The sequence below is a fragment of the Balaenoptera ricei genome, chromosome 10 (assembly GCF_028023285.1).
Source record: "Balaenoptera ricei isolate mBalRic1 chromosome 10, mBalRic1.hap2, whole genome shotgun sequence".
NCBI lineage: Eukaryota > Metazoa > Chordata > Mammalia > Artiodactyla > Balaenopteridae > Balaenoptera > Balaenoptera ricei.
Genome location: NC_082648.1, coordinates 25,919,430 through 26,063,608, shown reverse-complemented (window position 1 = coordinate 26,063,608; position 144,179 = coordinate 25,919,430). Strand labels below are relative to the sequence as shown.

Sequence of the window (144,179 nt, the reverse complement as noted above, 5' to 3'; positions counted from 1 at the left end):
AACAATTAAGAAAATGGTAATAAGAACATACATATCGATTATAATCTTGAATGCAGATGGATTAAATGCCCCAACCAAAAGACACAGACTGGCTGAATGGATACAAAAACAAGACCCATGTATATGCTGTGTACAAGAGACCCACTTCAGACCTAGGGACACATACAGACTGAAAATGAAAGGATGGAAAAAGATATTCTATGCAAATGGAAATCAGAAGAAAGCTGGAGTAGCAATACTTCTATCAGATAAAATAGACTTTAAAATAAAGACTGTTACAAGAGATAAGGAGGGACACTACATGATGAACAAAGGATGAATCCAAAAAGAAGATATAACAATTATAAATGTTTATGCACCCAACATAGGAGTACCTCAATACATAAGGTAAATGCTAACAACCATGAAAGGAGAAATTGACAGTGACACAATAATAGTAGGGGACTTTAACACCCCACTTACACCAAAGGACAGGTCATCCAAACAGAAAATAAATAAGGAAACACAAGCTTTAAATGACACAATAGACCAGATAGATCTAATTGATATTTATAGAACATTCCACCCAAAATTGGCAGGATACACTTTCTTCTCAAGTGCACATGGAACATTCTCCAGGATAGATCACATCTTGGGTCACAAATCAAGGCTTGGCAAATTTAAGAAAATTGAAATCATATCAAGCATCTTTTCTGACCACAATGCTATGAGATTGGAAATCACTTACAGGAAAAAAGCTGTAAAAAACAGAAATACATGGAGGCTAAACAGTGTGCTACTAAATAATCAAGAGATCACTGAAGAAATCAAAGAAGAAATAAAAAAATACATAGAAACAAATCACAATGAAAACACAATGACCCAAAACCTATGGGACACAGCAAAAGCAGTTCTAAGAGGGAAGTTTATAGCAATTCAATCTCATCTCAAAAAACAAGAAAAATCTCAAATAAACAATCTAACCCCACACTTAAAACAACTAGAGAAAGAAGAACAAAGAAAACCCAAAATCAGTAGAAGGAAAGAAATCATAAAGATCAGAGCAGAAATAAATGAAATAGAAACAAAGAAAATGATAGCAAAGATCAATAAATCTAAAAGCTGGTTCTTTGAGAAGATAAACAAAATTGATAACCCTTAGCCAGATTCATCAAGAAAAAAGGTGAGGACGCAAATCAATAAAATTAGAAATGAAAAAGGAGAAATCACAACTGACACTGCAGAAATACAAAGGATTATAAGAGACTACTACCAACAACTATATGCCAATAAAATGGACAACCTGGAAGTAATGGACAAATTCTTGGAAAAGTACAACTTTCCAAGACTGAACCAGGAAGAATTAGAAAATATAAACAGACCTATCACAAGTATTGAAATTGAAACCATAATTAAAAATCTTCCAGCAAACAAAAGTCTGGAACCAGATGGCTTCACAGGTGAATTCTATCAAACATTTAGAGAAGAGCTAACACTGATCCTTCTCAAACTCTTCCAAAAAATTGCAGAGGGAGAAACACTCCCAAATTTATTTTATGAAGCCACCATCACCCTGATACCAAAACCAGAAAAAGATATCACAAGAAAAGAAAGTTAAAGACCAATATCACTGATGAACATAGATGCAAAAATCCTCAACAAAATACTAGCAAACAGAATCCAATAGCACATTAAAAGGATCACACACCATGATCAAGTGGGATTATCCCAGGGATGCAAGGATTCTTCAATATATGCAAATCAATCAATGTGATACACCATATTAACAAATTAAGGAATAAAAACCATATGATCATCTCAATAGATGAAGAAAAACCTTTTGACAAAATTCAACACCAATTTATGATAAAAACTCTCCAGAAAATGGGCATAGAGGGAACCTACCTCAACATAATAAAGGCCATATATGACAAATCCACAGCAAGCCTCATAAGCAATGGTGAAAAACTGAAAGCATTTCCACTAGGATCAGGAACAAGACAAGGACGTCCACTCTCGCCACTCTTAATCAACATAGCATTGGAAGTCCAAGCCGCAGCAATCAGAGAAGAAAAAGAAATAAGAGGAATACAAATTGGAAAAGAAGAAGTAAAATTGTCACTGTTTGCTGAAGACATGACACTATACATAGAAAATCCTAAAGATGCCACCAGAAAACTACTAGAAGTAATCAATGAATTTGGTAAGGTTGCAGGATACAAAATTAATGCACAGAAATCTCTTGCATTCCTATACACTAATGATGAAAGATCAGAAAGGGAAATTAAGGAAACACTCCCATTTACCACTGCAACAAAAAGAATAAAATACCTAGGAATAAACCTACCTAAGGAGGCAAAAGACCTGTACTCAGAAAACTATAAAACACTGATGAAAGAAATAAAAGATGACATAAACAGATGGAGAAATATACCATTTTCTTGGATTGGAAGAATCAATATTGTGAAAATGACTAAACTGCCCAAAGCAATCTACAGATTCAGTGCAATCCCTATCAAACTACCAATGGCATTTTTCACAGAATTAGAACAAAAAATCTTGTAATTCATATGGGAACACAAAAGACTCCGAATAGCCAAAGCAATCTTGAGAAGGAAAAACGGAGTTGGAGGAATCAAGCTCCCTGACTTCCAAACTATACCACAAAGCTACAGTCATCAAGACAGTATGGTACTGGCACAAAAACAGAAATATAGATCAATGGTACAAGATAGAATGCCCAGAGATAAACCCACACGCATATGGGCACCTAATTTACGACAAAGGAGGCAAGAACATACAATGGAGAAAAGAGAGCCCCTTCAACAAGTGGTGCTGGGAAAACTGGAGAGCTACATGTAAAATAATGAAATTAGAACACTACCTAACACCATACAGAAAAAACTCCAAATGGATTAAAGACTTTAATGTAAGACTAGACACTATAAAACTCTTAGAGGAAAACATAGGAAAAACACTCTTTGACATAAACCACAGCAAGATCTTTTTTGACCCACCTCCTAGAGTAACAGAAATAAAAACAAAAATAAACAAATGGGACTTAATGAAACTTAAAAGCTTTTACACAGCAAAGGAAGCCATAAACAAGACAAAAAGACAACCCTCAGAATGGGAGAAAATATTTGCAAATGAAACAACAGACAAAGGATTAATCTCCAAAATATACAAATAGCTCATGGAGCGCAATATCAAAAAAGCAAACAATCCAGTTAAAAAATGGACGGAAGGGCTTCCCTGGTGGCGCAGCAGTTGAGAATCTGCCTGCTAATGCAGGGGACACGGGTTCGAGCCCTGGTCTGGGAAGATCCCACATGCCACGGAGCAACGGGGCCCATGAGCCACAACTGCTGAGCCTGCGCGTCTGGAGCCTGTGCCCTGCAACGGGAGGGGCCGCGATAGCGAGAGGCCCGCGCACCGCGATGAAGAGTGGCCCCCGCTTGCCGCAACTAGAGAAAGCCCTCGCATGAAACAAAGACCCAACACAGCTAAATAAATAAATAAATAAAGTAGCTATTAATTAAAAAAAAAAAGTGATAACTCTTGGGAAGAAACAGAGAAAGATCGCTTTAAAAAAAAAAAAAAAATGGATGGAAGACCTAAACAGACATTTCACCAAGGAGCACATACAGATGGCCAAGAGGCACATGAAAAGATGCTCAGCATCACTAATTATTAGAGAAATGCAAATCAAAACTACAATGAGGTATCACCTCTCACCGGTCAGAATGGGCATTATCAAAAAATCTAGAAACAAATGCTGGAAAGGGTGTGGTGAAAAGGGAACCCTCTTGCAGTTTTGGTGGGACTGTAAATTGATACAACCATTATAGAAATCAGTATGAAGTTTCCATAAAAAACTAAAAATAGAACTGCCGTACGACCCAGCAATCCCACTACTGGGCATATACCGTGAGAAAACCATAATTCAAAAAGAGTCATGTACCACAGTGTTCATTGCAGCACTATTTACAATAACCAGGACATGGAAGCAACGTAAATGTCCATTGACAGATGAATGGATAAAGAAGATGTGGCACATATATACAATGGAATATTACTCAGCCATAAAAAGAAACGAAATTGAGTTATTTGCAGTGAGGTGGATGGACCTAGAATCTGTCATACAGAGTGAAGTAAGTCAGAAAGAGAAAAACAAATACTGTATGCTAACGCATATATATGGAATCTAAAAGAAAAAAGTGGTACTGATGAACCTAGCTGCAGGGCAGGAATAAAGAGGTAGACATAGAAAATGGACTTTAGGACATGGGGTGGAAGGGCGAAGCTGGGGCAAAGAGAGAGTAGCATTGACATATATACACTATGGAATGTAAAATAGTTGGCTGGTGGGAAGCAGCAGCATAGCACAGGGAAATTGGCTTTGTGCTTTGTGGCCACCTAGAGTGGTGGGATAGGGAGGATGGGAGGGAGGCTCAAGAGGGAGGGTATATGGGGACCAGTGTATGCATATGGCTGATTCGCTTTGTTGTGCAACAGAAACTAACACAGTATGTGAAGCAAGTATATTCCAATAAAGACCTATTTTTAAAAAAAGAATGCTAATTGAACTTGGGAAAACAATAGAGGAATACAGTGAGAATTTTAACAAGGAACTATAAAATATAAAAAGAAGGAATTAATCATAGACCAGGTGATACAGAAGAACGCATATGTGGTCTGGAAGGTGGAATAATGGAAATCACCCAATCAGAACAGTGAAAATAAAAACAAATAAAAAAATGACAGTTTAAGGGACCTCTGGGACAACATCAAGAGTACTAACATTTGCATTATAGGGGTCTCAGAAGGAAAGGACAGTGAGAATGGGGTCCGAAATGTATTCATGAAATTATGGCTGAAAACTTACTGATCCTGTAGAAGGAAACAGATTTCCAGGTACAAGAAGTACAAAAAAAGTCCCAAAGAAGATGAACACAAAGAGACCCACACCAAGACATATCATAATTAAAATGGCAAAAGTTAAAGATAAAGAGAGAATTCTAAAGGCAGTAAGAAAAAAACAGTCACATACAAGGGAAGCCAAAAAAGGCTATCAGCTGATTTTTCTGCAGAAACTTTGCAGGCCAGAAGGGAGTGTAATCATATATTTAAAGTGCTGAGAAGGAGACCCCCACAACCTAGGATACTCTACTCAGCAAGTTTATCATTCAGAATGGAAGGAGAGATAAAGAACTTCTCAGACAAGCAAAAGCTAAGAGTTCATCAAACTGAACCGACCCTATAAGCAGTGTTTAAAGGGTCTTCTCTAAGTGGAAAAGAAAAGGTTGCAATGAGAAGTAAGAATTTATAGGAAATGAAAAATCCTACTAGTAAAGGCAAATACATAGTAAATGCTGTGGATCAACCACTTAAATAAGCTAGTATGAAGATTAAAAAACAAAAATTGTAAAATCAATTTTAGCTACAATAAACAGTTAAGGGATAAACACGAAGATGTAAAATATGACATCAAAATCACAAAATGTGGAAGAGGGGAGTAGAAAATGTAGATCTTTTGGAATGTACTTGAACTTAGACTTCTATCAGTTTGTGGTTTTTCTCTATCTAATGGTTAGGATTTGTGAATTATATGAGATACTAAACATGCATATATGGAAAATGATGAAGAAGGCAGGTGTGCGTATTTGAACAAACATGTTACCTGCATATGAACAAAATGCCCTTAGCATGTAATTAAGGGTTTGTATGTGCCAGAGACACACCTGGAGCCCGAACACAGCTCTGTCATCTCACCTGAGGCGTCTCTGGGAGCACAGCAGGGCCCATCATGCATCCTGAGGACGCATCACACAACCAGGGAATCATGCAGTTCTCAATTATCAGGCCAGTCTGGCTTTCCTAATTTAGGGTGCGGTGGGCAGAGGGTGAGGTGACACTGGGGCTCCTGCAAAGCTACATGCTGCAGAGGACAATGACAGGCACTCATCCTGCTAGGGGAGCCAACATTAAGTAAACCCTTTCTTCCTTTCATGTCTATCCATCTACAAGGGGCAGGCTTTTTAATCACAGAGATTTGATGAAATCGCCTAAGTTGATCTTTGTGAGCATGATAAAGAACCAAAGAAAGAGAAGATTAGTGATTTTCATAAAAGGAGAATAACCCATAACCACAACCTCCTCCACAAAGCATGAGACATAGTACACTGTGTGGTGCCCCTTTATTCTCTGCCCCTTCCTTTTAGTCTTTCCCACCAGTCTCATTTCCTTCAGTGTGGGAAGCCATGCAGCCGGCTTGTGTCTAAGACTCTCTCCCATCCCCTTCCAGCCTGCAAAATCACCGCTTCCTCCTTCCCCTGCACAGTTCTCTTAGGTGCCTGTTGGAAGAAAGACACACTCCAGACCCAGGGGTGTGCATGGGGACTTGGAAAGCTCCTGAATTACTCCACAATGGTGGGTAGTAAAGTCCACTTGCTTGAGAGAATTATCATATGCCTGGTCTGGCCAACAAGACAATCAGTTCTGAATGAATGGAAGGAGAGGAAAAGGTCGAGGTCTGTGCAGACCAGAGCAGAATCATTAACAGGGGGAAGTCCCAGAAATGAGAAGGTCCTGGACAAATTAATTTTCAGGCATTTGAAAATCTGAGTAGTTCACTATATATGCAGGGCCTGCTATGTGCCAAGAAAGAATCTGGTGACTAATGCTCAAAAGAGCCGAATTCCTTGTTTGGCACCTGCAGTAAACACTGCACTTTCCTTCACCACAACCTAGTGTCAGTAGATTGTCTTTACTGCACGCAGATGAGTGGACCAAAGTTTGGTTCGGTAACAGAATGTTTTAAACAGAAAAGTGAGACCAACAGTTTAATATTTTAGAATGATTTCTCTGGGAGTTGTTTCAGTAGGGAAGGAGAGAGAAGGCTAAGGGCCAGAACTACAGCAGCGGCTATAGAGAGAAGTGGAAGGATTCAGGAAATATTCAGGAATCAGAAGTGACAAGATTTGGTGATAGACGATTCCTTAGAGAAAAACCCTGTATGTTCAGTCAGCTCTCTCCTCCCCCCTCCCCCTTTTCCTTCCTTCTTTCCTTCCTTCCTTCCTTCCTCCCTCCCTTCCCTCCTTCCCTCCTTCCTTCTTTCCTCCCTTCCTTTCTTATTAAACTTAGGTTTGGGCTTTAAAGTTGATATAAAGTGATTTTAAAATAAAAATGGCTAGGACTAGGTTTTTCATTTAAAGAGATTAAATTTTTTGACTTTACAATAAAATAAGAATAGCAGCTAGCACTCATGAATAGCTATTATGTGTCAGAGGCTGTTCTAAGCACTTTACAAATATTAATTCCTTTAATCCTTATAACCTTATTACCCCCAAATTACACATGAGAAACTGATGAACAGAGAGGTTGAGTAACTTACCCAAGGTCACACAGCTGATAAGTGGCAAAGCTGGGATTTCAACCCAAGTACTTTGGTTCAGTCCTTGCATCCCCACTTAACTACAGGAATGACCATGGGGAAAAAATTTAAAAAGATTGCCTGAGATCTGTTTGGGATAAGCTTGCCTGTACCCCCTGTTGATTAGATAGGAGATGAGTGATCAAATAGGAAGCTGGAAAGGGCTAGATGAAGAAATTACTGATGATGGCCTAGTTTCTGGGCAGCTGTAATTTCTCCAGGATAACATGTTTTCACTTAATATTTGTAGTGGATTGAATGGTGGCCTCCCAAAAGATAAGTCTACGCAGAAACTGTGAATATGACCTTATTTGGAAAAAAGAGTCTTTGTAGATGTAATTAAGTCATCTTGAAATGAGATCACCCAGGATTATCCAAGTGAGTCCTAATTCAATGAGAAGTGTCTTTACAAGAAGAAGAGGAGACACAGAGGAGAAGGCCACGTGGAGATGAAGGCCGATTTGCAGTTACACAGCTAAACAAAAAAACCCCAAGGATTGTCAGCAGCCACCAGAAGGTAGTAGAAAGGTATGAAATGAATGGTCCCTCAGAGCCTCCAGAAGGAATCAAACCTGCTCCTGCTTGATTTCAGACTTCTGGCCTCCAGAACTGTGAAAGAAAAAATTTCTGTTGTTTTCTATCCAGAAAAATTCTATCTATCTAAATGTAAAGAGTGCTTGGTAAGATGTAGGTTGAAAAGACAGCATAGGCTAGAAGACCATCTTCTTCTTAATGTGTTAAGCATTTCGATTACTGAACTGATATGGATGCCTTCTTATTGGAATTGATCCTTTACTTCTCATTCAGTTAGCATAGTTACTCTGATTCATGTTTCAAATGAGGAATACACAATGGTTCTGTGGAAGTGTGACCTGATCGGAGCATTGGTCTGTGATGGCAAGAGGCAGTGATATTTATAATAGCCAAGTAAAGGTGGGTGGAGTTAACCCCAAGAACACTGCTTTTCCATCGTATTCTACTGTAAGCTCCTTCTGTAACATTTTCTGCTACTCTTTTCCCATCTTCAGTTTTACAACGAACCAAAAGAATATAAAAATGAGATAGATGCAAAACATTCCATATACCTGCAGCTTCCAAGATTTCTTCTCTCTCCAGAGTCAGACTTCTGTGTTTGCTTTCTTGATGCCCTAAGTTAGTACTTGTAAGTATTTTAATTGAAATATGCAGTTATTGGCATATTTTTTCCACAAGGAAATGTAAAGATCATAAATTATTTTGGTAGATCCAAAATTGTTATTATAATTACAGCAAGTCAAGATTACAGTTAAACCCTTCCTTTTAACTTAGAATCTTCATTCCCATTTCTTACTCACAACACTTTGTTGTAGAACTGTAAAGATGATAGACAAGTTCTGTCAACTGTATCTTCAAGTTTTAAAAATATTAAGCTATTCTTTCAACATTACTGGACAGTGGAGCAGGACATCCCTGAGAAAGTAAACATAAATTAAAAAAATTTAAATTAAAACAAAGTAGTGTTCAGCTAGAGGCTGAAAGGCATTAATTTGTTTCTCTCTAAATTCTGGGCCCTCTTTGACCTGACTTCTAGTTTTGACAATGACTACACTTAAAAGAGCTAGTTCTTAGACAGTACTTAATTATAAATCAAGCTCTGGGCTAAACATAACTTTTCCATGGATTCACTTGTTTAATTTTATCAATGACCCTGTCAAGTGGGCGGTATCATTGTCATCTTCATTTTAAAGATAAAGAATCTGAGGCACAGAGAAGTAAAGTTTTTTTCCCAAGGTCACAAACCTAGGAAGTAGCTAGCTGAGTAGGAATTTGAACAAAGCTTCAAGGTTTTAAGACGTTACATTTAACTATCTCCTATACTTGAACAAAATCAGTCTTGAGTTTCTGAGCCAATGCGTGACGTGAAGGAAGCACCCCGGGGAAACCAGCTGATTAGGACTTCGCTCTTGCAGGGCTTATATTCACTGTGGTAGGTCTGTTGCTCTCCCTGGCTCAGGAATTCAGAGAACATCAAAGAAGAGTGTGCTGCCTGTAGAGGGAGAGGATAATTTAGCAAGGGATTGGAAAACTTTATATAAAGGGCCAGAGAGTAAAAGTTTTTGGCTCTGCAGGTCATATGATCTCTGTCACTCAACTCAGCCATTATAGCATGAAAGCAACCATAGAGAAAATATCAACAAAAGGGCATGGGTGTGTTCCCATAAAACTTCATTTACAAAAGTAGGTGGAGGACTGGATTTGACCCAAAGATGGTAGTTTGCCAACTCCTGGTCTGAAGTGCTATTTGTTGCCCTTAAGCTATAGTGAGATCAACTACCTCAGAAGCCCATCAACTTTCTCCTAACGAAAAATAACCAGGCCTCCAATGTGGCAGGGACATGGCCCCAGTCCTAGTCTCTCCTCCTGATCGAGGCCAAGTGTTCTTAACCTGTGGTCTGTGGACACTCATAAGCAAGTTTCAGAGAGTCCACAAACTGGATATAAGAGAAAAGATACTTTATTTTATGTCTTTCTTGGTATTTTGAAGACTGTGGAGGAAAAATTGATCAGTTTGAGTTATTTCAGTATAGTAAGTCCCCTACATATGAACGAGTTCCATTCTTTTTTTTTTTTTCAACATCTTTATTGGAGTATAATTGCTTTACAATGGTGTGTTAGTTTCTGCTTTATAACAAAGTGAATCAGTTATACATATACATATGTTCCCATATCTCTTCCCTCTTGCATCTCCCTCCCTCCCACCCTCCCTATCCGACCCTTCTAGGTGGTCACAAAGCACAGAGCTGATCTCCCTGTGCTATGCGGCTGCTTCCCACTAGCTATCTATTTTACGTTTGGTATTGTATATGTGTCCAGCCGCTCTCTCACTTTGTCACATCTTACCCTTCCCCCTCCCCATATCCTCAAGTCCATTCTCTGATAGGTCTGTGTCTTTATTTCCGTCTTGCCACTAGGTTCTTCATGACCATTTTTTTTCCCCCTTAGATTCCATATATATGTGTTAGCATACTGTACTTGTTTTTCTCTTTCTGACTTACTTCACTCTGTATGACAGACTCTAACTCCATCCACCTCACTACAAATACCTCCATTTCGTTTCTTTTTATGGAGGAGTAATATTCCATTGTATATATGTGCCACATCTTCTTTATCCATTCATCCGATGTTGGACACATAGGTTGCTTCCATGTCCTGTCTATTGTAAATAGAGCTGCAATGAACATTTTGGTACATGACTCTTTTTGAATTATGGATTTCTCAGGGTATATGCCCAGTAGTGGGATTGCTGGGTCGTACGGCAGTTCTATTTTTAGTTTTGTAAGGAACCGCCATACTGTTCTCCATAGTGGCTGTATCAATTTACATTCCCACCAACAGTGCAAGAGGGTTCCATTTTCTCCACACCCTCTCCAGCATTTATTGTTTCTAGATTTTTTGATGATGGCCATTCTGACCGGTGTGAAATGATATCACATTGTAGTTTTGATTTGCATTGCTGTAATGATTAATGATGTTGAGCATTCTTTCATGTGTTTGTTGGCAATCTGTATATCTTCTTTGCAGAAATATCTATTTAGGTCTTCTGCCCTTTTTGGATTGGGTTGTTCGTTTTTTTGTTATTGAGCTGCATGAGCTGCTTGTAAATCTTGGAGATTAATCCTTTGTCAGTTGCTTCATTTGCAAATATTTTCTCCCATTCTGAGGGTTGTCTTTTGGTCTTGTTTATGGTTTCCTTTGTTGTGCAAAAGCTTTTAAGTTTCATTAGGTCCCATTTGTTTATTTTGTTTTTATTTCCATTTCTCTAGGAATTGGGTCAAAAAGGGTCTTGCTGTGATTTATGTCATAGAGTGCTCTGCCTATGTTTTCCTCTAAGAGTTTGATAGTGTCTGGCCTTACATTTAGGTCTTTAATCCATTTTGAGTTTATTTTTGTGTATGGTGTTAAGGAGTGTTCTAATTTCATACTTTTACATGTACCTGTCCAGTTTTCCCAGCACCACTTATTGAAGAGGCTGTCTTTTCTCCACTGTATATGCTTGCCTCCTTTATCAAAGATAAGGTGACCATATGTGCGTGGGTTTATCTCTGGACTTTCTATCCTGTTCCATTGATCTATGTTTCTGTTTCTGTGCCAGTATCATACTGTCTTGATTACTGTAGCTTTGTAGTATAGCCTGAAGTCAGGGAGCCTGATTCCTCCAGCTCCATTTTTCGTTCTCAAGATTGCTTTGGCTATTCGGGGTCTTTTGTGTTTCCATACAAATTGTGAAATTTTTTGTTCTAGTTCTGTGAAAAATGCCAGTGGTAGTTTGATAGGGATTGCATTGAATCTGTAGATTGCTTTGGGTACTATAGTCATTTTTGCAATGTTGAGTCTTCCAATCTAAGAACATGGTATATCTCTCCCTCTATTTGTATCACCTTTAATTTCTTTCATCAGTGTCTTATAATTTTCTGCATACAGGTCTTTTGTCTCCTTAGGTAGGTTTATTCCTAGGTATTTTATTCTTTTTGTTGCAATGGTAAATGGGAGTGATTTCTTAATTTCACTTTCAGATTTTTCATCATTAGTGTATAGGAATGCAAGAGACTTCTGTGCATTAATTTTGTATCCTGCTACTTTACCAAATTCTTTGATTAGCTCTAGGAGTTTTCTGGTGGCAGTTTTAGGATTCTCTATGTATAGTATCATGTCATCTGCAAACAGTGACAGCTTTACTTCTTCTTTTCCAATTTGGATTCCTTTTATTTCTGTTTCTTCTCTGATTGCTGTGGCTAACACTTCCAAAACTGTGTTGAATAATAGTGGTGAGAGTGGGCAACCTTGTCTTGTTCCTGATCTTAGTGGAACTGGTTTCAGTTTTTCACCATTGAAAACGATGTTAGCTGTGTGTTTGTCATATATGGCCTTTATTATGTTGAGGAAAGTTCCCTCTACGACTACTTTCTGGAGGGTTTTTTTCATAAATGGTGTTGAATTTTGTTGAAAGCTTTCTCTGCATCTATTGAGATGATCATATGGTTTTTCTCCTTCAATTTGTTAATATGGTGTATCACGTTGATTGATTTGCGTATATTGAAGAATCCTTGCATTCCTGGAATAAACCCCACTTGATCATGGTGTATGATCCTTTTAATGTGCTGTTGGAGTCTGTTTGCTAGTATTTTGTTGAGGATTTTTGCATCTATGTTCATCAGTGATATTGGCCTGTAGTTGTCTTTCTTTGTGACATCTTTGTCTGGTTTTGGTATCAGGGTGATGGTGGCCTTGTAGAATGAGTTGGGGAGTGTTCCTCCCTCTGCAATATTTTGGAAGAGTTTGAGAAGGATAGGTGTTAACTCTTCCCTAAATATTTGATAGAGTTCGTCTGTGAAGCCATCTGGTCCTGGGCTTTTGTTTGTTGGAAGATTTTAAATCACAGTTTCAATATCAATGCTTGTGATTGGTCTGTTCATATTTTCTATTTCTTCCTGGTTCAGTCTCGGCAGGTTGTGCATTTCTAAGAATTTGTCCATTTCTTCCAGGTTGTCCATTTTATTGGCATAGAGTTGCTTGTAGTAATCTCTCATGATCGTTTGTATTTCTGCAGTGTCAGTTGTTACTTCTCCTTTTTCATTTCTAATTCTATTGATTTGAGTCTTCTTCCTTTTTCTCTTGATGAGTCTGGCTAATGGTTTATCAATTTTGTTTATCTTCTTGAAGAACCAGCTTTTAGTTTCATTGATTTTTGCTATTGTTTCCTTCATTTCTTTTTCATTTATTTCTGATCTGATCTTTATGATTTCTTTCCTTCTGCTATCTTTGGGGTTTTTTTGTTCTTCTTTCTCTAATTGCTTTAGGTGTAAGGTTAGGTTGTTTATTTGAGATGTTTCCTGTTTCTTGAGGCAGGCTTGTATTGCTATAAACTTCCCTCTTAGAACTGCTTTTGCTGCATTCCAAAGGTTTTGGTTCATCGTGTCTCCATTGCCATTTGTTTCTAGGTATTTTTTGATTTCCCCTGTGATTTCTTCAGAGATCATTTCGTTATTAAGTACTGTATTGTGTAGCCTCCATGTGTTTGTATTTTTTACAGATCTTTTCCTGTAATTGATATCTAGTCTCATAGCGTTGTGGTCGGAAAAGATACTTGATGTGATTTCAATTTTCTTAAATTTACCAAGGCTTTATTTGTGATCCAGGATATGATCTATCTTGGAGAATGTTCCATGAGCACTTGAGAAAAATGTGTATTCTGTTGTTTTTGGGTGGAATGCCCTATAAATATCAATTAAGTACATCTTGTTTAATGTATCATTTAAAGTTTGTGTTTCCTTATTTATTTTCATCTTGGATGATCTGTCCATTGGTGAAAGTGGGGTGTTAAAGTCCCCTACTATAATTGTGTTACTGTCGATTTCCCCTTTTATGGCTGTTAGTATTTGCCTTATGTACTGAGGTGCTCCTGTGTTGGGTGCATAAATATTTACAATTGTTATATCTTCTTCTTGGATTGATCCCTTGATCATTATATAGTGTCCTTCTTTGTCTCTTGTAATAGTCTTTATTTTAAAGTCTATTTTGTCTGATATGAGAATTGCTTCTCCAGCTTTCTTTTGATTTCCATTTGCATGGAATATCTTGTTCCATCCCCTCACTTTTAGTCTGTATGTGTCCCTAGGTCTGAAGTGGGTCTCTTGTAGACAGCATATATATGGGTCTTGTTTTTGTATCCTTTCAGCCAGTCTGTGTCTTCTGGTGGGAGCATTTAATCCATTTACATTTAAGGTAATTATCGATATGTATGTTCCTATTCTTATTTTCTTAAATGTTTTGGGTTTGTTATTGTAGGTGTTTTCCTTATCTTGTGTTTCTTGCCTATAGAAGTTCCTTTAGCATTTGTTGTAGAGCTGGTTTGGAGGCACTGAACTCTCTCAGCTTTTGCTTGTCTGTAAAGCTTTTAATTTCTCCATCAAATCTGAATGAGATCCTTGCTGGGTAGAGTAATCTTCGTTGTTGGTTTTTCTCCTTCATCACTTTAAGTATGTCTTGCCACTCCCTTCTGCCTTGCAGAATTTATGCTGAAAGATCAGCTGTTAACCTTATGGGGATTCCCTTGTGTGGCATTTGTTGTTTTTCCCTTGCCGCTTTTAATACGTTTTCTTTTTATTTAATTTTTGATAGTTTGATTAATATGTGTCTTGGCGAGTTTCTCCTTGGATTTATCCTGTATGGGACTCTCTGTGCTTCCAGGACTTGATTAATATTTTCTTTCCCATATTAGGGAAGTTTTCAACTATAATCTCTTCAAATATTTTCTCAGTCCCTTTCTTTTCCTCTTCTTCTTCTTGGACCCCTATAATTCGAATGTTGGTACATTTAATGTTGTCCCAGTGGTCTCTGAGACTGTCCTCAGTTCTTTTCATTCTTTTTTCTTTATTCTGCTCTGCAGTAGTTATTTCCACTATTTTATCTTCCAGGTCACTTATCCGTTTTTCTGCCTCAGTTATTCTGCTATTAATCCCTTCTAGAGTATTTTTAATTTCATTTATTGTGTTGTTCATCATTGCTTGGTTCCTCTTTAGTTCTTCTACGTCCTTGTTAAATGTTTCTTGTATTTTGTCTATTCTATTTCCAAGATTTTGGATCATCTTTACTATCACTATTTTGAATTCTTTTTCAGGTAGACTGCTTATTTCCTCTTCATTTGTTAGGTCTGGTGTGTTTTTACCTTGCTCCTTCATCTGCTGTGTGTTTTTCTGTCTTCTCATTTTGCTTATCTTACTTTTTTTGGGGTATCCTTTTGACAGGCTGCAGGTTTCACAGCTCCAGACCTGTTGTTTTTGGTATCTGTCCCCAGTGGCTAAGGTTGCTTCAGTGAGTTGTGTAGGCTTCCTGGTGGAGGAGACTAGTGCCTGTGTTCTGGTGGATGAGGCTGGATCTTGTGTTTCTGGTGGGCACGTCCACGTCTGGTAGTGTGTTTTGGGGTGTCTGTGGCCTTATGATTTTAGGCAGCCTCTCTGCTAATGGATGGGGCTGTGTTCCTGTCTTGCTAGTTGTTTGGCATAGGGTGTCCAGCACTGTAGCTTGCTGGTCGTTGAGTGAAGCTGGGTCTTGGTGTTGAGATGGAGATCTCTGAGAGATTTTTGCTGTTTGGTATTACGTGGAGCAGGGAGGCCTCTTGTGGACCAGTGTCCTGAAGTTGGCTCTCCCACCTCAGAGGCACAGCCCTGATGTCTGGCTGGAGCACCAAGAGCCTTTCATCCACATGGCTCAGAATAAAAGGGAGAAAAAATAGAAAGAAAGAAAGAAGGAAAGAAAGAGGATATAATAAAATAAAGATAAAATAAAATAAAGTTATTAAAATGAAAAATAATTATTAAGAAAAAATAATTTTTAAAGTAAAAAGTGAACAAACAAACAAAAAAACTGATGGACAAAACCCTAGGACAAATGGTGAAAGCAAAGCTATACAGAGAAAATCTCATACAGAAACATACACATACACACTCACAAAAAGAGGAAAAGGGGAAAAAATAATATATCTTGCTCCCAAAGTCCACCTCCTCAATTTGGGGTGATTCGTTGTCTATTCAGGTATTCCACAGATGCAGGTACATCAAGTTGTTTGTGGAGCTTTAATCCGCTGCTCCTGAGGCTGCTGAGGTGATTTCCCTTTCTCTTCTTTGTTCGCACTACTCCTGGGGTTCAGCTTTCGATACCCGCCTCTGCGTGTAGGTCGCCTGAGGACGTCTGTTCTTCGCTCACACATGACGGCGTTAAAGGAGCAGCTGCTTCAAGGGCTCTGGCTCACTCAGGCCTGGGGGAGGGAAGGGTACGGATGCGGGGCGAGCCTGCGGCGACTGAGGCTGGTGTGACGTTGCAGCAGCCTGAGGCGCACCGTGCGTTCTCCCGGGGAAGGTGTCCCTGGATCACAGGACCCTGGCAGTGGTGGGCTGCACAGGCTCCTGGGAGGGGCAGCGTGGATAGTGACCTGTGCTTGCACGCAGGCTTCTTGGTGGTGGCAGCAGCAGCCTTAGTGTCTCACGCGCGTCTCTGGGGTTCGTGCTGATAGCCACGGCGCATGCCCATCTCTGGAGCTCCTTTAAGCGGTGCTCTTAATCCCCTCTCTTTGTGCACCAGGAAACAAAGAGGCAAGAAATAGTCTCCTGCCTGTTCGGCAGCTCCAGACCTTTTCCCTTCCTCCCTCCCAGCTAGCTGTGGCGCGCTAGCCCCTTCAGGCTGTGTTCATGCAGCCAACCCCAGTCCTCTCCCTGCGATCCGACCGAAGCCCGAGCCTCAGCTCCCAGCCCCGCCCGCCCCGGTGGGTGAGCAGACAAGCCTCTCGGGCTGGTGAGTGCTGCTTGGCACCGATCCTCTGTGCGGGAACCTCTCCGCTTTGCCCTCTGCACCCCTGTGGCTGCGCTCTCCTCCGTGGCTCCGAAGCTTCCCCCCTCTGCCACCCGCAGTCTCTGCCCATGAAGGGGCTTCCTAGTGTGTGGAAACCTTTCCTCCTTCACAGCTCCCTCCCACTGGTGCAGGTCCCATCCCTATTCTTTTGTCTCTGTCTTTTCTGCTTTCTTTTGCCCTACCCAGGTACGTGGGGAGTTTCTTGCCTTTTGGGAGGTCTGACGTCTTCTGCCAGCGTTCAGTGGGTGTTCAATAGGAGCAGTTCCACATGTGGATGTATTTCTTATGTATCTGTGGGGAGGAAGGTGATCTCCGCGTCTTACTCTTCCGACATCTTCTCCTCTCTCCCGAGTTCCATTGTGAGAGTGCGTTCATAAGTCCAATTTGTTGGTAAGTCCAACAAAGTTAGCCTAGGTACCCAACTAACACAATCGGCTATATAGTACTGTACTGTAATAGGTTTATAAATCTTTTTACACAACTACTACATAAAAAACAAACAAAATATAAAGAAGACATTTTTAATCTTATAGTACAGTACCTTGAAAAGTACAGTAGTACAGTACAACAGCTGGCATACAGGGGCAGGTAGCGAGTGAACAGGCAAGAAGAGTTACTGACTCGAGAGGGGAGAGGATGTGGGAGATGGTAGAGCTGCAGGATAGTCAGCAGTAGGAGACAGAGGGCAAACTGCAAGTTCACTCACGCCTGACATTAATGGCACAGGGCCTGGTTCCTTGCCGGATTCAACTCCATTTACCCTCTTTTTTTTTGGTTTTTTTTTTTAAATTTATTTATTTATACCCTCTTGAAAAAAATGATCCAGTGATGTCTGGGTAGTAGCTCTTTTTTTTCTCATCATAGATGACACGGTAGCACTGGACTGCATTCTGAACGGTGCTGCAGCCTTCGTGTACCGTTCTACGTTCTGGTCCTGTGCCTCAAAAACTAACAGTGCCTCCTCAAATAAAGAAAATTCCCTTGCCATTTTGTGCATCGTGAGTCTCTTCGGTTCTTCAGTTACTTCTTCTTCCTCTTGTCTCTCCTCGTCCTTTCTCTGGGCCTCCAATTCCATCAGGTTTTCATTAGTAAGCTCTTCACGTTGCACAGCAAGGAGTTCAATGAAGTTGTCCTCTTGCAGATCTAGCTCTAGCTTCTCACTGAGGGTCTCTAAGTTGCTGAAGACCTCTTTGGACTCCTCATTCACTTTCTCAAATCCATGAAAATTGTGAACAAACTGTGGGCAAAGATTCTTTCAAACAGGAAGAGAGCCCTTGGCTAGGTTTTTGAGGCGTCTTGGGTTCTCTGAATGATCAACTAAGAAAGGCTTCAGCTTCATATCGCCAGAAGCATTGCCACCAAACAACAGAGTTAGCTTATCTTTTGCTGCTTTATAGCCTGGCATCAACTTTTCCTCCTTACTGATGTAACTTTGGTCTGGCATCCTCTTCCAGTACAGTCCTGTCTCATGCACATTAAAAACCTGCTCAGGTAATACGTGCCTTCATCAATAATTTCTCTAAGTGTTTCAGGAAATTCCCAGGCAGCCACCATATCTGTACTCCCTCCTTCACCACTTACTTTTACGTTGTGAAGGTTGGCTCTAGCCTTGAACCGATGAAACCAGCCATGGCTGGCATTAAAAAATGCACCCTCTGAATCTTCGCCACGTTTCTTCTTCAAGTCTTCATAAAGGCTTTTAGCTTTCTCTTGAATCAGCATTAAGCTGAGTGAGACTCGATGCTGATGCTGATCCTGCATCCGCACACTGAGAAGTTTCTCCATCTCCTCCATCACTTTTCCACGCTTCTTCTATATTATTGTTGACATCGTTGGCATAGCAGACGTCACATGTTCCATGATCTTGTCCTCATTCTTTAGAATTGTGCTGTTGGTTGAACGACTCATGTTATAAGAACGAGTGACGTCTACCATCTTTTCGCCTGACTCCACTCTCTCAATTATTTTCACTTTTGTTTCCATCATTATCTCTTGGTGCTTCTTTAGCAGTACAGCTACATCATCACTGCTTTTATGCTTGCTTCTGGACATCCTGGGCTTGAAATAAAGACACTGTACTGCTTTACTCTATACAGTACTGTACAGTAAAGTACACAAAAGCACAACCACTTTAGAGGATGCACCCATGTGACAATTTATGCCAGACACATGAACTAACACTTGATTGGTCATGCTAAGGCACGTTCACATCTTTGAAAGTTCGCAACTTGAAGGTTCGTATGTAGGGGACGGTACATGTAATTGTTTTAATCCAAACAAGAGTACGGTAGCATGGGCTGTAACTACAACCAGGTGAAGTTGTGTAGTCATTACCCTCCCCAGGTTTAGACATCAGATGATTTCTTGTTAATAGGAATTAAAGAAAATTCCTTGTAGCAGGATTATGAATATTTCTCTTTGCTTACACTGGGTCTAGTTTAGGTGTTGGGAACATAAAAACAAGTGTTTATGTATTCTTTGGCTTTTAAATCAGATGTGTGCTCAAATCCTGGCTCCCTTCTTGCTAGCTGGGTCATTTTGCACAGGTTACTCACTCTCACTGAGCCTCGAATTTCTCAGTGTAAAATGGAATTATAAAGACTGAGTTAAAATTTGTCAGCCGTTGAGCACGGCATCCCAATAAATGGAAGCCCTCATCAGCTGCGTTGTGAAACATGGTGCTGGGTATTTGTACTTCTTGTGTGTAAGGTTCTTGCCAACGGAAACTGTGGGGGAACCTGTCATCCTGAAATGCACTGGACACTGGGATCTCTTTAGGGCAAAGAAGCTCTTTTGAGAAAGGCTGGAACTTGATCAGAATTTGAATTTTCTCCAAGACAAAGACCTATATAAGGTATTCTGTAAGGCTGCTTTTGTACCACCAAGCAAAACCACCCCATATAATTAGGCCTCAGTGAAGCCATATGTCCTAGGAATGGTCGAGTAGGTTTATAGTTTCAAACTGAGGACAGGATCTCTGTGAAAACATTATCATCACCCAAACTGTTGACATTTCTCCTAATTTGCTGAAGCAGATCATGTTGAAACTGGCAGTTAGGCCTTTGACATGCAAGTAAATGAAATCACTGACTTAGCACAGATCTTCCTTGATTTACCATGGGGTTACATCCCAATAGAGCCATTATTAGTTGAAAATATCATAAGTTGAAAATGTATTTAAGACACCTAACCCACCGAACATCGTAGCCTACAGTTACATGTGCTCAGAACACTTACATTAGGTTACAATTGGCAAAATCATCCGACACAAAGCCTATTTTATAAAAAAGTGTTGAATCTCTCATGTAATTTATGGAATACTGTACTGGAAGTGAAAAGCAGAATGGTTGTCTGGGTATAGAACAGTTGTAGGTGTATCAGTTGTGTACCCTTGTGATCACGTGGCTGACTGGGAGCTGTGGCTGACTGTCTGTACAGTCAGCTCTTGGGTTTTGCCCATTATGGCCAATTAGGGACTTACTCATTTTTTGAAGCTTGGTGTGGGTCCGAAAGAAAAGCATCTTTGGAGGCCTACCTTTGTGCTCTGACTGTACAGTCCCTATGCAGACATCACTGGGTTCAGGGGTCTGTACCACCTTCTGCAGCCCCTCTAGGGCAGGGCCAGTCTTGCTGTCTCTGTACCTCAGTCCTTAGGTCATAGTAACGATAATAACATCTTGCATGTTTTGTCTTATTTCATCCTCATACCCAATTTACAGATGAGGAAATGGAAGCCAGAATGGTTAGGTATATAATTCTGACACAACTTCAACATGTGTCTGATACCACCAAGCAATTCTCTGACATCAGCTGAATGTCCTATCAGATCCCACAGGTTAAGGGCTCAGTTCTACAATACTGCCCCCTCACCCATTTCAGATGCCAATTGCAAGCCAAGTTGTTATCTGTGCTTCTGACCTACTATGATTGGAGGTTCCCACTACCCCCTCCTTGGGTTTTATTTATTTGCTAGAATGGCTCACAGAATTTGGGAAACATTTTATTTATGAGATTACCAGTTTAATATAAAAGGGTATAACTTAGGAATAGCAAGATGGAAAGATGCATAGTGCAGGGTATGGGGAAATGGTGTGGAGCTTCCATGCCTTCTGCAGTGGTGCATTCTCCCTGAATCTCCATGTGTTCACCAACCTGGAGGCTCTCTGAACCCCAACCTTTTTTTTTTTTTTTAACGTAGGCTTCATTACATAGGCACGATTGATTAAATCATTGGCCATTGGTGACTGAACTCAATCTCTAGCCCCTTTTCCTACCTGGGAGGTTGTGGGGAGTGGGTCGAAGTGACAGTTGCAACTATTCTATCTCATGGTTGGTTCCCCTGGCAACCAGACCCCATTCTTAGGTTACCTAGGGGCTTTTTGAAAGTCACTTCATTGACATAACAAAAGACAGCTTTATCCCTCTCAACACTTAGGAAATTTCAAGGGTTTTAGGAGCTTTGTGCCTGGACCAGGGATGAAGACAAAATATATATATTTCTTATCATAAATCACAATATCACAGGTAACTTGTCCAAAGTCACATGCTTAGTAAATGGTAAATGCAGGAGAAGGACTGGAGAAGTGTGGTTTTATGCAGATCCTACATAAGGCAAAGCACTGTGCTGACTCATAGCAGTGACTGTTAAACTCATCCAAACATTATTCAGCATCGACAAATTTATAAAGACATCTGGACTTGAGGAAATAAGTATAAACTTAAAGTCTTAGATTCTTAAATGTTATTTCAGTATAAGGAATAAAAAAATATGACCTCATGGTTTCTAAAAATAGTGATATTTTTCTTGGCATAGAACAAAATTCTTTCAGATGCTCTCCCTTGGCCTCTCAGATTACATAGTGTCTTTCATCACACAGATGTAATGGCTGTGTTTTAATAATCAAATCTTGACTTACTACACAGTCTCTCAGAAGAAGAGTATCTTTCTAGATGCAAGGTGAAGGAGCTTTCTTTGAATTACTGCCATCTGCTGTTGTTATCGAATCGAACTTGGGTCTGCTCACCCACCACAAAGCAAAGCCAACTTACTAACACCAGGTTGTGGTGAAGGAAAGTACATCATTTATTGCAGGGCCCAGCAAGGAGTACAGGCAGCTCATGCTCAAAAGACTTGAACTCCTTGATGGTTTTCAGGGGAGCATTTTTTTTTTTTTTTTTTTTTTTAAATTAATTATTTATTTATTTAATTTACTTATGGCTGTGTTGGGTCTTCGTTTCTGTGCGAGGGCTTTCTCTAGTTGTGGCAAGTGGGGGCCACTCTTCATCGCGGTGCGCGGGCCTCTTATTATCGCGATCTCTCTTGTTGCGGAGCACAGACTCCAGACGCGCAGGCTCAGTAGTTGTGGCTCACGGGCTTAGTTGCTCCGCGGCATGTGGGATCTTCCCAGACCAGGGCTTGAACCTGTGTCCCTTCCATTGGCAGGCAGAGTCTCAACCACTGCGCCACCAGGGAAGCCCCAGGGGAGCATTTTTGAAGGCAACATTTGGAGTGAGGGCTGCAGGATTCATGATTTTCTTCTGATTGGTTGGTGGTGAGGTAACAGGGTGGTGCTTTGGGAATCTCAATCATCAACATTCTGGTTCCAACCAGTCTGGGGTCTATGTGTTTGTGGTCACCATGTAGTCACTATCCTCCACCTGGGGGGCAGGGGTGGCAGTGAGAGTCTTAGTTCCTGAAGAATAATTCAAAGATATCGGATTGTTATATATATCCATTGAGGAGGAACTAGGACTCTGTTTTATCACTGAACTTTTGTCATTACTTTTTTTGTTTAATTGTTTTTCCTTTGTTTCTGCATTCCCTCACTTCTCTAATTAGTAACTGCCTGTGCCTGATCTTTGGAACTCAGGGAAGGCTTAGGAGACTAAAGCCTTTTTATACAAACAAGAAACAGGGGACATGGTACCAAAGTCCCCAAAACAGGGCTTTGGTACCTGAGAGTGTTAGGGGAAACACTGACTGAAACTGCCCACCATGGCCAGGCACCAAGGTAACCATTTGCATGAGTTATTTTGTGACAGGAGGTCCTGGTAAGGACAACGAAAAACAAGACACCACCAACCAGAAGAATTCAGGAAAGGTCAAAAGGAGACGCCAGTCCATATGTCCTACCAACCTCCCAGAATCCTCCTCACTGGAATCCATCTTGGCTGAGTGATGTGTGCGCCACCAGGAAGGACCCTGGGTCAGAATGATTGTCCAGAGACAACCTGGAAACTAATCCCATCACTATAAAACCTGAGACTGTGAGCCATGTAGCAGAGCAGTCCTCCTGGGTTCCATTACCTTCCTGCTCTCCACCCAGGTGCCCCTTCCCAATAAAGTCTCTTGCTTTGTCAGCAAGTGTGTCTCCTCGGACAGTTCATTTCTGAGTGTTAGACAGGAGCCCACCCTTGGGACCTGGAAGGGGTCCCCCTTCCTGCAACAGGAGGGTACCACAGGTTCCTGCTTGGTTTTAATCCCCCCTTTTCTTTCATACTCCTCAATCTTCAGGGGAACAGGTGTGGGACAAGAAAGGGAATAAAGTTTTGGATAGAGAGGTTAATCATACACTCGGCAGAGGAACTCAGTTTTAGGGGCACTTGGTTTCCATGTGAGGGTTTGAACCCCAGTTTGTTATCCTTGAAATAAACTGCTGTCTTTCCAAAGATCCACTACCCAAGGTCACTTAGATGAAGACACAGCTGCTGTTCAGGCAGAGGTTTAATAAAGGGCAGAACTCGAAGTTCTTTATAAAAGTTCTGACAACTGAAATGTGAAAAGAATATTTTGAAGAAAAAAAAGACTTAAAAAAGACATTACATTACTGGATGCTGAAGTCTGTTTTTACAGAAAGACTTGGCCCTGGGTGGTTAGAGAGAACAGGTCCAGCATGATCTGTGATAATGAAGCCAACCGTGTCCTCCTTCCCTGAGTTCCGAAGGGCAGGTTCAAACAGTTGTTAATCAGGGAAGGGAGGGGATGCAGAGACAAGGGAGGAGCAGTCAAGAAACAACAGTGCAGCCTTGGGGCAGGGTCCTGGTTCTGCCTCAAGGGATACACATAACAATATCTTTATGTTCTTCTACAGAGCTAAAACCCCCACCAAGTGGAAGATGTTCCAGAGAGAAGGTCACAGTTCAGTAACCTCAAGAACCACAGATCACAAGACCTCCTGACTCCAGAAGATCTCTAGATTGAAGAAATACAGGTCCTGCACACACACTGATCCTTATCAGAAACCATGTGCCTTGACTATAAAACTCCTTACAACCCCCCCACACACCCGCCCAGGTTGGGACACACAGTTTTTGAGGGCACAAGCCCACTCTGTCCCCCTTTGCCTGGCAAATAAAGCAATTCTTTCCTACTTCACCCAAAACTCTGTCTCCGAGACTCGATTCAGCATCAGTACACAGAGGCCGAGTTTTCACCACCAGTCATGATGCTGAAGGCAGACTGGTGTGATGGAGACGGAATGAAACTCAAAAGCAAAGGTTGATTTCATTTCATATTTAAAACTTTCACATTTAAAAAATAGAAAGCATGCATGCAAAACTGAATTTTTATTTTCTATCAAAAAAGTAAAATGGTCATTTCAAAATCAGATGAATTTATTTAAAAATGGTTTATCAGAAGCAGAATATTTGTCACTCTTTGGGCATCCCATTATCTGCCCTTAGCCACACCTGGATTTCCTACTGGAAAGTCCCTCTCTACCTACCATGTGCAGTTTTGTTGAGATTCAAAGTTTTCTGCTCTCTGCATCAGGGGCTACAAAGCGGTCCTCTGATGACTTTGGACAAGCCAGTCATCTCACTAACCTAGTGGGGATGAGGGTACATGACCTGAATCTAAACTCTGCTAATAGGATTCTCTCTACCAGGACTTTGATGTGAAGTGGGACAAAAACAGTGGAAGTTTATCATTTATTCCAGTGATGATTCTCAGATCTTACTGTCAAAACCCCGTATTAGTTTGCTCAGGCTGCTATAACAAATACCACAGACTAGGTGATTTACACAACAGAAATGTATTTTCTCACAGTTCTGGAAGCTAGAAGTCCACGATCAAGGTGTTGGCAGGTCTGGTTTTCTCTGAGGTCTCTCTCCCAGGCTTGCAGACGGCTGCCTTCTCCTTGGGTTCTCACATGCTCTTTCCTCTCTGCATGCATCCCTGGTGTCTCTGTGTCCTAATCTTTTCTTCTTATAAGGACACTGGTCAAATTGGATTAGACAACCCCCCCCGCCACCCCTGGCCGCCCCAGCCAATGGCCTTATTTAACTTAATCACCTCTTTAAAGGCCCAAATACAGTCACATTCTGAGGTACTGGGGATTAGGGCTTCAAAATTTGAATTTCAAATTCAGCCCATAACATCTCCCATTTCTTGTTTACTACAAGCCAGCTTCCTCCACATTCCCTTCAATTCTGTGAGGTCCCCCTACCCTCACTGTATAGTCTTCTTATTTAAGTTACCTAAAGTCACTTTTTGTTTTTCCGCTAATGCACACCCAGTGTCGAGTAGACTGACAGACGTTCCCATGGGATTATGTAAACCCTGACATGGTGGCGCAGTTTGACATAGAAAGGGTCATTCTTTAGGAACTTCTTTTTTTTTTTGTCTAAAGTTTGTTGAATCTTGCAGTCAAAAGGTACAAACTTCGAGTTATAAGATAAATAAGCTCTGGGGATGTAATGTACAACATTAACACTGCTGTATGTTACATGTGACAGTGTGAAGAGAGTAAGTCCTAAGAGTTCTCATCACAAGGAAAAAGGCTTTTTAAAAATATTTCTTTAATTTTTTTACTTACATGAGATGATGGATGTTCACTAAACATTGTGATAATCACTTTATGATGTTTGTAAGTCAAATCATCGTGCTTAATTATCATTAAACTTCTACTGTGTTGTATGTCAATTATTTCTCAGGAATACTGGAAGAAAAAAAAATAATGTAATTCACACACACAAAGCTGTTGAATCAAAGTCTCCTTTCAGAGGCAGCTGGTGAGAGAGACACTGATGAGGCTGGAATGATTAGGATGAGCTGATGAGATGCTGTGACGGGAATTACCGATAAAATTTTATTCTTCAGCATTTGCACTTATGAATTAATTATGTCATTGACCTGTGTAAATGATAAAAGCTACCTTTTCAGAAACATCCACTGACATTTTACACCATTCATAATAGACACAACTCTTCCTCTGAGACAATAAGAAGGAGGAAGATGAAAAGAAAGTTTGTGAACTAGAGAGCGCCTGAGAGCAGTCACTCCACAGGACCCCATCCTCTCAGCAGAGCGAAGATGCACCTGTGAACTCTCCTCACAGATTTCGGACACCTCACGTACTTTGATTTCATTTAAAGCTCACAACCAAACTGTGGGAGGAATGAAGGTCACCCACAGGGTGCGGCGAAGGGAAATGAGGAACAACTTTGCAACAGGAGTTGGGAAATAAGGACATATCTGGAGCCATCAACTAGAGATGAGCAAGTCTCCATTGCAGCACAGCTGAGGACAAAGAGAACACATGTGGGGGAGCAGCCCATTTTAAAGACATTCACCGGCAAAACTTGTGGTTTGTTAACAGGAGAAGGAACATAGATTAGAGGATTTTTTTTTTTTTTTTTGGTAGAATGCCCCATTATTATGTTTTTCTCCTGATAGGTCTCGAGTTAAGCGTTTTGGGAGGAAGACCACAAAGGTAAAGTGTCGTAGAGAGTACACACTATCAGCAGATGGTTTATGAATACCGATGCTCACCTTGCTCACCTGGCTGAGGTAGTGTTTGTCAGGTTTCTCCATTGCAAAGTTACGCTTTTTTTCCCTCTTACAGTTCTTTCTAGAAGGATGTCACTATGCACAGCCTGTACCTAAGGAAGGGGAAGAGGATTCTTTTCAAGGTGGAGGATTAGCAAATTAAGCACAAGGGAAATCGAGGGAAGGAGGTAAGGGGTAACAGATGGAATGATGGGTGCATGTCTAATATGACCAACTGCTGTCTGGAGAAGGGGAGCAAGAAGAAACAGGCTGACAGAATTGAGGACAGACAGCTAATTAGCAGGAATAAATAACTGAAATAGAGGATAGACTGGCAGTCTCTTGGAGTTGGGGCAGTTAAAAATGGTGTTGAGATACAAACAGAAGCCAGGGGAGGGTCTTTATTGCTGGATCAGAAACCCCTGTTCACACAGCATGGTGAGCAATGGCCCCAAAGAGTGTTTATAGTTTACTACAAGTATTGGGCTATGAATTGACAGTGTTATATTCTACCACGTAAAAGCCTATCAGGACATGAAAGAGTTTTTCATTTCCTTATGAAACAATAAGACTGCAGATCACAACTTAATATCCTGGAATATTCTAAAAAAAATGTACTGCATTTCTCTTCTTTCTGTGTGAACACTTTTGCCAATTGTTTGACTGAACGATGACATTAGGCTCACCAGTTTTATTCTGTTTACAGTTGATTTTACAGCCCAGCTCATCGTTTATACAGTTTCCATCTGAATTCATAGACGAGAAACTTTCCTATGAGCCCTCTCTTCATAAATTCACTTAAGAACCAGCTCACGTTAGATTTCATATAATATCATTTGAAAAAACTAAAATAAGACATCAATTAAATTATATCTCCCAGAGACCTTCAAGATGGTGGAAGAGTAAGACATGGAGATCACCTTCCTCCCCACAAATACATCAGAAATACATCTACATGTGGAACAGCTCCTACAGAACACCTACTGAAAGCTGGCAGAAGACCTCAGACCTCCCAAAAGGCAAGAAACTCCCCACGTACCTGGGTAGGGCAAAGGAAAAAAGAAAAAACAGAGACAAAGAATAGGGATGGGACCCGTACCAGTAGGAGGGAGCTATGAAGGAGGAAAGGTTTCCACACACTAGGAAGCCCCTTCGTGGGTGGCAGAAGGGGGGAAGCTTCGGAGCCACGGAGGAGAGCACAGCAACAGGGATGTGGAGGGCAAAGTGGAGAGATTCCCACACAGAGGATTGGTGCTGACCAGCACTCACCAGCCCGAGAGGCTTGTCTGCTCACCCGCTGGGGCGGGCGGGGCTGAGAGCTGAGTCTCGGGCTTTGGAGGTTGGACCCCAGGGAGAGGACTGGGGTTGGTGGCATGAACACAGCCTGAAGGGAGCTAGTGCGCCACAGCTAGCCGGGAGGGAGTCCAGGAAAAGGTCTGGAGCTGCCAAAGAGGCAAGAGACTGTTGTTTCAGGGTCCACAAGGAGAGGGGATTAAGGGTGCCACTTAAAGGAGCTCCAGAGATGGGTGCAAGCTGCGGCTATCAGCGCTGACCCCAGAGACGGGCATGAAACACTAAGGCTGCTGCTGCAGCCACCAAGGAGCCTGTGTGTAAGCACAGGTCACTCTCCACACCTCTCCTTCCAGGAGCCTGTGCAGCCCACCACTGCCAGGGTCCCGTGATCCGGGGACAACTTCCCCAGGAGAACACACGGCGCACCTCAAGCTGTTGCAAAGTCATGCCAGCCTCTGCCGCCACAGGCTCTCCCTGCATCCGTACCCTTCCCTTCCCCCGGTCTGAGTGAGCCAGAGCCCCCGAATCAGCTGCTCCTTTAACCCTGTCCTCTCTGAGCAGGAACAGACGCCCTCAGGCGACCTACACTCAGAGGCGGGTCCAAATCCAAAGCTGAACCCCAGGAGCTGTGCGAACAAAGAAGAGAAAGGGAAATCTCTCCCAGCAGCCTCAGGAGCAGCAGATTAAATCTCCACAATCAACCTGATGTACCTGCATATGTGGAATACCTGAATAGACAACGAATCATCCCAAATTGAGGCAGTGGACTTTGGGAGCAATGATATATATATATATTTTTTTCCTTTTTCTGTTTTTGTGACCATGTATGTATATGCTTCTGTGTGTGATTTTGTCTCTATAGCTTTGCTTTTACCCTCTGTCCTAGGGTTCTGTCTTCTTTTTTTTTTTTTTTTTTTTAGTATAGTTTTTAGTACTTGTTACCTTGGTGGATTTGTTTTTTGGTTTGGTTGCTCTCTTCTTTCTTTCTTTTTTTTAAATTACTTTTTAATTTTTTTTAACTTTTAATAATTATTTTTTACTTTTTATTTTAATAACTTTTCTTTCTTTCTTTCTTTCTTTCTTTCTTTCTTTCTTTCTTTCTTTCTTTCCTTCTTTCTTTGTTTTCTTTCTTTCTCCCTTTTATTCTGAGCCATGTGGATGACAGGGTCTTGGTGCTCTGGCCAGCTGTCAGGCCTGTGCCTCTGAGGAGGGAGAGCCGAGTTCAGGACATTGGTCCACCAGAGACCTCCCAGCTCCACATAATATCAAGTGGTGAAAATCTCCAGGAGATCTCCATCTCAACGCCAAGACCCAGCTCCACTCAATGACCAGCAAGCTACAGTGCTGGACGCCGTATGCCAAACAACTAGCAAGACAGGAACACAGCCCCATCCATTAGCAGAGAGGCTGCCTAAAATCATAATAAGGCCACAGACACCCCAAAACAAACCACTGGACACGGTCCAGCCCACCAGAAAGACAAGATCCAGCCTCATCCACCAGAACACAGGCACTAGTCCCCTCCACCAGGAAGCCTACACAACCCACTGACCAACCATAGTCACTGGGAGCAGACACCAAAAACAATGGGAACCACGAACGTGCAGCCTGTGAAAAGGACACCCCAAACACAGTAAGTTAAGCAAAATGAGAAGACAGAGAAACACACAGCAGATGAAGGAGCAAGGTAAAAAGCCACCAAACCAAACAAATAAAGAGGAAATAGGCAGTCTAAATGAAAAATAATTCAGAATAATGATAGTAAAATGATCCAAAATCTTAGAAATAGAATGGGGAAAATACAAGAAATGTTTAACAAGGATCTAGAAGAACTAAGGAGCAAACAAACAGAGATGAACAACACAATAAATGAAATAAAAAATTCTCTAGAAGGAATCAATAGCAGAATAACTGAGGCAGAAGAATGGATAAGTGACCTGGAAGATAAAATAGTGGAAATAATTATTGCAGAGAATAATAAAGAAAAAAGAATGAGAAGAATTGAGGACAGTCTCAGAGACATCTGGGACAACACTAAATGCACCAACATTCGAATTATAGGGGTCCCAGAAGAAGAAGAGAAAAAGAAACGGACTGAGAAAATATTTGAAGATATTATAGTTGAAAACTTCCCTAATATGGGAAGGGAAATAGTCAGTCAAGTCCAGGAAGCACAAAGAGTCCCATACAGGATAAATCCAAGGAGAAACACACCAAGACACATATTAATCAAACTATCAAAAATTAAATATAAAGAAAACATATTAAAAGCAGCAAGGGAAAAACAACAAATAACATACAAGGGAAACCCCATAAGGTTAACAGCTGATCTTTCAGCAGAAACTCTGCAAGCCAGAAGGGAGTGGCAGGATATACTTAAAGTGATGAAAGGGAAAAACCTACAACAAAGATTACTCTACCCAGCAAGGATCTCATTCAGATTCAACGGAGAAATTAAAACCTTTACAGACAAGCAAAAGCTGAGAGAGTTCAGCACCACCAAACCAGCTCTACAACAAATGCTAAAGGAACTTCTCTAGGCAAGAAACACAAGAGAGGGAAAAGACCTACAATAACAAAGCCAAAACAATCAAGAAAATGGTAATAGGAACATACATATCGATAATTACCTTAAGTGTAAATGGATTAAATGCTCCAACCAAAAGACACAGACTGGCTGAATGGATCCAAAAACAAGACCCGTATATATGCTTTCAACAAGAGACCCACTTCAGACCTAGGGACACATACAGACTAAAAGTGAGGGGATGGAAAAAGATATTCCATGCAAATGGAAATCAAAAGAAAGCTTCAGTAACAATTCTCATATCAGACAAAATAGACTTTAAAACAAAGACTATTACAAGAGACAAAGAAGGACACTATATAATGATCAAGGGATCAATCCAAGAGGAAGATATAACAATTATAAATATTTATGCACCCAACATAGGAGCATGTCAATACATAAGGCAAATGCTAACAGCCATAAATGGGGAAATTGACAGTAACACAATCATAGTAGGGGACTTTAACACCCCACTTTCACCAATGGACAGATCATCCAAAATGAAAATAAATAAGGAAACACAAGCTTTAAATGATACATTAAACAAGACGGACTTAATTGATATTTATAGGACATTCCATCCAAAAAGAACAGAATACACTTTCTTCTCAAATGCTCATGGAACATTCACCAGGATAGATCATATCTTGGGTCACAAATCAAGCCTTGGTAAATTTAAGACAATTGAAATTGTATCAAGTATTTTTCTGACCACAATGCTATGAGACTAGATATCAATTACAGCAAAAAAAATCTGTAAAAAATACGAACACATGGAGGCTAAACAATACACTACTTAATAACCAGGAGATCACTGAAGAAATCAAAGAGGAAATAAAAAAATACCTAGAAACAAATGACAATGGAAACACGATGACCCAAAACCTTTGGGATGCAGCAAAAGCAGTTCTAAGAGGGAAGTTTATAGCAATACAATCCTACCTCAAGAAACAAGAAAAAACTCAAATAAACAAACTAACCTTACACCTAAAACAATTAGAGAAAGAAAAGTGAAAAAACCCCAAAGTTAGAAGAAGGAAAGAAATCATAAAGATCACATCAGAAATAAATGAAGGAAACAATAGCAAAGATCAATAAAACTAAAAGCTGGTTCTTTGAGAAGATGAACAAAATTGATAAGATTTTTTGTTCTAATTCTGTGAAGAATGCCATTGGTAGTTTGATAGGGATTGCATTGAATCTGTAGATTGCTTTGGACAGTTTAGTCATTTTCACAATATTGACTCTTTCAATCCAAGAACATGGTATATTTCTCCATCTGTTATGCCATCTTGGATTTTTTCATCAGTGTTTTGTAGTTTTCTAAGTACAAGTCTTTCACCTCGTTAGGCAGGTTTATTCCTAGGTATTTTATTCTTTTTGTTGCAGTAGTAAATGGGAGTGTTTCCTTAACTTCCCTTTCTGATTTTTCGATGTTGGTGTATAGGAATGCCAGAGATTTCTGTGCATTACTTTTGTATCCTGCAACCTTACCAAATTCATTGATTAGTTCTAGTAGTTTTCTGGTGGCATCTTTAGGATTTTCTATGTATAGTATCATGTCATCAGCAAATAGTGACAGTTTTACTTCTTCTTTTCCAATTTGTATTCCTTTTATTTCTTTATCTTCTCAGATTGCCATGGCTGGGACTTCCAAAACTATGCTGAATAAGAGTGTGAGATTGGACCTCCTTGTCATGTTCCTGATCGTAGTGGAAATCCTTTCAGTTTTTCACCATTGAGTATGATGCTTGCTCTGGGTTTTTTACATATGGCCTTTATTGTTGAGGTACATTCCCTCTATGCCCATTTTCTGAAGAGTTTTTATCATAAATTGGTGTTGAATTTTGTCAAAAGCTTTTTCTGCATATACTGAGATGATTATATGGTTTTTATTCCTTAATTTGTTAATGTGGTGTATCACATTGATTGATTTGCATACTTTGAAGAAGACTTGCATCCCTGGGATAAATCCCTTTTGAACATGGTGTATGATCCTTTTAATATGCTATTGGATTCTGTTTGCTAGTGTTTTGTTCAGGATTTTTGCATCTATGTTCATCAGTGATATTGGTCTCTAATTTTCTTTGTGACGTCTTTTTCTGGTTTTGGTATCAGGGTGATGGTGGCTTCATAGAATGAATTTGGGAGTGTTTCTCCCTCTGCAATTTTTTGGAAGAGTTTGGGAAGGATCAGTGTTAGCTCTTCTCTAAATATTTGTTAGAATTCGCCTGTGAAGCCATGTGGTCCTGGACTTTTGTTTGTTGGAAGATTTTTAATTATGGTTTCAATTTCATTACTTGTGATAGGTCTGTTTATATATTCTAATTCTTCCTGGTTCAGTCTTGAAAAATTGTACCTTTCCAGAATTTGTGCATTTCTTCATGGTTGTCCATTTTATTGGCATATAGTTGTTGGTAGTAGTCTCTTATAATCCTTTGTATTTCTGCAGTGTCAGTTGTGATTCCTCCTTTTTCATTTCCAATTTTATTGATTTGCATCCTCTCCCTTTTTTTCTTGATGAGTTTGGCTAAGGGTTTATCCATTTTGTTTATCTTCTCAAAGAACCAGCTTTTAGTTTTATTGATCTTTGCTATTGTTTTCTTCAGTTCTATTTCATTTATTTCTGCTCTGATCTTTATGATTTCTTTCCTTCTACTGACTTTGGGTTTTCTTTGTTCTTCTTTCTCTAGCTGTTTTAAGTGTAGGGTTAGATTGTTTATTTAAGATTTTTCTTGTTTCTTGAGATGAGATTGAATTGCTATAAACTTCCCTCTTAGAACTGCTTTTGCTGTGTCCCATAGGTTTCAGTTTGTTGTGTTTTCATTGTCATTAGTTTCTATTTTTTTAAATTTCTTCAGTGATCTCTTGGTTATTTAGTAGCGCACTGTTTAGCTTTCATGTATTTGTGTTTTTTAGAGTTTTTTCCTGTAATTGATTTCCAATCTCATAATGTTGTGTCAGAAAATGGTGCTTGATATGATTTCAATTTTCTTAAATTTACCGAGGCTTGATTTGTGACCCAGGATGTGATCTGTCCTGCAGAATGTTCCATATGCTCTGGAGAAGAAAGTGTATTCTGTCACTTTTGGGTGAAATGTTCTATAAATATCAATTAGATCTATCTGGTCTATTGTGTCATATAAATCTTGTGTTTTCTTATTTATTTTCTGTTTGGATGATCTGTCCATTGGTGTAAGTGGAGTGTTAAAATCCCCTACTATTATTGTGTCACTGTTGACTTCTCCTTTCATGGTTGTTAGCATTTGCCTTATGTATTGAGGTGCTCCTATGTTGAGTGGATAAACATTTATAATTTTTATATCTTGTTCTTGGATTGATCCTTTGATCATTATGTAATGTCCCTCCTTATCTCTTGTAACAGTCTTTATTTTAAAGTCTATTTTATCTGATACGAGTATTGCTACTCCAGGTTCATTTTTCCATTCCTTCACTTTCAGTCTGTATGTGTCCCTAAGTCTGACGTTGGTCTCCTGTAGACAACATATATATGGGTCATGTTTTTGTATCCATTCAGTCAGTCTGTGTCTTTTGGTTGGGGCATTTAATCCATTTACGTTCAAAATTATTATCAATATATATATTCCAATTATCATTTTCTTAATTGTTTTGGGTTTGTTTTTGTGGGTCTTTTTCTTCTCTTGTGCTTCCTGCTTAGAGAAGTTTCTTTAGCCTTCTTTAGTAAGGCTGGTTTTATGGTGCTGAATTTTCTTAGATTTTGTTTGTCTGAAAAGCTTTTGACTTCTCCACTGAATCTGAATTAGTTCCTTGCTGGGTAGAGTAATCTTGGTTGTAGGTTTTTCTCTTTCATCACTTTGAGTATATCCTGCCACTCCCTTCTGGCCTGCAGAGTTTCCACTGAAAAATCAGCTGACAACCTCATGGAGATTCCTTTGTATATATTTTTTGTTTTTCCCTTGCTGCTTTTAATATTTTTCCTTTGAATGTAATTTTTGTTAGTTTCATTAATATGTGTCTTGGTGTGTTTTTCCTAAGGTGTATCCTGTATGGGACTCTCTGTGCTTCCTGGATTTGGGTGACTATTTCCTCTCCCATGTTAGGGAATTTTTCAACTATAATCTCTTCAAATATTTTCTCAACCCTTTCTTTTTCTCTTCTCCTTCTGGGACCCCTATAATTCGAATGTTGGTGCATTTAGTGTTGTCCCAGAGGTCTCTGAGATTGTCTTCATTTCTTTTTATTCTTTTTTCTTTATTCCACTCCTTGGCAGTTATTTCCACCATTTTGTCTTCCAGATCACTTATTCGTTCTTCTGCCTCAGTTATTCTGTTCTGATTCCTTCTAGTGTATTTTTCATTTTAGTTATTGTGTTGTTCATCTCTGTTTGTTTACTTCTTCTAGATCTTTGTTAAACATTTCTTATATTTTCTCCATCCATGCTTCCATTTTATTTCTGATATTTTGGATCATCTTTACTATCATTACTCTGAATTCTTTTTCAGGTTAATTGCCTATTTCCTCTTCATTTATTTGGTCTTGGTCTTGTAGGTTTTTACCTTGCTCCTTCATCTGTGACATATTTTTTTGCCGTCCCCCCCCCCCTTTTTTTATGAGTGGGATTGTATTCCTGTTTTACTGGTTGTTTGGCCTGAGGCTCCCAACACTGGAGTTTGTCAGCTATTGGGTAGATCTGGGTCTTGGTGCTGAGATGAGGAACTCTGTGAGACCTCACTCTGATGAATATTCCCTGGGGTCTGAGGTTCTCTGTTTGTCCAGTTGTTCGGACTTGGAGCTTCCACTGCAGGAGCTTCCCCCTGACCCCAGGCTCGTGAATCAAGATCCCACAAGCCACGTGGGGCAGCAAAAAAAAAAAAAAAAAAATTAAAAATAAGAGAAAAATAACAAATTAAAAAATAAAATTATACTAGGAAACTAACAGATATGTTAGAAAGAATGTAAAAGTACAAATATAGGTGAATTAACAACCGGAAGGTACATCAGTACCATAGTATTAAAAAAGAGGACAAGGGAAAAGAAAAAAAAAAGAAAGGGCAGAGGGGGAGTGTGAAAGGCTTTGGCTGTGGAGAGTGGGGCCTAAGCAAGTGCGAGGTTTGGGTGGTGGGCAGGGCCAATGCTCAGGACCCACAGGGCTGGAAAAGGCCCTGGGGGCTGTGGGGTTGGGGCTTAGGCTCAAGGAACAGAAGAGGCCCAGGCGTGCCCCCCACCCCTGGTCTCAGAGTGCAGGGGACCTCACCTGGGAGCCCAGCAGGCTTCCTGAGCACGAGTGGATGGGGTAAACTCCCTCGTCTCCTCTTGCTCCTCTGGTCTGTGGTCTGGGAGGGCCTGTCCTGCCTACCTCTGCTGATCTCCCCAGCCTCAGGGGTACCCAAATTGTCTCACCTCTACTTATCCTCCCTCTTTGGTCCCCCTGCATCCTACTAGTTTACTCTGGGGTTCCTCCCATCTCCTTGGGGGTCAAAATCCCCCACCAGCGGCCAGCAGTTGCCCTAGTTGTGGGGAGATGTTAACTCCGTGTCTTCCCACACTGCTATCTTTACTCCTCCCCTTGATAATTTGTTTTTAATTACCATTTCTCTGATAACTAATAGAGAACTTTTTATTTACTAAGGACATTCATATAACTTCTGATGGAACTTGTGCATTTAAATCATTTACTAGTTTATTAAATTGTTCATTTTTTGTTGTTGATTCATAGTTTATTATACCTAATGGGTATAATCCTTTGTTAGATGTACATGATGACTATGTTTTTGTGTACATGATGTACTATGTACAGGAGGACTATGTTTTCCAACCTATGGCTCACTTATTTACTTTCTTCATGGTGTTTTTTCATGAGAAAAATTTAATTTTGTTGAGATCCAATTTAAAATTTTTTCTTTATATTTAGTAATTTTGTGCCTTGTTTGAGAAACCTTATGGTGGAGAAGATATGTCATGATGTTTTCTTCTAAGAGCTTTATGGTTTTATGTTTTACATTTATTTCTATGATATATCATGAATTAATTTTTGTGGAAGGAGTGAGATAATGGTCAAAATTCATTTTGTTCCATAGGGATATCTAGCTGGTTAGCATCATTTATGGTTCACTGAACTTCTTCAATATTTGGGATAATGTCTTTAATACATTTTGAAAAATTCTCAGCCACTATCTTTACAAATATTTCTCCTGTCCCTTTCTCACTCTCCTGTCCTTCTGGAACTCCAATTACACTTATGTTGGATTGTTTGTTATTGTCTCAAATATCTCAGGTGCTCTGCTTTTTTTCCCCCTTTTGTGTTTCAGTTTAGAAACTTTCTATTGACCTGTCTTAATGTTTGTTCATTCTTTCCTCTACTGTGTCCATGCTATAAAGCGTATGTAGTGAATTCTTCTAATATTGTATTTCTTATTTCTAACATTTAAATTTCTTTTTTATAGTTTCCATGTTTGCTGAAATTATTCATCTCTTCACATTCACTTTATTCTCTTTCCCCTAGAGCCTTTGGTATTTTTATTACAGTCTTTTAAAAATCCTGGTCTGGCAATACTATAGCCTCCTTTTTTGCTTCTATTGACTGCTTCCTCTTTTAACCACAGGCCACATTTCTTGATTCTTTTTGTGTCCCATAATTTTAAATTTTATGTTAGACATTTTGTGTAATAGAATAGTGGAGGCTGAGGTAAATAATATTTACCTCCATAGAAATCATGGTCCTTCTTGTATCAGACTGCTAATTGAAGAACTGAGTCAATATGATCTGTGGTTAATCTGAGTCTAGGTTTTCTTGAAGCTTTAGTTTAATTCAGTTTATCACTAGTTTCAAATGTTTTGAGAATAGGATCAGGACTTTTCTCTTGCAGACTTTGGATGTAAGCTCTCATGAAATTCCAGTATTATCCTTGTGCTTTACATCTAAACAGCCAGCTTTCCAAACTGTAGGAAATGCCTCCCTGCTTTAGAGCCTGGGTGTCAGCTCTCTATATACCTGGGGAGTTTGCTTTGATCTTCAGGCCTGCCCTAGGTTTTCTGTGCCCAGGGAGATCTCATTCTTCTGGAAATGCTTGTGAGGTGTTGTACTTGGCTGTCCTGCCTGACTTTCAGTCCCTGCCATCTGAAAGTCTGGAGTGCCTGGAGGAGGGAAGGAGTTTCTGCCAGCTCTCCTACTCCACATGGAATATCTTCAATTGATGTTTGTCAGCTGTCTGTTCTTTCCCAACAACCAGGCAAAGAACTGGGGAGTGTATATAGATGTTAAATGTTCATTAAAATATTAGCTGTTAAAATATTAGTCCTGTTCTCATGGACTGCAGACTTTCATGGTAAGCTGCCTGTTCCATCACTTCTTAATGAGCAGGGTCTTGTCACCTTCCCTGTGACCAGGGCCCATTTCCTCCTGACCCACATTCCTTGTTGTTGTTTGCCCATGTGAACTCCTAAGCTTCTCCTGTTCCTGTTGCTTATGAGGACACCTCCATACCTCACAGAGGAGGTCACATACCCATGCCTACTGACCACTTTATGTCACCCTCATGAGAGAGCTTGCCCTCATGGCAGATGCACTGCCTCCCTTCCCGGCCCCACCCACCCAACTCCTGGGATGCATCTGCTTTTCCTTACTGGGCCCATCCTGCTGACTGAGCAGACCTAGGCAGTCATTCTCCAAAACATGAAAACTTTTGCATAAATACTTTTTGGAAACCTTGCACATATTTTCTACATTAGTTTGACTCACAAAACAATGGAAATTTAGAGGTAGTTGAAATCTTAGAAATCACGTAACCTGATTTTTTAAATGCTGAGCCATAGTCTTTTAAATTAAATGCAAAAAACAGTTGTATCATGTAGTTGGGCAGCCTATTAATATTGTCAGGAAAAAAAAAACGGGTCAATACCCAGCATCTGTCATGAAAAATATTAATTGAAAAACAAGCAGAATTTAAATTTTGAAGTAACCAAAATAATGGAGAATATCTGTTTCATGGTGTATATATTATGAATAAAGTCACACTTTCTTCACATTTCTCAAAATGTCCTTACCTTTCTGATGGATCTTCATATTAGATTACTAAATTATGCTTGTGTATATTTTAGTTAACTGAATTAAAACTCTCATTTAAAGATCCATTAAAATTTTTCAAATGTAGATTAAAAATAAAAAGGCAGCACTGCCTATTTAGTGGCACCAGAATTTTAGGTTTTTAAGAAACACTGTGGGGGACTGTCAGGGGGTTGTCAAGTAAGGTTATTAATAATTAATAATTATTAATAACCTTTAATTTTGTAAAGTAAAATATTAATAAATAAAATTACCATCTGCCTTTATTATCATTTCATAAAAGAAAGGACATCCTAACAGCAACAAAATAGAACCTACATAATTTAAAACTACTTAGCTTTAGTTTTATTAAAAACATTATACTGTCTTCCTTTATTTTCCATGTGGCCATAGGTCAGTAAAAACTGTCATGGGCCAGCAGTCCACAACGTTCCTCCAACTCTATTTGGAAGTCATTGAGGGAAGCCAACCCTCTCATTTTATAGATCAGAAAGTGGTCATGTGGCAAATTTCAATGCTCTTCCAAGGTTACCAGCTATTCCAATGTTCTTTTTACTACTTTGCTAGATTAGGTTTCTGATAACATAAATGCCTTCCCTGTCAGTGATAACATTGGCTACTATTAGATTCAGGCTCAGTTAGTCGTCTCTCTTCCCCAGTGACTCTGAAGCACGAGAGATTCACACTCACAGAAAACACATCAGAATGGATCCCATATATTATATGTAACATTCCTCAAGAAATAAATATGGAACTTCATTTTTATTGAGATTCTTATTTGATTAAAATTTTAATTTCATATTAATAGATAGGATTTAAAATTTTTACTCATAATAGAAGATAACAGAAGGTCCCTCTTTAAATTCCTCATGTCTCAAGCATCTATAAATTTATAGAGAGCATCTCTTTTTAGGTTTACAGTCACTTTAAGTTTTTCCTTTCTTTCTCTGACTATCCAGTTTCTCTGTATCCTCAGTTATTCTAATAATTTCTATCACACATATTATTTCTACCATTGCTAATTCTGTCTACTTTCCCCCCATTCCAATCGATTCATGTTTTCTATTAGTTTAGGATTTGCTCTTTAGTACTAAAGTGAATAAATTATCTTTTTCTGGCATGTGAATGATCAGAATCTATTACTTATTTTGATATCTCTCATCAACTAGTCCAACTTCTTCAATTGTAAGGAATTCTAGTCATTTGAAATTCGACTGGAACATGGAAAAAGGAGCGATGAAATTATATGTATCATTCTAGATAAAAATAAGAGGACAAAAAATTTGTAATAGATCAATTTAAGCCATAAATATGTTTGCCTAGTCAGAAAGGACACTCATAAAACTGGTATTTGTCATCAAAATAAAAGATTATTCCCATATATTTTACTGATGAAATTCTGACCCTAAAACTATACAGTGCTAAGTAGGTGGTCAATGATAAGTAACTATTCCCATTCTCTTTATCCAGATTTCAGAGTGCAACAGAGGAGAGGGTAGTATTGGGGCACCTGTGAGGTTAGGGGTGGAAGGAAAACAGACGGCACATATAGAATATCTAGAATTATTGACTAATTTTTATTCTTATAAAATAAAGAATACTATCAAATAGTTTTTATTGAGCAATAAAGAACTGTTCCTCAAATTGTGCTGGAGTCTTACAAAGCAAATAATGGGCTGACTGCTCCTTTAGTCAACTGAAAACAATATTTTGAGACATCTCAAGAAATCTACCAAGTACTTGGTTCTTAATGGCTTGACAATTTTGAAATCCATTTCTAATTAAAATGTATGATTTTGATCAGTTTTATTGCTAGCTCAAAATCATAAAAAATAATGATTTCTTGATACTTTGGCTACTGATAACTCACTTTCAGAAAATGATTATTCTTATATATCATTTCTATAATGGCATAATTTCAGAGACTGTTTAATCAAATCCAGAGATCATTTAGTCAAATGAGAAAACCTGGCCCAAAGAAGCTTTGTGTCTTGCTCCAGGACACGTGACTGAAAATAGGTGGAACAAATACTCTATTCCTTGATTCAGGGTCATTTCTAGGTATCCAAAAGGAAACGTGGGCTTGGAAGGCTGACATTTAAGACAAGAGATGAGACAGGCTCTAGTACAGTTTAAATATTCAGAGCCAATCGGCATTATGTAATCTCACATGTTTGAATGCCTTTATATTTTTTAAACCAATTCTTTTCAAGGACAGATTTCTTGAGACTGTTCTCATTTTAATTTTATTTTAATTAATAAAAAATTTTCATTTATTTATATATTTTAAAATAAAAATTGTGTAATTCAACGTGTACAACATGATGCTTCAATACACATATACATAGTGAAATGGATTTTATAGTCAAGCCAATTAACATATCCCCTTACATAGTTATCATTTTTGTGTGTGATGAGTACCCCTGAAATTTACTCTCAGTATATTTCCCATTTTTAAATTAAATAAAAAAGAAAGAGGGAAAGAAAGAAGGAAGAAGATAGGAAGAAGTTAATTACAATCATTCTACTTAACATAGTTAATAATTTTATGCAAATCAACAAATATTCCTAGAAAGTTACTATAATTATGTTTAGTAAACACAGACACTTGGACAAAGAAGTCATGGTAAATGATTGCTGTGAAAATCCTGAATATATTCCACTCAGTATTTCACATGGAGCTAGTGAGCTTTCACCTGGAAGTAAGCGCTGTAAACTGGAGTGAATGTGTGTAAACTTGATCTCATCCAACCTCCTCTGCAGCTGTTTTTAAAGCTAGGGTAATAAACACCTTAGGTCCACAAGGATTTAACTGTCATATAGGCAAAGAACGGTCTCTCTGGAGCCATCTGTGTTGGTGACAGAGGGCATGTCTCGTAAGGAGGAGACAAGGACCAATTTACATTCCCACTAATAGTGTAGGAGGGTTCCTTTTCTCCACACCCTCTCCAGCATTTATTGTTTGTAGACTTTTTAATGATGACCATTTTGACTGGTGTGAGGTGATACCTCATTGTAGTTTATTTATTTATTTATGGCTGTGTTGGGTCTTCATTGCTGCGTGCCGGCTTTCTAGTTGCAGTGAGCGGGGGCTACTCTTTGTTGTGGTGCGCGGGCTTCTCATTGCGGTGGCTTCTCTTGTTGCGGAGCACGGGCTCTAGGCACGTGGGCTTGAGTAGTTATGGCACAAGGGCTCAGTAGTTGTGACTCACGGGCTCTAGAGTGCAGGCTCAGTAGTTGTGGCTCAAGGGCTTAGTTGCTCCGCGGCATGTGGGATCTTCCTGGACCAGAGATCGAACCCGTGTTCCCTGCCTTGTCAGGCAGATTCTTAACCACTGCGCCACCAGGAAAGTCCCTCATTGTAGTTTTGATTTACATTTCTCTAATAATTAGCGATGTTGAGCAAGTTTTCATGTGTTTGTTGGCCATCTGAATGTCTTCTTTGGAGAAATGTCTATTTAAATCTTCTGCCCATATTTTGATTAGGTTGTTTATTTTTTGATATTAAGGTGGATAAGCTGTTTGTATATTTTGAAAATTAATCCCTTGTTGGTTGCATTGTTTGCAAATAATTTCTCCCATTCTGTGGGTTGTCTTTCATTTTGTTTATGGTTTCCTTTGCTGTGCAAAAGCTTGTAAGTTTGATTGGGTCTCATTTGTTTACTCTTGTTTTTATTTCCATTACTCTAGGAGACAGATCCAAAAAAACATTGCTGTGATTTATGTCAAAGAGTGTTCTGCCTATGTTATCCTCTAGGAGTTTTATAGTATACAGTCTTACATTTAGGTATGCATGTTCCTTAAAAACTAAAAATAGAGTTACCATATGATCTAGTGATCCCATTCCTGGGCATATATTTAGAGAAAACTATAATTTGAAAAGATATATGTACCCCAATGTTCACAGCAGCACTATTTACAAAACACAAGACACGGAAGCAACCTAAGTGTTCATTGGCAGATGAATGGATAAAGAAGATGTGGTATATATACACAATGGAATATTACTCAGACATAAAAAAGAATGAAATAATGCCATTTGCAGCAACATGGATGGACCTAGAGATTATCATATTAAGTGAAGTAAGTCAGACAGAGAAAGACAAATATCATATGATATCACTTATATGTGGAATCTAAAAAAATGATCAAATAAACTTATTTACAAAACAGAAATAGACTCACAGACAAAGAAAACAAATGGTTACCAAAGGGGAAGGGGGTGTAAATTAGGAGTTTGGGATTAAAATACATACACTCCTATATATAAAATAGATAACCAACAAGGACCGACTGTATAGCACAGGGAACTATACTCAATATCTTGTAATAACCTATAATGGAAAAGAATTTTAAAAAGAATATATATATGTATATATATATATATATACACACACACACATATATCTGAATCACTTTGCTGTACACCGAACACTAACACAACATTGTAAATCAGCTATTTCAATAAAAATAAAAAACAAAAAAATATAAAAATAAAATTAATTAAAAAAGGAAGAAACCAGAAACAGTAATTACCTAGGCATGTATAGGACTCTCTCGGCCACCAAGAAACCCACCCTGAAGAAGAGGTTGCTGGCTGGGATGAACGGGAAAACCAGGAACAACAAGCCCACCAAAACTTCCCTGTGCTCCAATCTCTGAAACACACAATAGTGGAGGACAAATTAATCTGGGTTTAATTCCACTTCCGTCAGCATTTAACCATCTTTTTCATTTTCAACTTCTCATTGAAGGAATGAATAAATTAGACCAATGTAAACCTTTTGATTAGTGTGCTGAATTCATCAGAGAAAGCCCTCAGGCTAAAACCTCTGGCTTGTGGAAATATTTGCATGTACCCCTGACACACATTTGCCACTCAGAACATCTGCTATTTGCATAACATGATCAGTGACAATTATTCCTTATTCTGGGCTGGCCTTACAGCCATCCTGCTTCTTGGTCTGGCTTCTTTTAGAGTTCCTATGCCCCCAGGCAAATCATTCCAGGGAGCAAAGCAGTTGGATAGGATCAAGCCCACTAAGGCATCATGGAGAATTATTGTCCTCTCAGAAACAGAACACATTAAAAGCAAAACAAACAAACAAACAAAAAAAAAAAGAAAAAAAAACCCACACAAAACCCACCAAGAGAGGCAAAGTTTAGCAGGAAGGAAATTAAATGAAAATGGTGAAATGTGGGGCACAAATGAAGGAGATCATTTGAGCTGAGGTGTTTTTAGCATCTTTCCAAATAAGCCAGTAAGCAAGTATTTATTCCATGAAATTTTTTGGAATCAAAATTCATTACAATAAATCATTATACTGACAGAACACTTTTCTCTTACATTGTATATATTAATTTGTAAAGATTTTTGTCACTTATAGTTAACATAAAATACTTCTATTTATTACTAATAATATGTTGTAATGGGCACTGTAAAAGCTAGTGTGTATTTCCAAATAGATGTATTTGAAAGAAAGCCTATTTAAAACAAACCTAAATGTATTGGATGGTATTACTTTTTTCTTTTTAAAAAAAGTTTAAGGGGAAAACCAAATAGAACTTTCCATGTTACAGTTTTAAATTTTTTCTTATAAACATTTTAAATAGCCTATTACTTTTAATAATTGTGAAAGACTAAACAGAAGAATTTCAAAAACATAAATAAGATTCCCTAATACAAACTACTAATACTTTAAGTAGACAAAGTAAAAGATTTCAAACATATCGAGACATTTGTTACCTGGATTTTATTAAAATCTTTGTTTTGCTGACTACAATATATAGAATAATAAAATTTCTAAGAGCAATTCCATATGAACAAACGTGATTTGGACAATTTCCTTTAAACGTAAGGGAACGTAAGTAATGATCTCATTTTTTTACCTAGAGTAACCATACTCTTTAGAATTAAAAGATGAAAGAAGAAGAAGAAAAAATTTTGCATAACAAGCCTTCAACTCAAATGGATGCAATAATGTTATATTTTTTATGACCCACTTAAATTGAAGGAAAAAAACAGGTGAGAAGTAAAACGTTCATTATATTTAAAAACTGCAAGCTATCTTTGTAATTTAGGTTTTTCTTTCAGTTTACAGAGTATATTTCAGTCCAAGAATTTAAAGATTATAGAATTTTTAAAAGAACAAACACCCTCATAAGAATTCTGTAATATGAAGGCAAATATTTCTTGACAAAGTTGAAAATAAATCCCAGAGAATGAGCATCTTGTCAAGCGTCGCTCATGAACTCTGAGCCTATTATTGATGTTCCCTTTTTATAGGTGCACTTTTATTTTTCAGAGATAGTTGACTTTTTTGGACACTTTTCAAAAACTGAAATACTTTTACAGAAGTATTCATGTGTCTTCCCAGAAAGATTTGTAAAGAGAATGTAATACCCCCTATTAATTAATCCTAAGCATTAAGACAAGGGCAGGGGTTAAGAGAATTCTGACCAGGTCACAATCCAGGTCCCTGGATCGTGTTTTACCCAGTGAGGCGCCTCCCCACCTCATTGCGGTTATTGGAGATCAGCCCTCACTGCGGATCTGAAAGAGGCGTCGCCTTCACACCCCCAGTGTCACCCCTTGCTGCCTGACCGAAGGCCCTTCCTCACTGTGGTGTCATACGTTTCCGGCCTTTACTCAGCAGAAGCCCGAGCTGGCGAGCCAGTAGGTTGGGAGGAGCCGGGTGTCCGGGGAGCATAGAGGCCCCCTCGGCCTCCTCCCTCCCCAGTCCCGGAGCCCCTGCAGCAGGTGGTCCCGAGAGCTGCCGCCACTGCTGGAGATGCAGAGATGGGGCTGCAAGCTCCAGGCACGGCGTTTGTTCCCTTCCTGGCCCTCATCCCAGTTGTGATTACGTGTTTATCTGTGTGCTCACTGTCTTTAATTAATGTCTTCCCCAGACTCTAAGTTCCATGAGGACAGGAGCTGCTCAGTTGTGTTCAGTGGCGTGTGGTTTGTGCTCAGCTCGGTGCCTGGCACTTAGTGAGTGTTTAGAAATATTTGTTGAATAAATCAATAAATGAATGTGTTCCATGTGAGAGAGAAAACTGGGTGTGAGAAGGGCAGAGGATAGAGAGGGCTTCCTGGTGGAGGGGACAATCTGGGTTTGAAAAATGAGTGAATGCTCACAAAGCAGAAAACGTTGAGGAAGGGTCAAGACAAGGGTCCTTCCAAGAAGAAGGTACAGAAGGTAGGAGGCAGGTAGGTGTCAAATGCCACGCAGTGTATTTAAGAGGCATTTTGTACCTCTGAGTGTAAAGTGCAGGGCAAGACTGATGGGAAATAAGACTAAACAAGTGGGCAGGAGAAAGATCGTGAGGGTTTCTATGGCCTTTTGTGAGTTAACCTTTACCTTGAGGCAAAGGAGAGCTGCTGAAGGGTCCTTCCTGCACAGAAAATAAAGCCTCGGATCGGGAGTTGCTGTCTGGACTTCAGTCGTGGCCCTGCCACTAATACACCATTGGTCACCCTGGGCAGGCACGTTAGCCTTTCCATCTTCAAGGGCCTGAACTATATAATGCGACAAGTGAGGCTTAGGGCTCAGAGCTCAGCCCAATGGGGCTGGGTTCCAGAGGTTCCTCCAACTCTGAAAGACGTTGTCATCTGAATTACGTTACCCTGTGACATGAGGTCCCTGGGGGGCCAGAGAGGAGAAGGGGGAGACTTCCGAGTGGGAGCTTTGACACGTGGAGGGAGGCTGTCACTCCCTGTTTCTACTAGGGAGTGCTGATCTGAAAAGGCAGGAAGCAGGCCTGTGTTTCTCTTTATTTTAAAAACATCTCACTTAAGCCCAGGGCAAACTATCTAATTTCCATGAAGGTAATTTTGAAAACAATAATATTCACAAATGATTCTTTAACCTAAATTTTAATTGTCCTTACTATTTGTTCTCCCTCCTTTCCAACCAGCTGAGTTAGATTAAAAATATGTAAAAAGAGGGAGGGGCAAGATGGTGGAAGAGTAAGATGCAGAGATCACCTTCCTTCCCACAGATACAGTAGAAATACATCTACACGTGGAACTGCTCCTACAGAACACCCACTGAACGCTGGCAGGAGACGTCAGACCTCCCAAAAGGCAAGAAAATCCCCACGTACTTGGGTAGGGCAAAAGAAAAAAGAAATAACAGAGACAAAAGAATAGGGACGGGACCTGCACCAGTGGGAGGGAGCTGTGAAGGAGGTAAGGTTTCCACACACTAGGAAGTCCCTTCGTGGGCAGAGACTGCGGGTGGCAGAGGGGGGAAGCTTCGGAGCCACGGAGGAGAGCGCAGCCACAGGGGTGCGGAGGGCAAAGCGCAGAGATTCCCGCACGGAGGATCGGTGCTGAGTAGCACTCACCAGCCCGAGAGGCTTGTCTGCTCAGCTGCCGGGGAAGGCGGGGGCTGGGAGCTGAGGCTCGGGCTTCGGTGCTAGCCGGGAGGGAGTCCGGGAAAAAGTCTGCAGCTGCCGAAGAGGCAAGAGACTTTTTCTTGCCTCTTTGTTTCACGGCGCGCAAGGAGAGGGGATTCAGAGCGCCGCCTAAACGAACACAAGAGACGGGCGCGAGCCGCGGCTAACAGCGTGGACCCCAGAGACGGGCAGGAGACGCTAACGCTGCTGCCGCCACCACCAAGAAGCCTGTGTGCGAGCACAGGTCACTCTCCACACCGCCCCTCCCGGGAGCCTGTGCAGCTCACCACTGCCAGGGTCCCGTGAACCAGGGACAGCTTCGCCGGGAGAACTCACGGCACGCCTCAGGCTGCTGCAACGTCACGCCGTCCTCTGCCGCCGCAGGCTCGCCCCGCCTCCTCTGTACCGCTCCCTCCCCCCGGCCTGGGTGAGCCAGAGCCCCCGAAGCAGCTGCTCCTTTAACCCCGTTCTGTCTGGGCGGGGAACAGATGCCCTCAGGCGACCTACATGCAGAGGCGGGTCCAAATCCAAAGCTGAACCCTGGGAGCTGTACAAACAAAGAAGAGAAAGGGAAATCTCTCCCAGCAGCCTCAGAAGCAGCGGATTAAAGCTCCACAAACAACTTGATGTGCCTGCATCTGTTGAATACCTGAATAGACAACGAATCATCCCAAATTCAAGAGGTGGACTTTGGGAGCAGGATATATTAATTTTTCCCCTTTTCCTTTTTTTGTGAGTGTGTATGTGTATGCTTCTGGATGAGATTTTGTCTGTATAGCTTTGCTTTCACCATTAGTCCTAGGATTAGATCCGTCCGTGTTTTTTTTTTTTTTTTTTCTTACTTAAAAAATTTTTTTTCCTAATAAATGTTTTCTTAATAATTTTTTCCTTATTTTCTATTTTTAGAAATTAAAAAAAAATTTTTAATAAGTTTTTTCATATTTTTTATTTTAAAAAATTGAAAATTTTTTTTCTTAAATTTTTTTCTTAATTTTTTTCTTATTTTTTACTATAAAAATTAATAAATCTATTTTTAAAAATTAAAAAAAATTTTTTTTCTGAATACATTTTTTCTTAATAATTTTTTCTAATTTTTTATTATAATAGCTTTATTTTATTTTATTTTATCCTCTTTCTTTCTATTTTTTTCTCCCCTTTATTCTGAGCCGTGTGGATGAAAGGCTCTTGGTGCTCCAGCCAGGCATCAGGGCTGTGCCTCTGAGGTGGGAGAGCCAACTTCAGGACACTGGTCCACAAGAGACCTCCCAGCTCCACGTAATACCAAACGGCAAAAATCTCTCAGAGATCTCCATCTCAACATCAAGACCCAGCTTCACTCAACGACCAGCAAGCTACAGTGCTGGACACCCTATGCCAAACAACTAGCAAGACAGGAACACAGCCCCATCCATTAGCAGAGAGGCTGCCTAAAATCATAATAAAGCCACAGACACCCCAAAACACACCACCAGATGTGGACGTGCCCACCAGAAAGACAAGATCCAACCTCATCCACCAGAACACAGGCACTAGTCCCGTCCACCGGGAAGCCCACACAACCCACTGAACCAACCTTAGCCACTGGGGACAGATACCAAAAACGACGGGAACTACGAACCTGCAGCCTGTGAAAAGGAGACCCCAAACACAGTAAGATAAGCAAAATGAGATGACAGAAAAACACACAGCAGGTGAAGGAGCAGGGTCAAAACACACCAGACCTAACAAATGAAGAGGAAATAGGCAGTCTACGTGAAAAAGAATTCAGAATAATGATAGTAAAGATGATCCAAAATCTTGGAAATAGAATAGACAAAATGCAAGAAACATTTAACAAGGATGTAGAAGAACTAAAGAGGAACCAAGCAACGATGAAAAACATGATAAATGAAATTAAAAATACTCTAGATGGGATCAATAGCAGAATGACTGAGGCAGAAGAACGGATAAGTGACCTGGAAGATAAAATAGTGGAAATAACTACTGCAAAGCAGAATAGAGAAAAAAGAATGAAAAGAACTGAGGACAGTCTCAGAGACCTCTGGGACAACAGTAAATGCACCAACATTCGAATTATAGGGGTCCCAGAAGAAAAAGAGAAAAAGAAAGGGACTGAGAAAATATTTGAAGAGATTATAGTTGAAAACTTCCCTAATATGGGAAAGGAAATAGTTAATCAAGTCCTGGAAGCACAGAGAGTCCCATACAGGATAAATCCAAGGAGAAACTTGCCAAGACACATATTAATCAAACTATCAAAAATTAAATATAAAGAAAACATATTAAAAGCAGCAAGGGAAAAACAACAAATAACACACAAGGGAATCCCCATAAGGTTAACAGCTGATCTTTCAGCAGAAGCTCTGCAAGCCAGAAGGGAGTGGCGGGATATACTTAAAGTCATGAAGGAGAAAAACCTACAACCAAGGTTACTCTACCCAGCAAGGATCTCATTCAGATTTGATGGAGAAATTAAAACCTTTACAGACAAGCAAAAGCTGAGAGAGTTCAGCACCACCAAACCAGCTTTACAACAAATGCTAAAGGAACTTCTCTAGGCAAGAAACACAAGAGAAGGAAAACACCTACAATAACAAACCCAAAATATTTAAGAAAATGGGAATAGGAACATACATATCGATAATTACCTTAAATGTAAATGGATTAAAAGCTCCCACCAAAAGACACAGACTGGCTGAATGGATACAAAAGCAACACCCATATATATGTTGTCTACAAGAGACCCACTTCAGACTTAGAGACACATACAGACTGAAAGTGAGGGGATGGAAAAAGATATTCCATGCAAATGGAAATCAAAAGAAAGCTGGAGTAGCAATTCTCATATCAGACAAAATAGACTTTAAAATAAAGACTATTACAAGAGACAAAGAAGGACACTATATAATGATCAAGGGATCAATCCAAGAAGAAGGTATAACAATTGTAAATATTTATGCACCCAACAAAGGAGCACCTCAATACATAAGGCAAATACTAACAGCCATAAAAGGGGAAATCGACAGTAACACAATCATAGTAGGGGACTTTAACACCCCACTTTCACCAATGGACAGATCATCCAAAATGAAAATAAATAAGGAAACAGAAGCTTTAAATGATACATTAAACAAGATGGACTTAATTGATATTTATAGGACATTCCACCCCAAAACAACAGAATACACATTTTTCTCAAGTGCTCATGGAACATTCTTCAGGATAGATCGTATCTTGGGTCACAAATCAAGCCTTGGTAAATTTAAGAAAATTGAAATCGTATCAAGTATCTTTTCCGACCACAACGCTATGAAACTAGATATCAATTACAGGAAAAGATCTGTAAAAAATACAAACACATGGAGGCTACACAATACACTACTTAATAACGAAGTGATCACTGAAGAAATCAAAGGGGAAATCAAAAAATACCTAGAAACAAATGACAATGGAGACACGATGAACCGAAACCTATGGGATGCAGCAAAAGCGGTGCTAAGAGGGAAGTTTATAGCAATACAAGCCTACCTCAAGAAACAGGAAACATCTCAAATAAACAACCTAACCTTGCACCTAAAGCAATTAGAGAAAGAAGAGCAAAAAACCCCCAAAGCTAGCAGAAGGAAAGAAATCATAAAGATCAGATCAGAAATAAATGAAAAAGAAATGAAGGAAACAATAGCAAAAATCAATGAAACTAAAAGGTGGTTCTTCAAGAAGATAAACAAAATTGATAAACCATTAGCCAGACTCATCAAGAGAAAAAGGGAGAAGACTCAAATCAATAGAATTAGAAATGAAAAAGGAGAAGTAACCAATGACACTGCAGAAATACAAACGATCATGAGAGATTACTACAAGCAACTGTATGCCAATAAAATGGACAACCTGGAAGAAATGGACAGATTCTTAGAAATGCACAACCTACCGAGACTGAACCAGGAAGAAATAGAAAATATGAACAGACCAATCACAAGCACTGAAATTGAAACTGTGATTAAAAATCTTCGAACAAACAAAAGCCCAGGACCAGATGGCTTCATAGGCGAATTCTATCAAACATTTAGAGAAGAGCTAACACCTATCCTTCTCAAACTCTTCCAAAATATTGCAGAGGGAGGAACACTCCCCAACTCATTCTATGAGGCCACCATCACCCTGATACCAAAACCAGACAAAGATGTCACAAAGAAAGAAAACTACAGGCCAATATCACTGATGAACATAGATGCAAAAATCCTCAACAAAATACTAGCAAACAGAATCCAACAGCACATTAAAAGGATCATACACCATGATCAAGTGGGGTTTATTCCAGGAATGCAAGGATTCTTCAATATACGCAAATCAATCAACGTGATACATCATATTAACAAATTGAAGGAGAAAAACCATATGATCATCTCAATAGATGCAGAGAAAGCTTTCGACAAAATTCAACACCCATTTATGATAAAAGCCCTGCAGAAAGTAGGCATAGAGGGAACTTTCCTCAACATAATAAAGGCCATATATGACAAACCCACAGCCAACATTGTCCTCAATGGTGAAAAACTGAAACCATTTCCACTAAGCTCAGGAACAAGACAAGGTTGCCCACTCTCACCACTATTATTCAACATAGTTTTGGAAGTGTTAGCCACAGCAATCAGAGAAGAAACAGAAATAAAAGGAATCCAAATTGGAAAAGAAGAAGTAAAGCTGTCACTGTTTGCAGATGACATGATACTATACATAGAGAATCCTAAAACTGCCACCAGAAAACTACTAGAGCTAATCAAAGAATTTGGTAAAGTAGCAGGATACAAAATTAATGCACAGAAGTCTCTTGCATTCCTATATACTAATGATGAAAAATCTGAAAGTGAAATTAAGAAAACACTCCCATTTACCACTGCAACAAAAAGAATAAAATATCTAGGAATAAACCTACCTAAGGAGACAAAAGACCTGTATGCAGAAAATTATAGGACACTGATGAAAGAAATTAAAGATGATACAAATAGATGGAGAGATATACCATGTTCTTGGATTGGCAGAATCAACATTGTGAAAATGACTCTACTACCCAAAGCAATCTACAGATTCAATGCAATCCCTATCAAACTACCACTGGCATTTTTCACAGAACTAGAACAAAAAATTTCACAATTTGTATGGAGACACAAAAGACCCCGAATAGCCAAAGCAATCTTGAGAACGAAAAATGGAGCTGGGGGAATCAGGCTCCCTGACTTCAGACTATATTACAAAGCTACAGTAATCAAGACAGTTTGGTAGTGGCACAAAAACAGAAATATAGATCAATGGAACAGGATAGAAAGCCCAGAGATAAACCCACACACATATGGTCACCTTATCTTTGATAAAGGAGGCAAGCATATACAGTGGAGAAAAGACAGCCTCTTCAATAAGTGGTGCTGGGAAAATTGGACAGGTACATGTAAAAGTATGAAATTAGAACACTCCCTGACACCATACACAAAAATAAACTCAAAATGGATTAAAGACCTAAGTGTAAAGCCAGACACTATCAAACTCTTAGAGGAAAACATAGGCAGAGCACTCTATGACATAAATCACAGCAAGATCCTTTTTGACCCAGCTCCCAGAGAAATGGAAATAAGAACACAAATAAACAAATGGGACCTAATGAAACTTAAAAGCTTTTGCACAGCAAAGGAAACCATAAACAAGACCAAAAGACAACCCTCAGAATGGGAGAAAATATTTGCAAATGAAGCAACTGACAAAGGATTAATCTCCAAGATTTACAAGCAGCTCATGCAGCTCAATAACAAAAAAACAAATAACCCAATCCAAAAAGGGCAGAAGACCTAAATAGACATTTCTCCAAAGAAGATATACAGATGGCCAACAGACACATGAAAGAATGCTAAACATCATTAATCATTAGAGCAATGCAAATCAAAACTACAATGAGGTATCATCTCACATCGGTCAGAATGGCCATCAGCAAAAAATCTAGAAACAGCAAATGCTGGAGAGGGTGTGGAGAAAATGGAACCCTCTTGCACTGTTGGTAGGAATGTAAATTGATACAGCCACTATGGAGAACAGTATGGCGGTTCCTTAAAAAACTAAAAATAGAACTACCATACGACCCAGCAATCCCACTACTGGGCATATACCCTGAGAAAACCATAGTTCAAAAAGAGTCATGTACCAAAATGTTCATTGCAGCTCTATTTACAATAGCCAGGACATGGAAGCAACCTAAGTGTCCATCATTGGATGAATAGATAAAGAAGATGTGGCACATATATACAATGGAATATTACTCAGCCATAAAAAGAAATGAAATGGAAGTATTTGTAATGAGGTGGATGGAGTTAGAGTCTGTCATACAGAGTGAAGTAAGTCAGAAAGAGAAAAACAAATACAGTATGCTAACACATATATATGGAATCTAAGGGGAAAAAAATGTCATGAAGAACCTAGTGGCAAGATGGGAATAAAGACACAGACCTACTAAAGAATGGACTTGAGGATATGGGGAGGGGGAGGGGTGAGATGTGACAGGGTGAGAGGGTGTCATGGACATATATACACTACCAAATGTAAAATAGATAGCTAGTGGGAAGCAGCCGCATAGCACAGGGAGATCAGCTAGGTGCTTTGTGACCGCCTGGGGGGGTGGGATGGGGAGGGTGGGAGGGAGGGAGATGCGGGAGGGAGGAGATATGGGAACGTGTGTATATGTGTAGCTGATTCACTTTGTTATAAGGCAGAAAGTAACACACCACTGTGAAGCAATTATACTTCAATAAAGATGTTAAAAAAAAAGAGAAAAACAAACAAACAAACAAACAAAAAATATGTAAAAAGATATTTCTTTAAAATATGAGTGAATATGCCAAGCAGAAAATTGGGAAGTTAGGAAAAAAAACTTTCATTAGGACATTGCTAAATTTCCTAGGACAAGAAAAGCTAGGAGGACAGTCCAATTGTGGATCTGGGGGATCCAGATATGAAAAAATCTGCTAAACAGTGCATAGCTTATTTCAGCCTAATAGGTGCAGATGAAACTCAGAAAGAATAAGGATCAGAAAGAGGGATTTTGGGACATTGCCAAAGGAAGTGCTTAATTTCCTAAGAGACTAATTTAATTTTTAGGAAAAGAGTCCAATGGAAACTGACTTATTCCTAATTACACGAGGAAAAGGAATAGAGATTAGAATGAAAGTACCTAATAATATAGCTACTAATAGCCTATGTTCTTCTATGCATGAGCAACTGTGTGACTTTAAGAAAATTACTTTTTTATGCTTTAACTGGATGATCAGTTAAAAACAAAGGTGTTGATATCTGACCAAGCCCGTCTCATAATGTACTTGTGAAAACAGAGGTGGGATATTAATATATTCCCCGCGGCAGCTATTACTGGCTTGAATCTTCTTTTCTGTCTTGGGAAGATATAGAAAAGCCTCCTCCTGAGCTGCAAAGAGGTAAACAAATACCTTCTCTCAATACCCAAGTAGAAGTCTCCATGGTGACTGAGTGTAAGCCCAGAGTCACTCAGCTTCTGCACAGCCGCACATCTGCCAAGCCACTAATGGAAGAGTAACAGTTTTTTTCAACGCTATAAATTACAGCAGATGAGTTTCAGCTCTGGGGCCAAAGTGTAACCTGGGAACTCCTGGCTGTTCCTTCCACTTTTACTCTGATCTCAGCTTCCAGAGCATGGGGCATAGCTGAGGAAACAAAGATCTGCACACAGATACAGGACACAGACACATACACAGACAGACCCGGGCAGCAACATGGGGCAAGAAAATCTGGGGCAGTCTTAAGGTAAGAAAAGTTAAAAGCTGATTCTGAAAACAGAATCACTTCTGCCTTATCTCTTAATGATTTTGTACTCGGCTGTGTCTCTGATTCAGGATTGAACTGCCATAACACCATGCTACAGAGGGGTTAGGACAGTTCTCCCACGACTTGAGCACAGGCCATATCTGTATCTCAGATGCAGACATGGTCGACCAGATGACCCATTTAGCTTTTTCTTTCCTCTAAAAGCAGCAGGACAAAGCTGAACTGGAGCAGAAAATGATTGTTACAGGACCTCATACAGCATGGCTGCCAGCCCACACTCTACTTGGCTCAAGTTAGCAATTCATTTGATAACTTTTATAAGCTCTAAAATTCACTGATAAAATTTAAATGAGAAAGCGAAATGGGAGACAAAAGCAGATTTATACAATCCAGTCTTCTCTCAGCCAATTCAAAACTTGCTTTTCCAAAGCTGAGCTTTCTTCCCCAAGAGGTATCAATGATAGACAGGTGAAGGCAGATTAAAATCAGCGTATTTATAAAATTATAAGACATAATATCTCATTCTTCTGTCACTTACTTATTGTCACCTAGACGATGGTGCTTTTGCTCTGTAATCTGAAATCAGTAAGGAAAAGAAACTCAATATAATCTACAGAGTTTCACTCACTTGGTGAAGATTCAAATGTTTTAGACCTGCATTTCATAAAGATAGTCAAATGCTCACCATACTTTATCAAAAAAATATGGTGAGAAATTTCTGGCTTACTTCATGACATATGAAAGTAACAATAAATCCAGTAAGCTTCTATTTTAGCAGCTAAAAAGAAGGAAAAGATTTAGTTGCATAACAACTTTTGGAGGAGCTCCTATTAATAGATTTGATTCCTGCAATCATGCTGCATTTATCCAAAGCAAAATATCTTCTATCATCAAAATATGCTGCATGTCCTTGGACAGGACCCAATTTCCTGTTTCTGAGACATATGGTTATAAAGTGTGATGGATTATTTTGCTTTTTAAGAGGTGTTTAAAAAGCTACTTTCACAAATAACTCACCTAAAAGAATAGTTCACTTCCCCCATAATTAATACATAATACATTCAAACAGCCAACCTCCATCATTTAAAAGGGCAGTTGTAATTGACTGTTAAAATATAGCAATGGATAGAAAAAGAAGCTTTTATTTAAAAATGACACCAAGTACCTGTATTTCTATGAGCTCAGTAGATGCATCAACACACACATGCATCAAGACATGGAAGGGACTGCTTTCCATCAAATGGTGTCAACCTAAATCTTTAAAGTATATCCAAGAAAGAAGAAACTATATGATCCACATGAAGCTTGAAAATGTAGTAAAGACACAGTAAAATCTCAGCCCAATGATCACTAACTGGGAGTTGTTTTTTCCTAGAAAATTCCTTGAAGATGACAAAAACAAATGTGTTTGGCTAAAGACAAACAGTAAAATTGGTTTTCCAGTAGTATTTGGCATTAAGTTGTTACCCAAAAAAGGCCTGGTTAAAGGCTCATGTCTGTCTATATATAGTATCTGTATATAGATGATTAAAATCCACTGGCCAAATTACTAATGGCAAAAGGGATTGTGATAGATTTGAATAAGTAGAATTTTCTAGTGATTCCAGGAAGGCTGACATTAAAGATATTCCTTTCATTGGGTTACTTTTTTAATAAAAAATGTCAGAATCTTGGTGTTGGAAATTGACCTAAGCCAATTTGGTTGCTTAAAGATTGCTGGATCCTTTCTGAACATGAGTGGTCCCTGGTGTTTAGAGCCAGAGGGGATGTAACACTGATAGCAAGTTTTGGGTAAAATACAGCTGGAAATACAAACATTTATCAGCAAGCAAGTAAAAACTCTTGTAGGCCCAAGGAAGTGCCCAGTGAGTCTTGTAGCTCTCCTACACTATGTTGCCTGGAACACTCTCTCTGAGGACAATGTAAAAACACTCTGAGGCATAGAAGCCACCTTCCAGTCAAGTCAGGTTCATAGACTTTGTGAAGTGTGGGGACACAGGACCCAAAAGAGCGTGGGTTCTAGCTTAGCAAGGTTGCTGGGCTTCGTTCATTCAAGGGAGATTGTGCCTGTACACTCTTTCTAGCCAGCCACCTACCTTGGCCCCACTTATCCACCAGTATAAAGTTATTTTCTAACAACCCTCACAGTGAAGAACAAACCTCTGGTATGGATTTTTTTTTGGAATTTTTTTATTATTATTTTTTTTAATACAGCAGGTTCTTATTAGTTATGTATTATATATATATTAGTGTATATATGTCAATCCCAATCTCCCAATTCATCCCACCACCACGATCACCCCACACCCTCACTTCCCCCCTTGGTGTCCATACGTTTGTTCTCTACATCTGTGTCTCTATTTCTGCCTTGCAAACCGGTTCATCTGTACCATTTTTCTAGATTCCACATATATATGTGTTAATATATGATATTTGTTTTTCTCTTTCTGACTTACTTCACTCTGTATGACTGTCTCTAGATCCATCCATGTCTCTACAAATGACCCAGTTTCATTCCTTTTTATGGATAATATTCCATTGTATATATGTACCAAGTCTTCTTTATCCATTCGTCTGTCAATGGGCATTTAGGTTGCTTCCATGACCTGGCTATTGTAAATAGTGCTGCAATGAACATTGGGTGCATGTGTCTTTTTGAATTATGGTTTTCTCTGGGTATATGCCCAGTCTGGTATGGATTTTGACAACAGTATTGGAAGAGTATACAGAGGCCCCTCAAGAGCAGGGACTCCTGAGTATATTACTTTACTTTTTTCTTTTTATTGAAGTATAGCTGATTTACAATGTTGTGTTAGTTTCTGGTGTACAGTACAGTGATTCTTTTTCATATTCTTTTCCATTATGGTTTATTACAGAATATTGACTATAGTTCACTATGCTATACAGTAGGACCTTGTTGTTTGTCTATTTTATATGTAGTAGTTTGTGTCTGCTAATCCCAAACTCCTGATTTATCCCTCTGCACCCCCTTTCCCCTTTGGTAACCATAAGTTTGTTTGCTACATCTGTGAGTCTGCTTCTGTTTTGTAAATGTGTTCATTTGTGTCATATTTTAGATTCCACATATAAGTGATTTTTTCATTCTTTTTCTTATTTCACTTAGTATGATAATCTCTAGGTCCATCCACGTTGCTGCCAATGGCATTATTTCATTCCTTTTTATGAGTAATAGTCCATTGTATATATGTACCACATCTTCTTTATCCACTCACCTGTCGATGGACATTTGGTTGCTTCTATGTCTTGGCTATTGTAAACTGAGTATAGTACTTTAAATGCTAACTACTCCTAGTGTACATTAAGTTAACTAACCTCACACAAGGCAACACGATATTGACACAGACACATTTTTAAAGTGAATTGTCACACTTTGCATCTCTTTTTAAATCAACAGTCAACCAGGTGAACATTTGACTTTCTTCCCAAGACATCTTCTATTTACTGTTGACTAGTTAGAAACTCTCTATACCTTTAAAATAAAAAGTTCCAAAGGAATGCTTATTTAGGTGGTGATGTTAAAGGGATAATTCTGTGAAGATTTGTTTAGCTGTTGTTATTCTTGAAGGGATAAGTTGGAAAATTTTTGAATAATGCACCGAAGGGGTCATTACAAGTCTGTAAAAATTATGCCCTTCCCTTCATATGTTTAAATCAACATTTCTCAAATGATGTAAAATGTATTTGATGACAGAATCCCTATTTTGAGTAAACCCTCTTAGTATCCAAAACACACTTTGAGAAATGCTGGTAATAAACTATCCCAGACAGAATGAGGTTAAAAAGTTTCCACATAAGAAGAGGTTTCCACATAAAACCTTTCTCAAGGAACTTTCTCAGTATCTGGCATATTTTAAACCCATTTCCTGCTCTTCTGTTTTCAGTAGGTATGAGAGCAGTGGGTCACCATTTTCATTGTAAGAAATCATTATTCATTTAGAGAACCTTATTACAATGTCCATCTACTTCCTCTGCTGCAACAGCAGTGGGTCCAATTCATTAAATATATCTTAGGTTTTAATCTTCAGCAAGGGATTACCCTCTTTGTGCCTCTGCTAGGTATGCCATGGTGCTTAGAGACCACTGTAGAGTCACATGGGGGTTAGGTTCTAAAACCAGCATACAAAGCAAAAATCATGCATAGTCAAGGTTACTCTTGAAAATCGTTTAAAACGGCTCCATGTTGGAGAGTGACATACCATATCCCAAGAAGCCAGACCCAGAGAAATCATTCTTAAGAACTAGAACGAATGGCTATTTCGTCTACTGAGTACTAGATAAAGTAAGACTCATGTAAGGATGTCATGTTGTATGAAAAATGCAGATCTTTAAATACTAGAATACCACTCATCACTGCAAGGCTCTCACACCACGAGGGCTCACAGGAACTCAGATTGCCTGGGAGAAGGACACACTCACCTGTCTTATCCCCTTCTCTCTCTTGGGACTACACTTGTGGAAGGCAAGAGCCAGAAATTTATCTACACTACTTAAGTTTTTACTCTCTCTTCTCTTTTTTTTTTTTTTTTTAATTTGTACTGATCCAACATGTTTGTGTAAATATACCTAGGCAATATCATTTTTAGTCAATTTAAAAAGATAAATATATAAATATGTATACATATTCATATATAAGAATATATACATATAAATACATATTTGCATAAATATACAGATATATACATATAAAAATATATACTTTACAAAGCACAAAGTACAAAGTACAAAGCAGGATAAATTCATTCAATTTTGTTTTGTTTCATTTCGTAAACCTTATTTTGATTCATTTCAAGAAATGTTTTGATGCCTTTAAATAATATTAGTAACATGGGAGAAATGCTCATGGGGTAATGTTAACAAACACATGTTAGTTTAATAAATATACATGAAGCATTTAACATGTGCAACTCACAGTCTTAACTTGAGGCTCTGATTAGTCAACAGGACAGCATGGTCACTGCCTTCATGGAGCTCTATTCTAGTGTGCACACAGTAACAAGTGGCACATTCATTGAAGAAAGTAATATCCTGAATGAGATATTTACAAATGGCACCCCACACAGTATCATCTCAATTACATGAAAAGTGTATGGATAAGTAAATGATTGGAAGGAAATCCAACAAAATGTAATAATGTATTTTAGGATTGTGAGTGATTTTTATACACTTTATTGTATTTATATGATATTTATCCAAACCTGTACTAATTTTTTAATATAAACCTATTACATAGTTCTAAAAAAAAAAAAAGAAATGTTTTGCAAACACCCACTATATGTAAAGAGTGAAGGGACTTTTGGGCAAAAAGATGAATACAACATTATTCCCACAGACTTCAAAATTGATGTACGTATGAACAACTAAAACTAGAATCTAAGAAAGATTATGTTAAGGATAGTAATTGAACAAAATCCCCTAAATTACCTAGTCTGAGTCCTCTTAAAGTCTCCTTCTCCATCCCCCATGAGGCTTCTCTTAGTCATACAGGGCTACTCATCACTTTCTAACTCAAATAATTTAGATGTGGTGCCTTGTATGTGCAAGACACCGTTCTATGTTCTCTGGGACACATCAATGAGTCAAATAGAGAAACATTCCCTACTTCAGTGGAGCGAACATTCTAAATGGGATGGGGAGTGGGGTCTCAAGAGCCATGACAAACAAATTAGTAAATTATTTAGTATTTTAAAAATGTGACAATTATTACAGGGAAATAAAAAGAGCCTAACAAAGGGTACCTGGAATGCAGGGCTTCAGGATGGCTGAGGGTTGGTTGAACTTTACACGAGGTGCTCAGGGAAGGCCTCTTGGGAAGGGGATAATTCAGCAGAGACTTGAAGGAGGAACTCTGGGGCAGAGGGTTCCTGGTGGAAGGACCTGGTAAAGGCCCTAGGCAAGATGGCCTGCTGTATTCAAGGAGCAGCGAGGAGAATGTAGCTGGTGCTGAGCAAGCAGAGATGAAGTCAGGGAGGTGGTAGGAAAGGTAATAGGGTGGGAAAGTCAGGCTCAGACCAAGTTTGGTCTTGTTTGCTTTTGTGTTTTTATTTGCAGAAAAATGGGAAGCTGCTGGAAGGTTTTGAGCAAAGGAGGGACATGATCTGATGTGTGCTTCTGGCTGCTGTTCTAAGAAGAGACTGGGGAGAGGATGCAAGGTTAGAAGGAAGGAGGTGAGTTAGTAGAAAGTGTGGTGACTTGGACCAGGTTAGTGGTGAAAAGCGACCAGATTTTGGATATATTTTCATGCTAGAACAGGTAACATTTAGTGATGGATTAGAAATAATATTGAGAGAGAAGTGTCAAACATTTTGGCCTGAGCAACTGGTAGTATGACCAGTTGCTCATGACCAAGAAGGAGAAGACTGGATGGAGTACAGGCTTGTGAGGGAATTCCAGAGTGCAGTTTTGATGGCTGAGATGTATCTGATAATTGAGTAGAGATGCATTTCCATTGTGCCTTTATTTCCAAACATCCCAAGTTCCTTACATGTACTAATTCTTTCTTATAACACTTCAGGAAGAAAAGTAACAGGCCATGTTATCACCAAAATTTCCAAGTGTGAAAAAATAATAGGTAAAAAATTTTATAATTTGTCTAAGGATTCAGAGATGAAGAAACAACTCCAATTTTCCCCTGTATTTTGGGCAATCAATTTTTAGCAATGCTTTCTGAGGATTTGTTTTTGGTAGTGTTTTCTCCCCCAGGAGATTGTGTCAATCATGTTTGCCTCACTTTTATAGGCACTTTAGGCAGCATTTTTAGTACTAAATAGATACACTCGAAGGATTTGATGATAAGTTACATCTGTCTCCAATGCATTAAGCAGTTTCCAATACGTTTTTTGCTTTAGCTGCTTTTATCCCTAATTATACATTCTGTGATTTTCTTAGGAGAGAAAAGGGTGATGATAAAATCAATTTACTGAAGAACTAGAAGGGACCTGAGCCAGCAGTTGTCCATTTCCCTCATTTTATAGCTGGGGAAATGGGAACCCTCAGAGGTGAAATGACTTGCCCAAAGTTAGCATTCCATTGGGATGGGAAGAATCAGAGAAACAAGTCGGGGGCCTTGGGGTAGATGGGACCCTGGTGAATGGATGCTGGTTAAATCTTCTTTGCCAAATTGAAGAAAATCTCCTTTAAGTTTATAAATTCTTCAAAATTTCCAGTTCTTAAAAAATTTTATTTTTAAGAATGCCGTCTGAAGTCAAGTCAGACTGTACACCTCTTTGTGATTCATACGAATTCCCCTCCCTTAAGTCATTCCAAGGGTTTGTTCACACCCCTCCCACTTCCTGACATGTCCAATCCTAGAATTCCTTCCCCTTCTTTCTTCACCATCTTCTTCCTGTGGACTCCACTAACCCTACCCCTGGATCCCCGACCTTGCCCTTGCTCCTCTCCTCTGATCCTTCCATCCCAGGGTGACCTCAGGCTCTGAACACCCACCCCCCATTGGGGGAACACAGAGCCTCTTAAGGAAACCCAACTGTAAAGTGATAGCAGCAAGAAATGTTTGAACTGAATGGAGGGGAGTTTTCTAGAATCTTCTTAGGAATATGTACTCCTTCAAAAAAAAAAAGGATGAAAAAGAAGAAATGAATTTAACTAAGCATTCAAATGTAGAATTTAGAAAGAGAATGAGATTGATTTACAAGGAAGTTTACAGGAAGGTTGAAGCAGTCCCAAAGTTGAAGATGACAGCAGAGACTCTGAGATAATATATATTGTGTATGATCAAACAAATCAGTTGAAAAAATACTGAGTGGGGCTTCCCTGGTGGTGCAGTGGTTGAGAATCCGCCTGCCAATGCAGGGGACATGGGTTCGAGCCCTGGTCTGGGAAGATCCCACATGCCGCGGAGCAACTGGGCCAGTGAGCCACAACTACTGAGCCTGCGCGTCTGGAGCCTGTGCTCCACAACAAGAGAGGCCGCAATAGTGAGAGGCCAGCGCACCGCGATGAAGAGTGGCCCCCATTCGCCGCAACTAGAGAAAGCTCTCGCACAGAAATGAAGACCCAACACAGCCAAAAATAAATATAAATAAAAATACTGAGTGGGAGAAAAAATGTGTCTCCTGGGGCTGGGGAGTTATTGACTGGTTTGAGGCCAAGGAGAAGGTTTTTTGTGTAAAGACAATTTCCTAGGATTTTCACCCTGACAATAAATCACTCTGCAGAGAACAGTAGTGAGCCACTGGTGGGAGGGAAGATGATGATGAATGTGTCCAGCTGCCTAGATGACTAAGAAGCACGTGCAGAAAAGTTAGCTGACATTTTCCCAAGCTCTGCATCTGAATTCTGCTTAGCACAGTGTAAGGGGAGGCCTGGCCCCTGGCTTACAGGCACTCAGCTTGTGTTTCTGTCCTACTCACCCTCTAACCTGACTCCTCACAGTCATCCCCAAAATGTCCTTTTGTGGTCCTTGGAAAATGTCCCCTTCCAGTTTTCCTTCTGCCTAAGTTCCATCTGTCTCTCTTCTAAAGGGGCAGATGCAGAAGCCACAGTCACCACCCAGGTGAGTACTAAGTGCTAATTGGGCTCTGAGTCCTTCTTTGGAGACCTCACAGTGAAAACCGGGAGGAAATCCTCACCCAACTGAAAGAACTGGGTCGTTTCAATCATCACAGCCTCCCCTGCACAGGGGGCTCTGCTGAAATGTCAGGAAGGCTGAGATACAGGCAGGCAAACTCATGGACTTATTTCTTCTCTTACTCATTTCATTCACTGACTTTTACTAAGCACCTACTGTGGACAAGGCTGTGTGTCAGGCAATGAAACAGCTGGGCCATTACCAACAAAACCATTGTTTCCAATTAAAAACCTCCAAAGACTGTGGGGGCAATTTTCATTACAGTTCACGCAATCATAAGGGGAACGAGTACTACAAATACTCACGTTGGACTAAGCAGAAGATGAATTCTCACAGATCTCATCTACACCTATCTGCTAAGATAACCTGCGAGTCTTGTTATTGTTAATTTGAAAAGTACCTCAATTCTATTTTTGCTGTGTATGTGTGTTTGTGTTTGTTTACTGTATTTTAAATCAAAAAGATATTCTGCAGGCAAATGATTTTCAGCTGCTTTCAATTTGAAGGAACAAACATTTATTGAGAGTCATTCATTCATCCATTCATTCAACTAATATATATCCTGAGCACAGTTGTCAGTGTGCCAGGCAGGGGCACAAAACCAACCAGCCAACCAACCTGCAGATAAGGCGTGGTTCCCAGGCTAGGGAATTCTGTATTAGGGTGGAGGGGCCAGACATCATGTAAGTTTACACATGTATGTGATCCTCCATTCTTATCATTTCTGATGTGATAGAAGGAAGTGCAGAGATTAAGGTGTGTACAGGATGAAATGGGAGCATGAAGAGGGAATCTCTTTCCCTCTCAATAGTAACATATTAGATGAGAAGTGTAATCTCAACCTCTTAGCCTTTTATTTGTGGTCTCCACCTTTCCGACTCCATCATCTCTTACTTCCATGTGCAAAACCCCAAGTAAACTGGCTGCCTCATTTTTATCCAAACATGTCACACACATTTCCAATTTCATGCCTTTGCTCACTTCCTTTTCCTGTCTGGAATGCTGTTTCTCTAGTCCTGATTCATTTAAGGGCAAGTTCATATGACCCCTTAATCATGAAAGCCTTCCATATCAAGTCCCCTCCAAGCTCAGTGCCTGGCACTGGGATAAGTATAATTTCACTGACTGAGAAGATTAATTTCTAGCCTGAACCAAGCACATTCTGCCTATGTCACTCATTTGGCATTTCCCTCTGCACCTCTGCACTGTGGATTATTACTTTATTTCTATATCTTGTCTTCCAACCAGACCCAGGGCAATTTCACATCAGAGACCACATAATTTACAGCTTTGTTTCCTCATGCCAGCAAAGGACTTGGCACAACTGATATTTAATTTTTGTTATTCATGAAGGGCATATCCTCTCAAATGCCATGTGTTACTAATTTCTTTCATTCTTCAAATATTCGTGGAGTAGCTGCTATGTACTTGGTACTATTGATATTTGTCCTAGCGCTGAACATAAAGGTCTGCGCTTGTGGAGTTGAGGGAAGCAGAAATAAACACATAAACATATAATATGGCAGGTGCCAATTGATATTATGTAGAAAAATAGAATTAAGGAAGGTGGTGGTGGCAGGGTTGGGGAGTGCTGTTTTATATCCATTGGTCTGGGGAGGTGCTTATGATAAGGTGACATTTGAGAGAGGTCTGGAGTAAGTGAGGAAGTCATGTAGCTATCTGGAGGAAGAGTGTTTCAGAAGAGGCTGGAACATGATGATAATGGGGAAGAGTGGGAGGAAATGAGGCCTCTGGAAGGACATGACATTTACTCCGAATGAGGTGAAGCCTTTGGAGAGACTTGAGCAGAAGAGTGACATCACCTGATTTACATTATAAAATGATGGCCCTGATTCTGTGTGGCATGTAGGTTACCAGGAGCAAAGGTGGAAGGAGGGAGAGTAGTTAGAAGGATTTTACGGTGACTTGGACCTGGATAGTAGTGTGGGAAATAGAGAGAAGCAGTCAGGTCTGTATGTATTCTGGACATATTTTAAAGGTAGAGTCAACAGAATTTACTGTTGGATAGGATGTGAGTGTAAGAGAAATAGGGGTGTAGATGATGGCAGGATTTTGGGCCTAAGGAACTAAAATAATGGGCTTGTTATTTATTGAGTTTTCAGAAGCGTGTTTGATGGTAACAGGAATCAGAACATTTGTTCTGGACATGCTGAGTTTGAGATGCTCTTTAGACATCCATTCAGAGATGTCAGGAAGTTATCTGGGCATATAAATGTGTAGTTCAAGGAGAAATTTAAGCCATGGATATAATTTTGTATTTGAAAATATATAGGTGGTATTTAAAGCCAGCAGACTGAATAGGATCAAGAGAGTGAGTGTCCATAAAGAAGGAAGAATTCCAAGGATGAGACCTGGGGTACCCCAACATTTAGAGGAAAGGGTGATGCAGAGGAACCAGCAAAGGAAACTGGAGGTGGACCATGAGATGAGGGGAGAACTAAGATGGAGTGCAGCCCAGGAAAGAAGCAGGAGCAGCACCTCTGTCAAATGTTGCTTAGGTCTAGTAAGATGAAGACTTATAATCGACCAGTAGGTTAGAAAATGGGGAAGTCATTAGACACTTTGACAAAAGCTGTGAAGAGTTGAAGTGATGGGGTTGGAAGCTTGATTAGAGAGGGTTCAAGAGAGAACAGAGGACAGGTGTGTGAGCGAAGAGTAGAGACATGTATTTTGAGGAGTTTTGCCAGTGGTATAGGGAGACGTGGAAGCGAGGGAGAATTTTTAGATGGGAGGAGATATTGCATCTAGAAACTGGTTTTATAATGGTTATGAGTGAGAATAATTGAGTACTGAGTAAGAACGACTGAGAAAAATTCAGTAGAGTGAAAAAAATGGGTGATGCTGGAGGAAGAGTGGCAATTGCGGGAATAATATTTCTGAGTAGATAAGAGGGGAAGGCGTCTAGTGTACAAATGGAAAAACATGGACAGTTTACCCACAACAAGTAGAGGGAAGGCAGAGTCCATACAGGGTAAGTTGGGAGATGTGGTGGCGGTGGTGGTGTGTGTGTGTGTATGTGTATGATTGGTTTTCATGTTTTCTATTTTCTCAGTGAAATAGAAAGCAAAGTCATCGGCTGAGAGTAATGCGGAAGGAAGAGTTGGAGGTTTGAGGAAAGAGAAGGTGTGAAATAATTGTCTATAAAGTGAGACAGTGAATTGGCAAAGAAATGAGCAAGATCACGTGGCAGCTCCAAGGGCCCACTTGAGGTAGGTGGTCATAAATTTAAAGTGAGACCAAATGAAATTATAGTGACAGAACGTGAGTCACAGTTTGCATCCTATATAGCAAGGCAATGACTTATGTATTTGGGATATAAACATAGTTGGGATAAGGCATTAGCAATAGGAATGGATCTTTAAACATGTTTCATTTTAAGGTAAGGTACAAATCTTAATTCTGTATTTTCTAACACTATGGCAAATAAATCAGTAAGCTCATTTTTAAACACTGTTAAAATAATGTAGACATAAATTTCAGCTTTGGAACACGACCTAAGTACCAAAGTTGGTCATAGATACTGATCTGGAAAACGAAACCAAGAAAGTAGCAGAAAGTTAGTGCCATAAGTAAATAGGTGGCAGATGGAGGAGCCAGGTAAGAGTAGTGAGAAGAGGCTGACAAAGTCTGAGACAGTGGTTTCACTGAAGCCTGGGACACAGAGTGACAATGACCATGCCCCAGGCACTGGTGGTCGTGGATGGACAGACCATGGTGATATTTGGTCAGCACCTCTTCTATCAATGATTACTGTGGTCCCAATGCAGAATATGCTGGCACAGGCAGGAAATGGCCAGCATGAAGAGGATTTTCATGTAATGAGGTCAGGAAAAGGATGGAGAACATGGTGTCTGGGGATAGTAGAAAATGAAAAATGAAATGTGGTCTAGAGGAAAAAATGATTGGCATTGACATAGAGCCATTCACCATCCAATACAATCTTCATTCTCCCAGTTCAACTTTATTTTCCATTTGGTATACTAAGACATGATGCTTATTCCCCCAAATTTCATGATTGCTTTTTCTCTGGATTGGCAAAATATTCCAAAGTGTTCTATACGTCACAAAATCACTTGACCTTAAATATGGCTCAGCTAGATGCAAAATGCCTTCTGGTTTACTGTTCATCTATGTCAGTGCAATGGTCTGCTGCATTGTACTGTATATCCACAATTTAGTCCACATCCTTTTTGGAATGAGATGAGATATAATTAGCAAATAATCACTTCACAGTAGTATGGTAGACAGTTTCTAAGGTAGCCCCATGATTACTGCCTCCTGTGGTTGATGTCTTTGTGCAATTTCCTCCCCCTGCATGGGAGCTAAACTTACTTTTAGCCATTAGGTTATGGCAAAGGTGATGCAATCACTCCTGTGATTACAACGTCTCCATCTTGCTAACAGACAGATGTTAGAGACTTCCTCCTTGCAGGCTGTGAAGAAGTAAGCTGCATGGTGTGAGAGGGCCTATGGAGAGGGCCATGTAGCAAGGAGCTGTGGGCTACAATTCCTCTAGGAGCTGAGAGTGACCCCCAGCTGATAGCTAGCAAGAAGTCAGGGACCCCAGTTTTACAGCTACAAGGAGATGAATTCTGCCAAGAACTGAGTGAGTTTGGAAGAGGATCCATCCCCAGTCAAACCTCCAGATGAGAACCCAGCCCTGGATAACACCTTGACTGTAGCCTTGCAGAGGATCCAGCTAAGCCAATTCCTGGACTCCTAACTCTCAGAAACTGTGAGGTAATAAATGTCCATTTTTTTAACCTTAGTGTGTGGCAATTTGTTACACAGTAATAGGTAACTAATAGTGGACCATAGTCTAATTTTACTTTCTTGTTGAGATGTGAGTATTTTGAGAGAAAGAGAGAGGTTTTTTTTTTTGACAATCTCTGTTTTTCTGTAAGTTATCTGTGTGTTATTTTGGTGACTAGGTTGATTGGGGGCTGGGATATAAACAAGTATGGAGGCTAATCAAGAGCAAGGCTGAGAACAGACATCTCATCCCTCCGAGGAACACAGCCACCTCCCAGAGTGAGGAGAAGCATTAGCCCCCCCTTCCCCACCCCTCCATTTTCCCCAAGTTGTAACTGGTGATCACCTCCATTGGTCAGCAGATTTGTCTCCTTGTGATTCCGAGAATTTGGCTTGTTTTCCAGGTCCTAGAGCTATAACCTGTGATTTGTGTGGGTTATGAGGAGATTAATACAGGAAAAGATAGATGGATACACGGATAGATTGGGACAGATAGTCACTTCTATTAGGAAAATAAAAAACCCTCAAATCACCCTGCTTAGGGAGGTTCCACCACTTCATACCCAAGTACAAAGACATCTTATCATTATTAGGCAAGTCAGGCCTCTCCCACCATCAACCCCACTCAAGGTTCTTCATTTTCAAGTACATCACATGATTGTAAAATAACAGTAAAATAACCCCAATTCTCAAGATACCTTGTGAGAATGTAATGAAAAACCAATACCAAAAAAATTACTCATAAATAAAATTCAGCGATGTTTCTTTTTGTGAAGGGAAACCACATTAGAAGACATCAGAAATAGAGACTATAAAAAATAGATAATGGCATTAATTCTCTTAAACAATCAAAATCAAACTGGCTGTTTTCCTGATTTATGTCTCTATTTATGGCAAACCAACATACCTAGTTCAGCTTGAAACTGCAAGAGTCATAAAGGAAATCTCAAGTGCATTTTAGCCTAAGATCCTCCTGGGGTATAAACATTAACTATTCATAAAAGAAAATAGAATAATTAGTCTTCACGGCTTAAATACCCTTTATCTCTACTGTACATACATTCCAACAAAGTGATTATCCTAATCACAATGTTGAGAGAAAATTAATTCATTTAAAAATCATTTTAAAATCATTATTGACAAAGGAATTACTTCAATGCTGAATTTCTAAATTGATCTCTGCATCATGTAAGATTAACTTCAGCCCAAGTGCATGAGGATATGAGAAGTAGGAGGAAATGACAGAGAGGCACAGGTGGACCACATTCTACATTATGTAATAAGGACCACATTTCTCTGAGGTACAAACTGAGATATTTTTTCTGACAAATAATAAACTACTGCTCAAGCTAAAGTTTCTTAGACTATGAAAAAACAGAAAACTAGAATTAAATTCTAACTTCATCTTGTAATTATTTCCTTAGAATAACAAAACCTTGAATTCCTAATTTTGACTCTTTTCCTTCAACTCTGGACAAAACTTTGGCAAATTCAAAAATCTATGCTCTGCATCATCTATTTATACTAATCCTCCTGATGTTGAAGTGTCCTGAAATACTCTGCCACTTGGAACAATATCTAATTCAATTTTCTTCTCAAACATACAGAGTTTGTGTTTGTTTTATTAAGTGTAAAAATGTACAAGAGCAAATATTCTATACTGGTCCCTGGAGGGTGGAGTTTAGGGAAGAGGAAGATAATGTACCTGGATTTTATTTTAAGTGGTGTTTTATTTCTTAAATATCTTACTCTTAGCTTTATAAAATGTAGTTTAAGTGTAAGTGAAGAAATGAAGCATTAAGGATAATTGTAGCAGGATAGAGTATTCAACCACTCCCTTGCTCCCCTGACTCATATCAAGGTAGAATGGCAGAACAAGGTGTTTGTAAGTTGAAGAAGAGATAAAGATTGCAAGCATAAATACTAGGCAAAGCAAACCAAAACTAGGCATTAAGATGAGGCCAACATTAGTAAAAGAAAGATTTGTATGTCTTGTAGGCTCTTTATTGACTCAAAGACTGTTTTTTCCCATCAATCCCTACCCCACCCCTGCAAACACACACAGAGCATCTGGAGAATCTGAATTCTTTTTCCCTAGTCTTGTCTCCATCTCCCATGGCCTCGTTCCCCAGACAGAACCACTTGACTTTCAACAGAGAAGCCAAGTGGAAGGAGAAGCATGGCAGGAGAGGGGAGAATAAGTGAGGCTTAAAAAGACAGAGGCTTGATCCTGTACACACACACACACACACACACACACACACACACGTACACACACATGCACATGAACATGTGCTCCTCATGTCTCTGGTATCATTTTATTTGGCTCTACCTCTGCACCACCCTTTTCCAGCCAAGCCAGCCTCCTTGCTGTTCTGTGTACACTTTCCTGCCTGAGGGCCCTGCCACTCACTTTTCCTCTGTCTGAGATGTTCTTCCCCAAGTAGCCACATGGCTCACTTTTTTACTTCCTTCATGTAATTGCTCAAGTATCATCTTATATTCGAGGCCTTCCCTGACTTCTTCACAGCACTTATCAACACCTGACACACATTATGTAATATACATAAATAAATCAGTTTATATAAATAAATGCATACACATGTATTATATATGTACCTAATACAAATATACATACATACAGACACAAATATTTATATATATTATTTCAATTGTAAGCTCAATAAGGGCAGGCCCTTTTTGTGTTTACTGCTGTAGTCCCATCAACTGGAAAAGTGCATAGCCCATTATAAATACTCAATCTCTGCAGAGCGAATGAGCGGGGGAAGAAGAGTGAGACTCCAGAGAACAGGCTCTCCCTGTTTATCAATCAAGGTGGATTAGGTACAACTGAGTGTCAACTCACAGAGAAAATAAAAGAAATATTTTGTATCATCCTTCAAACTCTACACATATCTCTGTGTATATGTTTGCTCATTCAATAAACTTTTTTCCCCCCAGTAATAAACTGTACTTATATACTCTTTCAAAATCTAAGGACATAGCTGTGGTTATAAAATCACTTCAAAGAAACTCTCACCAGTACAGTCCCTGTGACCTGGAAAACATTCTAGGTCAACAGAGTTGTAATTACTGTATTGACATTTTTGCATGTATCTTACCCATTGTTCATTTTTATTAGGGAAAAATATGTCCATAAAGCAGGACTTCTATTTTCACAAGCTTTTACTTTTATTGTTTGTTGTCCCAGAGTCAGAGCCCTTAGGATCATGTCCTTAGTAATTAATCATCACACAGAAAAAATAGTTGTCCCTCCCTTGAGAAGTTACTAAGTAGTAGGAGACTCTGACTTTGAAAGCCTTCCAATGTATAAATAGATCTGGAAAAGAGAGAAGCCAAGGCACAAAAACATGGGATAGAAGCTAAATCTCTTTCTCCAAACTCTGAAAGAACAAAATGTAGAGAGTAACTGGCCTCCACAGATTGCCAGATGGATTAGTTAATGTTTGCAAAGAATTTAAAAAATGAAAGCCACCACAGAAAAGCTAAATCTTTCTATTAATCCAGATGAAATGCTTTCTTGATTTTTTTCATGCTGCATTAAAGAGTCTTTGAAACAAATTCCACTCACACACAAAGGCGAATGATCTTCCAAGGAGGAAGTTTTCACTCATCCATCACATTATTAAAAACACTCTGGGAAGAAACAAGGCTTGCCTGTGTGGAGTCTATTGCCATCGTGAAGTTCATACTTAACACCCCTGACCAACACCACAATCTGTAGGGGCTCAGCACTCTCCTTAATTAGTTAGGAGGGAGTCAAGGAAAACCCTTACTGACATACCAGTCCAGTGCTCCATTACATTTGCTCCCACATCAATTATAGTATGGCAACATGTCAAACCATGGGTTAAGGCCAGATCCTAATAATTCATATTCATCCCCAGCATTTTATGATGCTATTGAGTTTGATTATTTTATAGATCATACAAGGTTCAGTTAAAAAAAAAAAAGGATTTTGGTGACTAAAATCCAATTGAACAGAACGTACCAGTAGCTATTAGTCTGGAACGCCCTTCCCAGCTCCTTCCACCTGATCTCCACCCTTTCCTCCTATTCCTCCAAGGCTGGAAAAGGAAAATCATCAACAATGATCAAGTTGAGGGTCCAGGAGCGGGATTATTCATTCCCCTTACTCTCAAGCCTCAAGGGATAAACGGGCTGAAAGAAGTGAAAGTGAGCATATTTCAGTGGAGCTTCTCCATTCTTTCCCCTACAAATGTTATTTGTAAAAAGTTAAAAGTAAAGATAGTACAGTGTATGCTGAAGGCTTGACTGCTGCTTTTTCCCTTTTGGGCTTGGGCATCGGTTGTCCTTGCATCCTCTGATAGTAAGGCTTGCTTTTGTACAGTGTCCTGGCCAATGCTATGTGCCTACCGACTTAGTGAAGACTCTTGTGGTGACCAGACTTTACAGGAAGATGGCACAGCTTTGTCACCTATCATACCCTCAACCTGCCTCTTAAAGATGTAATTTAAAAGTTACATTCTCCTCCTCTTGAAATAATGAATCTAGGGCAATGATCAACAATGGCTGCTAAAATACTAGGTTGAAGGCTGATAAAGGTGGATCAAGCTGACAACACCAGAACCAATTTTAGTGTCACACAGCAGAAAACCAGACATTCTCCTGATGGAAGTACAATAAACCAGCTATGAAGTACTCATGGTAAAAAAATAAAATAAAATAAAATAAATAAATCAGAGGCTGATCCGATCAAGCCTCTAGGTCTAGCCCCTTGCAGTTTATAGCAAACACAGGAAACAAAAATACAAGTCAACTGATAACCCAGAGATAACAATCAGCAAAATCCAGAATGTGGGAAACTATAGATTAAATGACCCAGTTACATCAATGAACATATTGCAAAGAAAAATAAGAGGAAGTAAGAGGAACAATGATTTAAAATGAATTAAAAGACTTCTCAAGCATATTAAATGTGTTGATTTTGTTTAGATCCTGATTTGAACAAAACAACTGTTAAAAAAACATTTACAAGATAATTATTAGAGGAATTTAAACATTGATTGGATATATGATGTTAAAAAGTCATTAATTTTTTTTTGGAGTATAATTGCTTTACAATGGTGTCTTAGCTTCTGCTTTATAACAAGTGAATCAGCTATACATATACATATATCCACATATCCCCTCCCTCTTGCGCTTCCCTCCCACCTTCCTTATCCCACCCCTCTAGGTGGTCACAAAGCACCAAGCTGATCGCCCTGTGCTATGCGGCTGCTTCCCACTAGCTATCTATTTCACATTTGGTAGTGTATATATGTCCATGCCACTCTCTCACTTCGGCCCAGCTTACCCCTCCCCCTCCCCGTGTCCTCAAGTCCATTCTCTACATCTGCGTCTTTATTCCTGTCCTGGGCCTAGGTTCTTCAGAACCATTTTTTTTTAAAAAGTCATTAATTTTTTAAAGTAATAATTGTATTTAGGTTATACTTTTTAAGAGTTCTTGTCTTTTAGAAATTCATAATAACATGTATACTTATAAGATGATATGTTGTCTGGGACTTGCTGTAAAATAACCCTGTGGGAGTGAGGTGGGATGGTGGAAATATAGTTGAAACAAGGCTAGACACGTGTTGATGATTGGTGAAGCTGGGTGCTGGGTACACGGGGTTCATTATACTGTTCTCTCTACCTCTGTACAGATTGGACATTTTCTATAAAAAACACTTTAAAAAAAATTAGGGGCATGGGAAACAGAATTGCAATAGAAACATTTTCTTATTTTATATCTAGCTTCAGCTTGAACCATGGAATATTTGCAGCTGTATGCAACATTACTCATTTGATTTTAAGCTCTCTTTTTGGCCTTGCCATATGTGTTGTCTTCAGTCTCTTTTTACATTCTAAATTTTCACTGTCTTATTAAAAAACAGCAAATAGAAAGAATAATATTTTTTAAAAAGTTATAATCTCAATGAAATTTTTTAGATAGGTATTTTAAATATCTTCATTGTGAGTTTTTACAAAGCGGATTCTGAAACGCAAATAGGTTAAAAAAAAGAAAGGAAATAAAAATAGAACTAAAGGGGACTTCTTTAATTCTGTAGAGTCATGGTTATTTACCCCAAATGGTAGTCACTTTTAAAATACATTCATCCTAAATGGAAAGTGGTAGATACCCTCTACCTTGTAGTTCATCTGAATTCAGATCAATATTGCTAATAAATTGTTTAAATACTACTTGAAAAGCTGGCATAGCATTGAAATATTTTTTATGCATAAAGGAAGCCGTTTGGAATCACTCCAAAAGTAATTACATTTGGCAGGGAGGTGCTAGTGGAACCAGCTGTAATCATTAACTAAAATATTTATTTTTAACTAATTGACTTGTGTATTACTTTCCAAACAGTCATTGATTGTTAATAATTAATTCTGATAAAATTTCAGAAGCTCAATAATCTGTTGAAAATTTCTGCCCTGCCAGGTGTCTCTCTCTCTCTCTTTTTAAAAGCAACAGCCGAACAAATTATTCACAAAATTTCTACTATGAATTCTGCTAATGGGAAGAAATGGCTTGCTAACAAAATGGAATATATAGCACTGGACCCCAGAAATTCAACTTAAGCAATTTTGTCATGTATTTTCATTGTTTAGCCTAACAAGATCAAAGAGGCTTCCTAACAGAAAAAGGAGGGGGAAGATAAGCCCATGGAAGAATTCACATTCATCAACTGGCACTTAATGAAATTGCAAGGCTCTATAAATTCAAACCATAATTTTCATCAAGAGAATTAAAAATAATTCAGAATTCTTTATGTGCCAAAAGATACTCATAGCTCTGCTTTTCACCTGAGGAATAACAGAAAGCTAATGTATTTCCTTGTCCTAGAAATAGGCCTGTGATAGTACATATGAAAATGAATACTCTGCAAACAGAAACATTAGCAGCACTTGCTTGTTTTGTATGAGACTGTGACTACTCAGAGCCAAAGGATTTTTATGCTTCTTTCACTTACAAAACTGTTTCCTTCTATAGAGATATTGTAGGTTGGGTCTGTTCTATAACTTGCACCCTTCTTGGGAAAGGTCATGTAACACTGAGTAGGTTTGCACCCCTTCCACCTAATTCCACTGTTGCCTTCCCAGTCACCAGCATATCACAAATCATACCATGTCTACTGACCATCACTTTCTTATTCAATCCTGCTTTTGGAAGAAAGACAAATGTACCAATAGCACATTGTAGATCTGGAAATTGTCTTCTGATAATCTCAACTAACATGCTAGAGTTCAAATGGAATATTAAACTCAAGTCACTTTGGAGACACTGTAAAGATCATCCAACCTCCTTCCTCAGTGGGCAGACAAGCCAAACAAAAGTGGTGAATGACATCATCAGAGCTTATGCATATAGAGAGGAAACATATACCCAGGACAGCTACATAATACGCAGTGCAAAATAAAAATGTGGCCATCTGTGTTCAAAATGCAGGAAAAATGCCGTTAAAAGTATTAAAATGTAAAGGTGTTTTCTTTAAAAAAATTTTATTAGTGATAAAATGTAGTATGGGTAATTGTGGTACAAAAGTAACAAAATAACCAGAATATTATTTTTGGTGTTATTCTATTCAAACAAAAAATAATAATACTTTATTAATGTGAAATCTTGATCGACTATAACAGTTTTCTTATGGCTTGATTTTCTGCAAATTCATTTATTAGGATATTATACTTTTAACAACTTTATTTTCTAAAATTTAGATATAATTGACTAGACTATTTTATTTAATTTATTTTTGGCTACGTTGGGTCTTTGTTGCTGCGCGTGGGCTTCCTCTAGTTGCGGTGAGCAGGGGCTACTCCTAGTTGCAGTGAGCATGCTTCTCATTATGGTGGCTTCTCTTGTTGCAGAGCACGGGCTCTAGGTGTGCAGGCTTCAGTAGTTGTGGCACGCAGGCTCAGTAGTTGTGGCACATGGCATTAGTTGCTCTGTGGCATGTGGGATCTTCCCCGACCAGGGCTTGAACCTGTGTCCCCTGCTTTGGCAGGCAGATTCTTAACCACTGCACCACCGGGGAAGTCCCTGACTAGAATATTATATTAGTTTCAGGTTTACAACATGATGATTCAATATTTGTATATTTTGAAAAATGATCACCACAATAAGTCTAGTTAACATGCATCATCATACATAGTTACAATTATTTTCTTGTGATGAAAACAACTTCATTTTGAATTGATACAATTGAAAGTAGTGTCAGACACTCTTGGAAAATTCAAGATCACAACTAATTTTTAAAATTAAAGTATAATTGACTTACAAAATTATATTAGTTTCAGGTGTACAACATAGTGATTCATTATTTCTGTAAATTTTGCACCATACAAAATTATTACAATATTATTGACTACATCCCTGGTGCTGTACATTATATCCCTGTGACTTATTTATTTATTATTTTTTTCCCATTAAACTTCCCCCCCAGTCTTGTTGAGATATAGTTTACATACAGTACTGTGTACGTTTAAGGTGTACAGCATAATGATTTGACTTAAATGCATCATGAAATGATTACCACAAGTTTAGTGAACATCCATCATCTCATATAGATATAAAATTACATAAATAGAAAAAAATTGTTTCCCTTGTGATAAGAACTCTTAGAATTTACTCTCTTAACACCTGTCACATGTAACACACAGAAGTGTAATTACATTTATCATTTTGTATGTCCCATCCCTAGTACTTATTTGTCTTATAACCAGATGTTTGTACATTTTGATTCTCTTTCTCCAATTCCCCACCCACCCCAACCTCTGATAACCACAGATCAGATCTCTTTTTCTATGAGTTTATTTGTTTGTGTGTTTGTTTTTTCACTCTGACTTTTTTTTTCACATCTTTATTGGAGTATAAATGCTTTACAATGTGATGTTAGTTTCTGCTGTACAACAAAGTGAATCAGCTATATGTATACATATATCCCCATATCCCCTCCCTCTTGAGCCTCCCTCCTACCCTCCCACCCTCCCTATTCCATTCCTCTAGGTTGTCACAGAGCATCGAGTTGATCTCCTTGGGCTATGCAGCAGCTTCCCACTAACCATCCATTTTACATTTGGTAGTGTATATATGTCAGTGCTACTCTCTCACTGTGTCCCAGCTTCCCCTCCCCCCCCCATGCCCTCAAGTCTGTTCTCTACATCTGCATCTTTATTCCTGCCCTGCCACTAGGTTCATCAGTGCCACTTTTTAAAATTCCACATAAATGCGCTAGCATTTGGTATTTGTTTTTCTCTTTCTGGCTTACTTCACTCTGTATGACAGATTCTAGGTTCATCCACCTCACTACAAATAACTCAATTTCGTTCCTTTTTATGGCTGAGTAATATTCCATTGTATATATGTGCCACATCTTCTTTATCCATTCATCTATTGATGGACATTTAGGTTGCTTCCATGTCCTGGCTATTGAAAATAGTGCTGCAATGAACATTGTGGTATATGACTCTTTTTGAATTATGGTTTTCTCAGGGTATATGACCAATAGTGGGATTGCTGAGTCATATGGTAGTTCTATTTTTAGTTATTTAAGGAACCTCCATACTGTTCTCCATAGTGGCTGTATCAATTTACATTCCCACCAACAGTGCAAGAGGGTTCCATTTTCTCCACACCCTCTCCAGCGTTTATTGTTTGTAGATTTTTTGATGATGGCCATTCTGACCGGTGTGAGATGACATCTCATTGTAGTTTTGATTTGCATTTCTCTAATGATTAATGATGTTCAGCATTCTTTCATGTGTTTGTTGGCAATCTGTATATCTTCTTTGGAGAAATGTCTATTTAGGTCTTCTGCCCATTTTTGGATTGGGTTGTTTGTTTCTGTGGTATTGAGCTGCATGAGCTGCTTGTATATTTTGGAGAGTAATCCTTTGTCAGTTGCTTCGTTTGCAAATATTTTCTCCCATTCTGAGGATTGTCTTTTCACCTTGTTTATGGTTTCCTTTGCTGTGCAAAAGCTTTTAAGTTTCATTAGGTCCCATTTGTTTATTTTTGTTTTTATTTCCCTTACTCTAGGAGGTGGGTCAAAAAGGATCTTGCTGTGATTTATGTCATAGAGTGTTCTCCCTATGTTTTTCTCTAAGAGTTTTATAATGTCTGGCCTTACATTTAGGTCTTTAATCCGTTTTGAGTTTATTTTCATGTGTGGTGTTAGGGTGTGTTCTAATTTCATTCTTTTACATGTATCTATCCATTTTTCCCCAACACCACTTATTGAAGAGGCTGTCTTTTCTCCATTGTATATTCTTGCCTCCTTTGTCAAAGATAAGGTGATCATATGTGTATGGGTTTATCTCTGGGCTTTCTATCCTGTTCCATTGATCTATATTTCTGTTTTTGTGTCAGTACTATACTGTCTTGATTACTGTAGCTTTGTAGTATAGTTTGAAGTCAGGGAGCCTGATTCCTCCAGCTCCATTTTTGTTTCCCAAGATTGCTTTGGCTATTCGGGGTCTTTTGTGTTTCCATACAAATTGTAAAATTTCTTGTTCTAGTTCTGTGAAAAATGCCATTGGTAATTTGATAGGGGTTGCATTGAACTTGTAGATTGCTTTGGGTAGTATAGTCATTTTCACAATATTGATTCTTCCAATCCAGGAGCATGGTATATCTCTCCAGCTGTTTATGTTATCTTTAATTTCTTTCATCATTGTTTTATAGTTTTCTGAGTACAGGTCTTTTGCCTCCTTAGGTAGGTTTATTCCTAGGTATTTTACTCTTTTTGTTGTGATGGTAGATGGGATTGTTTCCTTAATTTCTCTTTCTGATCTTTCATTGTTAGTGTATAGGAATGCAAGAGATTTCTGTGTATTAATTTTTCCTGCAAACTTACCAAATTCATTGATTAATTCTGGTGGCATCTTTAGGATTTTCTATGTATAGTATCATGTCATCGGCAGTGACAATTTTACTTTTTCTTTTCCAAATTGTATTCTTTATTTCTTTTTCTTCTCTGATTGCTGTGGCTAGGACTTCAAATATTATGTTGAATAATAGTGGCAAGAGTGGACAGCCTTGTCTTCTTCCTGATCTTAGAGGAAATGCTTTCAGTTTTTCACCATTGAGAATGATGTTTGCTGTGGGTTTGTTGTATAAGGCTTTTATTATGTTGAGGTAGGTTCCCTCTATGCCTACTTTCTGGAGACTTTTTATGATAAAGGGGTGTTGAATTTTGTTAAAAGCTTTTTCTGCATCTATCGAGATGATCATATGGTTTTTATTCATTAATTTGTTAATATGGTGTATCACATTGATTGTTTTGCATGTATTGAAGAATCCTTGCATTCCTAGGATAAATCCCACTTGATCATGGTGTTTGATCCTTTTAATGTGTTGTTGGATTCTGTTTGCTAGTATTTTGTTGAGGCTTTTTGTGTCTATGTTCGTCAGTGATATTGGTCTATAATTTTCTTTTTTCATGATATCTTTGTCTGATTTTGGTATCAGGGTGATGGTGGCCTCATAAAATGATTTTGGAAGTGTTCCTCCCTCTGCAATTTTTTGGAAGAGTTTGAGAAGGATAGGTGTTAACTCTTCTCTAAATGTTTGATAGAATTCACCTGTGAAGCCATCTGGTCCTGGACTTTTGTTTGTTGGAAGATTTTAAATTGCATTTTCAATTTCATTACCTGAGATTGGTCTGTTTATATTTTCTAATTCTTCCTGGTTCAATCTTGGAAGGTTGTACTTTTCCAAGAATTTTTCCATTTCTTCCAGGTGGTCTATTTTATTGGCATATAGTTGCTTGCAGTAGTCTCTTATGATCTTTTGTATTTATGCAGTGTCAGTTGTGATTTCTCCATTTTCATTTCTAATTTTATTGATTTGTGTCCTCTTCCTTTTTTTTCTTGATGAGTCTGGCTAATGGTTTATCATTTTTTTTTCTTTTATCTTCTCAAAGAACCAGCTTTTAGTTTTATTGTTCTTTGCTATCATTTCTTTCATTTCTTTTTCATTTATTTCTGATCTGATCTTTATGATTTCTTTCCTTCTGCTAACTTTGGGTTTTTTTTTGTTCTTCTTCATGTAGTTGTTTTAGGGGTAAAGTTAGATTGTTTATTTGAGATTTACCTTGTTTCTTGAGGTGAGCTTGAATTGCTATGAACTTCCCTTTTAGAACTGCTTTTGCTGCATCCCATAGGTTTTGGATCATCATGTTTTCATTGTCATTTGTTTTTGGGTATTTTTAAATTTCTTCAGTGATCTTTTGGTTATTTAGGAGTGCACTATTTACCCTCCATGTGTTTGTATTCTTCACAGTTTTTTTTTTTTTCTTCCTGTAATCGATATCTAGCCTCATAGCGTTGTGGTCGGAAAAGATGCTTGATATGATTTCAGTTTTCTTAAATTTTCCGAGGCTTGATTTGTAACCCAAGATGTGATCTATTCTGGAGAACATTCTGTGGGCACTTGAGAAAAAGTTTATTCTTCTGCTTTCAGGTGGAATGTCCTAAAAATATCAATTAAGTCCATCTGGTCTATTGTGTCATTTAAAGCTTGTGTTTCCTTATTTATTTTCAGTCTGGATGATCTGTCTATTGGTGTAAGTGGGGTGTTAAAGTGCCCTACTATTATTGTGTTATTGTCGATTTCTCCTTTTATGGCTGTTAGCATTTGCCTTATGTATTGACATGCTTCTATGTTGGGTGAATAAATATTTATAATTGTTATGTTTTCTTCTTGGATTGATCTTTTGATCATTATGTAGTGTCCTTCCTTATGTCTTGTAATGGTCTTTATTTAAAAGTCTATTTTATCTGATATGAGTATTGCTACTCCAGCTTTCTTTTGATTTCTATTTGCATGGAATATCTTTTTCCATCCCCTCACTTTCTGTCTGTATGTGTCCCTAGGTCTGAAGTGGGTTTCTTGAAGACAGCATATATAAGGGTCTTGTTTTTGTGTCCATTCAGCCACTCTGTGTCTTTTGGTTGGAGCATTTAATCCATTTACATTCAAGGTGATTATCAATATGTATGTTCCTGTTATCAGTTTCTTAATTGATTTGGGTTTGTTTTTTCTTCTCTTGTGTTTCCTGCTTAAATAAGTTCCTTTAGCATTTGTTATAAAGCTGGTTTGGTGGTGCTGAATTCTCATAGCTTTTGCTTGTCTGTAAAGCTTTTGATTTCTCCGTCGAATCTGAATGAGATCCTTGCTGGGTAGAGTCATCTTGGTTGTAGGTTTTTCCCTTCATCACTGTGAATATGTCCTGCCACTCCCTTCTGGCTTGCAGAATTTCTGCTGAAAGATCAGCTGTTAACCTTATGGAGATTCCCTTGTATGTTATTTGTTGCTTTTTCCTTGCTGTGTTTAATATTTTTTCTTTGTATTTAATTTTTGATAGTTTGATTACTATGTGTCTTGGCGTGTTTCTTTTAGGTTTATACTGTATGGGACTCTATGTGGTTCCTGGACTTGACTATTTCCTTTCCCATGTTAGGGAAGTTTTTGACTATAATCTCTTCAAATATTTTCTCACACCCTTTCTTTTTCTCTTCTTCCTCTGGGACCCCTATAATAAGAATGTTGGTGTGTTGAATGTTGTCCCAGAGGTATCTGAGATTGTCCTCAATTCTTTTCATTGTTTTTTCTTTATTCTGCTCCCTGGAAGGTATTTCCACCATTTTATCTTCTAGCTCAGTTCTCCATTCTTCTGCTTCAGTTATTCTGCTATTGATTCCTTCTAGAGTATTTCTAATTTCAGTTATTGTGTTGTTCATCACTCTTTGTTTGCTCTTTAATTCTTCTAGATCCTTGTTAAACATTTCTTGTTTTTTCTCCGTTCTGTTTCTGAGATTTTGGGTCATCTTTACTATCAATACTCTGAAATCTTTTTCACGTAGGTTGCCTATTTCATCTTCATTTATTTGGTCTTGTAGGTTTTGACCTTGCTCCTTCATCTGTAACATATTTTTTTGTCGTTTCATTTTTTTTTTAATGGATGGGGCTGTATTCCTGTCTTACTGGTTGTTTGGCCTGAGGCGTCCAGCACTGGAGTTTACAGGCAGTTGGGTAAATCCAGGTCTTGGTGCTGAGATGAGGACCTCCAGGAGGCCTCACTCCGATTCATATTCCCTGTGGTCTGAGGTTCTCTGTTAGTCCATCAGTTTGGACTTGGTGCTCTCTCTACAGGAGCTTGGGCCTGACATCTGGCCTGGGAACCAAGATTCCCACAAGCTACATGGTGCAGAAAAAGAAAAACTAAAAAAAGGAGCAGTACAATAACAAAGAATAAAAAATAAAATAAAATTAGAAAGATAAGAAATATATCAGGAAAAATAAATATATAATTGAGAAAACTGCAACAAGGTAAAACAAAACCACAACAGAAAAAAGAAAAAAAAAGGCAGGGGGGACAAGCCAAAATGAGCAGAAAAATAACACTGTATAAAGAATAAAACAAAATTAGAAAAATAAAAGATTTACTAGAAAAATAAAAATATAAATGAATCAACAACAACAAGGTAAAACAGAACCCCAACTTAAAGGAAGAAGGAAAAAAAACAAGGTCTTGGCTATGGGGGGTGGAGTTTAAGTGGGCAGTGGAACTTAGGCAAGGGTGGCGTTTAGGGTGGAGTGGGGCCTAGGCGGGGGTCAGGGGGGAGGTGACTTTTGAACTTGGGACGGGGCCTAGCCTCAGGACCCATGCAGCTGGACAAGGCCTTGAGGGCAGGGCCTAGGCAGGGTGACGTTCAAGCATTGGGCAGGGCCTCTGCTTAAGATCTGCCAGGAAGGGGAGAGGCAGCATGTGTGGAGTGTGGATTTTGAAGTTTGGAGGTAAGGCCCTGGGTGAGGGTGTGTGGATGTGATTTAGGCCCAGTGTGGTTGGAGGGGGTCTCAGAGGGGGTCTCCGAGTATAGAGATAATGCCTTGGGTGGGGGTGTAGGGGTAGGGCTTGGGCTCTGCATGGTAGGAGGGAGGTTCCCAGTGCAGAGGATTAGGCCCTGGAGCCCAACAGGTTCCTGGTGCCTAAGTGGACAGGGAAAGTGTTGGCTGTGTTCCCTTCTGTTCCTCCAGGCCCCCTCCCAGGTTCTCCCCCAGCATCTTCCCCATCCCTGCTGGACCTCTAACCGTGGGTGGTTCCACTGTGTGTAGGAACTCCTCTCCTCCCCCAGCCGCCCCTCGAGGTGCCAGTCCCTAGGTCCAGCCTTTACTTTTTCTCCCTCTTCCCTCCCTCCCACTCCCTCTGGACCTGTGCAGCTGAAGAGGGCCTTGGTGGGCAGAGGATCAGGCCCGGTATCTCAGCAGGCTCCTGGGGGCCCAAGTGGGCAGGGGAAACCTGGCCAAGTTCCCTTCTGATCCTCTGTCCCCCAATTTCCCCTTTTGGGTGTGGGATCCTTTCCCCTCCCCCAACTGCCCCTCAGGACTGCTGGTCCCATCCCATCTCCACTTCTCCCCTCTCACTCCCCCCAATGTCCCACGTCCTACCTCATTGCTGGGGGTTCCTCCCGTCCCCTTAGGTGTCTGTGGTCTCCCACCGGTGCCTGGTAGGTGCCCTAGTTGTGCAGAGATGTGTCCTCCTATTCTGCCATCTTGACTCCGCCCCCCCCGTTTGTTTGTTTTTGAAGTGAAATTGACCTAGGACACTGTGTTAGTTCCTGTTACATGACATAGTGATTTGCTATTTCTATACATTTCAAAACAATCATTTTAAGTCTAGTTACCATATGTCACCATACAAAATATTACATTATTACTGACTATATTTCCCACTCTGTACATTTCACACCTGTGACTCATTTATTTTGCTACTGGAAGTTTGCACCTCTTAATCTCCCTCACCTGTTTCTTTTGTTCCCCCACAACCCTCCCCTCTGGCAAGCATCTGTTTATTCTCTGCATTTATAACTCTATTTCTGTTATGTTTGGGGTTTTTTTAGATTCCACATATAAGTAAAATAATACAGTATTTGTCTTTCTGTGTCTGACTTATTTCACTTCACACAATACCCTCTATGTTCATCCATGTTGTTACAAATGGCAAAATTCCATTCTTTTTTATGGCTGAGTAATAATCCGTTTTATGTATGTATATAAACATATATATTGGCTGCTTTCATATCTTTGCTATTATAAATAATGTTGCAATGAACATACGGGTGCATATATCTTTTCAAATGAGTGTTTTCATTTTCTTCAGATTAATACCTAGGAGTTGAATTGTAGGTGGTACTGTAGTTCTATTTTTAACTTTTTGAGAACCCTCTATAATGTTTTCTATAGTGATTGCACCAATTTATATTCCCACTAACAGTGAAGTAGTGTTTCCTTTTCTCTACATCCTTGCTGCCAACACTTATTTGTTGTTTTTTTGATAATAGCCATTCTGACAGGTATGAGGTGATATCTCTTCGTGGTTTTGATTTGCATTTCCCTGATGATTAGTGATGTTGAACATCTTTTCATGTGCCTGTTGGCCATCTGTATGTCTTCTTTTGGAAAATGTCTATTCAGGTCCTCTGCCCATTTTTTAATTGGGTTGTTTGTTTTTTTGATGTTGAGCTATGTGAGTTTTGGGCATAGTTTGAATATTAACCCCTTAACAGATATATCATTTGCAAATCTCTTCTCCCATTCAGGAGGGGGCCTTTTCTATTGTTTCCATTGTTGTATAAAAGCTTTTTAGTTTGATGTATTCCCAGTTGTTTACTTTTTTGTTTGTTTATTTCCCTTGTCTAAGGAGACATATAAAAAAATATTGCTAACACCAACGTCAACGCGTGCTGCCTATGTTTTCTCCTAGAAGTTTTATGGTTTCAGGTCTTACATTTAAGTCTTTAATCTATTTTGAGTTTATTTTTGTGTATTGTGTGATAGAGTAGTCTGGTTAGATTCTGTTGCATGTAGCTGTCCAGTTTTCCCAACACCATTTATTAAACAGGCTTTTTTCCCCCCATTGTATATTCTTGCTTCCTGTGTTGTAGACTAATTGCCCTTATAAGAGTGAATTCTTTTCTGGGCTGTCTACTCTGTTCCATTGATCTATATCACTCTTTATGTGCCAGTACCATACTGTTTTGATTACTGTAGCTTGTAGTATAGTTTGAAGTCAGGGAGCGTGATAGCTCCAGCTTTGTTTTCCTTTCTCAAGATTGGCTATTCGGGGTCTTTTGTGTTCCATACAAAGTTTAGGATTATCTGTTCTAATTTGGTAAAAAAAAATGCCATTGGTATTTTGATAGGGATTGCACTGAGTTTGTAGATCGCCTTGGTAGAATGGTCATTTTAGTAAAATTAATTCTTCCAATCCATGAGCACAGAATATCTTTCCATGTCTTTTGTCTTATTCAATTTCTTTCATTAATGTCTTGCAGTTTTTAATATACAGGTGTTTCACCTCCCTGGTTAAATATATTGGTAGAATTTTTATTTTTTTGATGCAATTGTAAATTGGATTGTTTTCTTACTTTCTCTTTCTGATAGTTCATTATTAGTGTACAGAAACACAACAGTTTTTTGGTGTTTTGATTTTGTAACCTGCAACTTTAATGAATTTGTTTATTAGTTCTTACTGTTTTTTTGATGGAGTCTTTAGGATTTTCTATATATAATATCATGTCCTCTGCAAATAGTGACATTTACTTCTTCCTTTTCAATTTGGATGCCTTTTATTTCTTTTTCTTCTCTGCTGTGGCTAGGACTTCCAATACTGTGTTGAAAAAAGTGGCAAGAGTGGGAACCCTTGTCTTGTTCCTGATCTTACAAGAAATGCTTTCAGTGTTTGCTGTTGAGTATGATGTTAGCTGGGGGCTTGTCATATATGGCCTTTACTATATTGAGGTATGTTACCTCTATACTCACTTTGTTGAGAGTTTTTATCACAAATGGATGTTGAATTTTGCCAAAAGCTTTTTTCTGCATCTATTATGATCACATGATTTTTATTCTTCAATTTGTTAATGTGGTGTATCATATTGACTGATTTGTACATGTTGAACCATCCTGTATCCCTGGAATAAATCCCACTTGATTATGAGGTAAGATCATTTTAATGTATTGTTGAATTTGGTTTGCTAATATTTTGTTAAGGATTTTTGTATCTAAGTTCATCAGTGATATTAACCTGTAATAGAATCTTTTTGTGGTGTCTTTGTCTGGTTTTGGTATCAGGGTGATCCTGGACTCACAAAAAGGGTTTGGAAGTATTCCTTTGTCTTTAATTTTTTGGAATAGTTTGACAAGGATAGTTATAAACTCTTTAAATGTTTGGTAGAATTCACCAGTGAAGACTTCTGGTCATGGACTTCTGTTTGCTGGGAGGTTTTTTTTTTTCTTTTAATTTAAAAAATTTATTTACTTACTTATTTATTTTATTACTGATTCAATTTCATTGCTGCTAATTGGTCTGGTCAGATCTTGTATTTCATCCAGATGAAGTCTTGGGAGATTATATGTTTCTAGGAATTTATCCATTTCTTCTAGGTTGTCCATTTTATTGGCATATAATTGTTCATAATAATTTCCTATGATCTTCTGTATTTCCTTGGTGTCAGTTGTAACTTTTCTTTTAATTTCAGATTTTTATTTATTTGGACCATCTCTCTTTTTTTCCTTGATGAGTTTGGCTAAAGGTTTACCAATTGTGTTTATCAAAAGCACAGAACCAGCTCTTAGTTTCGTTCATTTTTCATTTTTTTTTTTTTTTTAGTCTCTATTTCACTTATTTCTGCTCGGATCTTTATGATTTCTTTTCTTCTGCTCACTTTTCGTTTTGTTTGTTCTTCTTTTTCTAGTTCCTTTAGGTGTAAAGTTAGGTTGTTTATTTGAGATTTTTCTTGTTTCCTGGGGTGGGCTTGTATCACTGTAAACTTCCCTCTAAGAAAAGTTTTTGCTGTGTCCCATAGATTTGTGATCATTGTTTTTCTTTTTTCATTTGTGTTGAGGTTTTTAAAATTTTTTTCTTTGATTTCTTCAGTGACCCATTGTTTGTTTAGTAGCATATTGCTTAGCCTTCATGTGTTTGTGTTTTTTTGCATTTTTTTCCTTGTAGTTGATTTCTCGTCTCATACCATTGTTATAAAAAATGCTTGACATGATTTCAATTTTCTTATATTTTATTGAGAGTTGTTTTGTTGTCTAGCATGTGATCGCTCTTGAAGAATGTTCTATGTGCACTTGAAAATAATGTGTATTCTGCTGCTTTTGTGTGGAATGTATCTATTTGGATATTTGAATATCTATATTAAGTCTATTTGATCTAATTTGTCGCTTAAGGCCAGTGTTTTCTTATTGATTTTCTGTCTGGATGATTTGTCCATTGGTGTAAGTGGGTTGTTAAAGTCCCCTACTACCATTGTGTTACTGTCAATTTCTCCCTTTATATCTGTTAATATTTGCTTTATGTATTTAGATGCTCCTATGTTGGGTACATATATATTTACAATTGTTATATCATCTTCCTGGATTGAACCCTTGATCATTATGTAACGTCCTTCTTTGTTTCTCATTACAGTTTTTGTTTTAAAGTCTATTTTGTCTGAAACAAGAGTTACCACCCCAGCTTTCTTTTCATTTCCACTTCCATGGAATATCTTTTTCCATTCCCTCACTTTCAGTTTGCATGTGTCTTTAGGTCTGAAGTGAGTAGGCAGCATATATATGGGTCTTTTTTTAAGTATCCAAACAGACACTTTATGTCTTTTGATTGGAGCATTAAGTCCATTTACATTTAAATTAATTATTGATAAGTATGTATTTATTACCATTTTGTTCATAGTTTTGGATTTTCTTTTTTATAGATCCTTTTTTCCCTTTCTTCTTCTTTTGCTCTCTTCCCCTGTGACTTGATGATGATCTTAAGTGTTACGTTTGGATTCCTTTCTCTTTATTCTGTGTGTGTATCTATTATAGATTTCTGGTTAGTGGTTATCATGATATATATATATATATATATATATATATATATATATATATATATATATATATTTTATTAAGTTGCTCATCGCTCAAGTTCAGATGCATTCTAACAATCCTGCATTTTTACATCATATTTTTTTTGACATCATATTTTACATTTTTTGTGTGTGTATCCTTAACTGCTTACTGTAGATATAAATGATTTTACTACTTTTGTATTTTAATCTTCCTACTAGCTTTATAACTGGTTGATCTACTACCTTACTGTATATTTGCCTTTACCAATGTAATTTTTATATTTCTAGTTGTGGTCTTTTATGCTTAGGAAGTCCCTTCAACATTTCTTGTAAAGCTGCTTTCATGGTGCTGAACTTTTTTAGCTTGTGTGTGTCTGTAAAACTTTTGCTCTTTCCTTCACACCCGAATGATAGCCTTGCTGGGTAGAATATTCTTGTTTGTAGGTTTTCCCCTTTCATCGTTTTAAATATAACATGTCACTCCCTTCTGGCCTGCAGAGTTTCTGCTTAAAAGTCAACTGACAACCTTAAGGGAGTCCCCTTGTACTATAACTTTTTGTTTTTCCCCTGCTGCTTTTAATATTCCCCCTTATTTTAATTTTTGCCATTTTAATTACAATGTGTCTTGTTGTGGACCTCTTTGAGTTCATCTTGTTTGAGCTTTTCTTTCCTTCTTGGATCTGCATGTCTGTTTCCTGTCTCATGTTAGGGGATGTTTTCAATTATTATTGCTTCAAGTAAGTTCTCTGTCCCTTTTTCTCTCTTTTTTTTCTGGACCCCATAATGCAGATGTTAGTATGTTTGATGTCTCTTGATGTGTCCTCATTTTTAAAAATTCTTTTTTCTTTTTCCTGTTCAGCTTGAGTGATTTCTACTACTCTGTCTTCCAGTTCTCTGATCCATTCCTCTGTATCATCTAATCTGCTGTTGATTTCTTCTAGTGTATTTTAAAATTTCAGTTATGGTATTCTTCAGCTGTGTTTGGTTCTTCTTTATATTTTGTATTTCTTTGTTAAACTTCTCATTGTGTTCATCTATTCTTCTCTGAGGTCTTTTAGCATTTTATGGTCATTACCTTGAACTCTTTATTGGACAGATTGCTTATCCCCACTTTGCTTAGTTTTTCTTTTGGAGTTTTATCTTGTTCCTTTGTTTGGAACATATTCCTTTGTTGCCTCATTTTGCTTAATTCTCCATGTTTATTTGTATGTATTAGGTAGATTGGTTACATTTCCTGATCTTGGATAAGTGGACTCATGTAGGAGACAACCTATGTAGCTCGGCACAACTCTCCCCCCTGGCCACCAGAGCTATATGATCTAGGGGTACTCCCTTTGTGGGCTGTGCGGATCTTCCTTTTGTGGCAAACCTGGCTACTGTGGGCATGCTGGTAGGTGAGGCTGGTCTGTGTTCTTGTTGGCTGCCTGGCCGTGCCTCATCTTGAGGCTGACAGCCATTGGTGGGCAAGGCCAGGTACTGGTGTGACTAGCTGAGGTGTGCTGGGGCTAGTGTTGGTCCACTGTTTGGTGGGGCCAGGTCCTGGGGCAGCTGAGTGCTGGGTCAGGGGAGCAACTAAGCCCGTGAGCCTGGAGGTTCCAGGGCTGTGGATCAACTAAGCCCGTGTGCCTGGAGGTTCCAGGGCTAGTTCTGGCCCAGTTATAATTGGGTTGTGTCCTGTAATGGCTGGATGTGGGTCCGACAGTTCCAGACCTGGTGCAGTTTGTCTGGTGGGCGGGACTGTGTCTCAGCACAAATAGTCCAGAGGGAGGACTCCAAAATGGCACTTACCAACACCAGTGTCCTCATGGTAGATAAAGCTCCTCAACATGGCTGCTGCCAGTGTGTATGTCTCCAGGGGGACATGTCTTCCAGTGGTCTCCTGTTGTTCTGGGAGTCTCTATAAGATCAACAGTTGGATCTGATCCAGGCTCCTTTCAAGTTACTGCCTCTGTGCTGGGACTCTGAGTGTGTGAGATGCCATATGCAACATTTAAGGGTGTAGTATCTGTTTCCTATAGCCCTCTGGCTCTCTTGTACACAAGCACTACTGTCCTTCAAAGCCAAATGTCCTGGGGACTCATCTCCTGGTGCAGGACCCCCACACTGGGGAGCCTGGTATGGGGCTTGGACCTCTTGCTCCTTGGGGAGAACTTCTGCAATTTTGATTATCCTCTCATTTGGGGTCACTTACCAGGGTGTGTGGGTCCTGACTATACTGTGTCAAGGGATGTGGGTCTTGACTATACTATGTCTCTGCCTCTCCAACCTGTCTCATTGTGGTTCCTTCTTTTCTGCTAGGCTTCAGGTCATTCTCATCGAAAGTTGCTTTGTAAAAGTTGTAATTTTGGTGTGCCTGTGGGAGGAGGTGAGCTCAGGGGTCTTCCTACTCTACCATCTTCGTCACTCCCCTGAAAAGTTTCAGACTTTAGTACGCCACTTTAACAATATAGATTATATCTAACACCATTATACTTTGGAGTCAGGCTGCTGGGTTTCAAATGATGACTTCACTCTGTGACTTTGCAATTGGCACTTGAGTTCCCAGACCCTCAGTTTTGTCTCCTGTCAAATTAGAATAATAATACTTGAGAGACTTGTATGCAGATTAGATAAAATAATTCATGTAAGGGGCTTAGCACTATATCTGGCACATTAAGAAAGAACTGAGTAGGGACTTCCCTGGTGGCACAGTTGTTAGGAATCCACCTGCCAATGCAGGGGACACAGCTTTGATCCCTGGTCCGGGAAGATTCCACATGCTGTGGAGCAACTAAGCCCATGCACCACAACTACTGAGCCTGCGTTCTAGAGCCCTTGAGCCACAACTACTGAGCCTGCGTGCCACAGCTACTGAAGCCCATGCACCTAGAGCCTGTGCTCCGCAGCAAGAGAAACCACCACAATGAGAAGCCTGTTCACTGCAATGAAGAGTAGCCCCGCTTGCTGCAACTAGAAGAATGAAGTGTGCAGCAAGAAGACCCAACACAGCCAAAAATAAATAAATAAAAAATAAAATAAATTTATAAAAACGAAAAAGAAAGAACTGAGTAAGCGAATGCAAAGAAAACAGAAAAAGTATTTTCTCATTAGAGGCAGGAGAAAGAATAGGAAAATATGTTTCCATGTGCAAGTAAAGTACAGTACATTTGGACAAAAAGTTTTGAGGGAAAATGTCAAAAATTTGCAAAATAAAAATGGAAAAAGAAAACCTAGAAAATAAACAGAGAAATTCCTCACTTGCCTGATCCTGTTTATCTTTCCTCTGTCCTTCTTTCTGTTAGAGAAATTCAAATGCAGTTGGTAATGAAGCCAGTCACAAGTAGACAATAGTTTTTGTACCCATTTGTCTGCTTTCCAAAATGTGTTTAAAATTTTAAAACTTTTTTACATTTAAAAAAAAAATTAAAATGTTATTATTGAAAATTTTTAATACTTGAACTTCAATTCTTGATTGTAAGGTAGGTTTCTTATGGTTCCTATGGTATTCTAATAATACAATATATGGAAGCATAAAATATATTTAAAGCATAAAATGCTTCATCATCTTTATGAATGAGAAGAAATGATGTAAAGAAAGGTAGATAATCCACAGCACAAGGGCAAGTTCCCTTGTACAGATATGAAGATTAATCTGCTAAAAGAAGGGTCAATAGTAGCAAATGATGAGCCAAATGGAAGTAATTTTGATAAGTTTGCAGCAAATGAGAAAGACCCCCTTCCAGTGTAGTGTTCAATGATATTCTTTTCTCCTTTTCAGAGGAGCAAACAGAATTTATAGTTGATTTCCATTTTCTCATTTGTTTTCTTCGTTTCTACTGAAAACGTTCATTCTTTAGTCAAGCAGCTGCCACACTGCTAGCTGGCTTCCAGACCGAGCTACTCCAAACGCAGCCTGCACCCCCTTGCCAGGGTCTGCAGAAAATCTTTATGCCCGTTAGGACACAGCGGATGCCTTGTAAGTCATCTGGCTGCTCGTGCTCCCGCCGCGTGCCGATTAGTCTGCGGGCTGCTCTTTCTCTGCAGCCATCGAACTGCACTCCTATCTCAGGGGTGTCTCAGGAACCACGTGACTGACATCAAATGATGCTGATGCCCAGTGTTTGTCATTAACCTGGACTTCAAATGGCCTTGTCAAAATCTACCTTTAGAAAATTATTTTCAGATAAAGAAATACAAAAGGTAAATATTTTACAAAATGAAGAAGGAAACAGTTTTATGTTGTGACTTAGAAGGGGAGATTATAAAGGATTTTTTAAAGACAAACAAGTTTCTGTGAGTTCTAAATGCTGCATTAGCACTATGATTTTCTTTTCTCTCTAACTTAATGGAACTGTTCTGCATTATCCTTCTTGTTCTAATACCAAAAATTTAAATGCAATGCTCTAGGATCTTAGGGTCATTGGTTTAGCTCAAGATGTAAACTGCAAATGGCACCATATTTCTAACATTGTTATAATGAAGTGAGGATTGAACAGTTGGAGCAGACATGGGGGATAGTCAGGGATTTGGGGCCTGGAGGCAGAACTTTAAAGAGCTGCTGGAGTTCTGAATGTGCTCAAAATGCTCTGAGTCACTTTACGAACAGTCCTGTTTCAGCCGGCTCGTGTCTGGGAAGATTTTCTTGAGAGCTACTCTCTAGCAGAACATGGATTTCCCCTCAAACAAATCCTACCTGGAAGAGAATCCCCCAATGAACCAGCCTGCCATCTCGGAACATTCATCTTGTATCAAGTGGAACAACTGCCAGCCCTACTGTGGGACGCGCAAGCCACATTTAAGTAAAGGCACGTATTAAACACTCAGGTGTTCAGATACATTAACATCTCAAAGTTAATTCCCAACACGTGCCCAGCTTTAATGAGAATTACTCTTATTTCCTCTTATTAACTAAGGAGCCCTTTCCAAGGCCCCAAACCTCAATGGGGACCAGAACTAACACTCGGGCTGCCAGATGCTGAACAGGATGTCTTCCTGATTCACAAAAAGAGAACAGAGAACCCGTGGAAACATTGCTCACCCTTGAGCAGCCTGATGAGTAGTGCCATTCAGGTGTCATACTGTTTCTGTTTCCACACCTCACCCCCATCAGCCACTTTTCCCACTGTGTCAAGAAAGGCACATTTATCTTGAATGTAAAAATGATTCCCTACCTTGATGGCGAAAATCCTCCCAGAGTGACAGACAAACATACCGTTCAAAATATTGGTGCTGTCTGGTCAGAGTGAAGTAATGGGGACCAGATTTATCTTCCACCTGCAATAACTCCCAAAAGGCAAAATACATGAAACAACAGTTTTCAAAACACTGGACATCAGGCAGTGAAGGGCAGTGATCTCCGAAAGATGGGAAACAGAAAAGGTGAGCCCTCCATTGCTCCAGCTTATTGCCTAAAATAGTTTCTAGGCTGTGGTGCAGGGAGGGGTAACTGAGGCAGATTTCTTGAGTTGAGGAGATAGAGCTGAGCATCCAGGGAAACCAAGGCAGCTGGAGTTCATAGGCAGAGCACTAGAGAGGAGAGAGTTGCACAGAGAGAAAAACCTGGGGAGTTACGTCCCCCTCGAGTATTTAGCACATGTGTGAGGAAAAGAAAGAGAAACCTCTTTCTCTCGAGATTTGGGAAAGAACCATCAAGAGAATTAGAGGGAACAATGACTGGTTCTCATGCAGGATTGGGAACAATGTCTGTTCCCACCAGCCAGACTGGAAAAATTCATAATTCATGGGGCCTTGGGTAAAGTACTCAGGAAGATCTTGCCTCAGTGAGAGGAATAATTAGCCTAGACTAGGCAGACCTAGTTCCAGATCTGCCTAACAAATCATAAAAGTAAGTTACTTGGAATAGTTTTCTCCTTTTGGGTCTTCACTGCATAGTAGAACAAAGCTCAAGGCAAGCAATAGGAATACAAAAATTTCCATAACCCAGCAAGGTGACATTCAGGATGTCTGGCATCCAATCAAGGTACCAGGTATGCAAAGAAGCAAGAAAACACACCCATAATGAGAGACGAATCAAAGGAAAGAAACCCAGAACTGACCCTGAGGTTAGAATTAGCAGAGGAGGATATTAAAACAATTATTATCTATCAAAAGCTTGTATAGAATGTTCCTAGCAACTTTATTCATAATAGCTAAGACTAGAAGCAGTCCAACTGTCCATTAACAGGAATATGGATAAACACACTACATAGCAATAAAAAGAATCATTCTCTAAGAGATACGACAGCACTAATGAATCTCAAGAACATTTTTCTGCATGAAAAAAAGCCAAGCGTAAAAAGTACCATCATACCATATGATGATTCCACTTATTTGAAAGTTTCGAATAGGTAAAATTAACCTATGATGATAGAAATCAGATCAGTGTTTGCTTCTGTGATGGAGGGATCAACTGAGAAAGAAGACAGGGACCTTTTTAGGGTAATAAAATGTTCTCTACACTGATAGTGGTGTGAGTTATAGGAGTGTATGTACTGTAAAAATTGATCAAACTTCACAAACTGTGCATTTCATGCAATAAAAATTTGTGTTAAAATTTTTAATAATCCAAAAGAAAAACAGGCACTTCATTTTCAAGAGCAAATCAAACGGCCAATGATAAACAATTGAAAATATGCTTAGTGTTATTGGGATTCAGGAAAAAAATAAGTTAGGTTCACAGTAAGATACCATTTTGTACCTATCAAACTGGTGCTATTCAAAAATTTGACAGTATTTGACACAATTTGATCACATCTCTGTTGATGCCAAATGTATTGGTACAACCACTTTGGGAACTATTTTGGCTTAAGTGGTAATGCTGAAGAAATGAACTCCCCATGCCCTGAAATGCCATTCATGGAAGATTTCTGAAAAAAGTCTTGAGCATCAGAGACTTGCAAATTTATTTTTGACAGTATTTTCTGTGATAGCAAAAAAACTGGAGACCTGAACATTTAGTTAAAGGATTATAGATAAATAGTGGGCTAGCTATACATTTTTTGAGTACTACATTCATATGGAAGTGGAATTCAATGAATTTAAGCTACACAAATAACACTGGTGAATTGCAGGGGTATAACGCTGAGTGAGAAAAGCAGTCCCCAAAGGATACTTGCTGTATGATTCCATCTATAGAGATTTCAAAAACATGCAAAACTAAACCATATGTTGTTTAGAGGTACAAACACATAGTAAAACAATAAGGACAAGAAAGAGAATAATTAACACAATCTTAAACCATGGTATTTGAGAAGGGAGTAAGATTGAGGAAGGGCACGCAATACAGAGGTGTTCATTGTATTGTCATTTTGTTTAAAATTTATTTTATTGAAGTATAGCTGATTTACAATGCTGTGTTAATTTCTGCTGTATAGGAAAGTGATACAGTTATATATATACATTCTTTTTCATATTCTTTTTCATTATGGTTTATCACAGGATATTGAATAGAGTTCCCTGTGCTATACAATAGGACCTTGTTGTTTATCCATTCTCTACATCATAGTTTTCATCTGCTAATCCCAAACTCCCAATCTATCTCTCCCCCACTCCCCTTCCCCTTGGCAACCACAAGTCTGTTCTCTATGCCTGTGAGTCTCTTTCTGTTTCATAGATAAGTTCATTTGTGTCATATTTTAGATTCCACATATAAGTGATATCATATAGTATTTGTCTTTCTCTTTCTGACTTACTTCACATAGTGTGATAAACTCTAGGTCCATCCATGTTGCTGAAAATGGCATTATTTCATTCTTTCTTGTGGCTGAGTAGTATTCCTTTGTGTATACGTACCACATCTTCTTTATCCATTCAACTGTCGATGGACATTTAGGTTGTTTCCATGTCTTGGCTATTGTGAATAAGGCTGCTATGAACATAGGGTTGCATGTAATTTTTGAATTATAGTTTTGTCTGTATATATGCCCAGGAGTGGAATTGCTGGATCATATGGTAATTCCATTTTTGGTTTTTTGAGGAACCTCCATACTGTTTTCCATAGTCGCTACACCAACTTACATTCCCACCAACAGTGTAGGAGGGTTCCCTTTTCTCCACACCCTCTCCAGCATTTGTTATTTGTAGACATTTTAATGATGGCCATCCTGACCAGTGTGAGGTGGTACCTCACTGTAGTTTTGATTTGCATTTCTCTAATAATTAGCGATGTTGAGCATCTTTTCATGTGTTTATTGGCCATCTTATTATTGTTTTTTAAATGTCATGTATACTCTACTAAAATTCTTTCTTGTCTACTTAATAATTAGCACAAAATATAGTTTAAAAATGAACAAAAAAGAATATAGAATGATAAACCAAAGAATGTGAGATAAAATTTTAAATATCATTTTTTATTATCAAACAACAATCTAAAAGTCTTTATAAAACTCAGTTGTAAATCTGCCAAGTTCTTGATGTGAAATTTCTCATTTAGAATTATAAGATCACCATGTAATAAAGGCAGCACTGAAAGACTGACTGAATAATGTTGTTTATAAAACAATGCACTCAGATAAATGTCAAGGTACTGCAAAAAGTATTAGTTATTCCCAGCTCATAATTAATTGAATGTCCTGTGGAGGCAAGTTGCTCTAGTATAAAGGTTTTTGTCATTTCTATAAAGATGTTCATTTGATCTGCTATTTCACAACAGTCGGCTATGTCTACGTAGAATTCATCTTCTTTGCATAACATTTCAAAGTCATCAGAAGTACACAGGAAATGACTTCCAGAATCAAGGGTGGTTGTGGTGGAAACAACATATAAGATCTCACTTATTGTTTTAGAGCATTTTTAAGTGTACAGCCAAATTGAGTGGAAGGTACAGAGATTTCCCATATATTCCCTGCCCCAACACGTGCATGGCCTGCCCCATTATCAACACCCCCCACCAGAGTGTTACATTTGTTACAAGTGATGAACCTACATTGACACATCATTACTGCTCAGAGTCCATACTTTATAAGGTCCCCTTTAAAAAAACCTAGCATTCAAACTCACAATGTTACTCCTTTCTCTGTGAATACTAATGTATCCTCAGTGCATGCATGTGTATAAACATGCCAGTGATGTCTGGAGGAAGAGCATCTGAAGCAGAGTAACAGTTTGCCCATGGAGGGAGACAAGCCCATTCTGACCTCTCAACTTTTTGCAAGACCAAAGAAGTCTTCATAACCAGACCTACCTAGACCAAGGATTCCATGGCTTGACCGAGTTACCAAGTTACCAAGTCTACCAAAAGGAAGAGAAAAACCATACACTGTGTTCTGTTCATCTAACACTACTCAGGAAAACAGTGCAGTCAGGGGGACACCACCCAGTGCTACAAGCCTGGAAGAGCTGCCTGCACTTCAGGGGGACTAGGCTAAGGGTGGGTAGAATATAGGAGGTGGGTCTGGAGGGAAGAAGCAGACTGTCTTGTGAAATCACCCAGATTTCACAAGTGATCAATGTGTCTATTAAGTAAATGAATCCATAAACTGCTTTTTAAGAATCAGCAAGTTCTCTCTTTGTAGATGCTCAGCCTTTGTTATATCAGTGGCAGGTGAAGGCAAATTATGCGGATTGCAAAATTTAATTTACTTTCCTTTATTTCAAAATTTTCAATCAATACATTTGCCTTAAGTCAAAGACATACAGAGACAGTTATTTAGATTATAGTGGAAGAAAAGAAAAGGACAAAAGCTCATTTGCAAAATACTCTCCACAGTTTTCTTAACCACCATGAGAGTCTCTTTCATTATGGAGTCTAATTTAGTTGAACTGAATATCAACATAAAACTATTACTTTCTTTATTCAATCCAAGAGCTCAAGTAATGTGTTGGCTCAGAGAAAGGAGACCTTCCCAATGCCCAACTCTGCACACAACCTCCAATTATGCACATGCCATAGAAATGCAGGTGTGTAAAAAAGAAGAAAATGGCAGTTCACTTCTACAGAATTTGGTGGACAGAATAGACTTTGAAAAGTATCCAAAAAATCTTCACCCACTTAGTAGGTTAGAAAAGTAGAGATCAAGAAATTATAATAACTGGCCCAAAGTCACATCGGAAGCCAGGAGCTGGGTGAAACTGAGTAGAACCCAGGTTTCCTGACCACAAAGCCACGGTTTTTTCCTCCTCTCTGTGTTGCCTCTTCCTTTGCCTTTAGCACTACTTGGAAATATCTATTCTTTCGCTAGCTTTCAAAAGAACAAAACAAATCAGTGGTTTGACAACATTCAGATTTTTTCAGAACAGAAATGAGGAACATTGGCACATGCTTTAATTGCAAGACCTTCTATTCTTTTAGTCATTAACTATGGTCACACCTGCATCTTCTACTGAAATAAGGACTCTGCTCTCTGAAGTGTTTTCCTCTCTTCTAGAGCTGTAAATGCCATGATTTGATAAAGTATCATTGGATAGAAACAATCTTCATTGGGGAAAAATACATAATATCTCATTGACTTCATTGAAAACCAAAATTACTCTTTGTTAAGTCAAATAAAAAAACTTTTTTCAACCAAACATATTTATCCATCATAATTTTAGTTTGATGTTTAGTTTAGTTTATAGTTCCTTTAACAGACATGAGGAAAAATTATCTAGGAAAGTCAACTGCAAAATACAAAAAGTAAAAATCTATGATAAAGACATAACTCTCAAATATATAACACTCTACTGATAAATAACTGAAATATATTGGCTATTCATTCAGTTCAAAGTGTGTGTGCAGCCCTTAATGTAAGACACGAACATTAATTTTTCCCTCCATCTAACTATGACTGTATTTATTTATTATATTAAGTGCCTCCATTTCTTAAAAATACATACTTATGTTCCCTTTAAACACTTTGCCAACATATATGAAGTTTAAATCTTTAAAAAGAAATCTCTAATGTCAGTTCTCTCATGGAAACTGCTGCTTAGGGTGATTTCAAAAACAATATGCATTTTCTGTGATATATAAATAATGATGACCATGGTTTGCATAGATGTGAAAAGAATAAAAATTAGTAAAGTCTACATATAAGAAACATATCTTCCTGTGTGGTTATAAAGTTTACCTATCTAAAGTTTAATAAGTTATATTTATGTTCATTTTTTGGTTTTCAACCTGATTGTTTATTTAACAGATGCTTCTTTATCAATAGGAACTCTATATATATTAAAAGGGCATTTTGAATGAAGGCCAACTCTTAGTCTTACAAATATTTAAGTGCTAGAACGTGGGAATGGGTATGTTTCTGTAGTTATGGTGTTATTCTAAACAAGGATTTGAGGCAGGAGATAGATGGGACCCCGGGGCACACAGTTGGGGTTCATTCCCTGTGGACCAATACCCCAATAATCTGAGACGAGAATAGCAGGACAACTGAGAGAGGAGGCTGGGCCCTGCCCAGATAGAAGATAAGAGACCACATATTTCTCATTATCAAAGTCAGGAGACCTCCCTGCCTACGCATGCGCAGAAAGGTTCCTTGGAGGTCAAAGGGGAGTTATACTAAGTCTACCATAAGCCTCTTCGGTAGAATTCATCTTGGCTAAGAGATGTGCGGGCGCACATGGGAAGATCCTGAGATATACCAAACACAGACTTTGAACCAGGCAAATCAAAATGATTGGCCAAAGGAAACCCGAAAGAAATGCCCCATATAAGTGATTCAAACTGCCAAGAGAACGCGACTCTCTCTCTGAGTCCGTCCGTGTGTCTATCCACACATACTATACTCTTTTTTTTCTCCTAATAAGTACTTTACTTGTTTCACTACTTTCCGTCTTTGTGGGAATTCTTCTTCTGCAAAGCTGTAGCGCCAGGGCCTTGTCACTGACCACTGGTCTAGTGGCTGGGATTCGGTGCTCTCACCGCCTCAACCCGACCTCAATCTCTGGCCGGGAACTGAAACCCTGCTTCAAGGCGCTGCAGGCTGAGGCCACCTGAGATCTGGATAGCAGTCTGGATAGGCAGGAATGAGTTCATAGGTCTGTCTGTGATTGGTTAAAACAAGTCCCAAAGTTCATGAATCATGAGAATTTTGGGTTGGACTCAATAAAGCTATGACATCCTAAGTCACTCAGAGTTCATGATTCCTTATCAGCCTCAGCTTGTTAGACCCAGTTGGGATACAACAGAAAATTGTTTTGTTATCTTCCATGCATGGAGTGCTATGAGTCAAAAATTTCCTTTTCTCTACGATAGCTATGATGATGACCATAACAGTGATCATGGTGCTAATTATGACCATGATATTTTCTACTGGATGGTAAAGTAATTTCTAAATTATTTATATTTGTCGAATCTTGTTTTCCTTTGGTTGGGCAAAATAGACTTCTAAACTCTTAATGATTTATCCTTAATTTTCAAGCATGTATATTTTATGGATCTGGTTACATGCATTTTATAAAGGAATAACGCTGGTCAGTGTTCAAACCAGGTTACCACATAATATTCAGAGCTACAAACTAGCATTTTCACCATGTTATTTGAGATCACAAGGTTCACTGTCTGGTGTAGAATGATGTCTTAGGAAAGAAATATTAGTATATCCACTTAGTGCTCACAATGTAAAGATGATATATTTCTATTATAATCCCTGTTACCTCTCAGAGAGCTATGTTAAAAAAAAAAAATAAGAGAACGATAAAAATAAAGACATGAAGGAAAAATAGAAAAAAGAGGAAGGAAGAGAAAAGAAAAAGAAACCCAAACCTGGAGAGCAGCAACGTTAATTACAAAGTAAAATAACTACAATGTAAATTCCCCAAATTTGGCCCACGAGCCTTGGTTGTATTCTGCAAAACAAATGAGAGAAGTTTGGTGGCCTGGAAATCACAGCTACAGAGGCCAGAGAATTCTAAATGGGGACCCGATGGGAGAGCACAGAAACTCGCGGCCTGGGATGCTGTACCAAAGGCCTTTTTGATGGTAAGGGAACCACATGCCTGTTGGACTATTTACATGCTGATGGTTTTCTCTTTCAACACATGCCCCTGTGCATCTAATTGGAAAGAGGATTAATCTACACCAACACTTCTCAAACTTTTTGCTCTCAGTTCCCTTCACACTCTTAAAAATTATTGAGAACCTAATGAGTTTATTTTTTGTCTCGTATCTATCAGTTTTGCCATATTAAAAATTTAGAGGGAAATTAAAAAATACATATGAATTCATTTAAAAGTAACCATAATACACCCATTACGTGTTAATATAAATATTTTTATTAAAAAATGTATGTTTTTCAAAACAAAACAAAAAATTTAGTGAGCAAGTGTCATTGTTTTGTATCTCTCTTTACAATCTGGCTTAACAGAAGACACCTGGATTCTCCAATCCGTCTCTGCATCCAGTTTGTTGTGATAGGCTGTTTTGGTTGAAGTATACAAAGAAAATCCAGCCTCACACACATAGATATACTATAGAAAAAGAAAGGAGTATCTTACTGGCTATTTTATATAATTGTGGATATTCCTCTTTGATACCACAAAGAGATATATAAGCAGTTGTTTAATCTTTAAGGTTAGTTGCAATTTGGACTCTGAACATTTTAGTGTCCTGATACATTAAAATAATTGGTCTATTTTACACTTTCAGTGGATCTCTAACCAGTGTGTGATTTTGTTACACCATGCATTGGTCATTTGTAAGTTATTTGTTCAGAGCTATGCAGACATTCCTAATGATGACTCATTATATGATATGAAAAGTCATATTGGTTAATATACAATCTATATCATCAGAAAAGAGTGCAAGTATTAGGATGTTCATGGTGCAAGTATAAATTTTCTAAAATTCTGATTTTCCCTTGAAAGCATAATTTTTACCTGTAACAACAAATACACTCATTTATTTTCCTTGAAGTGATAGCTCATTTCATTCATTTTCAAGAAAATGTCTCTCAAATTCTCAAATCTGAAAAAACATAATTTGTAAAAAGAGATATTCCCTGAAAAAAAGCAGCCAGTTCAGCTTGTAACCCAGGTGATTACACAAGTGCTTTTCTTTAGGACAACCGTCTTTCTTTGGAATGCAGCAGAAGTGCTTTATGTGTACCTCTCATTTTATCACACAAAATGTTAATAAGTTTACTCAAGGGGTGAAGATTTGATAAAATCAATAATTTTTCCTGCTTTATCAGGGACTGCAAGTAGTGAAGAAATACAATGACTACTACTAGGTCAATTTGGTGCCACTGCCTCGGTTTGAGCTAAGGTGCCAGCAGTTTTAATCACCATTACCTTTGCACAATTAGTATAAATGCAACATAGTGAAAAAGGCAAATATGTAACATCTGTGCACTGACTGAAAGGATGATGGAGACCTGTAGGGGTCTGACGGACTACACTTTGACAACCACTGCTGTATGCTAAGAGAGACCTCATCATCCACTGACTGAAATTCACAAGGAGGAAATGAAGATTGCCAAGCACCGGTTTCCAATCAACATTAAGCAAAATGATCCAGGGTTATCAGCTAGGAACTCTACCAACTGCTCTCCATAAATGAAAATTAAAAATTTTCTTCCTTAGCATGCGATTTATTCAGAAGAAGATTTTAGTGCTAAGTTCTGAAAGAAGCCAAGAAGCATCTTACTGTAATGATCAACATTTTAGTGTTGAGCTCAGTTCAAGCACCAAAGCAGTTTTCAGTAAATTCATACGAACACATTGAAGTAATTTCTCTTTTACTACATACTCAGGGGTCTGGCTCAGCAAAAATAGCAACATGCTCCACCAATGGTTAGGAAACACTAATAACAATTTAAAAATAAAACCCCCCAACACTTGCTCAAGCTCTTTAGCCTCAAAAAGGGATAAATTTTTTGTAATCTTTGTATTTCTATGAAGCCACTATTCAGGAAATTGAGAATCCAACTTGGATAAATCAATTAACCTAAAGAACATGAAAGTGAGGAGAGCTTTGTAGAACAAAACCCTGAAACCTGATGGCATTCCCCCCAAGAACACAGGCCATAATTAAGGAAGCTAGCAACAGCAGACTAAATACAGTTTTTTAAAGTTTTACAACAAAATTTCTGTCTCTCCTATCACAAAATAAGGCCATCTGGTCTCCTTTCTCAGGAAAATATTTCCTTTACTTACCTCCCTCTGCAGGGCCTTAACCTGTGCTGTGCATGCCTGCACCCCAGTGACACCACGGGGTATTAATGTTAGCAGAAGCAATTTTCATTTCACTATACTTAAAAAATTTATATTTTGTAAATGATGTAAAAGCTTTGGATGCTATGGAACTGAAAATCAAAAAGGGCATGAAGAAATTGGAGGTATATTCAGGTGATATGAACATTGGTGTAAACAGATATAAAATTGTTTTAATAAATAATAAATGGTTTTATAATAATTATAGTAGTTGATTTAGTACCAAACACTGCTTGGAAATTACTGCTCCCTCAGGGCCCAGCACCATGGCTTTCCTGACTCCACTGATTCAGGCTGACGTGGTCTTACTGTAGTCATCAGCAAAGGAAGACCAAAGTATTCCTACCACCCAAGAGAAGGAAGAATTCCATAACACTCCTAGCACATAACTAAACAAAGAAAATTCATGTGAGAAAGAACTGAAGAAATTGTGAAGAAAAGAAGAGGAACTCTCACAAAAATTTAAAAAAAGAAATAACCTTTAAAATAAAATATCAAATTATATCTACTTTCACGAAGTGTGGTCTGAGTTAAGAAAAGTATGTAAATAATTGGCCAACTCCTCCTTTGAAATCTATTCATTCATAAGGCTTAAATTTTCATGAGGATATTTAAAATGATGGGGTGTGGAGGTTTTAAAACATTTCTGTAAATTCTTTGACGCACCTTCCATTGAGAGGTAGGGTCTCTGTCTCCTTCCCTCGAGCCTCAGTTGAGCCTGTGGTGGCTTCAACCACTGCAGCACAGCTGAGGAGATGCTATGTGGCTTCTGTGGCTGCAGCTTCCACTTTGTTGTCTGGGAACGCTTCCTGTTGGAGTCCTGAGCCACTGTGAGAAGAGTGGGCTATCCTATCCCGCAATGCCAGGGAGACCATGGCAGCATTCAGCTTGACAGTACAGTTGAGCCCATACTTTGGCATCTGGGCTGTTCACTGGATGAAGAAGTCATCTCAGAAGTGGGTCCTCCAGCCCCAGACCCTTGGGCTGCCTGTAGCCATAGAAGTCGTACCAGCTGGGGCTCCGACAGACTATGGAGCAGAAAGGAGCCTTCCTCACTGTGCCCTTTCTGAACGCCTAACCCACAGAAGCCACATGGGTTGTTGCTTTATACCACTGAGTTCTGGGGTGGCTCGTAACTTAGCAATAGATGACAGAAATGGGGCTGTGGGTATCTATTAGATGAATGTAAAGCCACACACTTCACTTGTAACAGAGGGCTGCACTTTCCTCACAATCAGTTCATTTGGTCACTTCGTCAAAGGCAGTAGCTGAATGACATGAGAACAGCCTGAGGTCAATTGACAAGAAAGCTATGTAAAAGCTCAGCCAGTTTCTCTCAAAACAGATTTGTCGGTAATGATGACTTGATCTACTCATGTCACTACATGTATGTAACACAAAACTTTGAAGTACATCTTAGGACATCAAGCAAGACTGGGAACATTCTTAGTTTGTGAGATGAGAGTGTAGGGCAATGTCTGTGAAAATGAAACATTAAAATGACACTTAAAAGATTGGTTAAGCATTCCAACAGTGAAGGTCATAATATTTATATGCCTCCTTAAATCTCCTGAATTTTAAATACCCCATGGTTTTAATTTAGTGCCCAACATGAAACTGTCCTCTACTCCCAAACCTGTCTTAATTTCTTGATTTACTTGCCTGTGTAAAGGCAATTACAAGAAACTTTTAAGATCTACAGACTGCAAATCTAAGCCTTGCCTCATCCACAAAAAGTAGAAAACTGAGCAAAAGCATCATGATCACTAGCTAAGTTCCATGAGAACTGGTTTTGTTTTGTGGTCTGCTAGTCTTCCAACCCCTAGAAGAGTGCTTAGCATGTAGTAGGTGCTCAATATTTATTGAATAAATAATTGAACATGACAGATCCTGAAGGATGGGCTACTGCTGAGGTGATGAGAAGAAAAGAGAAGAGAGGAAATGTCTACAAATTCCCTGAGTCAGAAACTGTCCTCAGTGCATATTTTGGCCACTATCGAAGAAAGTGAAATCAATAAAGAGACTATCTATCTATCTATCTATCTATCCACATATATAACATGATATAAAATATAGTATATATAACATATATATTATGCATATTATATAATAAATATATAATATAATGAATATAATATAAATATAATCCATATAGTATAATATGTAATTATATATTATATGAATATATTATATTTATTATAATAAATAAATATCTGTATATATACATATATATATGAAGATAAGATTTCATGTAGAATTCACTGGGCTTTCCAATGTAAAATGGAAAAGCTGTGGGCATGAATTTAGTGTTTGTGTAGGATAGGGAGTGTATAATGTGGAGTAATTTCATGAAAAGGCAAAATCAACTTAAATTTTATCTGATTTCAGGACAGAGCTGTATATCCTCAGTCCAATGTTTCCATGATGTATTAAGAGTTTTCTACTTTAAGACAGTCACTAAGTGGCATATAAATCCAGGCAACCAAAGAAATGGTATTTAGTAGGAAAAGATTTTTTTCCTATGTTTGGTGATTTGTTTCAGATTTGTTGGCAGATTAGTTTCAGTCTTGTACCAATGCTCCCAGTACAAATTCATGTGATGTTATTTGTCACAAGCAGCTTTCAAAGTTAAACAACAAGAACATTCCCACCTAAGCTTATTCCCAGCTTGTAAAGTGTGGATCCATCATTATTTACAAACAGAAGCACACTCAGGAATAGTAATCATGCTGTTGCTGCTGGTGATGAAGATGATAGCCACCCCTGTATTGAGTAGTTATTGCTTTTATTATCAGATTTAGTCCTCACACCTACTCGGTAGGGAAGATATTATCATTACCATCACCCCTGTTTCTGAGAACACAAAACAAGAAAGGTTAAGAAACTTCTCCAATATCAAATACCTGGTGGAGTCAAGATCCAAACCCCAGTCTTTTTGACAGTAGAGTCAAGGTTCTTAAGTCCTAGCCTATATCACCTCTTGGAAGTTTTATTAAGCTTATCTCACCCATGTCTTACTCCAAAAGTACAAGCATCATTCCCCCAAATAATTTTAATGCTAAGTACATTTCTACATTAAAAAAATGATAGCTTTCTTTTCAAAAAGGGAAAGCTGTCCTCCTCACTCAAACATGTCAACGTGGTAAACATCTGGCCCACTCCGGCAGGGCTGTGTCTCTGCCCAGTCAGCCTTGCTCTCCAAATTAATGGGGCAACAGTCACAGGTACAAGTGGGAAAAGGCTGACTCCCTGAGCTAAGCCATTGCCAGGGACTCAACTCCCATCCCCTGTGGCACAGCAAATGGGAAAAGCACAGGCTCTGGAGTCAGACAGACTAGTTTCCGATTCTGACTTAACCACTTACTAATAACTTTGTAAATGTGGACAACGTTATTTGATCTCTCAGATCCTCAGTTTCCTTCAGGTAAAATGGCAATTATGTAATCTACCTCAAAGTAGAGTTGCCAGATTTAACACATAAAAATATAGGAGACCTGGTTAAATCTGGAATTTGGATAAACATTGACTATCTAAAAAAATACAGGTATGTCTCAAATATTGCATGGGTCATACTTAAACTAAAATTATTGCATGAAACATACTTAAACCTTTTTTTGATATCTGAAATTAAAATTTAACTGGGTGTCCTGTATTTTATCTGGCAGTTCTCCTCTAAAGGGCTATTGTGATGGTTGAATGAGATGACAGATATAAAGTGGTAGCCTACTTCCTGGGACATAATAGATGAATAATAGATGTTAACTTCCTTTCCCCTGTGGAAGAACCTTATGCATCAATTACCCCTTTATGGACCAGCTTCTTTAGTATCTTCTCTAGAGTTATCTTTCTTACGACTACAAACATTCAACTGTCCACTGGAAGAAAAACGCACAACCTAAAAGTTGGAAATTAAGTTTTATTCAGGGAACTTACTGAGGACTATAGCTTGGGAGACAGCCTCTCAGAGAGCTCTGAGGAACTGCTCCAAAAAGGTAAGGAAGGAGAAACGATATGCGTTAATTTTTTCCCCTGCTGGTAAAAAAACCTACAGTTGAACATCAAAAGATTACTGTTAATCAGAAAGAACAGATATATTAAGTTAATGATTTTAGTGCTTTTTTTTTTTTGTACCGGGGAAAATGCAAGAATCTGGAATCATCTGACATTTTTCCTTAGATATGCATCTTGACTATCTAGGGGATGGCCTATCCAAAGCATAGAATGCTTCCTGTTTTTCTCCATCCTGAATTCCCCTCTGTGCCCTGTCACTGGGCGACTGTAGTGGCTAATGGCTTGATCCTTGTAGAACAAGAAATGGCAGGCAGAATTCTTTTCTTTACACAAGTCTCCCTTATCCATTAAATGACAAATCTCCCTTATTCATTAAATGTAACTGTAAAGAATTAAAATTTGCTCTCTGCCAGTTAGCATGTTACTTCTCCCTGTTCCTTCATTGACAAATGTGCTGTCTTCAACACTCAGTTCCAATACTTCATTTTCTTCCACTCTATCATTTATTCATTTGAAAAGTAATTGAAGAGCACTTACATTTGCCAGGCACTGTACCAGGCCCTGCTACCACACAACTGTGAGCAAAAACTGACGTGGTCCCTCCCTGCTCTTATGGTGTTCACCATCTCCTGCAGTCTGACTTCTGTCCCTCATTCTGCTGAAATCCCCACACTGACAGTCACCAATGCTCTCCTAATTCCTCATTCCCCTCCTCCATGACCCTTCTAAACAAATGAATGAATCCCTTTTCTCTCTGCCTCAGGGATCTCACACCTTCCTGTGACTACATCCTCTCTCCTACCCTATCCCCCACCTTCACAAAATCCCTCCTCTACTCTTTCTATCTCAATAAAGAGTTTCCCTATGCACCCAGTTGCTTAAGCCAGAAACTCAGGAATCCTTGATTTTCCTTCTCCTTTTTATCCCATCTGTTAGCAGGTTCTGTTGACTCTATAGTCAAAATATACTTCAAACTGCCCATGTCCCTTCTTTGTCATTGTTACTACCTTGGCTTCAATTCCTTCCAACTCTCCTTTGACAGTGTAACAGCCTCCTAGCTTGGGTCCCTACTTCACACAGCAGCCAGACTGAACTTTTCAGAAAAGCAAATCTGATCATGTCATTCCATAACCATAAGAAACAATACAAAACAAAAAAAACCTTGAAGTGTTAGAGTACTAATGGTATAAGTAGAATTTACATATTTATTAAAGGTTTTATTTGTCCAGTGACTTGAGATGTTTTAGAGGCAGCCTCACTTAGGGAGTGCCTGTGCTAATAAGTCTATGTTATCAGCACGGTTGGGTCAGGTTAAGAAAAAAGAAATGACTGTAAAGCCTTCAGAAAATCCCATGTGGCAAAAGCATTTTACCCCCTCTTCAAAACATTTTTGAGAGTCAGAGCCCCTGGGGATCCCTCCCATACTTGTGCTGTAATAAATTCCTATCACACACCAAGACCAAGGAGAGACAGTAAGGGAATGTAGGACTCTACTTCCCTAGAAAAACAAGAACACCTGCTCTCTGATGCTCAGAGCTCTTCCACCAGGGAAGCAGCAAAATGTTTGCTCCTTTTAACTGAAGTTTCACAGACCTCAGTTTCTGCTGCAGCAGAAAGAGGGCTACTGACAAAAGCTCTCCCCAACTGAGAGAGTGGTGGGTTAGCTGCTTGAAGCCAGGGTCTCTGCACTGATACAAACCAGAGGTCTGTGGAGGATGAGGGAGGGAGTGTGGAATGTTGTAAGGGGGAGTCTGGAACACTAAGAAAGCCCCACTCTCCAAAATCAGTTGAACAAGACCTTCTTAACTCTGAAGTTAGATAGTGATAACCAAGCAATAACCAACCTACCTTCACCACATGCCTTCACCATATAACAAGCAATTACAATCTGCTGCTTGGGGAGGAACAAGGCATGGAAAGAAATCATCTTCATGCAGGCGTGCAAGCAGGGTTTGTTGATAACTGGGAGCAGAACAGGAACACTGGGAGAAAAAAACCCTCAGGCAATCCAGGCTTCACCCTAAGCACAAAGTAGGGGCAGCCCTTCATTGGCTGCATCTGAAGCCTGTGGTGAGCTGAATGTAACTATGGTAACAACAACATAGCAACAACATCCAGCTCAAATACTAACAACGACTAAAGCCTGACAGAGAAAGCAGTGTGCCCATTTTCAGTTTACAAGCAATATGTGTTATTCAGTGAAAATTATGACACACCAAAAAGGAAAAAATGACAACTTATCAAGTGATATAGCAGTTAAGAGAACCAGGTTCAGATTCAAATATGATTTAGCTGTTGGAATGATCAAAGAGGGACTTGAAAATAACTATGAATAATTTGTTAAAAGCTTTAGTGGAAAAGGTGGACAACATGCACTCACAAATGGAAAATTTTAGCAGAGTGATGAAAACAATAAAAAGAATCAAATAGAAATTCTAGTAAGTGATAATATATATGAATTCCTTCCACAGGCTTATCAGCAGACTGGACACAGCAAAAGAAAGGATCAGTGAACTTGAAGATAGGTCAATATAAATTATCCAAAATCAATCACAGAGAGAAAAAAGGAATGGGGAAACAAAGAACATATCTAAGAGAAGTAGGACAATAGCAAATGATCTAAACACATGTATCCTTGGATTCTAGAACAAGAGATAAAAAATAGGACTGAAGAATTATTTAAAGAGATAACTTTCAAAATGAATAAAAGACAAATAAACCACAGATCCAAGAAATTCAGAGAGCCCAAGCAGTATAAATACCAAGAAAAATCCACTTAGGCTCATCATAGTCAAATTGCTAAAACCAAAAGATAAGGGAAAATCTTGAAGGTGGCAGAGATAAAGAAACTTTTTCTACAGAAGCACAAGGATAGGAAGAAGAAGAGATTTCTTATCAGAAATTAGGCAAGCAGAAAGCATCTTTAAAGAACTAAAAAAAAAAAAAAAAATCAGTCAAGTCAGAATTCTGTATTCAGCGAAAATACCTTTCAAAAATGAACTTTTGTTCAGTCATCCTCTTGAATTATCAGAAAAAAATTTCCAGTTCAACCAAGATAAAATGAACTTTTCCACACTGAGAAACATCCAGGGTCTATTTGCTCCACTAAAACTACAAATGGAATTCAAGGCAGTGCAGCAGGTTCAGTGTCTTCCATTTCTTCCAAGCTCAAACCTTTCACTGAATATTTTGAGGGGTAATGATGAGCCTATTGGATTTGAAGATATCCTTAATGACCCATCACAAAGTGAACTAATGAGAGGACCACATTTGATGGTTGAATATAAACTCGGTTTACTGTAATGCAACACGCTATTCATGGAAATAGAGGGGCTGCATCTTGTTTATAGTCATCTTTTACTATAATTTGATGTGCACAATATTAAAAGTACTGACACATGAGGAAAAAAAAATGAGGGTGAAAAAAAATGAGCATGAAGTAAGATTTTTTTCCAGAAAAACAAAAGCTGCTCTCAGCTTTTGAGATCTGCACAACAAAAAATGTTAAGGAAATTCTTCAGGCTGAAGGAATCTGATACAAGATAGTTTTTTTCTTTTATCTACACAAAGAAATAAAGAGAAAATATGGGTAAATATTGAAAATATTTTTCTTATTCTACCCTTTAAAAAATTTTTAACAATCTGAGGTAAAAACATGTAAAAAGCTTTACAAAATATGTTGAAGTAAAATGAATGAGAACAGTGGCATGAAGGACAAGAGAGAGGAAATGAATGAACATGATGGTAAGATTCTTACTCAGTATAAATACTATATCATCATTTGAAAGTGAACTGTGGTAAGATAAAGATGTGTAATGTAAACCCTAGAACAACCAGATATTAAAGTGGCCTAGATGGTGGAGTAGGAAGACCTGAGCTCATCTCCTCCCATGAGTACTCCAAAACTAAAACTATTTACAGAGCAACCATTGATGAGAATGACCTGAGGACTAGCAGAAAAGATTTCCACAATAAAGATATAAAGAAGGAACTACAACAAGATGAGGAGGAGGGGTGGAGATGCAGTATGGTCAAGACCCACACACCTGGGTAGGTGGCCCACAAACAGGAGGATAGTCACAATTGAAGAGCTTCTCCCCGAGGAGTGAGGGGTCTGAGCCCAACATTAGGCTCCTCAACAGGGAGTATTGCACTGGGAAAATGAGGCCCCAGAACATCTGGCTTTGAAGGCCGGTGGATCTTGTGTACAGGAGAGTCAGAGGGATGAAGAAAACAGAGACTCTGTTCTAAAAAGGCATGTGCAAATTCTCACACCCTCTGAGACCCAGTGCACAGGCAATAATTTGAAAAGAGCCTGGGTCAGATCCACATACTGATTTTAGAGAGACTCAGAAAGAGGCAGGAGGTCTCTGGGACTCCCCTTGGGTACATGGATGCTGGCAGCAGCCATTTGGGGAGCTCCTCCTATCATGAGGACACCGGGGCTGGCAAGTATCATTTTGGAGTCCTCCCTCTAGAACCCCAGCAGGCCAAGCAGTTCAATCATGTGGGGGCCTAGCCCCACCCACCAGGGGGCAGCCACCAGCCCTGGACTCACCTCAGCCCCACATCAATCCACGTCAGAACCAAGCACTGCCCACCAGCAGCTGGCAGCCTCCACATAAGCCAGGGCCTAGCAGGCAACTGGGCTGTGGACCAGCCCCACCTACCAGTGTGCTCACAGTAGTTGTCCTCACCACAGAAGAAGGGACTACACAGCCCACATAGTGGGCACCCCTAGATCACATAGCTCTGATGAACAGAGGGGAGTACAATGTCTTCTGCATAAGACCACTTCTCCAAGGTCAGAAAATGTAACCGACCTACGAAATACATAAAAATAAAGACAGAGAATTAGGCAAAATGAGGTGACAGAAAGATATGTTCCAAATGAAGGAAGAAGACAACATCCCAGAAGCAGAACTAAATGAAGTAGAGATAAACAATTTACCCAATAAAGAGTTCAAAGTAATAAAGATCATAAAGATGTTCAATAAACTCAGGAGAAGAATGGATGAACACAGTGAGAAATTTAACAAAGAGCTATAAAATATAAAGTAGAAGCAAGCAAAGCTAAAGAATACAATAACTAAAATTAAAAAAAATACTAGAAGCATCAACAGTGCACTAGATGATACAGAGATGAGGATCAATGAACTGGAAGGCAGAGTAGTAGATATCACCCAAGCTGAACAGAAAAAAGAGAAAAGAATTGTAAAAAATTAGGACAGTTTAAGAGACCTCTGGAACAACATCAAGTATACTAACATTTGCATATAGGGGTCCCAGTGGAGACAAAAGAGAGGAAGGGGCAGAGAACTTATTTGAAGTGATAATAGCTGAAAACTTCCCTGTGAAAGGAAACAGACATTCAGGTCCAGGAAGCACAGAGAGTCCCAAACAAGATCAACCAGAGGTCCATAAAAAATAAACTGTAATTAAAATGGCAAAAAGTAAATATAAAGAGAGAATACTAAAAGCATCAAGGGAAAAGCAAGAAGTAATGTACAAGGGAACTTCCATAAGACTGTCAGTTGACTTTTCAGAAGAAATTTTGCAGGTCCAAAGGGAGCAGCATATTTAAAATAATGAAAGGAAAAACCTACTTTCAAAAATACTCTACTCAGCAAGTCTGTTATTCAGATTTGAAGGAGAGATAAAGAGTTTTACAGACAAGTAAAAGCTAAAGGAGTTCAGCACCACTAAACCAGCTTACAAGAAAGGTTAAAGGGACTTATCTAAATGGAAAGAAAGACCACAACTAGAAATCTGAAAATTATGAAAAGAAAAATCTCACTGGTAAAGGAAAATATACAGTAACAGTAGTAGATCAACCACTTATAAAGCTAGCAGGAAAGTTAAAAAAAGACAAAAGTAGTAAAATCACCTATATCCACAATAAACAGAGATACACAAAACAAAAAAATTGTAAAATATGATGTCAAAAATATTAAATGTGTTTCAATATCCACAAATAAGTCAATGATACACCACATTAACAAACTGAAGAATAAAAATCATATAATCATCTTGATAGATGCAGAAAAAGCTTTTGACTAACTTCAACATCCATTATGATAAAAAAACTCTCCACAAAATAGGTATGGAGAGAATATACATAAACATAGTAAAGGACATATATGACAAACCTACAGCCAACATCATAGTCAATGATGAAAAGCTGAAATATTTCTTCTAAGATCAAGAACAAGACCAGGATACCCACTCTTGCCACTTTTATTCAACATAATATTGGATGCCACAGGCACAGCAATCAGACAAGAAACAGAAATAAAAAGCATCAAAATTAGAAAGGAAGAAGTAAAACTGTTACTGTTTGTGGGTGACATGATGCTATATATAAAATATCATAAAGACACTACCAAAAAACTATTAGAACTAGTAATTGAATTCAGTAAACTTGCAGGATGCAAAATTAACATACAGAAATCTGTTGCATTTCTGTACACTAATAATGAACTATCAGGAAGAGAAATAAAGAAAACAATCCCATTTACAAAGGCATCGAAAAGAATAAAATACCTTAGAATAAATATAACCAGGGAGGTCAAAGACTTGTACTTGAAAACTATAAGACGTTGATGAAAGAAATTAAAGATGACACAAACAAATAGAAAGATATACCATGCTCATGCATTGGAAGAATTAATATTGCTAAAATGACCATACTCCCTAAGGCAATCTAGAGATTCAATGCAATCCCTATCAAAATACCAGTGACATTTACCACAGAACTAGAACAAATAATTCTAAAATTTGTATGGAATCATGAAAGACCCCAAATAGCCAATAATCTTGAAAAAGAAGAATAAAGCTGGAGGTATTATGTTTCCTGATTTCAAACTCTACTACAAAGATACAGTAATCAAAAGAGCATGGTACTGGCACAAAAACAGACACCAGATAAGTGGAACAGAATAGAGAGCCCAGAAACGAACCCACGCTTATATGCACAATTAATCTACAACATAGGAGGCAAGAATATACAATGGGGGAAATCACAGTCTCTTCAATAAATGGAGTTGGGAAACAGCTACCTGCAAAAGAATCAAACTGTACTACTTTCTCACACCATATAGAAAAATAAACTCAAAATGTATTAAACACTTAGATGTAAGACCTGAAACCATAAGAATCCTAGAAGCAAACATAGGCAGTATGATCCTTGACATTGGTCTTAGCAATATTTTTTAGAATGTTCCTCTGGCAAGCGAAATAAAACAAAAAATAAACAAATTGGAATACATCAAACCAAAAAATTTTTACACAGGGAAGGAAACTATCAGCAAAACCAAAAGGCTTCCTACTTAATGGGAGGTGAAATTTTCAAATGATATATCTGATAAGGAATTAATATCCAAAATATACAAAAAACTCATACAACTAAACTTCAAAAAACAAACAAACCAATTAAAAAATGGGCAGAGGACCTGAATAGACATTTTTCCAAAGAAGACATACTGATGGCCAACAGGTACATGAAAAGATGTTCAATGTCACGAATTATCAGGGAAATACAAATCAAAACCACAGTGAGATATCACCTCACACCTGTCAGAATGGCTATTATCAAAAAAACAACAAATAACAAGGGTAGGCGAGGATGTGCAGAAAAGTAAACCCTCACACACTGTTGGTGGGAATGTAAATTGGTGCAGCCACTATGGAAAACAATATGGAAGTTCTCAAAAAAATAAAAAATAGAACTACCACAGGATACAGCCATTCTACTTCTGGGTATTTTTCTGAAGAAAACAAGAACACTAATTTGAAAATGTATATGCTTCCCCTATGTTCATTGCAGCATAATTTTCAATAGCCAAGATATGAAAGCAGCCTAAGTGCCCATCAAATAGATGAATGGATAAAGAAGTGGTATATATATGCAATGGAATATTACTCAGCCATAAAAAAGAATGAAATCTTGCCATTTAGGATAGCATGGAGTGACCTAGAGGGTATTTTGCTAAGTGAAATAAGTCTGGCAGAGAAAGACAAGTACTGTGTGATTTCACTTATATGTGGAATCTAAAAAAACAAAACAAATATAACAAAACAGAAACAGAGTCATAGATACAGAGAGTAAACAGGTAGTTGCCAGAGGGGAGGGAGAAGGGGGTATGAGTGAAATAGGTGAGGGAGATTAACAGGTACAAACTTCCAGTTACAAAATAAATGAGTCACAGAGATGAAATGTACAGCATGTGGAATATAGTCATTAATAATGTAATATATTTGTATAGTGACAGATGGTAACAAGGCTTTTATCGTGGTAATCATTTTTTAATGTATAGAAATATCGAATCACCATGTTGTACACCCTGAACTAACATCCTGTTGTAGGTCAGTTATACCTTAAAAAAAACAACCAACCAATCAACCAAACAAACTCATAGAAAAAGAGATTAGATTTGTGGTTACCACAGGCAGAGGGTGGAGGGAGGGGGAATTTGATGAAGGCAGTCAAAAGGTATAGACCACCAGTTATGAGATAAATAAATACTAGGGATGTAATATATAATGATAAATATAATTAATAGTGCTGTATGTTATTTATGAAAGTTGTTAAGGGAGTGACGACTCTCATTACAAGGAAAAAATAATTCTATTCTTTTTCTTTTTTTATCTATATGAGGTGATGCATGCTCACCAAACTTGTTGTGGTAATCATTTCGTGATGTACGTAAATCACATCATTATATCTTGATGAAATTTGAAGGAACCCCCCTCCAGAATAACCAAATAAATAAAAGTGTAACTAATAAGCAAATTGGGAAAATAAAACAGAATCATAAAAAATAATACAATAAATCCAAAGGAGGCCAGAAAAGGAAGGGAAAAAAAAGAAGGACAAATGGGACAAATAGAAAACAACTAGCAAGATGGCAGATTTAAATGCAGACATATTTATAATTACATTAATGCTCTGAACACTTCAATGTCAGATTTGGTGAAAAAAGCAAGACCCAAAATACATGGGTCTTGCACAATAAAGGAAACCGACTTCAAATATAAAGACTTAACATAAATCAAGAGTAAAAGCATGGAAAATTTTCCATGCAAATACTAATGAAAAGATAGTGTTAGTAGTTGTATTAGTATCAGACCAATTGGACTTCTGAACAAGAAATATTACTGTTACAACCCTCAGAATGGGAGAAAATATTTGCAAATGAAGCAACTGACAAAGGATTAATCTCCAAAATTTACAAGCAGCTCATGCAGCTCAATATCAAAAAAACAAACAACCCAATCCACAAATGGGCAGAAGATCTAAATAGACATTTCTCCAAAGAAGATATACAGATTGCCAACAAACACATGAAAGAATGCTCAACATCACTGATCATTAGAGAAATGCAAATCAAAACTACAATTTGGTATCACCTCACACCAGTCAGAATGGCCATCATCAAAAAATCTACAAACAATAAATGCTAGAGAGGGTGTGGAGAAAAGGGAACCCTCTTACACTGTTGGTGGGAATGTAAATTAATACAGCCACTATGGAGAACAGTATGGAGGTTCCTTAAAAAACTAAAAATAGAACCACCATATGACCCAGCAATCCCACTACTGGGCATATACCCTGAGAAAACCATAATTCAAAAAGAGTCATATACCACAATGTTCACTGCAGCTCTGTTTACAATAGCCAGGACATGGAAGCAACCTAAGTGTCCATCGACAGATGAATGGATAAAGAAGATGTGGCACATATATACAATGGAATATTACTCAGCCATAAAAAGGAACGAAATTGAGTTATTTGTAGTGAGGTAGATGGACCTAGAGTCTGCCATACAGAGTGAAGTAAGTCAGAAAGAGAAAAACAAATACCGTATGCTAACACATATATATGGAATCAAAAAAAAAAAAAAAAGGTTGTGAAGACCCTAGGGTCAGGACAGGAATAAAGACACAGATGCAGAGAATGGACTTGAGGACATGGCGAGTGGGAAGGGTAAGCTGGGACGAACTGAGAGAGTGGCATGGACATATATACACTACCAAATGTAAAACAGATAGCTAGTGGGAAGCAGCCGCATAGCACAGGGAGATCAGCTCTGTGCATTGTGACCACCTAGAGGGGTGGGATAGGGAGGGTGGGAGGGAGACACAAGATATGGGGATATATGTATATGTATAGCTGATTCACTTTGTTATAAAGCAGAAACTAACACCATTGTAAAGCAGTTATACTCCAATAAGGATGTTAAAAAAATAAAATAAAAAAAGAAAGAAATATTACTGTTGATAAAAGGGGGCATTCCATAATGATGAATGGTTAATTTGCAAGAGGACATAATAGTTCTAAATATGTATGTACCTAATTACATAGTTCAAATACACAAATAATAAATGATGGTACAATAATTTTGTTGGTTGGTTTGGTTTATGTCAGTTACCAAACGCTGTGACAAAGTTGCTGCTCCGTCAGCACCCACCACCACCGTCCTGCTTCGCCAAGCTCAGGGACAGTGGTCTCTATATAGTCATCATCAGGTCTACAACTAAAGACCAGAATATTTCTACCTCCCATGAGCATATGTCCTAGCACATGTTTAAAGGGAAAATTCATATTAGAATGAATGAAGGAAGTGAAAGAATCCAGAAGTGTCACAAAGAGAAGTTGGAAAAAAAAAAAACCTTTCAAGAAATCTGAAGTTAGATTGTGCATAAGGTGTCTGAAGCACATTGTTTGTGCTCTGAGTTAAAAACATTCACTTATTAATTAGGCTTAAACTTTTATCAGGAGACTTTAATCTGTTAATCAAACATGATTCCACAAACATCACTGTAACTGGTGGCTGCATTTTCTGTGTTGACTGTTTAATTTCACACCTTGTTCGTTCAGTAATTTCAGTTTTGACAGATAGCAACTCAGTGAAGTCAGGAGCTACTCACCTGAATCCAGTCAATAAGGAAAGGTGTTTGAAATGGGAAAGGGGTGAACAATTTTGATCTGAAGAGAACATTGTTATTTATTAATAATACATAATTTAACCACAGATTTTTTGTTCTGTCACCTGAAAACCTCACTTCACTAACTGTAAATGGAAAGTAACCTTTTAAAATTGTATAAAAAATAAAATTAAAAAAATGAGTTTGGTTTTCCATTCCAACAGTGCTGGTCAAAACATTTATATGCCCCCTTAAATCTCCTGAATTTTAAATACATGGAATTTCACTTTAGTTGTAAACATGAAACTGTTCTCTAAACCCAACCCTGTGTAAGTAACTTGATTTACAAGATTTTGTGCAAGGTAATTACAAGAAAAATTTTAAGATTCATTGTGTGAAAATCTAACCACCACCACCACTCATAAACACACACACACACACACACACACACACACACACACTTCTTCTCATACTTTAGATTCTCTTACAATTTTTGGTTAAATCAGTATTTAGTATTAAATTATTATGACCATGTAAGTATTGTTTACAGCAGAGTCACACACTGAAGTTACTATGAATACATTTCCTTCTTGAACCAATCTGAGGATCAACTTCATACCCATCAGATTAACAAAAGTTAAAAACTCTGATGCAGTTGAATTTTGGTGAGGATGTGAAGAGAGGGGCCTTACTGCTGATGTGCCTGTGAATTGTCCCATCCATTCTGAAGAGCAATTTCTCTGGGTATGGAACAGTGGGCATGGGTTTTCCACACATTTCAGAAACTCCACTTCTAGGGGCATACCCAACAGATACTCTCATCTATATGCCGTTGACACTAGGCACTATTGTACCATAGTTTGTAATAGGAAAACTGAGGAAATAACACAAGTAATCATAGGAAAATGGATAAACAAATTGTGAAGCTGAAACATTACACAGCAGTTAATATTGATGAACTTTGACTATGTGTATCTAAATGGGTGAACTTCAAAAACCTAATGTTCAGTAGGAAAACAGGGAAGTTAACACAATGATAAATACAGTGATAACTGTAAGGGAGCAAGAAGTTTTCCTCTACCCTTCCAGTTTCTTCTAGTTGTGAAAATGCACAACTCATCTCAGGACTTAATGAAGCTCAGGCTCTTTATGTCTTGGCACAGAAAGAATTCAGTTAGGGAAAAAGTGATAGGTAAAGAGTGGATTTATTAGTATAGGATGCCTGTGAAGGATACAAGAGGGCAGGCAAGAGAGCTCTGCCCTGAGAACTAAGCGGGCTATGTTTTTATAATCAAAGGAAAAGTGGGGAAGGGGAGAAGACCACCTTCTTCCTCATTCTTTGAGTAGACATCAAGCTTACATCATTAGCTTCTCCTTTGTGTCAGGTGGGGGAGTTTTTGATCCTATATGGTCAAACTCGGACTGTCATGGCGCTATTCAACTCAGCAGAAGGGTGATAACATGTACTAAAATATGTTAAAATATGGTAAATCGTCTCAAGTTTCACTATAATGAGGGTCTTCTACTTTGGAATGTCACCTTTCCCCTATATTTCTGTCCTCAGTCCATGCAGAGGTGCATGTCCGAAGGATCATTATCTTACTGAGCTTGACTAGCAGGTCGCAGGCCTCATTTTTTCACTTAATGGCCTGGGGCAGATCTTGTGCTTTTTTTTTTTTTTTTTTTAATGTCTGAAACATTTATATTAACATATTTCCATACAAATAACCCAATGAAAGTTTAGTATTAGTTGTTTTGTTTGTTTTTTTATACTGCAGGTTCTTATTAGGCATCAGTTTTATACACATCAGTGTATACATGTCAATCCCAATCGCCCAATTCAGCACACCACCATCCCCACCCCACCGCAGTTTTCCCCCCTTGGTGTCCATATGTCCATTCTCTACATCTGTGTCTCAACTTCTGCCCTGCAAACTGGCTCATCTGTACCATTTTTCTAAGTTCCGCATACATGCATTAATATACGATATTTGTTTTTCTCTTTCTGACTTACTTCACTCTGTATGACAGTCTCTAGATCCATCCACGTCTCAACAAATGACTCAATTTCGTTCCTTTTTATGGCTGAGTAATATTCCATTGTATATATGTACCACATCTTCTTTATTCATTCGTCTGTTGATGGGCATTTAGGTTGCTTCCATGACCTGGCTATTGTAAATAGTGCTGCAATGAACATTCGGGTGCATGTGTCTTTTTGAATTACGGTTTTCTCTGTGTATATGCCCAGTAGTGGGATTGCTGGGTCATATGGTAATTCTATTTTTAGTTTTTTAAGGAACCTCCATATTGTTCTCCATAGTGGCTGTATCAATTTACATTCCCACCAACAGTGCAAGAGGGTTCCCTTTTCACCACACCCTCTCCAGCATTTGTTGTTTGTAGATTTTCTGATGATGCCCATTCTAACAGGAGTGAGGTGATACCTCATTGTAGTTTTGATTTGCATTTCTCTAATAAGTAGTGATGTTGAGCATCTTTTCATGTGCTTCTTGACCATCTGTATGTCTTCTTTGGAGAAATGTCTATTTAGGTCTTCTGCCCATTTTTGGATTGGGGTGTTTGTTTCTTTGATATTGAGCTGAATGAGCTGTTTATATATTTTGGAGATTAATCCTTTGTCCGTTGATTCATTTGCAAATATTTTCTCCCATTCTGAGGGTTGTCTTTTCGTCTTGTTTATGGTTTCCTTTGCTGTGCAAAAGCTTTGAAGTTTCATTAGGTCCCACTTGTTTATTTTTGTTTTTATTTCCATTACTCTAGGAGGTGTATCAAAAAAGATCTTGCTGTGATTTATGTCAAAGAGTGTTCTTCCTATGTTTTTCTCTAAGAGTTTTATAGTGTCCAGTCTTATATTTAGGTCTCTAATCCATTTTGAGTTTATTTTTGTGTATGGTGTTAGGGAGTACTCTAATTTCATTCTTTTACATGTAGCTGTCCAGTTTTCCCAGCACCACTTATTGAAGAGACTGTCTTTTCTCCATTGTATATCTTTGCCTCCTTTGTCATAGATTAGTTGACCATAGGTGCGTGGGTTAATCTCTGGGCTTTCTATCTTGTTCCATTGATCTATGTTTCTGTTTTTGTGCCAGTATCATATTGTCTTGATTACTGTAGCTTTGTAGTATAGTCTGAAGTCAGGGAGTCTGATTCCTCCAGCTCCATTTTTTTGCCTCAAGACTGCTTTGCCTATTCGGGGTCTTTTGTGCCTCCATACAAATTTTAAGATGATTTGTTCTAGCTCCGTAAAAAATGCCATTGGTAATTTGATAGGGATTGCATTGAATCTGTAGATTGCTTTGGGTAGTATACTCATTTTCACAATGTTGATTCTTCCAATCCAAGAACATGGTATATCTCTCCATCTGTTGGTATCATCTTTAATTTCTTTCATCAGTGTCTTATAGTTTTCTGCATACAGGTCTTTTGTCTCCCTAGGTAGGTTTATTCCTAGGTATTTTATTCTTTTTGTTGCAATGGTAAATGGGAGTGTTTCCATAATTTCTCTTTCAGATTTTTCATCATTAGTGTATAGGAATGCAAGAGATTTCTGTGCATTAATTTTGTATCCTGCAACTTTACCATATTCATTAATTAGCTCTAGCAGTTTTCTGGTGGCAGTTTTAGGATTCTCTATGTATAGTATCATGTCATCCGCAAACAGTGACAGTTTTACTTCTTCTTTTCCAATTTGTATTCCTTTTATTTCTTTTTCTTCTCTGATTGCCGTGGCTAGGACTTCCAAAACTATGTTGAATAATAGTGGTGAGAGTGGACATTCTTGTCTCGTTCCTGATCTTAGAGGAAATGCTTTCAGTTTTTCACCATTGAGAATGATGTTTGCTGTGGGTTTGTCATATATGGCCTTTATTATGTTGAGGTAGGTTCCCTCTATGCCCACTTTCTGGAGAGTTTTTATCAGAAATGGGTGTTGAATTTTGTCAAAAGCTTTTTCTGCATCTATTGAGATGATCATATGGTTTTTATACTTCAATTTGTTAATATGGTGTATCACATTGATTGATTTGCGTATATTGAAGAATCCTTGCATCCCTGGGATAAATTCCACTTGATCGTGGTGTATGATCCTTTTAATGTGTTGTTGGATTCTGTTTGCTAGTATTTTGTTGAGGATTTTTGCATCTATATTCATCAGTGATATTGGTCTGTAATTTTCTTTTTTTGTAGTGTCTTTGTCTGGTTTTGGTATCAGGGTGATGGTGGCCTCATAGAATGAGTTTGGGAGTGTTCCTTCCTCTGCAATTTTTTGGAAGAGTTTGAGAAGGATGGGTGTTAGCTCTTCTCTAAATGTTTGATAGAATTCACCTGTGAAGCCATCTGGTCCTGGACTTTTGTTTGTTGGAAGATTTTTAATCACAGTTTCAATTTCATTACTTGTGATTGGTCTGTTCATATTTTCTGTTTCTTCCTGGTTCAGTCTTGGAAGGTTATACCTTTCTAAGAATTTGTCCATTTCTTCCAGGTTGTCCATTTTATTGGCATAAAGTTGCTTGTAGTAGTCTCTTAGGATGCTTTGTATTTCTGCAGTGTCTGTTGTAACTTCTCCTTTTTCATTTCTGATTTTATTGATTTGAGTCCTCTCCCTCTTTTTCTTGATGAGTCTGGCTAATGGCTTATCAATTTTGTTTATCTTCTCAAAGAACCAACTTTTAGTTTTATTGATCTTTGCTATTGTTTTCTTTGTTTCTATTTCATTTATTTCTGCTCTGATCTTTATGATTTCTTTCCTTCTGCTAACTTTGGGTTTTGTTTGTTCTTCTTTCTCTAGTTTCTTTAGGTGTAAGGTTAGATTGTTTACTTGAGCTTTTTCTTGTTTCTTTAGGTAGGCTTGTATAGCTATAAACTTCCCTTAGAACTGCTTTTGCTGCATCCCATAGGTTTTGGGTCGTCGTGTTTTCATTGTCATTTGTCTCTAGGTATTTTTTGATTTCCTCTTTGATTTCTTCAGTGATCTCTTGGTTATTTAGTAACGTATTGTTTAGCCTCCATGTGTTTGTCCTTTTTAGGTTTTTTTCCCTGTAATTCATTTCTAATCTCATAGCGTTGTGGTCAGAAAAGATGCTTGATATGATTTCAATTTTCTGAAATTTACTGAGGCTTGATTTGTGACCCAAGATGTGATCTATCTTGGAGAATGTTCCGTGCGCACTTGAGAAGAACGTGTAATCTGCTGTTTTTGGATGGAATGTCCGATATATATCAATTAAATCTATCTGGTCTATTGTGTCATTTAAAGCTTCTGTTTCCTTATTTATTTTCATTTTGGATGATCTGTCCATTGGTGTAAGTGAGGTGTTAAAGTCCCCCACTATTATTGTGTTACTGTCGATTTCCTCTTTTATAGCTGTTAGCAGTTGCCTTATGTATTGCGGTGCTCCTATATTGGGTGCATATATATTTATAATTGTTATATCTTCTTCTTGGATTGATCCCTGGATCATTATGTAGTGTCCTTCCTTGTCTCTTGTAACATTCTTTATTTTAAAGTCTATTTTATCTAATATGAGTATAGCTACTCCAGCTTTCTTTTGATTTCCATTTGCATGGAATATCTTTTTCCATCCCCTCACTTTCAGTCTGTATGTGTCCCTAGGTCTAAAGTGGGTCTCTTGTAGACAGCATATATATGGGTCTTGTTTTTGTATCCATTCAGCCAGTCTATGTCTTTTGGTTGGGGCATTTAATCCATTCACGTTTAAGGTAATAATCGATATGTATGTTCCTATGACCATTTTCTTAATTGTTTTGGGTTTGTTTTTGTAGGTCCTTTTCTTCTCCTGTGTTTCCCACTTAGAGAAGTTCCTTTAGCATTTGTTGTAGAGCTGGTTTGGTGGTGCTGAATTCTCTTAGCTTTTGCTTGTCTGTAAAGCTTTTGATTTCTCCATCAAATCTAAATGAGATCCTTGCCGGGTAGAGTAATCTTGGTTGTAGGTTCTTCCCTTTCATCACTTTAAGTATATCATGCCACTCCCTTCTGGCTTGCAGAGTTTCTGCTGAGAAATCAGCTGTTAACCTTATGGGAGTTCCCTTGTATGTTATTTGTCGTTTTTCCCTTGCTGCTTTCAATAATTTTTCTTTGTCTTTAATTTTTGCCACTTTGATCACTATGTGTCTCGGCGTGTTTCTCCTTGGGTTTATCCTGTATGGGACTCTCTGCGCTTCCTGGACTTGGGTGGCTATTTCCTTTCCCATGTTAGGGAAGTTTTCGACTATAATCTCTTCAAATATTTTCTCTGGTCCTTTCTCTCTCTCTTCTCCTTCTGGGACCCCTATAATGCGAATGTTGTTGCGTTTAATGTTGTCCCAGAGGTCTCTTAGGCTGTCTTCATTTCTTTTCATTCTTTTTTCTTTAGTCTGTTCCGCAGCAGTGAATTCCATCATTCTGTCTTCCAGGTCACTTATCCGTTCTTCTGCCTCAGTTATTCTGCTATTGATTCCTTCTAGTGTAGTTTTCATTTCAGTTATTGTATTGGTCATCCCTGTTTGTTTGTTCTTTAATTCTTCTAGGTCTTTGTTAATCATTTCTTGCATCTTCTCAATCTTTGCCTCCATTCTTATTCCAAGGTCCTGGATCATCTTCACTATCATTATTCTGAATTCTTTTTCTGGAAGGTTGCCTATCTCCACTTCATTTAGTTGTTTTTCTGGGGTTTTTTCTTGTTCCTTCATCTGGTACATAGCCCTCTGCCTTTTCATCTTCTCTATCTTTCTGTAACTGTGGTTTTTGGTCCACAGGCTGCAGGATTATAGTTTTTCTTGCTTCTGTTGTCTGCCCTCTGGTGGTTGAGGCTATCTAAGAGGCTTGATGGGAGGCTCTGGTGGTGGGTAGAGCTGACTGTTGCTGTGGCGGTCAGAGCTCAGTAAAACCTTAATCCACTTGACTGTTGATGGGTGGGGCTGGGTTCCCTCCCTGTTGCTGTGGCGGTCAGAGCTCAGTAAAACCTTAATCCACTTGACTGTTGATGGGTGGGGCTGGGTTCCCTCCCTGTTGGCTGTTTTGCCTGAGGCAACCCAACACTGGAGCCTACCCGTGCTCTTTGGTGGGGTTAATGGCAGACTCTGGGAGGGCTCACGCCAAGGAGAACTTCCAAGAACCTCTGCTGCCAGTGTCCTTATCCCCACGGTGAAACAGAGCCACCACTCGCCTCTGCAGGAGACCCCCCAACACCAGCAGGTAGGTCTGGTTCAGTCTCCCCCAGGGTCACTGCTCCTTCCCCTGGGTCCCGATGCACACATTACTTTGTGTGTGCCCTCCAAGAGTGGGGTCTCTGTTTCCCCCAGTCCCGTCAAAGTCCTGCAGTCCAATTCCCACTAGGCTTCAAAGTCTGATTCTCTAGGAATTCCTCCTCCCGTTGCCTGACCCCCAGGTTGGGAAGCCTGACGTGGGGCTCAGAACCTTTACTCCAGTGGGTGGACTTCTGTGGTATAAGTGTTCGCCAGTCTGTGAGTCACCCACCCAGCAGTTATGGGATTTGATTTTACTCTGATTGCGCCCCTCCTACCGTCTCACTGTGGCTTCTCCTCTGTCCTTGGACGTGGGGTATCCTCCTTGGTGAACTCCAGGGTCTTCCTGTCAATGATTGTCCAGCAGCCAGTTGTGATCCCATGAAAGTCTTGAGTTGGGCGTAAACTGTTTCCAGTGCAGTACCGCCGTCATGCATGTGACTGCTGCGGGAGAGTTTGTGTCAGATCTTGTGCTTTTATTGCCTGGTTTCATTGTTAAGCAGGCCTGTTTTGTGTCACAATATTCTGTTTACTTTCCTGAGTGATTATTAACTTACAATGGTCTCCCAAAGTTTCCTCTCTATCTATAATCCCCTAGTGGGATTTCCAAAACTAGCTGTGCAACTATCCTAGTCTATCCCTATCAGTTGGTCTGAGAACTAAATGGACATGAGGTAGATAAACAGAAGAAGCTCAAACAAAAGTTTAATAACATGTATACCTGTGAGAGACTCGGGAGAACAGAGTCACTTGTCAAAATAGCCAAAGCCCTCACCTTAAATACCATCTTCAGCTAAAGAGAAAAGAGGATGCTAGGGGTAGTGGTTTGGGACTTCAAAGGGGAAGAAGCCAAGTCACATGGGGATAGAAAAGCAAATGTTCGGTAAGCAAATGTTTGCTAGGCCGTGCAGAGACAATGGGACACAGAGTGGACTCTGGTCTCCAGGCCCTGCTGAGTTTCCCACACACACCTAGCATGTGTTCTCTGGAGATAGCTGTATTCTGTTAACAGGCACTTTATCTATATTCTTTTAGACAGCTAAGGGAGAGGTAACAAGAAAAACTTCCCGAGTCTTCTGTTTCTTAAAAATAATCAGCCTAAATTAATCTTCATGTCAAAGAGACACATTTTTGGGTAGCAAATTTTGCTCCCCTGTATAACCTTTATTCAAAGCTTGAAAATAAATCAAATGATGCCATTTGTTCGTTATAGTTATAAACTTATAAAGTAATAGTAATAAAATATGCATAAGAATGATAAACAGCAAATTCAGGATATGGTTACTTCTAGGGAGGGAGGATACAAGTGGTACAAGAGATTTAAAATGTTTCTATAAGTTTTAGAAAAATGAGCTAGATATATTACAGTGTCAAGGCTTGATAGAGCTAGGTGGTGGAAACACAGATGTTCATTGTTTTTCTTTGTACTTTATGTTAGGCATTATATCACAATTTTTTTAAAAGAAAAGAAAATGCACTTTCATAAAAAATGTCCCTCCTGAAAGAAGATGTCTGGTAAAGAAATCCCTCTTTGCCCTTGCAGCCTGAATTTGATTTAGAATCTGCCGATTCTAGGCAAAGTGCCTAGTTGCTAGACAGTTTCTGAGGCCTTCAGTTTTATGGCTCAGGCACTTTGCCTAGAATCGGCTGATAAATTTGGGGGAAGTGGATCTTAAGATAGGGTGTAAAATTGCATGTGTATATGAGCATTATCGTAGGAAGGTCTGTTGCTTACATTAGATTCTCAAACGGTTTGCTGTGTAACAAACCACCCCCATATCTAGGGCAATAAAATACCAAACACTTTCTTAGGCCTGCCGCGCTGAGCAGGAATTCAGGCAGGGCGCGGTGGGAATGGCTTGTATCTGTCCCATGGTGACTGAAACTTTGGCTCGAGTGGCTTGAATAGTTGTGCGTACAATATACGCTTGGGGCCTTGGTTCTGGCAGTTGACTTGTTTCCTCAAATTTTCTCCTGGTTGAATCTGGTGGGCCTGGAATGGCCAAATATTTCTCTTTCTTGGTGGCTGGGCTCTGACGGCTCTAACAGAAGCAGGCTGGGTTCCTCTCTCTCGGCACAGCCTTTTCACACAGGCAGCTTGAACTTCCTCACAGCACGGCACTCTCAGGGTGGTGGGACTTCTCACCTGGTGGTTGGCTTATCTCAGAAAGAGCATTCCAGGACACGGGAAGTGGAAGCTGCCAGTCTCTTAACATCTGGATGTGGAAAGGAACACAGTAAAACCCCTCCTCTGTCAAAGGTGTTCTGTTGGTCAGAGCAGTCAGAGAGCCTCTCCAGATTCACAGGGAGGGACTTGATTAGCATAACTCTTTCATGGTACAAGTGGGAGCCCAGGCCTTGACAGCCGATGTGCCGGGAGGTGTCCTGACTCTTGTCCTGTGTACCTTCTTCCATGGGCGGCAGTGGTGGACACAGGTTAGTGACATCATCTCTAGAGTCACACAAACTTGGGTCCAAACACTGGCTACACCCCTCATTAGCTGTTTCACTTTGGACTGCTTATTCTTTGAGCCTCAGTTTCTTCCTCTGTGAAATGAAAATCGTAACAAGTCCTTATCTTGTGGGGTTGTAGGAAAGGTTGGGTGGTAGATGATCAGCACTCAAGAAGCACTAACTGTTATTGGCCAGGCTCCCTGTTATGTACGTGGCATTCTGAACTTTCGCTTTGTAGCATCTGTCACAACTGTAATCAGTTTTATGGTACATACTGTGTGGTATCTGCATTCCCCATATGACTAGAAGCTCTCTGAGGGCAGGAATCATCTGTCTTGTGTTTGGCTTCATTCCTAATGACCAGCAGAGCAGCAAACACACAGGGTACATACTGAATGAATGAATGCTTCCATGTATGCAGAGTTGCTGGGTGTTAAATGGTTTGAAAAGCACAGTATTTGAAATTATGTGTTGTGGGCCTTCTAAGCTATGTATCGGCAGTATATTATTCTTTCCATAGAACTTCTGTTAGTTTATTATGAAGACGGTCAAGAAGGATTATTCAGAGAACAAAAGAGACAATTATCCCCTTGGAGAAAGGCCTGGCTCCGTAGTGACAGGTGAATGGAGAGAAAGAGGTGCAGGTAAGAGTGGGCTGGAGAAACCAGAGGAGACAAGACTTCAACGGGGACATTTAAATAGCTCTGGATGGGACCAAATGAGAGAGAGAGAGCACATCCGCAGTCAGCTGTCGTATCCTTCTGCTGTCAGTGAGGCAAAGCAGAGAGAAGTTAGGACACAGAAACAAGGTGAATACAAGGAAAAAATAGGAAGCAAGAGGGGTTTAGAGGTCACTCTCTAAAAAGTAAGACAGGCAATTCAATTACTTCCATTGGTTGAGAGGAAAGAGAGGAAAGGCATTCTCATATAAGCCAAGGGGAGGCCCTCTGGCTCACAGCTTTCAGGCACTGTTGAAGCTTTGCAGTCAGATGCATGCCAGGCACGAGCCTGGGTCAATGTGATAACTGGCTCCCACCTCTGCTTCCCCCTCTGGGATTTACGGAGCGCCGGGCTGCTGAACACTCTCCAAGGATCACGTGCCCAGGCAGGGAGGTGATCAGAATGTAATGACTCATCCCAGCTTGTTGCCCCTCAATAGCGCTCTATCATCTTCATGTCAAGGAGATTAAAGATGTAGGAACTTCAAACAAACAAACAAATCAAAAAACCAACAGTTTCCTTCTCCAGATAAAATTCTTCATCTGACAAGGCAGGAAAATAAATCAAATATAAAAAAAAAAAAATTTTTTTTTTTGAAGAGTTAAGGCCTTATAATTACTGGTATTAAATACTTCAAAATCTACATGTCAAATGGCTGCTTTATGGATTTAATAGCGGAAGAAAATTGCAGTATGTGCTTAAACTTGGAATATGCCTCAGCCATTCTTTTCATTAATAATGTACAGGCAAAAATGCATATGCTTAACTTTTTTTAATGAAAATAGGCTACTAAATAAAGTTCTTATTTGAATATAACATGTGACTACAAAGTATCAACTGCTCTCTCTCTGTGGTTTGTGGAATTCTAACAGGCCTAATGACCAGGGGCTTTCTTGTTAATAACAATGTGCCTGGTTGCCTTCTAGTCACACAAGGAGAAGCTGCCCAGGGCTCTGGGCAAGGGAAGAGGAGTGCTGAAGAAGGTTGTAAAGAAAATATAGGTCAGAGAGTGCAACTGGAAAGGGTACAAGGGTCTGGGAATGAGGAAAAAGAGCTTAGGGCAAAGGATGTGTGGCTTCTCATTGGTCTAAAATGTGTCTCTGTGGTTTCGGCAGGTGACAAACACCAGAGCTTTCTTTCTGTGCTCACTTGCCTGAAGCCAAATCAAAAAGGATACAGGAGAGATCGCTGAAACGCATGGTTACACCTAATCCTCATGCCGAATTACCACAAGAGCAGGTCTTGGAGCCGTGTCCATCTGTCGGGAGCCAGCATCACCAGTCTGGGCAGTCCTGGGTTGTCATCCTTGGCTTCACGTGATCCCAGCTCATTGACCCTCAGTGGGACAAGCCCCAGATTTCTCTTTCCTGCCACCTCTTCGTATAATTGACAAATAAAAATTTACGTAATTAAGGTGCAATAACTTGATGTTTTGATATACATATACATTGTGAATTGATCACCACAGTCAAGCTAATTAACACACATTTAAAAAAAAATTTATTTATTTATTTATTTATGGCTGTGCTGGGTCTTCGTTTCTGTGTGAGGGCTTTCTCTAGTTGCGGCGAGCGGGGGCCACTCTTCATCTTCATTGCGGTGCGCGGGCCTCTCACTATCATGGCCTCTCTTGTTGCAGAGCACAGGCTCCAGACGCGCAGGCTCAGTGATTGTGGCTCACGGGCCTAGTTGCTCCGCGGCATGTGGGATCTTCCCAGACCGGGGCTCGAACCCGTGTGCCCTGCATTGGCAGGCGGATTCTCAACCACTGTGCCACCAGGGAAGCCCCAACACACATTTTGATAATATTTTATTACAAATAGTTGCAATGATCATTATAAATGTGGTATTCTACTATTATTTCTATAATAAGTAACGTGAGCGGTTGTTATTTATGTGTAAGGACACAACTCTGAAACCAAACTTTCTTATTTAATCTTTTTTCAAATGTTTGGATCTGTTTAATTGAAGACCATTCAGAAATTCATGGTAACCTATAAAAAACTTCTGCAAATACTTACCTGTGCAAACCAAGAGTTTTCTCAGTACTGTACAACCGAAACAAAAACTGAAATAAACTAATACAGATATAAGTTTGCAACTAAATTTTAACTCCAAAATTTTTGTTCACCAAAAATGCTTTGTAATTCTTTATACGAATTTTGTAAAAAGTAAATGTTGAAACTTTGAATTATAAAATAAATTTATACTAGTAAAATAAATATTTTTATTTTGATGGGGTCTCCTATGAGATTACATTTGAGAAAAGTTCTATTGCTGTATATATATATATTTTTGGCTGTGTTGGGTCTTCGTTGCTGCACACAGGCTTTCTCTAGTTGTGGCGAGTGGGGGCTACTCTTCATTGTGGTGGCTTCTCTTGTTGTGGAGTACGGGCTCTAGGCACGTGGGCTTCAGTAGATGCAGCACGCAGGCTCACTAGTTGTGGCACACAGGTCCTAGAGTGCGCAGGCTCTGTAGTTGTGGCTCGCAGGCTCTAGAGCGCAGGCTCAGTAGTTGTGGCACATGGGCTTAGTTGCTCCGCAGCATGTAGGATCTTCCTGGACCAGGGATCAAACCCATGTCTCCTGCGTTGGCAGGCAGATTTTTAACCACTGCACAACTAGGGAAGTCCCTATTGTTGTATTTTTAATGAAAGTTTGAAAACCAGTGTTTTAAGAAAATTCCTCTGTACATTTTTCCTGCTACTTGATATCAAAATAGGAAAACAACTTATGGTTTATCTTGCTTTGAGATCATACACCAAGCACAGTCCAAACACTGTGATGCCTGTCTCTTTCACCAGCATTGCTCAGGTCCCCAGGAACAAATTGAGCATCAGGAAGAAGGAAGAAGCCATGGGAGGGAAGCATTCCCCAACACAGCCCTGGTCTACACTCTTGAAAAACAAGGCTGAGATTCTTTTACTCTAAGAAGAATTGTGAGTTGCTAAGAAATAACATGTGTAAATATAAGGTCTATTAGTATTTTAACTCTGTTCTAACCTAATCATTAAGTAATTGAGCAGTGATTTAGCTTCGAGATTGTACAGCGTGAATTATTTAAAATTTCCTCCTTGAAATAGTTGGATACTCTGCAGTAGGGCATTGGGTAAGTAAATTATGATGCATGCTTATAAATAAGCCCTACACAGTCATTTAAAAATGATGTAGATATATAATTTTAGTGACATGGGAAGATGTTCACAATAAGCTTTTTAAGTGAATAAGTAGATTTCCAAATAGTATACACTCCATGCTCTCATGGGCTCTGGTGATAGGCTCCTGAGGTTCAAATCCCAGTTCTGGCATTTACTAGCCATGTACTCTAAGCAAGCCAAGTACATTGCGCCTCAATTCTACCATGTGAAAATAGCTTAAATAATAGAAACTACCATATAAGGTTATTTGGGGTTTAACTAACTAATGCATCTAACATGATTAGAACATATTAAATGCTCAATAAGTATTAGTAAATATCATCAATGTAGTTATTTTGGTAAGAATGTGTCATAGAAAAAGTCAATAAAGACACATAATAAAATATTAACAGCAGTTCTCTTTGGTTTTGAGACCATGGATACTTTTATTTGGGGATGGTTTATCTGTACTTTCTAATTTTTTTTCAATGAACATTTACTAACTTGGTAAAATTTATATTTCTAAGTATATTTTTGAAGAGATAGTTCTAAAAGCACTTCAGAGCTGCAAAACCTTCCTTTTACGTTTAAGATAGAATTGTTTCCATATCAAGAAATGGTGCTGTTCCCTTCAGCAGCGGCCATGCTTACCTGCTCCTCCTGTTTTGAAGTGAAGGCCATTATTTCTGTAGTTGGGACATCTTACCCTTGTTTCTTTACCTGCTACAGTTCCATACATCCCTAAAATTATAGTCATAATATTGGGTAGATATGCATTTTTCTAGGGAGAGATTCCATAATTTTAATGAAAAAGTTAAAGATCAGCTCATTTAGAAATGCCTTTGTTTCTAAAAGTGAGAATGGTACACAAAATAGACACTTCCAGTCACGTAGCTTGTTATTACACAGATCTTGGCCCCCAAGGCCTCATGGTGCCTCTAGAATATAACAACCACCCATTGGGAAAGCCTGAAAGAACACGGTCAGACTAAAGAGTGGGGATTGATCCTCTTTTGTAATCTGGGACTGTAGGCTTATTTCTATTTAAGATTTCCATAGCACCACTTCATATTATTAGAAACTGGTTTAGAACAGTGTTCTTAAATAGAAACGCTGGCTCATTCATGAGGTGTATCGTACAGATGTGGGTCAATAAGCTAAGCTAAAGATCAACGTTCACAAAGTGGAATCAGATGCCCCTCCAGGAAACACGCCAGCATCATTTGCTCAAATGTCCTGTCCCTGGTCCCCAGGAAGCTCTCTAACCCTTTCCTTGCAGAAGAACTGTATCCCTGTCTTGGACAGATGCTCACAGTCATATAAATTTAACAATGGCTTTACATAGGGCAGATTTGAGGGAGGATGATGCAGAATTTTAATATTTAATTTTTAACATCCTTCTATGGAGAGTCAATTTATATCACCAAAATTTATTCATTCAACTATTTTTTCAAAAGCAGCTTTTGAGCAAACACTGAGTGCAGTCATCTTACTGGACCCTAGGGTATCAGGGTGATTTGAATAAGTGGTTGAGAAGAGAGAGGCATAAATGACTGACCATAATGCTGTGCTAAAATTAAGGCACATTTACAAAGAACTATGTAGTGGAAGAATGAAATAATTCTGTCAAGAGTGGAGGTGGGATATGGTTCAGGAAGTGCTTCAAAGATGAAGTCACATTTTGAGCTAATTCTTAAAGGGTGAACCAGAGTTCACCAAAGGAGAGAGCTCGGGTGACATTTCAAGGAGAGAAAAGAGCAGAAATAGAGAATCAATTGTCAATTAATAGCAGATAATAATTTTCTGGGAAATATATTGGTAATTATCCTCATAAGATAAACCCGCTCGCTTTGCATTTACAGAGGAGGGATGGTTTAATGAGCGTGGGTGTTGGTGCTAGATCACCCAGGGTTTGAATCCACACTCCATCACCTGCTAGTTGTCTATCCATGGACAATTTGATCTTAACTTTCTAAACCTCAGCTTGTCATCTTAAAATGAGAGGAACACCTCCCATCTCCTACCTTACATGATCATTATATTTAATGAGAGAACACACACATAGTAGATGCTCCATAAATCTTGGTGGCTCTCTCTCTCCTCCTTTCCACTTCAGAGGAAGAGAGTGGGGCCATAAACATTTCATCTGCTTCACTGAGTGTTTTGAGAAATCATTTTATTAAAGTTCACCTGGATATTGCCTTAAATTACCTTCAGTACGTAGTGTAATAAACTGATTATAAATGTAAATAAAAAGGAATTAAACTATATGCACACATATAGATTGACATCAAGTCACATATAAAAAGAAATTCTCTACTGATCTATACCCAAAAAACTTTGAACACAGAAAAATATTTTCATTAGGAGCAGAGAGCTGAAAACTATTACCACAGAGCTGCTAGTAGAACCACAGTCCATTGATTTTTGAATCTGAGAAGAATTAGGAAATCAGGAAGGTGGGGAAGGGGAGTTTGATGTCACCAAGGTGTCAAGACCCAGCTCTGACCCACAGGCTGAAGACAATGATTATGAGCAGAGCAGCTGTGAGGTCCAGATCTGCTCTGTCTACACAAAGACACTTAGCTCAGCATCACCTGCAAGGCCTCCTGAAGTTTAAACAGAGAACCAGCCTCATCAGTGATGAGGTCCTGGAGTGAAGCTGGGTCCCTGGGCTTGGATGAACACTCTCACTGCACATATGGATATGCAAACCACGGAGAACACCAGACCTCCAGGTGCTCCTGGGGGTAGCAAGTTGGAAGGAAGCAATCACAAACAGGGCAAGCATGGCTCAGGCTTTAATGATGCCTCGAAGCCCTGCTTCTCACCCCGTAGTCCAGTCAGGCTCTACTGGGAAGCCTCACCAGCAGCAGAAACTGCCAGCCCAATGAACCCTGCTGTAAAGAATGTAGCATCCCTTGGAGCAGAGACTCAGAGAGGAAAATAGTGTCAGAGCTGCTAACACTGATGCCAGACCTAAAACCAATTACCATGAAGGAGAAGGAGCTGTTCATTTGGCCTCTTCAGTCACACCTGAGTTCACCCTCTGGTGGGGAGGCAAAGGAGAGTATTAAGTATGGTACCAGGAAACTGCACATGCCATTAAGAGAGGAAATAGTTGCCACAGGAAGACAGAAGAATGGGAGTAATTTGGCCTGGAGGATCTGGGAAGGCCTTGTGGAAGAGCTGGCCTGTGAACTGAGACTTAAGGACAGATGACGAGGATTTCAGGAAGCAGAAGTGAAGGAAACATGCATTCGAGGCCAGAAAGAAAAAGATACCTTCCAGGCAGAGGAAACAACAGGAGCAAAGGAACAGGGATCTAAAGCAATGTAGGAGTTTCCAGAAGGGGAGGCACAAAGTGACAAGACATGGAGTGAATGAAAGTGGGAGGGGGGCCATGGGAGGCAAAGGTAGAAGAGAAATTGGGGCTAGAATATGAAAGGTCCTGAATGCCACACTAAAACAGGTGGACTTTATTATAAAGAAATGCTAAACTGTGGGATACTGAGAAATACGGAAAGGGCTTGGTCAACTTACAGTCAAAGGAAAACACATGCAAATGAGTAACACATATTTCTGCCTCAACTGCAGGCTGCCATCACCGGGGAGGTGGACTGAGCTGGGCAAATTTCAGATGCCATCAGCATTTTCAGGAAACTCCTCCATGTATCATCAGGCTTGACATCAGGGCGGGGACAGGGTCACTGCTGCACCAAGCAGTCTATGCTGGCGTGAAACGTGTGCATGAATATTTGTGGGAAGAAAGAGCAAATGAATTAACTCTTCCCTGCCTACCCAAGTTGGAATCAAATTCTCTCCCTGCTGAGGTTCTTGTTTATATCACAACAAACTGCTAGGTCTTGTAGTTATTTTAGTGTTCTTTTGCTTTCCTGTGAGACTGTAAACAACTCGTGGGCAGGGACCAGTCTGTGCCTGTTCATGTACCTCCCAGTACCTAGACAGTGCCTTGTACCCAGTAGGCACTTACTGAATAGTGGTTGAGTGTCTAATTAGTATGGCAGATGAAATACTCTAGTGAAGTCACATGAATACCAAAAAAAAAGGGTTTTTAAAAAATTTTCCCATCTTTCCTTTCATTAGTTATGGTCTATTTTTATCCCCCAATTCAACAAAGGAGAATTATTCTCATTACCCTTTTATTCCTGCATGAGCTTCAATTTTTTAAATATAATTCATCCTTATATTTTGTGTAAGTGCATCTCTCTTCCTTTTTTTCTCTTTCTTCCTCCTTAGAACCTGAACTGAGGTCTACTTTTTCAAATGAGTCTCTTGTTTTTCATTTTCCAGTGTGATTTGTCTAACAGAACAATTTTCTTGACTTCTCACACCTCTCCCATCTTGTGGCTACAAATGGCCTTCTCTAACATCCTTCCCTAAATGACTAGCTGCTCCCAGTCTCCATTGCCCCTTTTATCTCATTTTCATGGAATTTTTCATTTAGTACTAAAGCCTACTGAAAAAAAAATTAAGGTTATTTTACTAATAGGATTTTCCTTTTTTCTTAGAATCCAACTTCAACTCCACCAGGTTGTGATCTCTCTGCCCAAAATGACCTGCAGTTTCATGCACCCCCTCTCTGCAAATGCTGAATTCAGATGGCTATCTGCCCTGCTCATTTGTTTTTTCTTCTAATAATTGACTCCAAGGTACTCCAAACATGGATTTTCAGCTGGACTAAAAAAACAAGTCACTTGTCAGAAGTATAATGCTGACATTTAGAGCAATGTGACATGCTGCCAATGACCCACTGTGAGAAATTCTACAGCATTTATAGTAGAAGCATTTTACCTTTTTCCCTCATAAGAGAATTTTTAAAAACTATGCATCCTCTCTCATCTTTTAGGTTAATATTTAAATTTGCATCATAATTTTAAATAGAAAGGATTTCAGTTCATTGTGTATCTGACATGTAAAAATAAAACTTTAATATCACTGTGTTAAACGTACCCAGTGGAATCTAAATGCCACAGTAATATGACACTCAATCATCTTCCATTATTACAAACATGAAGAAGCTCTTCTGTAACAGGTGGAGTATTTTATATCCTTCCTTTTCTCTTGAAAGAAATATTTCTGTTCCATTTCTCCCACAGAATTTTAGCTTGCTTAATATATATTTATCCTAGAAAATCTCTTATTATTTGCTTCATCTCTCAATATCATAAATATGTATATAAATTTAAAAAATTCAATTTCCTATAGCTATAAGGCTTTAAGCGTTAAAAATTTTAAATTTGATTTGAGTTGTTATTTTTGTTATTGATACAGATTTGGCTAAACCACATAGACATAATACATTTTTATAACTAAATATTAAATGTAAAAATGTACTTTGGGGGCTGTTGCTCTTGTATCTGTGGGTGAATATTACCTATTGCTAGTACAAAACAGTGGGCAGAATCAACAATATTCCCAATTTTTTCTTTACCAGTTGTTCATGTGTATGAGAATAGGGGGAAGTTGTGTTCCAGCAATGACTCAGTTCTTTGAACTCCTTTCAGAATGCCAAAATTCACACAGTGATTTATTATCAAAACCAGTTCTTAATGTAGTAGCAGCTGACAACTCAATTCCTTTGTAGGAAGCAAATAACTGGAACCCACCTGACATAAAGTGATTTGTAACTCTGTTATGAGTCATTCATTTGCCCAGTTCCTGGGAAATACCCCGTAAGATTCTACCTTTATTAAAGGAGTTTTTACTGGTATCTGTTACTTCTTCACATAGAGACACCTTAATTAATCCAACAAACTTAGAACGGATTGTAAAATGGAAACAGCTTTGCCAAAATAATACTTTAAAAAATATAAAATATTTTAAATAAATACTGTTAATATATTATTATGTTTTGTAATTATATAAGTATTATGTTTTAAATATTTTCATCAAAATGTGGAGATTTAACTCATTCAGTTTATGAAAGATATCTACCAGGTTAACTGACAAAGCCAGTCCTCATTATCAAACCAACTGCAAACTAGTGTGCTTTCTGTCACAAACTCTGGTTTTGTGTTTTTAATTCAAATAAACCTATGATACCCATTCCCATGAGAAGTGACTCCCTTCTGAATTTAGAACATCCCCAGCACAGGCCCAAATACCCTATTTCTAATGTCATATTTTACCCTTTTGAGAAAGAGACTGGGAGAAAGAGATGAGGTTTACTTTTGTTTTACGGGGCCTTGATTAAAGTGTTTTTTTGGGACCCCAGTACTTCAAATCATCCTTTTGCTTTTGCCTTAGGTTTTTATACTAGAGTCGTAAGTAAGGGATTAGTATGATTCTGGTTGAGTGAGGATGATGATTTCTGTATGTAAAGAAGAAAAGTTTATTGTGAGCAGGGAAGAGGGAAGAGAATCATCCTGGTGCCATGACCACGGGCACATTCTCAGTCAGATCAGTTTTAGGAGAGTGTACAGATGGAAGTTAAAGCTCTGGGAACTGATTCCCTAAAAAATTTCAGGTCCATGTCCCCCTGGGGAAATGTTTGTCCCACCTAAGGTGTTTGGGACCCATTCTAGCTGGCTGAGAGTGGACTGACTATGGTTATTGTGATGGGCACAAGTGGGCTGGACAATTCCAACTCAGTGCATCATCAAAAGAGGGTTGTAGGACCAGAATATTTCTACCTTATAGATCAATAACTTTTCTGTCTCCACAAAATAACTTGACTTCTTATAAAAATAATTCGGAAAATAATGTCTAGGTCACGTAGTCTGTCATTCTAACTTGAAGAATGGGATGCTAACTTTTTTATGGTCCTCTCAGAACATTCACACTTCTGCATCATAAATACTACGAATGAAAAGGCAGGGTGAGGAAAAAGTAAAATATAAATTTAGAACAAGAATAATGAGTCAGCATTATCATAGGCACCTCAAATGATGCTTGCTGCTTAAAAAACCTTGGGGTATCAATTTTCTGCAATAAAAGACTGTGGGTCTTATTCATATTTCTAATGATAATGATGTTTAATAATTTTTAAAAACCTGTTCACTTTGGATGTTCAATGAAGGCAATTGTGATCACAAAGGAAAGTTTCTAAGCAGATACGTGGTATATTATTTATGAAGATAAAGAAAATATTTTAGTGGCTTTTTTTTCCTGGTCACCAGTGATTACTTGAATTCAAGTAGAGAAAAAAACCAAACTAGCCTATACTTATTTTTTAGTCCATTATTTCACTGAGTTCCTGAATGGGAATAGAGTACACAGTGAAAAGCAATATGTAATAAAAACAAGTCCATGATTCTTGAAGACAGCTTTGTCACAGGTATACATGAGCTCAAGAGTCATGAGGTAGTATAAAATTATATTTACTGCTTGGAAATAGAATGGGTTCATGCCTGTCAAAAAAGGTTTAGCCAAGGGGTAGAGATCAAGATGACAGAGTAGGAGGATGCTGAGCTTACCTCCATCCACAAACACATCAAAAATACACCTACATGTGGAGAAATTCTTACTGAAAACAAATTGGAGACTGGCAGAAAGATGCTTCTACAACCAAGACTGTAAAGAAAGATCCACACGGAGTTGGGTGGAAGGGAGGAGGAGAGATCAGGCTGGGCTCTGCACCCCTAGGAGGGGACACAAAAAAGGAGGGGGATTACATGGGCTCAGAGATCCTCCCTGGGGAGTGAGGGGTTTGAACCACATATTGGGCAACCCAGCCTAGGGCCTGAAACTGATGAGTCCCCTTATTTGGTTTGAAACCAGTGGGACCTACAGGAGGGCTATAAGAAATCGAGACTCCACTCCTGGAGATCACATATACATTTACTTACTCCCAGGAATAGGATGGAGGAAGTAGACTGAAACTACCTGGGCTCCGGCCAGTTTCCCACAATTGCCCCAGCACAAGCCCAGGCCACTCTAGTTCCCAAGCAGCTCTCCACTATGGGGAAGGCTGCCATTGCTGAGGAGAGTGCACACTTGGGTGGGCTTAGGCTCAGCACTGCACCTGAACAGAGTGATGGTGGTATAAACCTCTGACCAATGTGTCAGGACTGTCCCAGCACATGCACTGGACTCTCTAGCTCTGGTATAGCTCCCCACTAGGGGGAAGGCTGCCATTGCCAAGGAGAGTACACACATGGAGTGGGGGAAGAGCAGGCTTGGACTCAGCACCGCACCTGAACTGGGTCAGGGTGGATATTACTGGCACTCAAGGAGGCAGTGAATCGGGAGTGGTCTGGAACTCTATTTGACGTGCCAGAACTGTTCCAGTGCACACCACAGCCTACACTGAGCACCCATTCTGGCCCCACTTGCTTCAACGCTGCTTCTCTCTGGGGTGACAGTGCTGTTGCCAGGATGGGGGAGGGCACACACTAAAAAGAATGGAACCAACTCAGACCAGAATTTCAGGGCTTCTGCTCCAGAATCTTGAGACCCAACCCTGTCCCCGATAGGTCAGTGATGGCCCTGAGGATATGAAAAGCCCAAGCTCACACCTGCCTCTGGCTCTAGCCTCTCCATCTCCAGCCCCACCTCTCACCAAGGTGATAGCTGCCAGCACACCTGGGAAAAGGTGTGACCATTGCTCACATCAGATCAAGCTCGCCCACCAAAGCCACTGGGCACATGCAGACTGCATAGGGACTCTCCCACACAAGGACATCCCTTCAAGACTGTGATAGGTAACTGTTTCATCTAATTTCATAGAGACAGAGAAAGTTAAACACAATGAGAAGACAGAGGAGTATGTTTCAAATGAAAGAATAAGAAACCCCCCCTGGAAAAAACACCTAATGAAACAAAGATAATTTACCAGATAAAGAGTTCAAAGCATTAGTAATAAGAATACTAATTGAATTTGGGAAAAGAAGAAATAAACACAGTGAGAATTTTAATAAGGAACTAGAAAATATAAAAAAGAACCAGTCAGAGCTGAAGAATACAATAACTGGAATGAAAAACAAACTAAAAGGAATTTACAGAAGAATGGGTGATACAGAGAATGCATATGTGATTGGGAAGATAGAATAATGGAAATCATCCAATCAGCATAGCAAAAAGAAAAACAAATAAAAAATGAGGACAGTTTAAGGGACCTCTGGGACATTCAGTGTACTAACATTCGCATTATAGGTGTCCCAGAAGGAAAAGAGAGAGAGAAAAGAGTTGAAAATATATTTGATGAAATTATGGTGGAAAACTTCACAAATTTGAAGGAAGAAGCAGATTTCCAGGTACAGGAAGGACAACAAGTCCCAAACAAGATAAACCCAGAGAGACACACACCAAGATGTATCATAATTAAAATGGCAAAATTAAAGATAAGGAGAGAATTCTATGGGCAGTAAAAGAAAAACAAAGAGTCACATACAAGGGAACCCCCATAAGGCTATCAGATGATCTTTCTTCAGGAGATTTGCAGGCCAGAAGAGACTGTCATGATATATTTAAAGTGCTGAAAGGGAAAAACCTACAACCTAGAATATTCTGCCCTGCAAGGTTATCATTCAGAATTGAAGGAGAGAAAAAGAGCTTCTCAGACATGCAAAAACTAAAAGAATTCATCTCCACTAAACCAATCTTAAAATAAGTATTAAAGTGTCTTCTTTAATTAAAAAAGAAAAGGTTACCACAAGAAATAAGAATTTATAGGAAAGGAAAAATCCCACTAGTACAGGCAAATATATAGTAAGTGCTGTGGATCAACCACTTAAATAAGCTAGTCTGAAGATTAAAAGACAAAAATTGTAAAATCAGCTATAACTACAATAAACAGTTAAGGGATAAACATTAAGATGAAAAATAATGACATCAAAAAACTAAACGTGGGGGGAGTAAAAAGTGTATATTTCTTAGGATATGTTTAAACTTAAATGACTATCAGTTTAAAACAAGTAGGTATAGTTATAGATCAACATATATGAACCCAATGGTAACCACAAATCAAAAACTTACAATAGATACACAAAAATGGAAGAGAAAGGAGCACAAGCATACCACTAAAGAAAATTATCAAACCACAAGAGAAGAAACTAAAATAAGAAGAAAAGATCAGAGAAGAACTACAAAAACAACCAGAAAACAAGTAACAAAATGGCAAGAAGTGCATACCTATCAATAATTACTTTAAATGTCAATGAACTAAATACTCTAATCAAAAGACATAGGGTGACTGATTGGATTAAAAAACAAGACCCATCTATATGCTGCTTACAAAGGATTCAATTCAGAACTACAGACACACACAGATGGAAAGTGTGGGGATGGAAAAAGATATTTCATGCAAATGGAAATGACAAGAAAGTGGGGGTAGCAATACTCATATCACACAAACTAGACTTTAAAACAAAAGAAGTTTGTTACATAATGATAAAGGGATCAACACAAGAAGAGACTATAACATTGGTTAACATATATGTATGTACCTAATATAGGAGCACCTGTATATAAAGTAAATATTAACAGATATAAAGGGAAAAATTAATAGTAGGGGACTTTAACACCCCACTTACATCATTGGACAGATCATCCAGATAGAAAATCAATAAGGAAACAGTGGCCTTAAATGACATATTAGACCAGTTGGACTTAATAGATACCTACAAAATTCCATCCAAAACAGCAGAATACACATTCTTTTCAAGTGCACATAGAACATTCTCCAGGATAGATAACATACTAGGCCACAAAACAAGTCTCAACAAATTTCAGAGGATAGAAATTATATCAAGCATTTTTTTCTGACCATAATGGTATTAAACTAGAAATCAATTACAGGAAGAAAAATGGGCAAAACACAAACACAAAGAGACGAAACAACATGCTACTAAAAAAATAATGGGTCAAAGAAGAAATAAAAGAGGAAATCTGAAAATACCTTGAGACAAATGAAAATAAAAACACAACTTCCCAAAGTCTATGGGACACAGCCAAAGCAGTTATAAAACAGAAGTTTATCATTAATCATTAGAGAAATGCAAATCAAAACTACAATGAGATATCATCTCACACCAGTCAGAATGGCCATCATCAAAAAATCTAGAAACAATAAATGCTGGAGAGGGTGTGGAGGAAAGGGAACTCTCTTGCACTGTTGGTGGGAATGTAAATTGATACAGCCACTATGGAGAACAGTATGGAGGTTCCTTAAAAAACTACAAATAGAACTACCATACGACCCAGCAATCCCACTACTGGGCATATACCCTGAGAAAATCATAGTTCAAAAAGAGTCATGTACCAAAATGTTCATTGCAGCTCTATTTACAATAGCCAGGACATGGAAGCAACCTAAATGTCCATCGACAGATGAATGGATAAAGAAGATGTGGCACATATATACAATGGAATATTACTCAGCCATAAAAAGAAATGAAATGGAGGTATTTGTAATGAGGTGGATGGAGTTAGAGTCTGTCATACAGAGTGAAGTAAGTCAGAAAGAGAAAAACAAATACAGTATGCTAACACATATATACGGAATCTAAGGAAAAAAAAAAAAAAAAGGCCATGAAGAACCTAGTGGCAAGATGGGAATAAAGACACAGACCTACTAGAGAATGGACTTGAGGATATGGAGAGGGGGAGGGGTGAGATGTGACAGGGTGAGAGAGTGTCATGGACATATATACACTACCAAATGTAAAATAGATAGCTAGTGGGAAGCAGCCGCATAGCACAGGGAGATCAGCTCGGTGCTTTGTGACCACCTAGAGGGGTGGGATGGGGAGGGTGGGAGGGAGGGAGATGCAAGAGGGAAGAGATATGGGAACATATTGTATATGTATAACTGATTAACTTTGTTATAAAGCAGAAGCTAACACACCATTGTAAGGCAATTATACTTCAATAAAGATGTTTAAAAAAAACAAAAAACAAAAAACAAAAAAAAACAGAAGTTTATATTGATACAGGCCTACCTCCAGAAATAAGAAAAATCTCAAATCAACAGCCTAACCTACTATCTAAAGGAAGTAGAAAAAGAACAAACAAAGCCCAAAGTCAGAAGGAAGGAAACATAAAGATCAGAGCAAAAATAAATAAAACAGAAACAAACAAAAAACCAATAGAAAAGATCAATGAACCCAAGAGCTGATTTTTGAAAAGTTAAACAAAATTGATAAACCTTTAGCCAAGCTCATTAAGAAAAAAAGAGAGAGGACCCAAATAAATAAAATAAGAAATAAAAGAGGAAAAATTACAACTAATAACACAGAGATACAAAAGTTATAAGAGAATACTATGAATAGTTATATGTCAACAAATTGGACAACCTAGAAGAAATGGATAAATTTCTAGAAACACACAATCTTCCAAGACTGCATCAGGAAGAAATAGGTAATCTGAACAGAGCCATCACTAGTGGTGAACTTGAATCAGTAATCAAAAAACTCCCAGCAAACAAAAGTCAAGGACTGGACAGCTCTGCAGGAGAATTCTACCAAACATAAAGAAGAGCTAATACATATCCTTCTCAAATATTCCAAAAAATTAAAGAGGAGGAAACACTCCCAAATTTATTCTATGAGGCCACTATTACCCTGATATCAAAA

General features: G+C 38.7%; 1 long non-coding RNA gene across 1 annotated transcript; it reads left to right on the top strand.

Annotated features, from left to right (window-relative positions):
• The first annotated feature begins 54,622 nt into the window (after positions 1 to 54,622).
• Positions 54,623 to 129,887, top strand: LOC132372468 (uncharacterized). Its single transcript, XR_009505194.1, has 4 exons — positions 54,623 to 54,688; positions 66,391 to 66,547; positions 128,305 to 128,428; positions 129,620 to 129,887. It is a non-coding gene; the product is annotated as an uncharacterized LOC132372468 (long non-coding RNA).
• The last annotated feature ends 14,292 nt before the right edge of the window (positions 129,888 to 144,179 follow it).